This window comes from Cannabis sativa, chromosome 8, assembly GCF_029168945.1.
Source record: "Cannabis sativa cultivar Pink pepper isolate KNU-18-1 chromosome 8, ASM2916894v1, whole genome shotgun sequence".
Classification (NCBI taxonomy): Eukaryota; Viridiplantae; Streptophyta; class Magnoliopsida; order Rosales; family Cannabaceae; genus Cannabis; species Cannabis sativa.
Window position 1 is genome coordinate 18,198,114 of NC_083608.1, and position 144,179 is coordinate 18,342,292.

Genomic DNA, 144,179 nt, shown 5'->3' on the forward strand with positions numbered 1-144,179 from the left:
ACACAGAGTTAGGGTATCCTGCAAAATAACGTAAACACATCAAACACGCCCTCAGAGGCCAATAGACTGACTCGTAGACTAAGGTTAATTAACACCATGAACCACGTAAAAATCTTCATCTTATTTATTAAGAATTTTACTATTTCTTTAGCTCCTAAATATTCATTTTTCAAAAACTCGGTAAATATTTTGGTGCTTTCAATAGGAGTTGAAAAAAAACTTAAACCTATGGTTTTGCTGCTGAAGACTACTTTATGGGAAGTAGCCACTACCACTACAAGAAATCATAGATTTCACCCACACATAGTTACCCACACATAATAAGTGTAGGTTCGATGTTGGATTTACCCGCACATATTGATGAAATATGTGTGAAAAATTTAAGTGTGGCTGAAATACAAGTGTATAAGGAAATTAAATGTTGGTAATTTTGTTTATCCACACATAAATTTGGCGCATTATTTTCCCTCCATTTTTTAGTTGCTAAAAATTTTGGCTCTTTTTTTTTTCTAATGAATTGGCAAATGATGTGGCAATAACTCATTTATTTATTTATTGTTTTTGAAAATGTAATAATTTATTTTGCAGCCACACATATATAGGTATATATTTATGTGTATTTTCATTTTCTATTTTATATGTCTCAGACAAAGAAGTAAGAATCGAAAAACCCTAATTCTCTATTTCCAGTAATTAATGGAGAGATAGTGCTCTCCACCTTTAGAGATTGTGACCCATCGGTGCTCCTCCATTTATCTAAGCATTCTCTTCTCCAAGCTGGGACTCTGCTTGAGGTATTTTTGTATCATTCTATTTTGATTTTGATAATTTATTTGTAATTTCCTTTACAAGTATATAATGGTGTTTTCTTTGGCTTACCGAAGCCCTAAACCAAATTTTTGGGGTTCAGTATTATGTGAAATTCTTATTGATTTTGATTGTAAATTATTAATTAAAGTTTACTTGATTAGGTTTTGAGTTTAGTATATTTTATTTTTTACTGTTTTTATAAATGTATAATATGGAGTATAACAAATTAGAACTGGGTGTAATATCAAAGCCAGAAAAGAATTAAATGATTTTAGCCATGACCTGAAATTACTAGAAAGGGGCAATTAAGATTTTAGAAAAGATTCTCAAGAGTGCATATATTAACTATATATTAGCAAAAAGTTTTTCTTCCTTTTGTTCTGAATGGAGTACAATTTTATTTACTAATATGGATTCATATTTTATATGATAGGCAACCAAATAACATTAGAAAATAAGAAATTGTAATCACATAATGATGGAAATGTCCAAATACTGATTGATTTATTATTCAAATGAATATTGCAAAGTCAATTATAGGATTCTAATTGAAGTGTTCCAATATTAATACCTTAGAATGCTAAGTTCAATGCCTAGTTCAATTTAATAGGTGTTTCTCTTGTTTGAAAAAAATGTCCTTTTATTTCAGTTTAGATTAAGAAATACTTTTAATCAATTACTCATCATCAGTAAGTAGTTTAGTTATTTCATAATATTGATATATGAAGGCCTTTTTAGTGCTAATTCTCTCTGCTGTAGAGCTAGCTAGGTAGCTAGATAGAAGGCCAACACTTTTTTTTTTTTTTTTTTTGAAATGAAAACGTTGATTGATAGCAGAACTTAGACCTCCCGGTCATTACAAAGGATATCGTTAGGGATGGCCGAGGCCTCCACGATACCGGAAATCGTTTGAGCATAAGCTCATCTAGCGACATTGTGAGCCGCAAAGTTACAGTTTCTGGAAATAAAAGAAAAATTACAAGATAAAAACTTCTTAGAAAGTTGATTACAAGCATACAAATAATTGGCAATGTTCCAGTTTTCCTGGATACCTTTAAGAGCATTTATAACCACTTCAGAATCACTCTCGACCATAATAAAATCATGCAACCTGGTAGTAGCAGTTTCCAAAGCAAGATGGCACGCCGCCGCCTCGCCGATCAAAGGATCTGTGAAATTGAGTAAGTTGGCCACACCCCATAAAACGGTTCCCGAATGATCTCTAGCCAAGGCCGCAATACACATGGAGTCATCGCCAACCTTAACATCACAGTTAATCTTGATCCAGTCTTCAGGAGGGGTCGACCAACCAAGAGGAGGCACATCTACTACCGGTGGAAGCAAACAGGCAGCATAATCTGTAAAACAATGAGAGAGAGTCAATAACAGTGTTAATGTTACAAGGATAATAGCTATGCACTTTATCATTTCTTATTCTCCATATAGTATCCACCACGATCGAGGCGTAAAGAAATAGCTTGTCCGTGTCCACCCTTTTCGATTTCAGATTCTAAATAAAAGTTACCCAATCCCAGATCCTGCCTCCAGAGTCCTGGACCGGGAAGATTCCCCAAGGGGAAGCTCTCCACAAATGGTACGCGACTTTGCAATGAAGGAACAAGTGTTCCATGGTCTCCTCATCAGCCCCACACAAGGGGCAAGAAGTGTTGTCAACGTTGATTCTCTTCCCGGTCACTAACAAGAAGGCCACCACTTTAGATAGTTGTATATTTTCCTTATTTGGTTACCACTTTGTCACTAACAAGAATTTTTATAATAAAGATATGGGCATCATCTCATTGACTCGTGTACTAGAGAGTGACCATAAAGCTTTAGGTGAAAGGAGTTTCACATACTTAATTGCTCAATGCCTTTTTTTTTTTTAAACCATTTATTTATTGATTTTAAGACATGTCATGTGACTTATGAATTTACAAATACCTATTTTTATGTGAAAAATTATTTGTGTATTTATGGTCTCTCGTACTCACGAATTTCTACATGGGCTATTTACAAAAATATAGGAAAATAAAGATAAGTTTTGATATATATGACATAAAAACTTAATTATACTAAATATGACATTTTTTGAAAAAACTTACAAATATGAAAAAAAGTCATGAGGAATGCCATAAAAAACTTTAAATTTGTGTTTCTTTTTATTTATTTCTTCTTTTTTTTTTTTAAAAAAAAAATAAAATACTAAAATAAATAAAAAATGATCTCAACTATAGATATTATTTTTTTACAAAAATTAAACTTGTTTTTTTTTTTTATTTAAACTACTATTTTTTTTCTTTGTTTTTTTGTTAAAAACTAATTATTTCATTAAAAACAACAGAAAAAAAAAACCAGTTTCATCAACATCATCCTGAAAAAAAAAACAATATAAAAAATTATAATCTAAAAATAATATAAACTTTAAAAATCAGTTTCATCAACATTGAAAGAAACTAATAATTTCATTAAAAGAATAAAAAAATAGTTTCATTATGTTATTAGAATTTTTTTTCAAGTTACTTTTTTATTATTTTGTTTCTAGGTTCGAAACTTACACTTATATTTTGTTATTAAATTATTGGTATGCATTATGTGTTGTTTTGATTATATTTGTGATTAGTATTTTTTTTTTTGTATTTGTGTGTGTGTGTGTGTTTTTATTTGATTGTCTGATGAAACTGGTTTCAATTAACTTTATTATTAACATTTGTATTTTGTTATGATTTTTTATAACGTCAAAACTGGTTTCACATGTCGAAACTAGTTTAACAGGTTTTAACTGTTCTGTAATGGGGTTGCTCCATTTTTATGATATTATTGTATATTTTTTAGTTTGTATAAAACCAGTTTTATTATTGTATGATATTTGAACAACAATTTTTATTTTATTTTAATTAATCAGTTTCTGACACACATATTATTTTATTATTTTCATAACTGGTTTTTTTAAGTAACTAGTTCTTACAATTGATTTTTTTTTTTATTGTTGTTCATAATTGAGTTTTATTCAATTTTTTATTAATTTATTTCAAGAAACTGGTTTTTATTTGTTTCTTATTTTGGTTGTTTTACTAACTGGTTTCTCACATTCCACTGTTTTTTTTTTGTTATTCTTATATAGTTTTTATTGCATTTTTGTCTCTTTAATTTTCTTTGTTTCTTTTTTTTTTCTCTTTGATTTTAATTTATGATTCTCTTTGTTATATTTGCTGCATATTGTATGTTTAAATTATCTTTAGTTTTTGAGCAAGCAAATAAAAAATTAAATGCCAAAATAAAGAATGAAGTTAGAAGTTTAATTATTAGGTATTGATATAAAATTTATATGTTCGAAACTAGTTTTTAAATTTAGTAGCGTTTGTAAAAGTTTAGTTATTAGGCATTGTGTATTTTTTATTATGTTATTGATGAAACTATTTTTTTTTTTTTTGCCTCTTTTAATGAAATAATTCGTTTCTTTTAATATTGATGAAACTGGTGTTTTAAGTTAGTATCATTTTTAAATTGTAATTTTTTTCATTACCTTTTTGGTGAAACTATTTTTTTTTTATTTTTTAAATGAAATTATTAGTTTCTTTCAATGTTGATGAAACTAGTTTTTAAAGTTTGGATTCTTTTTAGATTATGATTTTTTATATTGTTTTTTTTTAGGATGATGTTGATGAAACTGGTTTTTTTTTTTTTGCAGTTTTTAATGGAATAATTAGTTTTTAATAAAAAAAAACAAATAGTAGTTTAAATAAAAAATAAGTTTAATTTTTGTAAAAAAAAATAAAATATAAAAATGTACACTTATTATATATATTAAGAGAAAAAAAATTAGTTTGAGAAAAAATATTTAAAAAAAAAGAGAGACACAAAGAGAAATTAGAAAAAACAATAGAGAGAGATAAGAGAAAGAAAAAAAAAAGTAACAACTAACTTAAAAATTGAAAAGAAAAAAGAGAGCCAAAATTGACTAAAAAATATATAAAAAAGACCAAAAAAACTTTTGAAGCTTCAATAAGTAAAAAACAGTAAAAAAGAAAAAAAAATTAAGAAAAGTATAAAAGTAAAATGTTATTGTCAAATTAAAAATGTAATGTTTGAAAAAAAAAATGTAGTATTTGGTGTAAATTTTCCAAATAGAAAGAAACCCTTAAATGTAAATGTAAAATAAATTTTTTAAAAAATAAAACTAATTAAGCTAAAAACAAAAACATAAAATATGTTATTGGATAATAATTTTATAAAAATATGGCATATCAAATACTATAAAAAATCTTAAATGTTAAAAAATGCCATAGAAGGGTGGCAACCCTATAAATGCCATATTTTTCTAACTTTTTTATGAAATCCCATATTTCATATAATTTTCACTTTCTACATAGTATAGCCAGGAGCACTACATTTTATATATACACTGTAAGAATATTTTATTTTGGGAAATAAATTTCTATTTAAGGAAATAAAATAAAGAATTGATTTTCTGATAAATGAATATTTTATATTCATTGAATCTGGACAAAATCAATTACATAATATTCTATATATGGTCAGATTTAAATATTCATTACCCGATTTGATTTCCTGAATTAATTGTCAATATATTCTGACAATTAATGTGGCGCAGATACTGATGGAGTATCTCACCTATAAATATAGGGTCTCGGTCCCCGAGCTCCTCACTCATTCTGTTCATAACAGCAAATTCCATCTAAAGAGAGTTGAGAGAGCGAGGAAGCCCGATTGCCCACATCAACTAGTTTCCTTTGCAGATCAAAGCTTATGTGGGTTTGAAGCTCAAGAATCAATGGCTGGAGGTATTTCGATCCTTAAGTTATATAGTGTATATATTTGTTTATTCCGCATTTTATATACACATACATATATTTCAGTTTATACATATAAATGTCTAACAGTTGGTATCAGAGCGGATTATATATCTCTGCCTTGATTTATTTTGAGTTTCATATATATATATATATACATTTACGGGGTTCTTCATTTATAATATAAATTATATATACTTTCATATTATATAATCACGATTATATATATATTCATACTCAATTTTTTATATATATATATATTCATATTCATATATAATTCCGATCATATATATACATTTTAATTCAATCTGTGTATATACATATAATTTTTATGTATATATCTTTATACATAATACTCAATGCTTTCCTATTTTTATTGCATAAAATTATATGTAATACTCTCTTCCATACATTAATGATGATTTTATGCAGTACATATACATTGTATACGAGTATATATATACATGAAAATTTTATTTTTCGGTCTATAATTTTTCCGTTTTCATTTTCAGTATTTATTTCAAATCCTCTATTCATTACTATATTCATATAATATTTTAGATCGATTTTATGAATGAAAAAGATTTAAAAACCATCTGAAAACTGAAAAATTATCTTAAGAACACGATCGGACCCGAAAGAATTTTTATGAAATTAAAGTCTATATTTTACGTATTTTCGATGCTTGAAATCAATATGAATCTCTTAATTTATTCATTTAGATCATTTTGGAATTGGTTTCATGAATTTTGGTCGTCGGTGTCGTTTTTCAGGGCAGTGTTTTTTTTTTTTTTTAAAAAAAAGGAAAATTAAGAAAATTTTAAGATAATTCCGAAATTTTATTATTTTGATTTATTTTTAGAATTTTATTTTATTTCCTTATTTTTGTTGATTTAGTCAATTAAATTATATTTGTTTAAACTTTCCATTCTTATTTAACATATATCTTCATATATTATATGTTATTTAGTAATAAATTATTATGGAAAGTTTTTAATTTGGTAAATTAATTACATGCTTTTATTTTTACATGTAATTACAATAATTGTGATATTTTAAGAATGTGAATATTTGATTATTTTACAATTAAGTGCACAATTATTATATTTATTTACCAATTAAGCAATTTACTGATTGAATTAATTGATCATCTGCCATTAAGTATATTTTTTGATTTTGCATTTAATTCATTTCATATATATAATTAATTGTACTAATTTGTACATTTACCTTATTTATACAAATTAATTATTAGTGCAAATATTTAAGATATTATATAGTCATAAATGCATAATTAATTATATATTATGGAATTAAGCATTTAATTTATTATCATACAATAATTGTATTAATTTGTATTTATTTGGCAAATTTATTTTTAATACAATTAATTTCGATTTGTATGATTTAAATGCTATACATAAATTCCTTTTATAGTGCTAGATATATTTAGAAATATTCAAACATTAAGATAGGTTGAATATTTTTTATAGCTCATTAAGTTTCATAAAACTTTATAAAATTATTCATAAAACATTCATAAAACATTCCCAAAATTAATAAAATATGAATAAAATGTAAGTAATTTTGTGGTTTGACATAAGAAAACATGAACCTGGGACAAATGCTCATATCTAGAGCGATTTTTAATGATCTTCGGACGACCACACTAGGAGCACTAATCTCAGTGATTATCTATTATGTTAATAACGAAATTACTTTTAGGTAGAGCCTAATACCTAATGTCAGAATGAAAATATAATTTTATATAATTAGGGAGTAGTCACAACATCCTTACTTGTATAAAATTATATATTAATTAAAATTCACCTTAATGGACACAGCTTGTAATTAATTATAAAGACATAATAATTTTACCCCACAAGAATTTTATTATATTTGTATAATTAATTAGGATAATATGTTAAATTAAATTCTCTTAATTTACCCCTTAGGGAGTTATGGAGATTTAATTTAATAGTGTTATCACAAATTTAATAAAGATAGATAATAAACGTTCATTTTCCTAAACTAATTGTTTAATTAAATCTATCATAAAGTTCATCTAATTTTATTAAATTTAAAATTTAGCCCACAGGCAATTTTGGATTTAGTAAAATTTTAATCTTCAGTTTATACTTTGGTGTCTAGTGAACCACATAATTTTAAATAATTAGGGAGTAGCCACAGCATCTTTAATTATAAAAAATTATATATTTTAAGTGGATCAAGATTACATAATGGACATAAATTATGTGAACATAATAATCTTACCCTACAGGAATTTTATTATATTTACATAATTAATATGTTAAATTAAATTCTCTTAATTTATCCCACAAGGAATTATGTAGATTTAATTTAATAAGTTTATCATAAAGTATAAAATTTTGAAACATTTATAAATAATTAAGTGTTTCATACCTTTCATTGAGATAGAAATTTTAAACTTTAAGTTTTTCATAAATTGTGTAAATCTATCATAATCTACATCTAAATCTAATCTTATTAAATTAAAAATTTAGCCCACAGGCAATTTTTTTTTTTAATAAGATTTCATATTTAAGCATGTTTATTCATTGGTAAAAACATAATTCATTTAAACCTCAAAACTTTATATGTAATTTTATTACATCACTATTCATAAATTTCTTCCATACCAGTAGAAATTTCCAAAATTTATTTTGATAACTTCATCTAAAATGTACAGTTTTTACTATACAATTAAGAAAAATAAATCACACTTTATTATCACCAATAAATTTTAATTTATTGTGTATGAATTCATTCTAATATAGTTAATGTGATTATTAACACATAGTGGATTATTTTAGATTGTTATTCCACATTCATAATTTGTTGCAAGGTTTACAAATAAACCTAAGAAAGTCAGTAACTGTGAGCAAATCTTATCCACAGACAAGATAAGTTTTCACATTTAGAAGTTTAAGGAACAAGCAATATTGTAGTGGCTTTGTTTTAAAATTAGCAAAGACCTTTATATTTCAAGCTTCTTTTGAAACTTGATTTAGACACATTGAAGGTCTTTACTACAAAATGATGTCACTCATAAAGATATGCAAGTTCAATCTGACAATAAGAAGTGTGTTATTAATAAGAATTCTTCTACATTATAGCACCAAAAATTATGAAACATATATCCATAAATAGAATAAATATTAGTAAATGGTGGGGATATTCATTACACTTGATTTTACTAACTTTATTTAGAACTTGTGTGAAATTCATTAAGAATTTGTATTCCAACAAGTCAAAATCGGTGCACATTAGAATTCTATCATATTAGAAATCATACAAGTCAATTAATTTTGAAGACATGGACTCAAATTTTGTATCTCATTTTTTAACGATTACTCACATAAATAATTTTTCTACAAAAGTATAGATTTATATGTTTCAAAGACATTTAAATCTTAAGTAGAGAAATAGTGCATTTTGCATATTAAGATAGTGAGATCAAATATAAAATGGAGAATACTACATTAAAAATTCGTGAGTATGGATAAACTTCCAGTCCATTTGCAAAGTTTCTTTAAAAGCATGGGTTCATTGCCCAATACATATGCTTGGTACACCCAAATTATAGTGTGTGACAGATTTAAGAAACTAAGCATTTTTTGGACATGGGGTGGAGCCTACATAGCAAACTCCAAACCTTCCTAAATCTTTGTCTATTGATACTCTTCAATGGGGTGTACATATCGAATCATGTTCTAACCAAAGTTGTTTCTCAAACATATTTTGAGTTGTGATAAGGTTGAAAATCGACTTGATGACATGTACACATTTTATAAATACCCATATATAGTTAAAATACAATTGTCAAAGAAAGGATTTGGGCCCAAAACCATAAATGAGCATATTTCATCTGAAAAACTATAAGGTTTAAGGGTCACATATTTTATTATCCATCTCACAATACTAGAATTGTGGAATTAAGAATTGACTTCATCAGTGGGAGTGATCAATCTAGGAACCTAGTTTTTGAGAAAGATCATTCATATTTTCTCAAACTTCCACCTCAAGTATTAGATTAATTATGATTCACAACAACTCTTAAGGTTAATAGTTGTTGAGAATTCATAACTAATCATTAATAATCCACAAGTCATTGATAAAATTCTACTAAGTTATGTTATTTAGTAATTGCTTACAATTTCTAAAATAACATGCATATTGAACCATTTGCTCTTTTAAGAGTTTGTTGGTCCATCCTTAAGATGACTTATTAGAACAATAAGATCAATGTTTTCTAGTGATTACATTTTGTACAATAAGAGTTCAACTACAATATTAATTTGAGACACAAATTAAATTATAGAATGATAAAGAATTGAAGTTGTAGTATAATATGCCATGAATGAAGAAATGAATATCTTAAAGAGCAATAAAGTTTATCTTTAGTAAAGTTGCCTAATGGGGTGGAGAACATTAATTAAGCATAAGTTTTTTTTTTCACCAATAATATTCATTAGGCAACATTGAGAAACATAAAGATATAAAAGAATATTCATTGCTAAGAAGTTCATTTTGAAATAAGAATCAATAACAAAGGAGATTTGCATTCTCATTTATTTTTTTATAAAAGATTCTATTATAGACCTTGACATTTGTTGCTCGTTTCAATTCATTAATCAATTCCAAACAGTGAACTAGAGGAGAAGGTATATAGACTACCATAAATTTTTTCCTCTAATAGTGGTGAACATTTGCAAGCTTAAAGTGTCTACCTATAGATTAAAACAAACATCTCACAAATTGGTATTTTCATTATATCATCTTTTCCTTTAGGTTTGAAAAGAGATTTATTGAAATAATTATATACCAGAAGGTTAGTGGGAGTAATATTTGTTTTATACATAGACAATATGTTACTTGCAAATGATGATAACAGTTTTCTATATAAGGTGAAATGATTCATATCTCAAATTATTATTTTGAGATACAGAATATAAATAACATATATAATTTTAATTAATTAGAGAGTAGCCACAGCATCTCTGATTAAATAAAATTATGTATTATTCATTTGATATAACTTTTATCTTTAAGTGTGATAAATTCAACTCAAACCAACATTTGAAAAATGATTTGGAATGAGAGAATAAATTAAGAACATTCATTTGCTTCTATTTGAGAAGCCTAATGTATGCCTAAGAGTCTGAATAAGACTTTGCATTACATTTGTTTCAGGATCGTTAAGTAGTATCAGAATAACTAAAGTTAAGACCACTTTATTTTTCATACAAAGTGATGAGGTGTCTTTAAGATACTAAAAATTATATTCATACATATTTTGTTAAGATGAATTGACCATCTGGAAATATAGTTAACCAATTAGATTCTAACGTACTTCACTGGTTGTATTGATTCACGTAAATTAATATTTTATTACGTCCTTAAGATTACCCATAAGTTATATTGTAGAGAATCTTGATTGTTATTTCCACTATAGAAGTTAGATTCATTTATTATTTTGAGGATACATCTCGTATGATGTATAATAGAGTTTCATAGTAGGGTTAGAGTTCAGAATTACAGTTTCATTAGGCCATTAAGAAAATTTTGCGATAAATTCAGCTACAATATTTATGGCTAATAACAATAAGAGTACTGGTCGAAGCTAGCATATCGACATTAAGTATTTAGCCATAAAAAGGCGTGATAGGTGGTCATTAATCACGCAAACTGAATTGGGTTATCGCATATATCCTTAACTAAAGGCATGCCGCAACACAAATTCAAGGATCATAAAGTAAATATGGGATTCAGTTAACCCATATGCAGCTTTTTATTTGTACAACCAAAAATTATTCAATGAAACTCTAATTTCGATATTTTCTCATATTTATGTGCACATTAATTTCATCTGAGAAAATTATCGTAAGAGGACCTGAATAAACATAAGGTTTAGGGTTTATTCACTTAAGTACATTGCCACATTAAGTATATTGTTATATAATAAATATATCGTAATACATGGAAGATAATACTCGACTTATAATGAGGACATGTCGCTATGATTCGTATGTTTATTATATAATGAGGAACGTTGGGTTTGAATGTTTTAGTTTAAATGCTGACCAAGTGGGAGAATGTAAGAATATTTTATTTTGGGAAATAAATTTCTATTTAAGGAAATAAAATAAAGAATTGATTTTCTGATAAATGAATATTTTATATTCATTGAATCTGGACAAAATTAATTACGTAATATTCTATATATGGTCAGATTTAAATATTCATTACCCGATTTGATTTCCTGAATTAATTGTCAAAATATTCTGACAATTAATGTGGTGCAGATACTGATGGAGTATCTAACCTATAAATAAATGGTCTCAGTGCCCGAGCTCTTCACTCATTCTGTTCATAACAACAAATTCTATTTAAAGAGAGTTGAGAGAGCGAGGAAGTCCGATTGCCCACATCAACTAGTTTCCTTTGCAGATCAAAGCTTATGTGAGTTTGAAGCTCCAAAATCAATGGCTGGAGGTATTTCGATCCTTAAGTTATATAGTGTATATATTTGTTTATTCCGCATTTTATATACACATACATATATTTCAGTTTATACATATAAATGTTTAACATACACTACAACTAGGAGCATTGAGTATTGTTTAAATTCTACCACATATTCATTTGTCTCCTCCCTTGAACCTTCTTGTCTAACTTATCTTGTTATATATTATAATGCAAAAACTGTTAACAGGGCAGAGCATATGCATGAAAAGGTGCCCTTAATAAAATTTCATTAGATTAATTTGTTTTTTTTGCACTATATGACACTAAGAAATAATCTTCTTCATATTGTCTACTCTATTAATTTTTCACAAAATTCTTCAAGATGGTATATTTATATATTGTATAGCCAAATTTATAAAGTATATTTTATCATCCTTCTATTTTGGTAAAAAAAAAGTTTTTATTGCTCTGCTAATCTATATATTACAACTTACTCAAATTCTTTTGTAATGTTTGTTTTTATTGACGAGTTTTTAAAAATTATGAAGCAAATAGTTAGACCCCATAACTCTCACACTTTTAAGATAAATCAACAACACTTATAATAACCACATGATCAATAGTCCTAGAGGTAGAAAAATCTATTTAGAACCCTAAATCTATTGCCACATCTAGTATTGCAATGTGGTTTGAGAAGTAGTAGAAGTGCCAGACTAACAAAGTATATTTTTGGTTGAATTTAGGAATTTGTTGTGAACAAAGATTTATATGATTTTCTTACCATGCTCTATTATCAGATCGGGGAAGTTGGTGATTACCAAGTTTTTATCTGAGTTCTTAAGTACTTGGCACTTGGACTTGATCTTTTGTTCTGAAATCTAGTGGAGCTTTGATTTTTCATTATTATTATTATTATTATTATTATTATTATTATTATTATTATTATTATTATTATTATTATTATTATTATTAATTGTATTTCTAAACCTCATTTTCTTTCCTTTTTTTTTTCCAGGTGTTCTATGTCTACAATTGTCTTAGCTTAAAATTGTTTGGTCACCAATATTTAGTCTCTTGTTATCATTTTAGGTATTTTATTTTTCATTTTTGTTTATTTTTCTTATATGTTTCATGATTTTGTATATTATTTTATTTAATTATAACTATTAATTTTAGATTTTATCTTCTACCATAAAACATACTTTTTTGTTAATTATTAAGTAGCTAATTTTAATACACTGAAAAATAATTTGATTAGTCCTAATTCTAGTATGTGGTGATTTTTAATTATTTGTGATAAACTTTAGATTAGAATGGATCGTGAATGGGTAGTAAACCTAAATAGACTATCTAGAGAGTACATTAAATGAGTGGAAGAATTTCTAGAAGTAGCGAAGCAAACTATAAACTCTAATGGTTTAACCTGGTGCCTGTGCAAGAAGTGTGAAAATTAGAAGTTGCAAACTACAGATGTCATAAGGGCACATTTAATAAGAAATGGGATTGTGAATTCCTACATAAAATGGATCTACCATGGTGAGGAAGAATTGGAGGAAGAAATAGAAAATAATGAGGACGTCCCATACGAGCATGACGACTTGGGAGCAGGATTGCATGATGCAACTGGTGTTGAATTTGTTAATATTGGCTCTACATATGAGTTTATTGTAGATAGTCGACCTGCTGCTGAACAAGCTCGTTATGAGAAACTATATGAAGCTTTGAATAGTCCTTTGTTCAAGGGATGTGAAAACTCCTCTGCCTTAACTTGTGTTGTGAAGTTAATGAACATAAAAGTCCTAAACAAGTGGAGTGATAGTTCATTTGAAATGTTGTTAAAATTCTTACATGAATTACTGCCAAAGGATAATAATTGTCCTACAAACTACTACGACGCAAGAAAGCTACTATGTGATGTTGGTTTAGGTTATGAGAACATTGATATTTGTCAATACGATTGTGCTCTATTTCATGGCGAACATGCCACTGTTGGGTTTTATGCGCTAAATAAAACTCATTTCAATATAATCAGATTTGCTTATTAATATAGATCAAAAATAACATTTAATGTTGCATGGTTCACATGATTTATTTCATGATTATATGTACATAATGTATAAATTCATCTGAAACCCTTTTCACATACTTGATCATGTTTATTGTGCCGTCAACACATTGGAAAGTAAACATGACTATGTGAATAAAGTTTCCTAGATTTATCAGACACAGGGTTTTAGTGATATGATAATCTGCAACAAGAGTTTACTTGTATTTGGAGAAATACTATGTTCTTTCCAGAACATTGGTTAAAGTAAAGCTCAGGTTGGATGCATGGAGTATGCATCGGAAGGGACCGATATTGAACTTTGACTTAGATTTATTAAACTTACCGTAATATCTATTCAAGTCAATATCGCCTAGTTGATCCTAGATCAAATGATCTTGATCCTGATATGATTAGGCTCAATCTCGAGAGGCTATTCGTGTTCTTTGATTTGTTAGTTAAGCCTACTTTTAGGTCAGGGTGATACGTACATTTTGGGAACACGGTAGTGCAATTGAGTGGGAGCGCTAGCATAAACATGGAATCTATAGCTTCTATCTGGCGAATAGTAAGCAAAGGATGATCTCCTTCGAGCTTGACCAAACGAACATAAATGGTGGAGTACTCATTTCACATAAGCTGAAATATCATTTATACGGGGTCAAGTGTTTTAAGGATAAAATACATTGTAGGGTGTAACGGTAATTTAATCCCTTTACAATGTAGATCATTCATATAGATGATCATTGATCACATTAGGATTATAACAATGGATAACTAATGATGTGTCTATATGGTGGAACATATAGAGCATTCTACATACTGAGAGTGCAATTCTAAGTTCTATGCGTGGATTCAACGAAGAATTAATAAGTTAGTGAATTTTAGTGCTAAATTCTTGATCTACTTATTGGAAGCTCGGTTATATAGACCCATGGTCCCCCCACTAGTTGAGATAATATTGCTTGTAAGACTCATGTAATTGATTTTGATTAATCAATTATAATTCTCAAATTAGACTATGTCTATTTGTGAATTTTTCACTAAGTAAGGGCGAAATTGTAAAGAAAGAGTTTATAGGGGCATATTTGTTAATTATGATACTTTGTATGGTTCAATTAATAAATATGATAAATGACAATATTATTTAATAATTATTTATAGTTATTAAATAGTTAGAATTGGCATTTAAATGGTTGAATTAAAAAATTGACGTTTTTGAGAAAATCAGATGCAGAAAAGGTAAAACTGCAAAATTGCAAAAAGTGAGGCCCAAATCCACTAGTATAGGGCCAGCCACTTTTGTAGGAAATTTAAACTGACATTTTCATTATTTTAATGCCAAATAATTCAAACCTAACCCTAGTGGAATGCTATAAATAGATAGTGAAGGCTTCAGGAAAATTACACTTAAATTTTCTATTTTTCCTTCAGAGAAAAACCTGAGCCTTTCTCTCTCCCTATCTTTAGCTGCCACTTCTTCTTTCTCTTCCCTCTTGAATTTCGAAATCCTTAGTGTATGAGTAGTGCCCACACACAGCAAGTGATACCTCAATCATAGTGAGGAAGATCGTGAAGAAAGATCATCAGCAAAGGAGTTTCAGCATCAAAGATTCGAGAGAAGAGATCCGTGTTCGGATATTGATAATGCTCTGCTACAGAAAGGAATCAAGGGCTAGATATCTGAACGGAAGGAGTCATATTATTCCGCTGCACCCAATGTAAGGTTTCCTAAACTTTATATGTGTTTATTTCATCGTTTTAGAAAGTTCATATTTAGGGTGTTAAACAATATACTTGTGAGTAGATCTAAGATCCTGGTAAAATAATTTCCAACAACTGGCCTCAGAGCCATGGTAATTGATTTACTTGCAAGAAATTTGGACTTTAAAACGATTGTTTGTATGTTCTTTGGATGGTATCATGTTGTATTGAGTGTTATTTGATGATTGATTGATGTTTGTGAAATTTTTCGTGAAAAATAATTGCGATTTTATCTCTGGAATTATTTTTATTGGATAGTATGGAAAAAATTAAGCAAGTTAGCCTTTTTACAGAACTTAATTTGGATTTTATTTGAATTAGTTATGATTTTTTGAAGATTTGAAAAAATCGGGGCTGTGTTGATATTTTCCTGCGATCGCAAATCTGTCCGTACAGTTTCGATTTTTTTTGTTTTTCTTCGATTTTTCATGCTTTTTCATGGAATTAACTTCCAATTTCTTGTATAGTTTTGTATTTATACTATTACTATTCCTAATTCAATTCTAATTATCATTTTGAATAAATTTAATATTTTTTAAATTTAATTAAAGATATTAGTGTAATTTGAATTTGAATAGAATTAGTATCTATCTTCTTGCTTAAAAATCTATCTTATTTTTAAATTTGATTATATCTTTTTTTTTTTAAAAATTTAAGGTCATATTTTATAAGATATTTATAAAATCTTTTAAGATATTTTTTAAAATATCTTATCTTTTAAGATATTTTTAATTATATCTTATCTTTTAAGATTTTTTTTTTAAAATTAAATCTTTTTAGATATTTTGACCTTATTTAAATTTAAAACAAAATATTTATAATCATGTAATTTTAAATAGATGTAAGATATTTTGCTAACTTTTAAATTTTGTTATTTTATTTATTTAAAATAAATTTAAAATCTGAAAAGATATTTCATTTATCTTTTCTAATTTTTATTTTTAAAATAACATTTAATTTTTAAAAGTAATTAGCAAATTTTGAAATGATATTTAGGTTGAAACCTAATTTTTCAAAAAGTAAGTTTAATTTTAAATATTTTTTTTAAATTTCGAAATTTAAATTTTATTTTATTTTTCGAATATTAAATTTTTTTTTTAATTATTTTTCGAAATTATTTATTTAAAATTAAATAAATCCTACTTCCAACTATCCAGCTAACCTTGTTGCAGGAGTATGTGGTTTTAGCTTGTATGTAAGTTTTTAAAACCTATTATTACTTGATTGCAAATAGCCATGGTTACCTTTTGCCAGATCTAATGATCTGATGGCTCCCTTGGTCAAGATAATAATTTGTAACAGGTATATTTACAATCTTCTTTCATCTGTGTATGACCTAGCAACATGATAGGACCCATCCAAAGTGTGCCTGTTTGAGCCTATGTGCTTAATTTTATTATAGATGCATATAGGTTAATGTTGCTAAAATAAATTATCATAGTTATTGATAGAATTTATTTAGGCCCATTTAGTTTTTGGGCCTATTCAATTAATAACAGTTGTTCTTATTAAGGTTAAATTCCTCTCTTTTGGGCCTTGTGTGAGAGTTGGGAGCCATAGAAGTGTGTACGACATACTGAACCCAGCACCCCCTCACACAAACCACCCCAATTGTGAAGGCCCATTTGCCTGATTTGAACAACTGTACTAGGTTAATTACACTAGTTTAACCTAATAAAATTGATTAGCAACATAATTAATTTCATTTATTTTGAAATTAATTTAAGAAAATTATAGTTTAAAGAATTCTTTATTCTAAGCTAAACTATATGTATTTTCTTGTATTTAATTAAATATAGAATTATAACCATCTAGATTCTTTCTGGAACTTAATTTAAATTTTTCATTAAATATTCCTATTTAAGTTGATATTTAGTTATCTTCAACTAACCAACTTAAATCTGAATATCTTTTGAATTGAAAATTTCAAAATTAAGTTGAGGAATTTTAGGCATTGGTTATTAAGATTCTTTAGATATTTTTTAAGTTAATATCTTTTCGAATATTAACTTAAAATGGAATATTTTAAAATTAAGTGGTTACAACTTAATTTTTGATATTTAATTAAATTTAAATTTGAAAAATATTTAAGTTCTAGATTTTTTCTAATACAACTTAAATTAGATATTTTTTCAAATTTTGTGGAAAAGATACTTAGTCAAATAAGATATTTTCTAGATAGTTATTTCTAGACTACTTATTATTTCTAATATTAAATAGGACAATATTATAAATTGTGAAATTAATTATTTAATTAATTTTGGTACAATTTATTTTAAGTATATTTTTCCTAGTATTAAACTAGAAATTAATAATTAAGCCTTCTCTACACTTAATTATTTATTTCTTGAATTTAATACATTTAATTAATTTGAAAATTAAATATCTAAGTTGATTTTTATCATCATACTTAAATATTTCTTTTTCATGACATTTAATTAAATAGAAAATTATTTTTAGTTGAAATTTAATTTTTCAACTAAATTTAAATAATTTTCAAAATATATTTTTTTCTTTATTTTATTAATCAATTTTCGAAATTGCATTTCTTAAATGCTAGAATTTCGAATTTTATCTTGAAAAATAGATTAAGTTGTAAATTAATTATTTATTTTAATTAATTCTTGGATCAACTTAAATCAATGATTTTTTTTCATTTATTGATTAATTTAAAATAAATTGAATTAAAGTATATTATTAGAAATTGAATTAATTAGTCAAAGAAAAATCTAGATAGATGATATTTTTGCTTGAAGTATTTTTCTAGTGTATTTAATTAAATAGAAAATTAATATTTAAGTTGATTTTCATCATCATACTTAAATATTTAAATTCTTCTTATATATTTAATTAAATAGGAAAATTATATTTTTTGTTGTAAATTAATTTTGGGCCAACATTAAATTATAATAATTTTTCCAGGAGTAATTTTTTATTTTAACATGCATTTTCGAAAATTGTATTCTTAAATACTTTAATTTTTTGAAATGCAATATATATTTATAGAAAATTAAATTTGAGTTGTAAATTAATTTATATTAATTTTGTAACAACTTAAATTGAATATTTTTCTTAAAATTTATTGGAAATTATTACTAAGATGGAAATAATTCATCTAAGTAAAATTTATAAATATTAAATTAAAATTTATATTTAGAATTTTTCATTCTAAATTGGAAATTTTAAATAAATATATATTTAAAATAAATAAATTAAATAAAGAGAATCAAAGAAAATACAACTCACTTTAAATAATGAGCTTGATTATTATTAAGATATTCGATCTCCATTGTTGGTCTTACAAAAGTTAAATGTTTTCAATATAACCTCGAGACGCTAGACTTCGTCCCCCTATGGATGGTTATTCGTTGAACGCATTTAACACCGTAAGATTTCATTTGATAAGTATTTTGTAAGTTTTCGTCTCTATTAGACTCTCCCCTACGGTGACTACTTAGAGATAAACTTATGAAACATGAAACAATGGTAGAGGCTCATGAAATGAGAATAACCTTGACTCTCGCCTACCGGGACAACGTTGGATTCTTATTTTGATCGAATAAAAGGTTGCTAGAATGGTTTCTATTTTAGATGAGCTGACAACTCTATTCAATAAATGATGCTTTGACTCTCGCCTACGGGACCTTTGTATCGGTTTGTTGAAAACCTTGGAAATTATTTAGGATTGTATGTTTTAGTAGTTTCACTAGTCATTCCTACTTGCTATATGTTTATAATTTCTGAATTGTGTATGAATTTATATTGAACCATGTTATTTTCTGTTATTAAGTTGTAGTTTAATTTCGAATCTTCATTGTTGGTCTAACATGTTTGTTTTTCTAATGAGATAAATCCCTAATGGATTTTCACCATTAGACATACATAATAGTGTAAGATCTCGAAAGATAAGTATTGTATATGCGACATCTAACTGTTCATCAATTGATGACACCTTAGACTAGTATTTTTACAATATGAAACAAGAAGATTACATAAATAAGATTAATTTGTCTTTCGCTAATCGAAGCATCGTTGGATTCTTATTTATAAACGAAATTATCCTAATTCCTCTTAGCTTATTCATTTCGAATTAGCTTCAAAACATATCATTGGATGAATGGTCTATAAATCATTTCATGTCATTATATTTTCTCTTAAGAAATTAAATGACGCATATGATTATAATCCCGAAATTCTATTGCCAATTGATATAAATCCTCAATCTTAGAAATCTCCTACTTGTATGGGCAAATCTGACTTAGAGTTTGTATTAGTAGTGGTGGTCCAAGAAAGAATTACTCATTATATTTGGTTGAATTTAAGTCTTTGACTTTAATTTTAGAATCCAAACAGAAATTTTCTTATATTTCTAATTCTAGATACAATACAGTTACACTTTCTCAAGTGTTTATTATCCATCTTTTATTAACGGATTCAAACTGTATGGAATATGAGTTAGGTATTCTGTGGCCAGGATCCACTTGCACTATTCTAAGAACTCTTTGATGTAACTAAACCTATGTCATCAAAAGACACTACCACATTTTTTTTAATCTATGGCATTTGTATCTTGTTCATAGTGAATTTGACATGATCAATCTCTGCAAAGAGTTAATATGCCTATATCCACTGAAAGTAGTTCATCTCATTCGCAGATGGATGTACATTCAGGGGTGGATATGAGTTTTTCGTTGTATTCTTAAAACGATAACTCTAGATTATACCTTTTAGCAAAGAAATTTGAAATGTTTGAAAAATTTCATTAATTTCTAGCAATGGTTAAAACCATTAAGGTAAGTGGTTAAAGATCTTGCGAACTGATAGGGGTGGAGAAATAGTTAGTAGATATGCAGTTCAAAGATCATTAAATTGATTTTTGAATTATATCCAAACTTACCTCCCCAGAAATTTCGAGTTGCATGTTGATGATTTGTTACTAGTCGTTGCCTAATTCCTTCTATGGTAATACAATTTCAGAATGATGTAATGGTTGTATACTTAATGTAAATCATTACTAGATTCATGGATGACCTAATCAAAATCTTAAGAAAAGCTAGAACCATTAACCATGGTTTGTTAGCTATTCTAAGTGATTAGGGGTGGACCATCCCATTGTCAATAGATAAGAAAGTGTTTGTTCAAACAAATACTACTTTTCTAAGAAAATGACTAAGTCTGAAAACAAGTAGCAAATAAAGGAGATATTTTTCTTGATTCCAAGAGTGTTCTATCATCTTATATAACATATGATGATCCCACTGCCTCTGTTGTCTTGTCACAACCGAAGAGATCAATACCATTTAGTTTTCTTCGACATAATTTACGGTACCTTGTCGTAGTGGGAGAGTTTCTAGGAAATCACCTTCTTATGACTTGGGAGACACTAGTGATTAAAATCCATTGTGAGTTTAAACAAGTAATGGATTGTCAAGATAAGAAACTAAGAAGAAAAGCCAATAGAACTATGGTTTAATCCATTCACATGGAGTAACCTAAAGTTTTCTATTACAAGGACATAAAAGGAAATTTTAGTTAATAATTCTATTCTATGGACTTAACAAACTTCCTGTTCCTAGTATTATAGGTTTGATTTTATCTAAACCTATGGCTTATGGTATACCTGGTAATTACTTACTCTAATGCAAGCAACTTACTTTAGTAAGATGCTGAAGCATTTTCTTTCTAATGGCAATCTATAGAAGCTTCACAACTTCTTAGGTATAGATTTTATTTATCTAAGGAAAAGTCTTAACTATTCCAGAAAAGATAAAGCCATGAAAGAATTTCTTATATCAACAGTGAGAGGTCTTAGATATGCTTTTGTATGCCTTAGACCAGACACCTGTTGTTGAGTGGGAGTAATGAGTAGGTATCAGATTAATCCAGGAGAAGAACATTGGAACACAATCAAGTAAATCCTAAGATTAAGAAGAGGAACTATATGTTAGTCTATAAGGGTGTATTTAAAACTCTTAGACTACACCATATCAGATTTCGAAATTTGCCTTTGTGCTAGTAAATCTTTCTGATAAGATGGTGATTACTCTGGGGGTGGAATAGTGATTTTGGAGAAGTGTAAAAACCTATCTGAAGTCTCTAGGTCTACCAGAGAGGGACTGAATGTTAAGGTTGCAGGAAAGGTACTTATTCAGTCTAAGGAAAGTTCTATACATTTTTGGCATCATTCCAAATTGCCTTAAACTACTAGTGTTAATTTCCTGATTAACCAAAAGTAGTTGCCAAAGATATAGAATCCAGTATCCCAAGAGAGTAAACATATAGAGAGGAATTTCACATTATCAATTATTTTGTGATTAAGGAAGAGTAATAGTGGAGAAAAGGTTGTGGTTAATTCAACCTTTCAGATCCTATTACGAGGAGTTTACTACTACTACACTTGATTTGCATATCAAGGTGTTGAGATGATTTTAAACGCACTTTTTGTTTTATATTAGTGCAAGTGGGAGTTTGTTGGGTTTTATGCCCTAAATAAAACTCATTTCAATATAATCAGATTTGCTTATTAATATAGATCAGAAATAACATTTAATGTTGCATGGTTCACATGATTTATTTCATGATTATATGTACATAATGTATAAATTCATCTGAAACCCTTTTCACATACTTGATCCTGTTTATTGTGCCGTCAACACATTGGAAAGTAAACATGACTATGTGAATAAAGTTTCCTAGATTTATCAGACACGGTGGTTTTACCGATATGATAATCTACAACAAGAGTTTACTTGTATTTGGAGAAATACTATGTTCTTTCCAGAACATTGGTTAAAGTAAAGCTCAGGTTGGATGCATGGAGTATGCATCGGAAGGGACCGATATTGAACTTTGACTTAGATTTATTAAACTTACCGTAATATCTATTCAAGTCAATATCGCCTAGTTGATCCTAGATCAAATGATCTTGATCCTGATATGATTAGGCTCAATCTCGAGAGGCTATTCGTGTTCTTTGATTTGTTAGTTAAGCCTACTTTTAGGTCAGGGTGATACGTACATTTTGGGAACACGGTAGTGCAATTGAGTGGGAGCACTAGCATAAACATGGAATCTATAGCTTCTATCTGGCGAATAGTAAGCAAAGGATGATCTCCTTCGAGCTTGACCAAACGAACATAAATGGTGGAGTACTCATTTCACATAAGCTGAAATATCATTTATACGGGGTCAAGTGTTTTAAGGATAAAATACATTGTAGGGTGTAACGGTAATTTAATCCCTTTACAGTGTAGATCATTCATATAGAGGATCATTGATCACATTAGGATTATAACAATGGATAACTAATGATGTGTCTATATGGTGGAACATATAGAGCATTCTATATACTGAGAGTGCAATTCTAAGTTCTATGCGTGGATTCAACGAAGAATTAATAAGTTAGTGAATTTTAGTGCTAAATTCTTGATCTACTTATTGGAAGCTCGGTTATATAGACCCATGGTCCCCCCACTAGTTGAGATAATATTGCTTGTAAGACTCATGTAATTGATTTTGATTAATCAATTATAATTCTCAAATTAGACTATGTCTATTTGTGAATTTTTCACTAAGTAAGGGCGAAATTGTAAGGAAAGAGTTTATAGGGGCATATTTGTTAATTATGATACTTTGTATGGTTCAATTAATAAATATGATAAATGACAATATTATTTAATAATTATTTATAGTTATTAAATAGTTAGAATTGACATTTAAATGGTTGAATTAGAAAATTGACGTTTTTGAGAAAATCAGATACAGAAAAGGTAAAACTGCAAAATTGCAAAAAGTGAGGCCCAAATCCACTAGTATAGGGCCAGCCACTTTTGTAGGAAATTTAAACTGATATTTTCATTATTTTTATGCCAAATAATTCAAACCTAACCCTAGTGGAATGCTATAAATAGATAGTGAAGGCTTCAGGAAAATTACACTTAAATTTTCTATTTTTCCTTCAGAGAAAAACCTGAGCCTTTCTCTCTCCCTATCTTTAGCTGCCACTTCTTCTTTCTCTTCCCTCTTGAATTTCGAAATCCTTAGTGTATGAGTAGTGCACACACAGCAAGTGATACCTCAATCATAGTGAGGAAGATCGTGAAGAAAGATCATCAACAAAGGAGTTTCAGCATCAAAGATTCAGAGAAAGAGATCCAGGTTCAGATATTGATAATGCTCTGCTACAGAAAGGAATCAAGGGCTAGATATCTGAACGGAAGGAGTCATATTATTCCGCTGCACCCAATGTAAGGTTTCCTAAACTTTATATGTGTTTATTTCATCGTTTTAGAAAGTTCATATTTAGGGTGTTAAACAACATACTTGTGAGTAGATCTAAGATCCTGGTAAAATAATTTCCAACAGCTACCTCTACTGTTTGTCTGATTTGCAAGTCCAATAGATATGTTCGTAACGAAATTCCGCACAAGCGGCTGCGGTACTTTCCTATCACTCCTCGCTTGAAGAGATTCTTTAGTTCCCGACATACAGCTAAAGAAATGCCCTGGCATAAAGAAAAACGTCTTGAAGAGTTTGGGGTGTTACGTCACCCAGCTGATGGAAAGGCTTGGAAACATTTTGATGAACTATATCCTGAGTTTGCTGCAGATTCAAGGAATGTACGAATGGGGTTAGCCTCAGATGGTTTTAACCCATTTAGTCATATGTCCACAACACATAGTATGTGGCCAGTCATTTTGTTGCCTTATAACATGCCACCTTGGCTTTCAATGCATAAGAGTAATTATTTGCTGACCTTGTTAATTCCAGGTCCAAAGTCTCCTGGTAAAGAATTTGATGTCTTCTTAGAGCCACTTGTTGATGAGCTAAAAATGTTATGGAATAATGGAGTCGAAGCATTTGATGAGTACTCCAAATCAAATTTCACTCTTCGTGCTATGGTAATGTGGACAATTAGTGACTTTCCTGCATATGCTTACTTGTTAGGATGGAGCACTATGGGTAAATTGGCATGTCCAATATGTCTTGAAGATACACGATTTAAAAGAATTCGAGGTAAACAATGTTATATGGGTCATCGTTGCTACTTAAATAGAACACACACATGGCGAAGGAGTACAGACTATGATGGACAAACAGAATATAGGCAGGCACCTCGACAATTTTCTGGTGATGATATTTTGTTACAATTAGAAAAGGTCCCTATGATAACCACTGGTAAAGCACCTAATAATCTTGATAGAAAGCGTAAGCGTGGTGTTGATGAATTCAATTGGTCCAAGAAAAGTATATTGTTTGAGCTACCATACTGGTCAAAGTTATTGTTGCGCCATAATCTTGATGTCATGCACATTGAAAAGAAATGTGTGTGATAATATTATTGGGACCTTATTGGATGATCCTGTAAAGTCTAAGGATACAGCAAAAGCACGAATGGACTTGGAAGATCTCAAAATTCGAGAAGAACTTTGGTTAAGAAAGCGCAACGGTAAGTACGAGAAGCCATGCCAATTATACATTAACTAAAGAAGAATGCGCAAGCTTTTGTGATTTTATCAAATCTGTTAGACTACCAGATGGGTATGCTTCAAATATTAGTCGATGTGCTACCGACTCTAATACTCTTGCAGGAATGAAAACTCATGATTGTCACGTGCTACTTCAAAAGATATTTCCAGTGGCTATTCTTCCTTACTTGGACAAAAAAATACGTGGCACATTGATTGAGTTCTGTCAGTTCTTCCAAAAGCTATGTGCCAAGACATTATATGCCATCGAGATTGAGAAAATGAGATCAGGAATCATTATGATATTGTGTAAACTAGAGAAAATATTTCCTCCGTCATTTTTTACAATAATGGTTCACCTTTGTGTGCATTTGCCTGAGCAAGCTCTATTAGGTGGGCCAGTATGTGGAAGATGGATGTTTGGTCCCAAACGACGAATGGGTACATACAAGAACTATGTTCGTTACTTTGCATGTCTAGATGGTTCTATTACAGAAGCATATGTTGTTGATGAGGCTGTGACTTTTCTATCAAGATATATACATAATATTGAAACAAGTTTTACACGCCCATAGCGTAATTGGGTGTACCTACCTCAAATTATTCTTTAGAAATATTTAACAATAAAATTCGAATGATGGGGGCTTCTACATTTGCAAGGCTTGGGGCATATAGCCAGATAGTGCATTGGTACATCCTAAATAATTGTGGAGAACAACTGGATAAATACCTAAGGTGAGCCCTTTTCACTTTCCTAATTACTTTTAATAGGACATTTATTTTTAGTATTTAAATAATTACTTTTCACTCAATATAGTGAGCACAAAGAATTATTGCGTTCAAGATATGTAAGAGAAGAAGATCTTGAAGCTGCTCATAAAGAGGAATTCTTTTCTTGGTTTAAGACCAAGGTAAATTATGTTTGATATTAAGTTTATCAAGTCATCAAATACAAGAAATAAATATTACAGATGGCAATGCTTAAGGTTAATGGCAATCAAGAAGCAACAGATGATTTGTATTCTTTGTCACAAGGTGTTGATGATCGTTACACATCATGGAATAGTTGCATTATAAATGGTGTTCGATTTCGTTGTAAAAAACGTGATGATAAGTTCAACACACAATGTAGCGGAGTTTCACCAGGGGGCACTGAAGAGAGTGGAAATATTACTTATTATGGTGTTTTACTTGAAATCTTAGAGTTGGACTTTATTTATCATTTCAAAGTTTTTGTCTTTCGATGTAAATGGTACAATACTGATCCAAGAAGTAAAACAATGGCAATTGATCATAATTTGACATCAATTGATATTACTTCTAATTGGTATGTTGAAGATCCATTTATCTTGGTTGATCAGGCTCAACAAGTTTTTTTATCTAAGTGATCGAAGTAGGGGTAAAAATTGGATGATTGTCCAAAAAGTTAATCATCGAAACATATTTGATGTGCCCGAGCATACAAATGATTCAACTGACAATGAATTCGTTAGTGATCCAAAAATTGTGAATGATGGGATTTTTCAAGAAGAAGAATCAAGTGAGTTACCAACTTTTGAACCAATTGAGGAAGTCATTGAGACGTCTTCACTAGTTCGATGAGACGTGGCACCAACAACTCTTTCTAATGAATTGATTGCTGAATTACATATTGACAATGGACATATTGATAATCGAGAAGAGGATGGTGATTTTGATGATAATGGAAGAATGTTTATTAATGATGAAACATTGTATGAGTATTTGAGTGAAGTTGATTCTGATAGAGAAGATATTGATATTGATGATGATTAGGTTAATTACTTTTCTGTAGTAAATTCTTTTAATTTATATCATTTAATATATTCTTATTTTATTCATAATAAATAATATATACTATAAATTTGATTATCACAATCTGTTTAGATTTTTAAAATGGCTCCAAGTGTTAGAAGAGGATCACGAAGGGGAGGACGGAGTGGTATGACTACAAGATCTAATAAAATTACAAGTGGTAAGATTATTATAATATAATTTATTTGCTATTGTTGAGACATATAGTACTTTGCTGAAATTGTTTTTTTTTTTTTTGGATAATTTTACAACAGAGTCTCATTCTATTGCACCATCATCTTCATTAGCACCATCAACCAGTGTAGCACCTCCTAATTTGAGTGGTATGATATTTCCCTACAACTATATATTTAATTAATGATTATATTGGATTGATATTTTATTTTATAATGTAATTGTTTATTAGCTCAACAAGCATAACAAGCACCAACAACTGATCCACTAACAGTAGAACCACCGTTAGTAGACCCACATATTGATTCAAGTGGTATAATTATCCTTTAAGTTCTTTACTTAACCAAATTTTTTTTTTAAAAAAAGTTCTTTACTTAACCAATTAAGGGTTATATCTGAATAATATTATATGTTATTTTTAAAATGTTGTATTGTAGAGAAAGCTAGAAACCCTATAGCAAAACGGGGGCCTACTTGTGGTCATGGTACTAAGGTACTTAAGAAGTCAGCTAAGTCGTTAACTGTAACCTTCGACTATAAACTTAATCAAGCTATTTGTGATAATGCTGAGCGATTCAACAATGAGATTGGATTTATAATTCGCCATTACTGTAGTTTTCAGTACAAAGAATGGAGGCTTGTACCTCCAGAAGTTAGAGCTCCACTTCGTGCTCGACTCTTAATAAGATTGACTAATATTTCTAAATTTTTATATTTTTCAGTTTATGATCTCTAATTATTATTGCAACTTTCTTCCCGTAGAATACATTTAATATTGACATTGAAGATGAGAAAGTCCAAAAAGTTATTGATGGGCAGATGCAACGAGCATGGAGAGGCCACAAATATAAATTGCATGACCATTTCAAGAAAGTTGGTGGTGAAATAGATCCAACGAAGGCCAAGAATGAGTGCCCTAGAGGAGAAGTATCTCAGCAAGACTGGGAATATCTTTGTGATCGGTCTGAACCTAGCTTTTTGGTATGTAATGATTGATATTTAAAACATTATTGTGGTTTATACATTAGAAGTTTCACTAATAATACTTGATTGTTCTTATAGGAACTATCAAAGAAGAATGCAGACAGTCGTTCCAAAAGGAAGTGGGACTCTAGAAATGGCTCAAAGTCTACCGCACGTCATCACATATCACGTGGAGTAGATTTAGATGCTAGGACATATTGAGACTTGGCTCCTTCGTCATTGGCATAAAGAGAATGGATGGGAAACTCCAGAGTTGAAGGACACATATGTAAGTGTATTTTCATTTAATGTAGTCAATTATAATAAATTAGTTGTCTTATATATTTACTTTTATATATGCAGGAAAAAATGATACAGTTAAGGCAAGATAATCCTCCAGAGAAGATGTCTGACAAGGAAATTTTAGAACAGGTACTTGGTCGACACTCTGTTCGTTTGTTTGGGCGGGGTCGATCTCCTAACATATCTGAGACAACAAGTACTAGTAGCGATCCAGATCGTCCTAGTTATTCTCAACTCATGGAGCTTTATCTTGATTTATGAGGAGAGCTTGACACTATGCGACAAACTTTAATTGCAAAGGAAATCATGTTACCTTCAATAAATACACATGCATCTGACCATAGTTCAGGACCTTCAATGAACACTACTCCTTTCAGAAATAATCAAGACACACCTTGCCAACCTAGTTCAGAGTTTATGAGCGAGAATGTGTAGGCTATCTATATTTAGACATCTAGTTTTCTACTACACTTCATACTCTAGTTTTATTTTATGAATTTGTATGTGTTTTGTTCTTACATTTAAGATTTAGTGATGTTTTATATTTTTTTTCCATAACTATGTTTTACATAGTTTTATTTTAGTAACAATTTAGTGTCTATTACTTCTTTTGTCAAAACAAATAATTAAGATATATAATAATTAATAAAATATTTTAAAAAATCTAAATAGAATTAATAAATTAATATTTATACACATAATTTAATATTTACCCACACATGTTTATGGTTTACCCACACTTCTCAATTTACACGTGGCACATATAAATAATGACACATCATACCACGTAAGCTGCCACATAAATGCCAAGTTGGAACTTTGTATCCATGTGTCATGCCATGTGACAGTCAGTAGTCCCGTGATCCGTAGAGGAAAATACTGGGTAAGCTGTGCAATCTCACATCGCCTGGGGAAGGTCAAGTGGGATGATTCAGAGACTGTGTACGTATGGGACTACACAATTGAAGAGAGCTTAAATAGATTGATTGGTACTACCTATATCAACAAGGTGCATCTTGTTTTTTGGTAGCCCATCTCGAAAGAACTCCACAGTTAAGCGTGCTTGGCCTGGAGCAATTTCAGGATGGGTGACCTCCTGGGAAGTTTTCTCAGGAAGCGTGCGAGTGAGGACAAAGCACGCTGGAAACACTCGTGTTGGTTTGTAGGGTCAGTCATCAATCCAGAAAGTAGCCAGAGTGGCGTACTTGTGTATAAGAGCTATTTATTCCGTGGGTGTAAGGACCCAATAAAAGCTTGAAGCGAGGACGTTACATGCCATGTGCCATGCCACGTAAGATGACACGTTGGCAAAAATAGCCACATGTCATGCCATGTCACATGCGAAGTCATCATCCACATCATCAATTATATCTAACCTAGATACTCACCCACACAAATTTATTATATTTTCCTTCACATATGTGTGTGGGTAATGACATATCTATTCCCCTCATATAATGTATGTGTGGGAAATGATATTTATTTACACCTACTTTTCTACACATGTCTACACTTTAAGTATGTGTGGGTATAAAGTTTACCCCACACATAGAGATGTATTTTCAAAACCCCTAATTTCTTGTAGTGTACAATGCTCCGGATGACCGCTCTCGTAGCGCATCATCCCAAGACGATTTGAAGTTCCACTACTACAATTATTCGAATTCGCGACAGTTTTGAAAACGATTTTTTTCGGGGACCGTCGCTAAAAAAATTAAGTAACTGTTTAAAACCGTCGGGAAAAATGAGTATTCCCGACGGTTTTAAACAGTAGCTATAACAATAGGCGACGATCATTATTAATTAATACATAAATACGAAAAAAAATTATAGGGGTATACCCGGCGGTTTAAAACCGTCGGGTATAGTATAGCCGACTGTTTTAAACCGTCGGCTATACTATACCCGACGGTTTTATACATTCGGGTACACCCCTATAATTTTTTTTATGTACTTAATTATATTTCCCCCCAATTCTATTTTTCATTCTAACCTAGCTCAACCCACTCTCTCTTCGCAGCCCCTTCTCTCTCTAGCACAACCCAGCCCCTTCTCTTCTTCTCTGTCGAAGACGACGTGACCCAGCCGCTTCTCTTCTTCTCTGTCGACGACGACGACACCAGTCTTGCATTGGTAAGTTTTCTTTATTTTTTTTCTTGCAATATATTGTTTTCGGCTGAGATTGGATACCTGAAGCTTGTTCTCTTTTTTCTCTTATTTCCTTGCAATATATTGTCTATTATCTCTAGTTGATTAATAATACTCTCGGTCATCCCTCTCCGGCCCGGTCTGTGCATCGTCCATATACTCTCGGTAATTCATTATTCCTCATTCAAATTATTACTTATTTATAAATTTTGAAAGAAAGTTGTTTCGGATCAAAATTTATGAGGCTACTATATACATTTTGTGTTTCAAATCTGGTCAAACTATATTCCGTGTATTAGTATATATGTTATTGCCTTCTTTTTCAATTGGATAATGGAGCTTTCATACAGTACTGCAATGAATGAAGCTTCAGCATAAAAACGAGAAAAAAAAAGATGTTTTGTGCTTTTTCCTATTGTTTTTCCCCGAAAATGAATCAAGAGTTTCTATGCATTTTTTTTTTAATTAAATTATTTCAATTTGTTTTTTAAATTGTAGATTGCATAAGACGATATCTTTTTAGTGAGAGTGATTCGTCTCCGGTAAGTTGTTTATCTTGCTACAGCGATGAAAATATTTATTTTCTTTATATAAATGAATTATAATAATATTTTGTTGAAATAAATTAAGTGTATTGCACTCAATAGATTCTTACGTGTTCACTATAGTATGGCTAGTCGAGTAGTGTGCACTCAATTTTGCTATATTCTTCTTAAACCTTATAGAATTTCTATATTTTTAGTCACACTTTTTAGGTTATATCATAAAAGTAATACAAATAATATTACACATGCCTTTGAAAATATGCAGATTGGTCTTGGGGATTAGTTTAGCTTATACATCAATGCTATTTTATTTTTTAATGAAATTAATTGAATTGGTAATTGATGATCATGTAGTGAGTGATAGATCTATATGTGAGTACAATTAATAATACAATACAATTTCCTCTTAGTACAATACAATACATATTTATATTAATATATTGCATTTGAGAGTTGATACTTGTTAACAGATTTTGTATTTATTTGTAGGTTTTGGGTTCTTTGTGTTGACTAAAAGTTGCGCAATTGTAACTCTATCTATTGGAGAAAGGTATAATCTCTAAAAACTTTATAATTCTTTGTTTAGTGGAGTTTAATATGTTAGATATTCATCCGTAGTGAAGTAGGTTCTGCGATTAATTGTACTGCGGTCGGATGGGTGGAATATATATGCATGTTAGAAGAGTTTGAATATCTTAAATATTCATCCGTAGTGAAGTAGGTTCTGCGAATACATGTACTGCGGTCGGATGGGTGGATATTTTTATATTGTTAATGTTATTTTGTTATTATTGTATTGTTTTATGTGTTTATTAGTTATTTTTTTTTTTCATGTTTTTAATTTTTGGGAATGTCCGATTACAGCTGTTATGCTGCCGAAATTTTACTAGAATTAGGATAAATTTCACTAAAATGCATAAAATTCAATAAAATATATACACATATTTAAACAAATAACTGAATAATTTTTTTTTTTTTTAGAAGTTTCAAAATGGATAGAAATTGGATGAGTGCGAATAGATTATCAGCGGAGTATAGTGAAGGAGTTGACCATTTCTTGGACTTTTGTCAGAAGAATGCTAAAAATACTAAATTGGTTCTTTGTCCTTGTCTTAAATGTGGTAACATGGAGTGTGTGGACATTGCTAGTATAAAGGAGCATTTATTTAGGAACGGAATAGACAAGAGTTATAAGGTTTGGGTTTACCACGGGGAAAAGAATAGAGTTCCGGGCGAGGGAACGTCTAAGTCTAACAAGGTTAAGGGTGTTAATTTGGAGTATGAGGATGATCACATTCCAGAAATGATTGGAGATGCACAATATGAATTAAATGTCAATCCTTTGAAATTTCAAAGTTTTGTAGAGGATGCCGAGAAGCCTATTTACCCTAATTGTAATAGGTTTACTAAGTTGTCGACACTTATTAGATTATACAACATAAAAGCCAAACACGGGTGGAGTGATAAGAGCTTTTCGGATTTACTAGCTTTCCTAGTAGAGTTATTACCGGAAGGTAATGTGGTGCGTACTTGGATTCAGGCAACGACGACATCCCGGATGATTTGAACTTTATTATATCCACGTAAGTTCTATATCAAACATCCCAATATGTTAGCGTGTTCTTTATTTATAAATTTATATATGCTAATTAAATTTACTTTTTGTGTAGATCGTTCACAATGTATAACCGAATGGTACGACGACCTGATCGACCTACCCAGTGGATGACTCCTATTTGTCCTCAACAACCCGATGACAAACAGTGTGGATACTACGTCATGAAATTCATTGAAAGTTTCATGGTCGTAGAAGATCCAATACAATTGTTGACCCGACAAGATAGGTTCTCCACTCCGTACACTAATGATGAGATAAATATTATGCGTGATCGGTGGATTCATTATGTGAAAGCGGAAGCGGAGCGACAACAGCTACCGTGTTAGACAGTGTGTATACATATACATATTTAGATGATATTAATTAGCGTTAGTTCAATTATTGTGACTATACAAAATTTTAAATATATTCAGACGTTAGTTTAATTGTTGTCACTATGCAGATTTTTACAAAATTTAAAAATTAATGCAGGGAAAAAAATTGCAGAAAATTTGTTTTTTTTTCCTATTTTTCAAATGTACCGACCGAAAAAAACCGTCGCTAAAAAAATTCAAAAACGAAACCAGCATATAAGACACGTTTTAAAACCGTCGCCTATAACTGGGTATAGACGACGGTTAAGAACCGTGCCTAATACTATAGGCGACGGTTAAGAACCGTCGCCTATAGTATTAGGCACGGTTTAAAACCGTCGCCTATACCCAGTAATAGGCGACGGTTTTAAACCGTCGGGAATCCCAGATTAGCGACGGTTTTGAACCGTCGCCTATTTTGCCCAATTTACGACGGCCGAATAGGCGACGGTTATAGAAACCGACGACAATACTTTAAACGACTGTTTAAAAGCGTCGGGAAAACCCATTTTTGTAGTAGTGTTCATTTTGGAAACATCACTAGTGTTGCCTTCACGATCCCGTAGTCAGGAGACTATAACAAGATCCAAGTCGACTAAAGTTCATGATCAGCTTGGAAAACCAAAAGACTTGCGGGATACTCTAACCAGAAAACGGTTGGTGGAAGCGGGAGCTTCTAGAGGTGACCCTAATCGGGTAATAGAAGCTCCAACTGGGACGTAGACCACTATATGGTGTTAACAAAATAGAGTTCGACAATCTAACAGTCCTAGTGAAGGAATCAGGACCCCAAAGTTGTCTAAGTTCAAACTCGATAGATTGCGATGATCACCACTCTCTGACTGAATCAAAGCTCTATACCAATTCCTCCTAAATTCAAGAATCCTCGTATCAATACTTTAAATTATATATGTCAATACTTTTTTTATTTAATTATATTTTTTTTAAATATCACTTAATATTTAAATTTAATTATAGTACATATTATCAAAATATTATCAATTATCAATTTTTAAAATAAATAAATAAATAAATAAAGCTTTTACAGGTGAAAAATTGTGTCGGCAAAACTTACCTACCAACAATAAAATATGGCGGGTAAGAGTTTTGTTGGCACAAAAGTGCACCAATATATCTATATTCCCGCCATATTTTATTGCTTGGGTAACAATTTTATGTGTTGGTAAAATTGTTACCCATCAATTGGAAAAAAACATGCCAACAATTAACACCGACGATCCAATTTTTTCTGACACATAAACTCACCGGTATAGCCTAATTTTATTAGCACATTTGCCAATTGCGCTGGTAAAAATTATTTTACCGACTAAGTATTCTCGACCAAAGTTTGCCGGCACATTGTGTTTAGTTTTGCCGATGCAAATTTGGACGGCAAAAATTCTCTTAGTGAATATTCGTAAAATCAGGATCTTCACCTACCTTTATTAATCTTAATAGGTAAAAGTACATACCCACTAGCATTATAAATAATCAGAAAACTATTAAAACATGATCGTAGTTTTAGATCAATGGTTGGTTGCACTCTATCAAAGATATTGCGAGATATATATATATATATATACAACACCAAACACATTAACATATACGAACAAATTGATGAGAGAAACATCATATATATGAACAAATTGATTACAGGGAAGGGCATGGATCGTAATTAAACATGAATAAAGCTATCAATTAAATATCTAATCTAGAGGTTCCATGATTGAGGTTGCCTTGAATTGAACTTGGCACTCAACACTATTTTGAGTAGCTTTTTTCCCCATATTATGATCACTTAATAAAGCAACATTATTCAATGGATCACACCGAACCTTGGGCTGGAAAACACCTATCCGAATCTTCCCCAATCTGACTCTCACTCGAAAATCCTCTATCTTAACATTAATAACAAACATCCCACGTTTCTTCTCCTCTTCAAACCTCTTAATGAATCTGGACCGTTCATTGGAATCTCCAAAGTAAAGCTCTCTCTTTCCAGCAAAGTTGTACAGCATAGTAGTAGTGGTCTTACGGCCTTGGTAGAACACTTCCCATTTAGAATGAACGTAATTGTTTTCTTGATCAGAAGCAACAACGACCATGTCGTAGAAAAATCCCATCATCTTGTTAGGGTTTTGGATTGCAACATCAAAGTTGAGATCGTAGTAAAGAGTATCGTTTGTAGTGGTGAAGTTGAACTGGGCAAGAGAGGCCTCGCCAATTTGGATCTTCATTTTGTGTGGGTTGACTATGATCCAAAAGAAGAGGAGGGCTAGGCCGATGACGATGGATATGGTGATTATGATCTTGATGATCCAGCTTATTATTAGGCAACAACACAAGCATCCGGCGGAGGCCGGACCGGATGTGGTCATAATGAAATTTAGAATAATTTTGATTATTCTGAATAATAATGGTATAGAATTAACATGTTTTGTCCATGAATAAGTTTATATATCAAGGAGGTTGATTCTCGCAATCTATATGTTTTTTTTAATGAATTTGCCTGCCGTGATTAGCAAGAGATGCTTGTAAAGATAAGTGTTTAATTTTATGCAACTAATTATAAAATAATTAAGGGATTATATGTGAGTTAAGAGCCATATGTGTTATTCATTATAATATGAAATTTTCAGTTGAGACTTTCTAAATAATACTATTTAATTTATAGGAATTAAAGAGGAATACCATATATGTATATGAGAAATATACTAAAATTTACTAGTGGTAGTGTCCAGCTTTTATTCTTACAAATTACACTATAACGTTATTATTCATAATGAGTTCTATATTATTTAATGTAATAATTTTTAATCACAAGCGACACATCTAAAAAATATTAGACTATTAATAGTAATATACTATAGAATTAGGCATTGAAGAAGGTTGTAGTATTTACAAATTATGAGTTTAATAATGATTCATTTGACCAAATATGTTTGATATGTTGTGGTGGTTGACCATTGACAACTGATTAAATTTAATTTGTATATGTTAGCTAGTGTATTGAAGCAAGCATATACACGTAATAATGAGCTGCTTGCGGAAAACTTGGTATTTCCTTTCAGTATGAATTGTCTTATTAATATGAATGTCAATGTATAAAATATATGTATTATATATTTGTTATAATAAGTAAGAATAGTTCAAAATTACATATTTGATTTAAATATATAAAGATAAAGATATATATAGATATATGAAAAATTATCCAAACCCACCCGTCTTGATTAAATGAATTTGCTGTCAATGTTTTGGTTAATCTAAACCATTTACAATTACTTAATTTGGTCACGAATTTATTAAAATTCTAACTAGTAATTCAAACCAGACTAATTTATATATTCTCTTATTATATATTCTTAGGGCTCGTTTGGAACGCCGTATTAGGCCGTATTGTATTGTATTGTATTATATTGAATTGGATTATATATCATATTTTTATATAATACTATGTTAAACTTTAATTTATACTAAAATATTATATATTTAGGTGTCCATTAAAGTTAATACCACATATAGTTTTACATAAAAATATTGCATAAAATACAATTCAATATAATACAATACAATACAATACGACCTAATACGGCGTTCCAAACGAGCCCTTATTGTATAATTTTTTGAATGAAATATAAATATTTGAGAACAATTTTTAGAATATTTTTTTATTGTTATTTATATATTATAAACTTATAAATGTAAAAATTATGAATAATTACTTAAAAAAAATAAAACAACTACAAAATACAATTTATGATTATAAACAAAAGCATTTATTTATAAATGGATTAGTAATTAATTTGGTTTGAGCATTTAATTAATTTTATTTTATTTTAAATATACTTTTAAAAAAGGTTTGGCTCAAAAAAAAAAATTTAAGTCTCATGTACTATTATATAAATATAATAAATCAGTTACACCTTATTTATGTAAAAAAAAGGAAAGTACATATACGAGATAGAAAAACTATGGTGACTGAGTATATATGGCCAAGTAGACTTGGCCGCTGGACAAGCTAAATTGTTTCTCATTTTCAGGTTGAAAATTTAATTCTTATATGTATGAATTAACCTCAATAAAAAATTTAAATAAAGAAAAGTTAAATCAAAATAGATAAATCAAGAACAAAACCCGCAAACACGTATCAAATCAAAAGCATAAACACATGAATTTAGATAATTTCCAGACACAATAACACACGAGATTACACTGGTTCATATCTTAAGTTCAATATGAACTTAGTGTTAGAGATTTTATTACAATGGAAGAAAATCAAAATATTACAACTCTATTGCAATGCAATACAAAGACTAACAAAGAGATTAAATAAATGCTACAACAACATAATATACGATATATATACAGTATATATATTATATATAAGAAATGTAAAAGAAGATAAGAACACGTGTAATATAAAATATGTATATATATAACAAGAGAATAATATATATATATATATATACACTCACTCACAACCTTGAGTGTAGATTAGTGGGGATCACCATGACTTAAACAAGGTATTACACATTTGTCCAAAAGCTTATTTCCCCCTATGCACTAAGGGAACTCTCTATGAAATAACTTTGGGAATTATCAAGCCTCACTACTACAAAAACCCCCTTTAGAGGCGGTTTTTAAGCCCTTTCAGCGTCGGTTTTCGCGAAATTCGCTACCGACGCTGATCAGGGCGACGCTAAAGGGTTTATATGAATCGACACCATAGGTACCCCTATGGCGTCGGTTATTAGCTTATAACCGACGCCACAGGGGTACCTATGGCGTCGGTTATTAGATAATAACCGACGCCATAGGGGAATTACCAACCGACGCCAAAAGCAAGCGATTTTCAGTTTTTTCAAATTTTTTTTTATTTAATTATATAATTTTAATTTCATTTTAATTATATATTTAATAATTTTATATATTATTTTATTTAATATAAATTACATATTTATTTTTTAAAATGTGAATCAAATATTATTTAAATTTGGGTAAAATACATAATTTAATTTCATAAAAGTAATTAAATATTACACAAACACTAATGTAAAATTAGTTAAAAATATTAAAGTTAATAAATCTAACTACAAGTTAATCTATAAAAATTACATAATGAAGAAAAATTCTTCGACCTTTCAACCTCAATCGTCACCGTGAATCACCGCCATCAATTGTTCGATCCACTTTCGCTGTAGTGGTAACAATTCTGTTTTTGGATCGTATTGCTTCTTACCCCCAAACTGTTAAAAAAATTAAAAATTTATATTAGTTTATGTATATGTATATTATATATTTATTATTATAGAATTTATATACTATAATCAATAATTAAAACTTACTGACTTTTTGATCTTGTATGTAATCTACTGGGGTTGGCACGTGCGACGATATCAGTGATATATTTCAAAACATAAAATCCGCATTCTTGGCTTTTAGGTTGTCTTGGACAGTTTGCTTGGTTAATTCCTTGCCACTGGCCAAGATACTCATGTGCGTTCCCTATATACATGAATGCCCTGTGTGGCAAAATTATATTAGCATTTCAATTCGTTAGTTAATTTAAAGTCGTTACATAAGAAGTCATTAAATTATTACCTTCCGATCATTTGTTCTATTACTTCGGGAATTGGGCAGCCTTTTACAGTGTTTAAATGGATAATTTTCCTTGGCGCAACCACCACTAGCGTCCAATGCATCCTAGAAAATTATATTGGAATATAAGTAAGATAGTATAAAAATAATTTGAAGACATAATATAGAAATGAACAATTAGCACTAAAGAATTTAATAAAGTTTACCCGATATTCCAAGGAATAAAGAACATTTGGTGGTTGTTGTTCATTAATGATAACCAATTAGCCAATCGTCTTGCCGCATCGTCAAAAGACTGACTCTGTTCTTCATCGTTGATCCCATGCACTGTGAGAAGCTCTGGGTCGTAAAACTTGAAAATTTTTCTCAGACCGTTGATGCTCTCCCATATGTGCCTGCCAAAAAAAGTGTTAGTGCCTTATAATAATTTAACTATAATTTGATATAAGGTTAATTAGATTAAAGAAGAGTATACATCATTCCAAACAGCATTCCCTGGTTGCCGATGTAGTCACACGTAGCAACCTGCTGCAAATCCTCTCCAGATAACGTGATCTGGGTACGCGGTGCAATGAATCCTCGGGGGACAGGAATTGTGATTATATCACGTTTATCTTTGAGCCTTAGGAATTCATGAATCATCCATTTTAGCGAATTAGGGATCAACGCCATCTTCTCTTCCGTGAACAAGTCATCTTCCCGTGCACCACGGCCTTGTGGAGAAAGCATCGGAGCTTTCCCCTTTGACGCATCACGTCTTGAGGGCGGTTGAGCGAGTGGACCCTAAACAAAACAGAACATAATATATATATATCAAATTAAATCCAAATTCTACCGAAATTTCGGCAGCATAACGGTTGTAATTGAATGACCCCAAAAATTTTGAACATAGCTGTATAATGACAAATAACACATATATAACAGTAGTTTTTTCATCCATCCCACCGCAGCACATATATTCGCAGAACCTACTTCACTACGGATGAATATTTAAGATATTCAAACTCCACTAATCATTAATAATTAATTTGAGTTGAGAAGTTACCTCGGTTGTTAAAATTAAGTGTTTAGGCCAAGGAAGGAACATCTGGTATACGTCCCTAACATATCTGCACTCTTCAATTGGGACTGGGATTTCAGCGTCCTCTTGCAGGATTTCCGAAACCATGATCCGGGCATGTGAATCATCGTAATCCTGGCAGTGAACTTTGATCGTACCCACATGCTCGTACAAATACCCTCGGGCCACAATATTGTCGATGTTGTCAGAGCAGAGATGTACTTGCTGATTAAGGGCCGCATGGTCATCATAATTGTATAGGATACCTTGGTCGTTGAGGGAAATAAACTCCTCAGCATAAATTTGTGGTTGTACCTCATCCTGAGGAGCGTATGGTTGTGGAACATACGCCTCACCAGCCACCTCTCCTTCTTCCTCTTGTTCGGCAGCGTTCCTCTGCTGCTTAAGGGATTGGACTTCGGCTTTCAATTTTTCAATCTCCTTCGCTTGCCGAGCCACAACATCAGACACTTCCCTTTTCTTCCTGCCGAACAGTTGAGATGCCCTGGTCAGGAACCTACAAATCATAAAAAGCAAATTAGCAACGATTTTATTTGTGTAACTAAATAAATAACATTTGAAGTAATAGCATACCCAGCAGCCCTGACACGTCCAGGATGCTCTGGTGTCCCGAGCGCCTGCGTCAGGATATCGTTTTGGCCCTGGACCTGAATTTGTCCCTGACTAAGCTTCTCTTCTAATTGAGCCTAATGCACGCATATATTCAAGCAATTAGTATATGAATTATATACACTAACTCATGAGTAGAACTCAATTAAGGATTAATATATACTTACTATCTTCTCTGCAATTTCCTTGTCGTAATCAGTGACAAGTTTTCTACTCTTGGTGCGAGATTTAATCCAAACACGGTGGCGGGGGGGATCTGCAACTTCGAGGTCCTTTTTCTACATAACGTTATAACAATGAAATGAGTACCAATTAAATTGTATAGCACATTATAGCACATTAAATTTTAAGTATTACTTACCACAACTTCCCGTACGTTCACCATTCCACTCCGACCACTTCGATGTCTGGATTGAATTTTTGAGGAACGTTCACGTTGCACCTTACTCAATTCCTACAATGCCAAAAAAATACATTAGATACATGTACTTGTATTTAAGAGTTTATCTTAGTGTTAATATAATTAGCGTACCAGAAATTCAGGAGTTAGTCGACTTTCAACAAATTTGCACCAATCAGCAGCGTCGATCTCGGGGTGCTTTTCAGGGACTTGTGCCAGTCGTCCCAGATCATTCTCTTTCAACGCGGGCATTATGATGTCTTTTGTCATCCTATTCTTGAAGTCTTTCATTAACTTCCCAGCTAGGATGAGACAATCATGTTTGAAGGTGTCCGGCACAATGAACCCCGTCTATTTTGAAGGAAAACAAACACGCTTAGAGTCAACATTTGGAGTAATAGAAAAACAAATCAAAATTCTAACAAATAATAGCTTACCTGAATGTCTTTCCAAACTTTATTTTTCAGAGTCGGGTTGACTTCTTTCCAATTTTTATAAGCCAACCCTATTGTCTGCCGACATCTGACTCCTAGAGTGGATACGAGCTTCGCATAGCTTTTTCCACAGTATTGACCTTTATCATTAACTTCGAGGGCCACTCTTTTCCCCTGATCCATTAGTTTGGATATTTCATTCATTTGCGTCGGCCCTCGTGTAGGTATTGTGGTTGGACACTCTGCCTCTGGGTCTGAATCAGATCCCGAACTCGAGTTGGCCATATCTACACCATTAACAAACAAAATTGAATATCATGCTACTAATAACACTAAATTCTACCGAAATTTGATCCAAATTCTACCGAAATTTTGGCAGCATAACGGCTGTAATTGGACGTTCCCAAAATTTTTAAAAGTGCCTAAAGTAACAAACAGAACAAATATAACAATACAGAACAAAGAAACTAACATAAACAATACAAAATTTATCCACCAATCCGACCGCAGTACATGTATTCGCAGAACCTACTTCACTACGGATGAATATTTAAGATATTCAAACTCAACTAAGCATACATTGATAATTAATTATACTAACAAAAGGTTAGCGGATGGATATACCTATTGCAAATCCGATCAACACCGAAATATGTCGATCGACTCTCAAATATTAGCACACAACCTATAACATAATGCAATATACAACCAAATTAAAATTTTAATTATTAAATTACTTACTAGTTATTAAACAAAGTAGCAAGTTACTAGTTACTAATTTCCATAATTTTTTTTAAAAATAACATATACATATATATATACATATATAATCAACTAAATATCACACTACCATAATTTTAAAAACTTTAACTCTAAACTAATTAAATTCCTACTACCTCTCATTCTCATTCACAACAAATATATATACAATACAAATACACAAAATACACAAATAGTATATACACAATATATATACACACAACATATATATAAACACATATTCAATAATAAAATACAAAATATATACATATATATTATATATCAAGTAAATAAATATTTACCTTATAAACGCAATCCGGCGACAAATTGCGACCAAAAATCCGGCCACCTATAGCACACACAATATAATATTAATAAAATGAAAAAATCCTAAAAAAAATTTACAAAAACGAAATAATACCAATGTACATTAATAAAATGAACAGAATTCATATTTATACCTTAATGAACGTTGAGATTGAACGATTTCTCCGCTAAAAGCGGTGGTCGGAGTTAAACCACCACCTTTTTTTAAAATAGGTTCGGGTACAGTGTAAATGGGTGAAAAAACAAAACTTTTTTAGTGTATGGGATTAGATATTGAAAATAGAAACTTTTAAGACAAAAATGAGGTGAAATGGTGAAGAAATGAGAGAGATATGTGGGTTTTTAGAGGTGGTTGGCGAGGGTTTTCGTGGGTTTTTCGTGGGTTTCTCTCTGCTGTAAGTGGCTGGGTAGGCTGGAGAAGAAGAAGTGAGGAAGAAGAAGACGATGCAGAGGGTTATAGAGGGGAGACCCTATGCCGTCGGTTCCTAGCACAGAACCGACGGCATAGGTGCACACGTGTCAATAAAGTGTGCACCTATGCCGTCGGTTCCTAGCAAAGAACCGACGGCATAGGGTCTCCCAAAAACCCTTAAAAAATCCCAATTTTCAACCGACGGGATAGGGTTTAGTAATATATATACCTACGGTTTTTACCAAAAAACCGCCTCTAAATGTCAATTTCGAATCTGGTGGGTGTTCTCACACCCTTTAGCTTCCCTTTTTATAAAATGGGTTAAAAAAAGGGAAGCTAAAGGCCCATATTGTAGTAGTGCCTTTTAGGGTTTTCTAGCAAAGTGCTTTCTTGATAGAAAACTTGACATCTCTTACTCCCAAATGAGTACCATAGACCTCCTTTATATAGTGTTTAGGATATCACCATTTGAAATTCAAAATTCATAAGTCATAACCTCCATGGATATTATGGACTCAATAAAGAGATGTAACGCATGCACACCATAACTCCTATAGAGATGTAACTCATGCACACCATAACTCCTATACCATTAAGAATTTCAAATAAAGATGTGTAACACCTTTTACACTCTTAAAGTTTGTGATAATGGTGGAAGTTACTCATAGTAACAACTCCTCCAAATATTACAAAATGATGACACATAATATATAATGTCATATGTTACATATTAGTTTGTTACATGTATTTAATCTACACATTATATTATTGATAAATAATATAACAACCCCCCACTAGATTAAATATTATCTCTTTAGTAACAAATTTGTAACTTTTGTAACATTTATTTAATCAATCAAAAATATTATATCAAAATATAACATTCCCCCACTTTGATTGACTAAATACACACTTTTAAGAAGTCTTGCTTAGGTGCATTAGATAAAATGTCTTTCGACTTGAATTTTATCTTAGTGTAATTACCACAAAGTTTGATGAAATTTTGGTTGCCATAGCATTGAACCACTATTCATTTAATACAAACCGGTGATAACACACACACCCTTGCTAATGCTCACTTGAGACTGCATGTCTCGCTCTTGCACCGTTAATGGCCATGTGCAAAATTCCAATTAATGGACTCTCTAGAGAATAACTCCCAATTCTCATAAGAGGTGGCACCACCTCTAGTCCATATAGGTGGAGTTTTAGTGTCTCACCACTCTTTAGACACTTCTTAAGCTTAAGGTGAGTTTTCTTAAGCTTAAGCTCCATTGAAAAACCTTTCGATTTTAACTCTCAATTTTCACAACATGTACTCATTCATAGATGGGACAATTGAGTACCATATTCACTCTATTGACTTGTTATTACCTATTGAACTTAAGACTAGATGTTTACTAGTGTTAAGATAGGTTACCATCAATGAGAGAAACACTAAGGGAGTTTAGGTCCCATCCCTCGAAAATTCATGCGTTAATCTTGTACGGAGATTAAGCGATTTATTATAACCTATCACTATTGATTCCATGTGAATCATGCATGCCGAAATATAGTGTTCACTTTGTGACAACTTTTCTCTTTAAGTACTTAAGCTTTGAAAATTCAATCATAAAAGATTAATTTTCACACAACTCAAATTCTCAATAATTTTGATACCAAGCATATCAAAATTAAACACTAATTTAGACACCAAACATGTCTAAATTCTCATATTTTATTTTTAGACACCAAGTATATCTAAACTTTCTCATATTAGAGTATACACCCTCACACTTTCACATTTCATTATCAAGACAATATCTTGATTTAAAATATAGAACACCACTTTGTCTCTATAACTCTTTTAATTAATTTCCTTCTTGAAATTATTTTCACTTAACTTTGACACCAAAATATGTCAAAATTTTACATATACAAATAGCCAAATTTGATTTAGAATTTGAATTCAAAATCAAATAAATTAATCAATAATGTCTCAACACATTTTGATTAAATTTGTGGCTCACCCCCACATTTTTACCATAAAGTGTATATAAAATATCACTTTTGTGTATTTTCCTCTTCAAATGACTATTTAAGGCCACTTTAAAAATACCATTTGACATTTTTAGTTTTCTCAACAAAACTAAAATATCAAACTCACATTACTGCTCATAAAATAATGTGATTATTTTTACTCATAATTTTAAGGTTATCTCCTTATTGAGATTAGCCCAAAATTATACCAAAGTTAACAAAATTCTCATCAAATTTGTTCACAACTTTGATCATTTAAGATTCAAAATTTCTTCTCCAATTTTGTTATCTTTTCACTATTTTTGAATCCACATTGATTCACTACTACAAAAACCCCCTTTAGAGGAAGTTTTTAAGCCCTTTCAGCGTCGGTTTTTGCAAAATTCGCTACCGACGCTGATCAGGGTGACGCTAAAGGGTTTATATGAACCGACGCCATAGGGGCGTACCAACTGACGCCAAAAGCAAGCGATTTTCAGTTTTTCCAATTTTTTTTAATTTAATTATATAATTTTAATTACATTTTAATTATATATTTATTAATTTATATATTATTTCATTTAATTTAAATTACATATTTATTTTTTAAAATTTAAATTAAATATTATTTAAATTTGGGTAAAATACATAATTTAATTTCATAAAAATAATTAAATATTACACAAACACTAATGTAAAATTAGTTAAAAATATTAATAAGTTAATAAATCTAACTACAAGTTAATCTATAAAAATTACATAATGAAGAAAAATTCTTGGACCTTTCAACCTCAATCGTCACCGTGAATCACCGCCATCAATTGTTCTATCCACTTTTGTTGTAGTGGTAACAATTCAGTTTTTGGATCGTATTGCTTCTTACCCCCAAACTGTAAAAAAAATTAAAAATTTATGTTAGTTTATATATATGTATATTATATATTTGTTATTATAATAAATATATACTATAATCAAAAATTAAAACTTACAACTTTTTGATCTTGTATGTAACGGCTGGGGTTTGCACGTGCGACGATGTCAGTGATATATTTCAAAACATAAAAACCACATTCTTGGTTTTTAGGTTGTCTTGGACAGTTTGCTTGGTTAATTCCTAGCCACGGGCCAAGATACTCATGTGCGTTCCCTATATACATGAATGCCCTGTTTTGGAAAATTATATTAGCATTTCAATTCGTTAGTTAATTTAAATTTGTTACATAAGAAGTCATTAAATTATTACCTTCCGATTATTTGTTCTATTACTTCGGGAATTGGGTAGCCTTTTACAGGGTTTAAATGAATAATTTTCCTTGGCGTAACCACCACTAGCGTCCAATGCATCCTAGAAAATTATATTGCAATATAAGTAAGATAGTATAAAAATAATTTGAAGTCATAATATAGAAATAAACAATTAGCACTAAAGAATTTAGTAAAGTTTACCCGATATTTCAAGGAATAAAGAACATTTGGTGGTTGTTATTCATTAATGATAACCAATTAGCCAATCGTCTTGCCGCATCGTCAAACGACTGACTCTTTTCTTCATCAGTGTTCCCATGCACTACGAGAAGCTCTGGGTCGTAAAACTTGAAAGTTTTCCTCAGACCGTTGATGCTCTCCCATATGTGCCTGCCAAAAAAAGTGTTAGTGTCTTATAATAATTTGACTATAATTTGATATAAGGTTAATTAGATTAAAGAAGAGTATACATCATTCCAAACAGCATTCCCTGGTTGCCGATGTAGTCACACGTAGCAACCTGCTGCAAATCCTCTCCAGATAACGTGATCTGGGTACGCGGTGCAATGAATCCTCGGGGGACAGGAATTGTGATTATATCACGTTTATCTTTGAGCCTCAGGAATTCATGAATCATCCATTTTAGCGAATTAGGGATCAACGCCATCTTCTCTTCCGTGAACAAGTCATCTTCCCGTGCACCACCGCCTTGTGGAGAAAGCATCGGAGCTTTCCCCTTCGACGCATCACGTCTTGAGGGCGGTTGAGCGAGTGGACCCTAAACAAAACAGAACATAATATATATATATATATCAAATTTTATCAAAATTCTACCGAAATTTCGGCAGCATAACGGTTGTAATTGAATGCCCCTAAAAATTTTAAACATGCCTGTATAACGACAAATAACACATATATAACAGTAGTTTGTTCATCCATCCCACCGCAGCACATATATCCGCAGAACCTACTTCACTATGGATGAATATTGAAGATATTCAAACTCCACTAATCATTAATAATTAATTTATAAGAGAAGTTACCTTGGTTGTTAGAATTAAGTGTTTAGGCCAAGGAAGGAACATCTGGTATACGTCCCTAACATATCTGCACTCTTCAATTGGGACTGGGATTTCAGCGTCCTCTTGCAGGATTTCCGAAACCATAATCCGGGCATGTGAATCATCGTAAATCTGGCAGTGAACTTGGATTATACCAACATGCTCGTACAAATACGCTCGGGCCACAATGTTGTCGATGTTGTCAGAGTAGAGATGTACTTGCTGATTAAGGGCTGCATGGTCATCGAAATTATACAGGATACCTTGGTCGTTGAGGGCAATAAACTCCTCAGCATAAGTTTGTGGTTGTACCTCATCCTGAGGAGCGTATGGTTGTGGAACATACGCCTCACCAGCCACCTCTCCTTCTTCCTCTTGTTCGGTAGCGTTTCTCTTCTGCTTAAGGGATTCGACTTCGACTTTTAATTTTTCAATCTCCTTCGCTTGCCGAGCCACAACATCAGACACTTTCCTTTTCTCCCTGCCGAACAGTTGAGATGCCCTGGTCAGGAACCTACAAATCATAAAATGCAAATCAGCTACGATTTTATTTGTGTAACTAAATAAATAACATTTCAAGTAACAGCATACCCAGCAGCCCTGACACGTCCAAGATGCTCTGGTGTCCCGAGCGCCTGCGTCAGGATATCGTTTTGGCCCTGGACCTTAATTTGTCCCTGACTAAGCTTCTCCTCTAATTGAGCCTAATGCATGCATATATTCAAGCAATTAGTATATGAATTATATACACTATCTCATGAGTAGAACTCAATTAAGGATTAATATATACTTACTATCTTCTCTGTAATTTCCTTGTCGTAATCAGTGACAAGTTTTCGACTCTTGGTGCGAGATTTAATCCAAACACGGTGGCGGGGGGGATCTGCAACTTCGAGATTATTTTTCTACATAACATTATAACAATTAAATGAGTACCAATTAAATTTTATAGCACATTATAGCACATTAAATTTTAAGCATTACTTACCACAACTTCCCGTACGTTCACCATCCCACTTCGACCACTTCGATGTCTGGATTGAATTTTCGAGGAACGTTCACGTTGCACCTTACTCAATTCCTACAATGCCAAAAAAATACATTAGATACATGTACTTGTATTTAAGAGTTTATGTTAGTGTTAATATAATTAGCGTACCAGAAATTGAGGAGTTATTCGACTTTCAACCAATTTGCACCAATCAGCAGCGTCGATCTCGGGATGCTTTTCAGGGACTTGTGCCAGTCGTCCCAGATCCTTCTCTTTCAAAGCGGGCATTATGATGTCTTTTGTCATCCTATTCTTGAAGTCTTTCATTAACTTCCCAGCTAGGATGAGACAATCATGTTTGAAGGAGTCCGACACAATGAACCCCGTCTATTTTGAAGGAAAACAAACACGGTTAGAGTCAACATTTGAAGTAATAGAAAAACAAATCAAAATTCTAACAAATAACAGCTTACCTGTATGTCTTTCCAAACTTTATTTTTCAGAGTCGAGTTGACTTCTTTCCAGTTTTTATAGGACAACCCTATCGTCTGCCGACATCTGACTCCTAGAGTGGATACGAGCTTCGCATAGCTTTTCCCGCAGTATTGTCCTTTGTCATTAACCTCGAGGGCCACTCTTTTGTTTTGATCCATTAGTTTGGATATTTCATTCATCTGCGTCGACCCTCGTGTAGGTATCAAGGTTGGACACTCATTTTGTGCGCCTGAATCAGATCCTGATTCCGAGTTGGCCATGTCTACACCATTAACAAACAAAATTTAAAGTTAGCTATATATATAACAAGTACTGTATACGAAATATTAAATGCATAAACAAATTGTTAAGTATTGAATGTCATTCCCGAGTATGTTAATGGAAGTAAGTCTCGTTTGGTTTCTTTGGGTTTCTATTTTAGGTTAACAGAACAATGAATCAATGATTTAAGCATAAGAAATGTGTTTTTTGCTTTAATTTACTTTTATTATTTTTATCTGTTATTGCATTTGTATTCTTCTTCCAAAATTAAAGTAACTTTTTTTTATTACTATTATTATGTGTGATGATGAATGATTTTTAGCTTAAGGATTGTGATTTTAGTAAAGTGTTAAACATGTTGTGGACCATGTAGCTAATCATTACAATGGTCATCAACTATACCCAAAAAGAAAGATGATTGAAATGATATTGGGATTTGTTTTTGTTTTTATTAGTTATGGCAAAGATGAATTTTTTGGCATGTTTGATTCCAATTTTGAAAGAAATTTTAAAATTAAGGTCACCATTTTCACTAGATTAGTAAGCTCACATAGCAAATGGTTAGATTATTTTTTAGTGACCTAACATCTTATTACTATGTTATAATTAATTAGTTCTTTGGGTTATGTAAATATTAATATTTTTTTAGTAAGATTTATCCTAATTCTACCGAAATTTCGGCAGCATAACGGCCATAATTGGACGTTCCCAAAAATTTTAAAAGTGCCTAAAATAACAAACAAAACAGATAAACAATACAAAATTTATCCACCCATCCGACCGCAGTACATGTATTCGCAGAACCTACTTCACTACGGATGAATATTTAAGATATTCAAACTCAACTAACATGCATTGATAATTAATTATATAATAAGAAAAAGTTAGTTAAAGTATATACCTATCAATGCAAGCTCAAATACGCTACACACAAAATTATGCCAAACCTACAATATAAACAAATACAACGAAATTGCAAAATTAATTATTTCATTACTTATAACTAGTTATTAAAAATAGTAACAAGTTACTTAGTTACTAAATTATACATACATATATATATATAATCAATTATATCTCACACTATTATCTTAAAAAAAACATTATTTCCCACACTAATTCAATTTTAAAATTTTTATTTCTAAACTATACACACACTAATATACACACAATGTATACACACATTATATACACACATTATATATACACATATTCAATAAAATATAAAAATACATATATATACTATATATTGAGCTTTAAATTTTTACCTAATAACTGCAATCCGACGAGCAATTCCGTACAAAATCCGGGCACTATACACATACAACACAACAATATTACTATTAAAATTAAAAAACCCAAAAAATAATTTACAAAAACCAAAAATAAAACAATGTACATTATAAAAATGAATAGAAACTATATTTATACCTTAAAGGAGGTTGAGATTCAATGTTTTCTCAACAAAAAATGGTGGCCGGAGTTATACCCACTATATTTGAATAGGTTCGAATGACAGTTAAATAGGGAAAAAAATTAAAATTTTTTGGGTGTATAGGATTAAGTATCGAAAATAGAAGATTTTGCAACAAAAATGGGCTCAAATGGTTGAGAAATGGGGGAGAAATGGGTGGTGGAGGCGGTGGTCGGCGAGGGTTTTTCGTCTCTGCTAGGTACTGGTTCTTTGGCTTTGGCTGGGTTTGGTCGAGTGAGGAAGAAAGCTGAGGGAGGGTTTGTTTTATAACCCTATGGCGTCGGCTCCTTTATAGGAACCGACGCCATAGGGCTAAGCCTAAAAAAAAAACATTATTTCCCAACCGCCTCTAAATGGTATAATGCAATTTTATACCTACGATTTTTATCAAAAAACCGCCTCTAAATGTCAATTTCGAAAAAAAACGGGTATTTTCACACCCTTTAGCTTCCCTTTTTATAACTGGGAGTGAAAAAACAGCCTCTAAAGGCCAACATTGTAGTAGTGATTCATTTACTTTTGAGTCCAAAATTGCTCTTCCAATTTATGGCTCATTTCACAAGTTTGGATTCACTTTTAATCCATTTGTTCTTGCTTATGACAATGCAAGTCCAATAAAAGTGTAACTCTCATAGTCCACTTTTCCTTATCTCAAATATGAGATGATTATCTCTTATAATCTAATAAAAGATGTAACTTCTCAAAAGCCATCTTTTATTATCTCACAAAGTGAGATGTTTGTGAGATGTTCACCACCATATTGAATAAGAATTCAAAATATTCTTTATTCACAAAATAAATGATAATAATTTTCACAATAATAATAAACATTATTTTATTACTATCAACATTATTATCATACTATATATAACTCATATATTAATATAAAATGTATTTTACTAATTAACATCTGATATGTAACATACACATAATATATACATTAATTACACAACTATATATGTTACATACCTCACACATATATAACATATATATACACTTTAATATGTATGATATATATTATATACACATATATATATTATATACATGTCGCATATAAATACATAGAAATAATTATGTAATATCCAGATTAAAATAGTATTTAATTTTTTTTTTTTTTTTTTTTTGGATATTAATTGAGCGAGGATAATTATCTTGTTTCTTTGTGTTGTTAGTGAGTTGATATTATTGCTTAGAGTAGTTGTACCAATTTTCTAGAGAGAGTTAAAGTTGTATTAACTACGAAAGTAAAATATTATGGTATTTTTACAGAGTAAGTAATCGTTTAATTAAAGCCCAATATGAAGGTCCATTAGGGTTTTATAATATATTTAGTGAGTTTAATTAATTAATGTTAAAAAATTCGTAGGTTTGGATAAATTCGCAGGATTTAAAACTGTTTTACTAAAATGATCATATCTGGAGTTCTAGAGCTCGGATTGAGGTGATTTCAGTGGCGTTGGAAAGATAATTTAAAGATCTATAAATTTTGTAGAAATAACTATATCAGAATTCGTAATTTTTCTAGGTCAAAACTAAGCCCTAAAGTTACGAGATTGAGAGCTTACAATTTAAATTTAAAAGTTAGATATTTGTTTATTTAATAATTTATCATATTATTATTGTTATTATGTTTATATTATTATTATTCATAAAACTAAAGCTAATAAGAGTCAGAATAGTATAGGTTTCATTAACCCTAAAATTATATCGTTCTATTCTTCCCACCTATCTGAGCAAGACTAACCCTAAAAATTTTCAAGTCATCTTTCCATTACATCCTTAGCCAAATCTATACCACTCTTCACTCTCATCTTTGATCACCATCATCTTATGTCTATCGATCCAAGTAGCTTGATGTATTTGAGGTAAGAAACTCTACATTTACTTATTTATTGATCACAATAGGAGAATTTTCGTAGGTCTCCTTTTCTTATTTTTCAGAATGAAACATGTCTCAGTAAAACTGTCATATCTCTTTAAATACTCATCTGATTCTCGCAATCTTGGTATCTATAGAAAGCTTATTAAATTTCCTATAATTCTTATGAAGAAAGGTTTTACTGAATCGAAATTTATCTATGTCAAAAATTAGTATTTTTACGCTATTTGTTGTAAATCGTTTTTCATATTTTCTATATAAGTTGTTTCAGTAAAATCCGAATATCTCTCTGAATAATGATCCGATTCTAGCGATCTTGGTACTGTTGAAGAGATAATTCAATTTTCCAAATGTTTTATGAAGAAACCATTCACTAATTATTGATTATTCTAAGTCAAAATTATTGTTTTATTGCTGTAGTTCGAAATCCATTTGTTTCAGGATTTCTAGAAAACTGTTTCGGTATAATATCTATATCTCTTACGTTATAACTCCGATTTTAAAGATTTTAGTGTCATTAGAAAGGGAATTTGATTTTCTAAAACTTTTATGAAGAGAGTATTCTCTGATTTGGAATATTTCAGTATCAAAACTTTGTATTTCCGATGTCTCCTGTAATTCGTTACTCCATATTCCTTCTCAGAAATAGTTTCAGTAAAACTATCATAACTCCCTCAGTTTTAATCCATTTTTAATGATCTATATATCGTTGGAAAGATAATAGAATTTCCTATAATTTTTATGAAGGAAACTTTTACTGAATTCGTGTAGTTATTGGTCAAAAATAGTATTCTTTCTGCTGTACTGTAAGAGTGTGAATTTGAATGTTAGGGCATTGACCCATGTGTTATTATAGGTAGTAGTGACGAGATAACAAGTTTAAGCAGCGGGATTTGAGGTAAGGAAATTAGATAGTTTTGTATGTGTTTATCTACATAAATTTAAATTATTTATGTATTGAAATATGACTTATGATTTATTTTTATGAATATGTATATGGTACTGAGAATGTGTGGTATGGACACAATATGAGTTTGTGAATTGATACATAGATTATGGTTGTATGACTTGTATATGTTGTATGTTGTATGTTGTGTATTGTATGTTGTATGGTGTATGGTTTATGTTGTATGTTATATGTTGTATGCTAACGTCTCAGGTAAAGTGAGGGACCATGGTGGGGTATGATACGGGATAAGGCCGTTGAATGTAGAGATACCCTACCCTACATTTTACTGAGTCGTGTATGAGATTGTTATGGTGGGTATGATACAGTGATGTTACTGTTGAATATAGAGATACCCTATCCTATAACAATGGTAGGGCTGCATAGGCCCATGTTATTATATGGGCAGATTAGGCCCAGGATATTGTAGGGTCAGGCTAGGCCCGGGTTATGTAAGTAATGGCTATGATATGCCAATGTTGTGATAATGTTATTATTATCTATAGTATTGATATGATTATGTTATGAGTATGATATTGGAGTTATGATCTCTGTATATGTATACGGTGTGAACAAATAGTATAGACTTGTATGATAAAGGTTTCCATATGTACAGTTATTTGGTTATAGTTATAAAAGAGCATGTATGATATTGCTAAAACTTAATAAATACATTAATGGTATGTGTGATATTATATGGTATTGTTTGATAAGCATTTCCTTATTGAGCTTTTAGCTCACCCCCTTACTTTCCCCTACAGTATTAGACAGGGGAAGTATGTATAGTGAGTGTGGTCGGTTCCCGTACGTATACTGTGAGCGGCTACAGGCGGACAAACGATCTAGAACGCCAGTGGTGCCTTAGTTTTATTTTAAGCAGTTGATAAATCTAACACAGTGGAAATGCATTATTTAAAATCATTTACTTACTGTATCTTGTTTTACAAATGAAGGATCCTTCTCTGTTGCATTTTGATTTTTTTTAAAAATCCACTGTTGTATTTAAATTATTTTTTTTATCTTTTCAAATTATACATGAAAATAGTATTTTTGTAAAATAAGGCAAAATATCGGGGCGTTACAGTTGGTATCAGAGCCGATTGTCCGTTAGCCCGAAGGATACTCACGGTATACATACAGAAGACTGAAAAAGATCCCTCTCACTATTATGTAAGTGTTAGTTTTAATTTTCTTGGTATTGCCATTAATAGTTTTATATGTGATACATAGATTTTTGTTAAAATATGTTTCCTAGAATTAGTGGCTCATCTGTAGTGGGTGCTTAGAGAAATTAAGAGTATATTACCTGTTATGATTGATTACACTTTTTATGAAGAATATGAATAGGTTTTATTTTTCTTTATTGTCTTGAATTGAAACTAGGAAGGACAGTGTTCCTTTCTTGAAAATTTAGAATAAATTATATTAGGAATTCATAAGACTTTGTTTGATAAATAGAATATTACTAGTTAAGCTTGACAACATTAAGTTTAGATATATTCATGGAATCTTCTCTCCCTATAATTGAACTCTTTTGTTTCTATTAAATTAACCTTTCTTGTAAGAGCTCACACATGAAACTAGAAGATCAGTTAGAATCAATGTGAAAAGAACGACCAATAGAGGTGGGGGCTAAGGATGTGTGTTCCGCTGACCCACAGATGGTTGATGTTCTAGAAAACCCAATAATAGTTAAGGCTAACGATCTAATAGAGGTATTTGAAGGACTACGAGCATGACTAAGACAATTTGTTGAAGAGTTTTCACAGGCTCAGCAAAATATCACCAACACTAGTAGTGGAACTTGAAGCACATAATGAAATGTACCAATAGCCAACTAAGTACCGACGCATATATTTTCACCTATCTATGAATGGTTGAAGAAGCGGTCTCTACACCTAGCCATGAATGGAAGCCCAACATATAGGAAGTAGGGATGACTTAGAATAGTAGACGTTATACCAGACTGGGACAGTATAATTTACGAAACCTACTTATTAAGAAGGATGAAATAATAGATCTTTAAGGAGAAGGTACTATCTTGTTGGATATTCTATAAGTTACACATTCTTAAGTTAGATGGTAAGAAGTATGAGTACTGTATGCAAAGACATTGGAGATAAGTATGTTATAGAAATGAGTCAGGAGAGGACGATGCCATCATATAGAAAGGAGTGTAGTGTGCTGAATAGAATCCAAAATGAGAAGTTAGAAAGAGACATGATAAAATTACTAGAGGTAATAACTTATGAAGGTATCTTAAACACTAAGAGATAAGCAGAGCATCAACAAATATTAGATTACCGAAGGAAAGTTGTAAACTTTAAACTCAAGGTCATCTACTTGGTGGAGGAGATAATAGAGAAAAATGTGTATGGCTTCGACAGAGACATTTTCAAAGGAGAAAGACAAAAAAAGGTCCAGGCACGGCTAACAATTTGGGTACAACATGAATGAGAGACAACTAAGAGGGTGACTACTCGGAATTGATCACAACTACACAACTAAGAGATTGTGGATGCAGCTTTGTGGCGGGTGTACAACAAACAACTATAGAGAGTAGATCGCAAATTCAAAACTTGAGAAAGAGGAGGAATTAGCATTCAAGGGTGACATCCCTAGATTCCAAATACTCACTGATGCAACAACAATGGTGTGGAGTATAGCTCAATGAGAAAATGTTAGGAAAGCCTCACTTAGAGACGGGAGAAAAGTGAGACACAATTAGGACCAAAGTAACATATATTGAAGAATGTCATGGCATGTCAAGGACTATACAAGTTTTTGATAAGTGTTGGGATTAGAAAATACACTCATGCAACATAAAGGAATTCAAGGCACAACGTAAGCAAAAGATACTACAATCCAATTACGACTTATATTATGGGCAATAGTATAAGTATGTTGGAGTGTCATCTAATGAGAAACTAAGAGGAAAACTCACAAAGTCCAGCCCTGCTGAAAAGAGATGGTGTTTCTAGGCCCTATAGTGCCCGAGAAGAAAATGACTATGGATTTGTCAAAAGCTAAAATTGTTAAGAGCAAAAAAAAAAAGGAAAAATATTAGATATTTTTCTCAATCTAAAAAGCCAGTAATAGAGATCTTTGGAAGGACTCTCTCAAGCTGACAATAACTAACTTATTGCACACTACTAAGTCTTGTCCAATTGAAAGTGCAAAGTTAGAAGAAGAAAAAAAAACAAGATAGGTATTGATAATTTGGTTGTGTTTGGATGTAAAATGAGACGCTTGAACAAATTATTGACTTGTGCTTAAAGGTAGTATGGGAAGTAAGAATAAAAAATTCCTGACTAAAGAATTATAAATAGTGAGTCTCCCGTAATAAATCAAATACAAGTAGGGATATAGGAGGTATAATAGTGATGGACAGAGTAAGGTCTGTTCGGCATAGTTTGCAAATTATATATATAGTATCCTTACCCTGATAACTTGGATGATCAATACATTATGAGATTGGTATGGTTGACTTATTGTTAAAAGTCAACAAATAATAAATAGTTGAGCTACGATAAGCTATGGTAGGATTGAACTTATTTTAAAGGGGTTATTAGTGTGCTTTCTATGTTTTAATACATATATGTTATAGTCTTAAGTAAATAATCAGTATTGGAATGTATGTTTAAGAGATTTGGAAGATTTAGAGGTACAATTAAGAAGTTGAGATATTTTTTTTTTTTGGTGAATTAAAGAAGGCTACAATATATATAGGATATGAATATGGCTGGAATAATCAATGCTATGATAAGTATGAAGTTATGTGATACCTCAGATGGCTGGTATATTAGAAGAAGCAATCATTGAACATAACTATCAGAATCTATCGGCATTACAGATTTAAACTTCATCACTATATCGATGTAATACCAAAGTAGATAAAAGTTAGTATAGAAAACTAGCTAATCTCATAATCAAGTCAACTTGATTGAAGGGGGTAATGGAGGACCAAGCACCATAAGAGAGATTAGCAAAGAAAATACAATAGAGTGATACAAAAATCAGACAACAAAAGGATCCAAAGACGATTATCTTGGAAAATGGGAAGTCATGGCAAGTGCAACGAATGCATGGATAAATGAAATTAAGAAGTGAACGTTAGACAAAAAGGTGGTCGGATAGATAGTTCAATATTTATACATAGAAGACCTTTTAAAGAGATTCCATGTTTATTTCCAAGTGCCATGGAAAAAGTATCTATCGATGAGTAACAACTATGAAACTGCAAGAATGACACCGTAGCTTTACAGTGGGAAAAAAAAAAAAAGACAGAGAGAGAGTAAGATTTTAGTCTGTAATAACATTCAACGAGAGAATGGGAATAATTAAAGAGAAGTTTGCATAAGATCTTTTACCCTACTCTTTGTGTTTGTTATTTTGTATTGTTTAATGTGTTCTCAAGTGACATGTAAGGATGTTCATTTAGAGAATAAATACTGTGACTCTAAATGGCATGTAAGGATGCCCATAGAAGAATAAATAATTTCACTCTTAATGGCATGTAAGGATGCTCATAGAAGAATAAATAATTTCACTCTTAATGGCATGTAAGGATGGTCATAAGAGAAAGAAAAACTTTTCATATATTACGAGCATGTGATTGCAAAACTTATGTATTCAAAGCATGTATATGTAAGTTATTATGATGGAGTATATTTAGTATTTAAAGTAATGTATAGAGAAATAATAATACTTAATTAAGTTGTGTATATTTTATGTGTTATGGATTGACCGATAAGACATAGGTTAAATGCATGTTTATTGGGTCCATATATATATGGTAGATAATGAGGTAATTTAGTAAGTGGTGAAAGACATGACGACTCAACACCCCGAGTGTTGGTAAGTTAAATTTCGAGGACGAAATTTCTTTTAAGGAGGGTAGAATGTAATATCCAGATTAAAATAGTATTTAATTTTTTTTTTTTTTGGATATTAATTGAGCGAGGATAATTATCTTGTTTCTTTGTGTTGTTAGTGAGTTGATATTATTGCTTAGAGTAGTTGTACCAATTTTCTAGAGAGAGTTAAAGTTGTATTAACTACGAAAGTAAAATATTATGGTATTTTTACAGAGTAAGTAATCGTTTAATTAAAGCCCAATATGAAGGTCCATTAGGGTTTTATAATATATTTAGTGAGTTTAATTAATTAATGTTAAAAAATTCGTAGGTTTGGATAAATTCGCAGGATTAAAAACTGTTTTACTAAAATGATCATATCTGGAGTTCTAGAGCTCGGATTGAGGTGATTTCAGTGGCGTTGGAAAGATAATTTAAAGATCTATAAATTTTGTAGAAATAACTATATCAGAATTCGTAATTTTTCTAGGTCAAAACTAAGCCCTAAAGTTACGAGATTGAGAGCTTACAATTTAAATTTAAAAGTTAGATATTTGTTTATTTAATAATTTATCATATTATTATTGTTATTATGTTTATATTATTATTATTCATAAAACTAAAGCTAATACGAGTCAGAATAGTATAGGTTTCATTAACCCTAAAATTATATCGTTCTATTCTTCCCACCTATCTGAGCAAGACTAACCCTAAAAATTTTCAAGTCATCTTTCCATTACATCCTTAGCCAAATCTATACCACTCTTCACTCTCATCTTTGATCACCATCATCTTATGTCTATCGATCCAAGTAGCTTGATGTATTTGAGGTAAGAAACTCTACATTTACTTATTTATTGATCACAATAGGAGAATTTTCGTAGGTCTCCTTTTCTTATTTTTCAGAATGAAACATGTCTCAGTAAAACTGTCATATCTCTTTAAATACTCATCTGATTCTCGCAATCTTGGTATCTATAGAAAGCTTATTAAATTTCCTATAATTCTTATGAAGAAAGGTTTTACTGAATCGAAATTTATCTATGTCAAAAATTAGTATTTTTACGCTATTTGTTGTAAATCGTTTTTCATATTTTCTATATAAGTTGTTTCAGTAAAATCCGAATATCTCTCTGAATAATGATCCGATTCTAGCGATCTTGGTACTGTTGAAGAGATAATTCAATTTTCCAAATGTTTTATGAAGAAACCATTCACTAATTATTGATTATTCTAAGTCAAAATTATTGTTTTATTGCTGTAGTTCGAAATCCATTTGTTTCAGGATTTCTAGAAAACTGTTTCGGTATAATATCTATATCTCTTACGTTATAACTCCGATTTTAAAGATTTTAGTGTCATTAGAAAGGGAATTTGATTTTCTAAAACTTTTATGAAGAGAGTATTCTCTGATTTGGAATATTTCAGTATCAAAACTTTGTATTTCCGATGTCTCCTGTAATTCGTTACTCCATATTCCTTCTCAGAAATAGTTTCAGTAAAACTATCATAACTCCCTCAGTTTTAATCCATTTTTAATGATCTATATATCGTTGGAAAGATAATAGAATTTCCTATAATTTTTATGAAGGAAACTTTTACTGAATTCGTGTAGTTATTGGTCAAAAATAGTATTCTTTCTGCTGTACTGTAAGAGTGTGAATTTTAATGTTAGGGCATTGACCCATGTGTTATTATAGGTAGTAGTGACGAGATAACAAGTTTAAGCAGCGGGATTTGAGGTAAGGAAATTAGATAGTTTTGTATGTGTTTATCTACATAAATTTAAATTATTTATGTATTGAAATATGACTTATGATTTATTTTTATGAATATGTATATGGTACTGAGAATGTGTGGTATGGACACAATATGAGTTTGTGAATTGATACATAGATTATGGCTGTATGACTTGTATATGTTGTATGTTGTATGTTGTGTATTGTATGTTGTATGGTGTATGGTTTATGTTGTATGTTATATGTTGTATGCTAACGTCTCAGGTAAAGTGAGGGACCATGGTGGGGTATGATACGGGATAAGGCCGTTGAATGTAGAGATACCCTACCCTACATTTTACTGAGTCGTGTATGAGATTGTTATGGTAGGTATGATACAGTGATGTTACTGTTGAATATAGAGATACCCTATCCTATAACAATGGTAGGGCTGCATAGGCCCATGTTATTATATGGGCAGATTAGGCCCAGGATATTGTAGGGTCAGGCTAGGCCCGGGTTATGTAAGTAATGGCTATGATATGCCAATGTTGTGATAATGTTATTATTATCTATAGTATTGATATGATTATGTTATGAGTATGATATTGGAGTTATGATCTCTGTATATGTATACGGTGTGAACAAATAGTATAGACTTGTATGATAAAGGTTTCCATATGTACAGTTATTTGGTTATAGTTATAAAAGAGCATGTATGATATTGCTAAAACTTAATAAATACATTAATGGTATGTGTGATATTATATGGTATTGTTTGATAAGCATTTCCTTACTGAGCTTTTAGCTCACCCCCCTTACTTTCCCCCTACAGGTATTAGACAGGGAAGTATGTATAGTGAGCGTGGTCGGTTTCGTACGTATCGTGAGCGGCTACAGGCGGACAAACGATCTAGAACGCCAGTGGTGCCTTAGTTTTATTTTAAGCAGTTGATAAATCTAACACAGTGGAAATGCATTATTTAAAATCATTTACTTACTGTATCTTGTTTTACAAATGAAGGATCCTTCTCTGTTGCATTTTGATTTTTTTTAAAAATCCACTGTTGTATTTAAATTATTTTTTTTATCTTTTCAAATTATACATGAAAATAGTATTTTTGTAAAATAAGGCAAAATATCGGGGCGTTACAAATTATTTCTACATATTTAATCTCGCAATATATATATTATATTATATCTTATCATATATATATATATATAATACACATAACTCATATTCATGCTATATATTATATATCTCATATATATACATATAATAACATAATATAAATTCAAATATCATATTATATACTACTATATATATTAATATGATACAAACACATAATCACATATATGTCACATATATATAACTCATATATATCATATATATTATCACATTATATACCACCATGCTCACCCATGAATGGTTTTCACATAAAATCTATTATCCTTGTATTCTCACAATCTTGATTTATCACCTCTTCCATTGAAAAAAAATAAGCTTTTGATTGTTAGAGATTTTATTACAATGGAAGAAAATCAAGATATTACAACTCTATTGTAATACAATACAAGGACCAACAAAGAGATTAAATAAATATTACAACAACATAATATACAATATATATATACAGTATATATATTATATATAAGAAATGTAGAAGAAGATAAGAACACATGTAATATAAAATATGTATATATATATAACAAGAGAATAATATATATATACACTCACTCACAACCTTGAGTGTAGATTAGTGGGGATCACCATGACTTAAACAAGGTATTACACCTTTGTCCAAAAGCTTATTTCTCCCTATCTCTAAGCACCAAGAGAACTCTCTAAGAAATAGCTTTGGGAATTATCAAGCCTTTTAGGGTTTTCTAGCAAAGTGCTTTCTTGATAGAAAACTTGACATCTCTTACTCCCAAATGAGCACCATAGACCTCCTTTATATAGTGTTTAGGATATCACCATTTGAAATTCAAAATTCATAAGTCATAACCTCCATGGATGTTATGGACTCAATAAAGAGATGTAACTCATGCACACCATAACTCCTATAGAGATGTAACTCATGCACAACATAACTCCTATACCATTAAGAATTTCAAATAAAGATGTGTAACACCTTTTACACTCTTAAAGTTGGTGATAATGGTGGAAGTTACTCATAGTAACAACTCCTCCAAATATTACAAAATGATGACAGATAATATATAATGTCATATGTTACATATTAGTTTGTTACATGTATTTAATCTACACATTATATTATTGATAAATAATATAACACTTAGTACTACTCCAATTTAAAAGCAATGCCCACTACAAGAATGATTAGTTTTACAGGCGTTTTACAATTGATACGCCTGCAAAAGATTACCAATAAAGGCGCTGAACAGTGGAAAAGCGTTCATAAAAGTAGCCATACTTTTGTGGGGGCTTTCAGCTGGTCTATAAAAGTTTCAAAAATAACACAGACACTTTTAAAGCATCTGTAAATGTGTAAACACTTTTACGGACGGGCTTTTTGATAAAAATGAAAACAGTCTAGCCCAGTTACTCTTTTATTCAATTTTCAGCTCAGCCCAGCCCAGTTACTATTTTCATCTCAATTCAATTTTTATTACACGCAGTCAAAAGATAACCCTAGCCTTCCACGTTGTCGTCGTCGCCGCCGCCATGCCGCCACCTCTCCGTCGACGTCGCCATTGCTGTTGGTTCTAGTTCTTCGCCGTTGTGGAGGTTCTTCATTGCCATTTTCGCTGCCTCCATTGGTTCTCTCCTCTTGTATCTGAGGTAGTATTACACTTTTACATTTTCCTTTTCTCTAGATTTTGATTACATTTTCATTTTCGCTACCTCATGATTCATCTCTTCTCTGTAAGTTTCTCTCTCTCTCTCTCTCTCTCTCTCTATATTTATATATATAAGAGAACCATATACCCTGTTTTTGTATTAATTCCAATCTTTGTTGCTGTTTCATTGATTTCCCTTCTATTCTTTCAAATTCAAGTTCACTTGTTAGTGTTATGAGCCATTGATTAGTAATGTGTTTAAGTTTAGATTTGTGTATTTTAGTGTTTGTTAAGCTTGTTGAATAAGTAGAGGAATGTTTTCTTAGGTTTTGTTAAACAATCCACGAAAAGAGTGATGATTCATTGCCTTACTTTTAGTCGTGTGTTTAAGGCTGTATTGCTAAAAAAAGAGCAGTATCACAAAATGAAAAAGAGAAGTGATGATTATATGTTGGGGCAGCCCCCAGTCAAAGTTGGCTAGAACTCAAAATAAGTTGCATAAATTATGTGTTTAAACATTGAACTCCTAAATTCTTTAGCTTTGACCTTTACCAACAAATGATCATATTAGGCAGCAGAGTACCAACCCATCAAATTTTCTTGAAAAGTAAGAGATTTCAAGTACTAATGTGGTAGTCACAGTGTGCTAGTCATGGTCTTGATGTGGTAGCAGGGAATGAATGTGTTGTTTGTTTAGGGGTCCCATATGGGAATGCCCATGTGACCTCCCATTTTGTTTTTCTATCTTCTGTGTTTTCTTTTAGACTTTTGTAAATTAAGGCATAGCTGTAATAAGAAGTGATCCAGAGTGTGCATTTATATATAATAGTATATATGCCCACTTGATGGCCAGCAGGGAAATTTATTTTTTTATATATTTTTGTTTAAAAGTATATATACATATATTTTTTTTTTTTTAAAAAAAAAGTCTTAAAGAGTAGTTATGATTATAATTTATAATTCATGATAAATCAATATATCTGTTTTATTCTTTGCAGTCATCTCCTGACTTGAATGTTCGGAAAGAAAAAAAAATTCAAAAATATTGCCTAATTATGTTATTATTATTGTTATTAGTTTATAATGTTTTACTAGTTTCATTTCTTGATGAGTTAATTTTGTAAAGTTATAGTTAAAGCTTTTAAAAAGGTCCCCAGTGAGAGCAGACAGATCATTCACCTGCTCTGTTGACAAAACAACAGTATAATCAAGTTTTTTCTGCCAAGCATAAAATATGTTTGAATTTTGTTTTTATTTCTTATGCAGAATACTGAATCTAATTTCTACAACAGCAAGAATACATATTCAGAATTATACTTTATTCTACCACCTATCTTTACTTAGAGAAGTTTCCCTTGCAGGTATAATTTTTATCTAACACCTAAATGACTCAAATTTTATTGTATTTTTATATATGCATATGGTTTTGGGTTCATGCTATTATATTTTTATCTACTTGTCTATTTATATTAGGATTGTTTCAAAGGAATATATGCCAACTCTTGATTTATGTTCTTTCTATTACTTAAATGACTCAAATATCATGATACATATATAGTTTTGTTCGTGACATTATATTTTACTTTGCTCAACTTTCTACTCTAATAATTTATTAGGATGGTTTCAAAGACATATATTTCAACTTATGGCTTATGTTTTTCTTTCATTTTAATGTATCATGATATATACATGTGTTTTTCCTACTAGAAATGTCAATTGATAAAAGTTGGATGACTATAGAGAATCGGTTATCAATAGAGTATATAAAAGGTGTAAAGGCATTTGTTGAAAGAGCGAAGGCTTATATTAATACACAAGGTCAAGTTAGGTGTCCATGTGGCTTTTGTTTGAATCGAAGTTTCCAAGACTTATATATAGTTGAGCATCATTTGGTACAAAATGGTATTCAACAAACATATACCATTTGGTCATACCATGGAGAGTCTTTCCAGTCTCAACAATATGAAAATAACGACTTAGTGGATGATGGTGATGATGATAGCGATGAAATGGCTAATGTGTTAGCTGATATTTGCGGACATGATGAGTTTGGAGAAACAAGTAATGTTAACGAGGAATCATTAAATGGAGATCCTACAAGCTGTAATGAAGAGACTATCAAACTTGATGAATTGTTGAATGAAATGGAGAAAGAGTAATATCCAGGCTGTCAAACTTTCTTAGCACTTAATTTCTTAGTGAAATTAATGCATGTAAAGGTGATTAATAAATGGAGTTATAATTCATTTGATCAGCTTCTCGCTTTATTAAAGAAAGCTTTTCCTCAAGGGACGTATTTAGCAGAATCTCATTATGAAACAAAGAGAAAGTTGCGAAATCTTGGGCTAGGGTACAAGTCCATTCATGTTTGTAAGTATGATTGTGCTCTATTTTGGAAAGAAAATTCTAAGTTAGAAAATTGCCCAATTTTTGGTGAAAGTCGTTGGGTTGATAGTAAGGGAAGTGGAAAAAAAGTTCCTCATAAAGTTCTGCGCTATTTTCCATTGACTCCACGATTGAAACGTTTGTATAGTTCTAGACATACATCCAAGGATATGAGGTGGCATGATGCCGAGAGACCAAAAGAAAATGGTGTGATGTGACACCCAGCTGATGCTCAAGCTTGGAAAGACTTTGATCAGAAATACCCTGACTTTGCGGCAGAAGTAAGAAATGTAAGATTGGGCTTGGCAACAGACGGATTTAATCCATTTGGAAACATGAGTCTTTCATATAGTATGTGGCCAGTTATTGTAGTTCCATACAACTTACCACCTTGGAAGTGCATGAAACCAGAGTCAATGATGTTATCTCTTTTAATACCTGGTCCTAATGCACCTGGAAAAGACATGGATATCTTTTTGAGGCCTCTTGTAGATGAGTGGAAGGAGTTATGGAAAAATGGCGTACTTACTCGAGATGTAATAGATGACTCTATATTCCGAATGCGTGCTGCAGTAATTTGGACTATTAATGATTACCCTGCATATGCTTTAATGTCTGGATGGAGTACTAAAGGGTATAAAGCTTGTCCAACATGCAATGAAGAAACCCCGTCTGTTGGAATAAGGAGTAAGGTAGCTTACATTGGGCATAGGCGTTTCCTTCCAATGAATGATCCGATGAGAACAAGTAAACACTTTGATGGAAAACCAGAATTTAGGCCACCACCTACACTATATTCTAGCGATGTGATCTTGAGACAATTAGAAAAACTACAGACAAAGTTGCCCGGAAAGCACAAGATGTATGGAGGTGTTAAACACAATCGTTCACTTGCTGAACTTAATTGGGCTAAAAAAAGTATCTTTTTTGAGCTTGATTATTGGCCACATCTATCATTGAGACATAACCTAGATGTAATGCATATTGAAAAAAATGTGTGTGATAGTGTTTTGGGGACTCTTTTAAGCATTGATGGAAAATCTAAAGATAGAGATAAAGCGAGACTTGATCTTTTAGATATGAATATTCGAAAAGAGTTGCATCTTTATAAAGTGGGTAATAAGTGGAAGAAACCTCGAGCTCCTTACACACTCAGTGTTGATGATAGACATAAATTTTGCCAGTTTATAAAATCAGTCAGATTTCCAGATGGATTTGCAGCTAATTTATCAAAGAATGTGAATGAAAAAGAGGATAGGATATCTGGTCTTAAATCACACGATTGTCATATCTTATTTCAAAGATTGTTATCTGCTGGCATTCGACCATATTTGAAGAAGGAGATTCGTGAGGCGATAACTGAATTTTGTAATTTTTTTCAACAACTCTGTGCAAGGACTTTGAATGTTGGCGACCTTGAAAAACTTCAAGAGAACATAGTAATCATTCTTTGCAAGTTGGAAAAAATATTTCCTCCAGCTTTCTTTGATATAATGGTCCATTTGGCTTTGCATTTGCCACGAGAGGCAATTCTTGGTGGACCTGTGCATATGCGATGGATGTACCCTTTTGAAAGAGCTGTGTCTGTTTACAAGAAATATGTAAGAAATCGGGCACGTCCCGAGGGTTCTATAGCTGAAGCTTATATTGTGAATGAAGCCCTAACATTTTGCTCCATGTATTTTCGTGACATTGAAACTCGATTCAACCGACCAGATAGGAATCAAGACGGAGTTGTAAAACAATCATATAACCAACTCTCTGTTTTTAAGCACGTGGGTCGTGCATTTGGAAAGCAAGAGGTTATAGTTTTAAAACCTACTAAACGTAAAAAAGCTGAATGGTACATCTTGAATAATTGCCCAGAAATTCGCAAGTATATTGATGAACACATGGAACAACTAAAGGCTCGAGGGAATCATAATTTGGATCAAAAACAGGAAATTGAGTTTCCTCAGTGGTTTAGAAATCGGGTAAGTATCTAAACTTATTCTTTAAGTTCATATTAACAAATTAGTAGAACACAAGATGACATTGTTTCTTTTATTGTTGCTTGTGTTAGATCAATCAATTACGAAAGAGTGGATCAAAGGAGGTGTCAGATGAAATATATGCCATAGCAAATAGATCATATTCCTCTGCATATTCATATCCCGAGTGTATCATTCATGGTGTGAGGTTTGTTGCTGAGAAACAAGATATTAACCACAAAACACAAAATAGTGGCATTTGTGTTCCTGGGATAGGCGGGACTAACTTTTATGGAGTCCTTGAAGATATTATTGAGATGTCATATCTAAGAGGATATAATGTACTATTATTTAAGTGTAAATGGTATGACACTAGAAATAGAAATATCCAAGAAGATGGAAATTTTACTAGTGTGTTTGTTCGTGATCTATGGTGTCAAGACGATCCATTTATACTTGCATCACAAGCACAAATGGTATTTTATACTAATGATGATAAGAATGAATCTAATTGGAGACTTGCACACAAAGTCAGTAATCGAAATATATGGGATGTTCCAAATATTAATGTCGATGCCAAGCAGAGGAAAATTACTATGACATCCCAATATTTCAAGAAGATAATTCTTCTAATTTTCGCATATGGATTAACTTCCAGCGCTTGATAATATGCAATTTCATCCTTACGATGATGCCGAAGCAGAAGATGTCAACGCTAATGTAGATGAACTACTTCAAGTAAGGGTGAATAATGAGGTTTTAGTTGATGATGGTGATTTTGAAGATGATACACTTGGAGAATATGAAGACGAGGAAAGTCATCTAGAAGATGATGATGATACATCTGATTATGAATAATAAGTATATTTGTCTCTTTTTATTCTTTTCAATTTTATATTTTTCTATTCTAATATTTGATTATGTTTATATCTTTTATTCTTGTGCATTCTATGAAATATTAATTTTTTTTTCCTCTCTTGTATTGCAGAAGTATGTCTTCTTCAGCAACTATTCCTACTGAAAGTTCTAATGAGAATGGATTTCAGACACAGAAAAGAAAAGTACGAGGCCAGTCCAAAGGTGCTAATGTGGAGAAAAAAATTAAGAAAACCAAAAATCCATTGGTGGTGGAATTTGATGCGGCTACAGGAAAATCTTATGGAGATAATGGGAAAGCTTTCAACAACATGATTGGGCAACAAGTTCGAGATGTGATTTCTCCTAGTATATTTCGTTGGGATGATGTGCCAGAAGAAGACAAAACTTTAATTCTAGAACGATTACAAGTAAGTAATTAACTAACTAGTATAAATAATAAACTTTAATATTATTTATTAGTAGCAATATTTGGATTGCGAGCACATTACTCGTTCTACCTTTTTTTTTTTAGTTTAACTGTAAAATGATCTTATTTTAATAATTATTTGATTATAGCATATTCATTAACCTATTTGTATTGAATTATGCAGTTGAAATTTGTTTATGATTGATCCAACATACTCATTTTAGATGAGATTGAAAGACTAGTCATGAAGTCATTTAGAGGATGGCTGCATATTTTAAAAAAGCATTGGAAATTGATGGTTGGAGAGAAAGACCCAAATGCACCTAGAACAAATCCACCAGAGAATATACAACTTTCAGATTGGCTGAATCTTTGTGACTACTTTTGTTCGGAAAAACAGAAGGTAAAGTGTAATTTTAACATAGTTCATTTGTCTTTTTCACCTCTTTATAGTTTTTGTTTGTTATACATGTAATTGTGCATGACTAGGATGGCCGCAAATCTCTTTAATTAACTGAAAACTTAATTTGTTTTGCTTTCTACAGGTATTTTCACTATATATATATATATTGTTTGTTTTTTGAGAAAATTTATTCTGCTAGTTGTGTGAATTGAGTCATTTTTTTGTATATGCATATATATGAATTGGATATATATGAAGCTCTGTTATCAATGATGACTTATCTGTAACTGTGTATGGATTTAGAACTATTTTTGTTATCAATGATGTTGGGGCTGCACCATATGTGTCTTCTTCGTTGGTAGTATCCTTGTTAGTTGGAATTTTTAGATGACTTTTGTCATAATTTATTGTGTTCTTCTAATGATGACTTATCTGTAACTAATATCATTTGTTTTGCATTTGATTGCATTCCATTTGTTTTATGCTCTTCGTTAGAGCTTTTTACTTGTTTTCTTCATACTTGTGTATAATTTAGATTGTTAAATATCAACCTTGAAATATATATTTGTATATATATGACTTCGAAATGTTTGTTATACTTGTTTAACTAGTCATGATCATATTAGGCAGCAGAGTAATGGTCTTCATGTGGTAGCAGGGAATTAATGTTGGTAGTAGGGAACATTTAAATGTTTTCTCTGTTAACATTTAAAGTGCTGAAACTGGGGTATACTTAATACCATGCATGTTTAGTCTAATATTTTCTTTAGTGTCATACCGTGTAATTAATCTTTTGTTTAGTCTAAAACTTTGTTTTATTAACATTTTTTTATACAGGAACTATCGGAGAAAAATTCTGCTAATCGTTCAATGATGCCATTTGAAAGTCGTCATGGTTCAAAGTCTTATTTCTCTCATATGAAGAGCAAGGTAATATGATAAATATTTATTTTATTTTATTTTTTATCATTTTAATTTATTTTATATTTGTCATACTAATTATTTATATATTTAATTATAGGAGGATCCAACCACAAAAGAATTGTCTAGTTTGGTGGATAATTTCAAAGATATGCACTGGCATCCAACAAAAGGGTGGATAAATAAAACTGCAAGTGATAAGTTTGTAAGTTTAAAATCATATCATACCACATTATCTAACAGCCCTTGCATGTTATTTGTCATTGTTTCAACTTGTGTAGTTATATTAGAACCTTGACTAAAATCTGTTTGATTCAACTTGATTGTTATACTTACCTAACACAGTACTGGTCATCATAATATAATTAATATGAATATAGAGTTTATTAGATTGTATATGATGTTAAATATTATATATGAATTACTTAATTTGTAGTTGAAAGAAAATTAGTCATGGAAAATGTAAATACAAGTACTAGCAAAAAAATTATAACCTGAGTTTACAATATTTCAGTTTTCTGATCATGAGTTTATTCAAACCTATATATTTATAGGAAATACTCTTTATGTATGTTCACCTCTCATAAACTATATTTGATGACTCAGTTGGTACCATTTTCTGTCCTTCTTGTTTTTGGCATTCTCTTTCTGTACATGTATGATTATGATGTGATTAATTAATTATTTGCTTTGTTACTGTTTTTATTGTTAATTTGTTTGTTCTAATATTGCAGACAGAGATGGACAATTTGCGTTCTACTCAGAGAACAAATATTAGTCAGCCTGCAGGTTCTGACGTTACTGTTGACCAGCCAGATATTTTGTCTGACGACCAAATTGTTGATATGGTATTGGGAACACGTTCACGTTATAAGAAAGGAAGAGGTCCAATGCCTAGGTTGAAGGTGATTGGTGGAACAAGAGCTGCTAATAACTTTGTCTATAATCTATATAAAGATCAAGTTGCTACCATTGTTTCTCTTACACAAAAGCTAACAGAGACTCAAGATAATTTTGAAGGACTTATAGAGCAATTGAAGAAACATTTGCCAGGTTTCAACTACCAGCCTCCAAATGTTAGTAATGCCTCTTCATCCAATGCCTAAGATGCAATTTGTGAAACTTTATGAAAATATTGTATGAATATGAATATTTGTGTTGAACTTTTGGGTTGATTCTAGTTTTATTTGAGAATTTAGTTAGTATAATGAAATTTTAGAAAACAATATTATGTATTAAACATTTTAAAAGAAATGAATGCAACATTAGTTTTACAAATATTTGTGTATAAATATCAAATATTTGAATTAATTTTGGAAAGCAATTGTATTAAATAATTAATTTTTTTCTTTTATTAAAATACTTTTGCAGGCGCTTTAAATGCGTCCACAAAAGTATTATTAGCTTTTTGTGGGCGCACTAAAAGCGCCTACAAAAGTAATTTAAAAAAAAATAAATTTATTTCTAATAATATTTTTAGGCGCTATTGATGCGCCTGCAAAGAGTTTTTAACTTTCCGTACGCGCTCCAACTCCCGTCCGCACGGATTTTTCCAGACGCGCAAATGTGGACGCTGGAGGACGCGCGAAAATTCGTCTGCAATACTTTTGCAGGCGCTGTATTGGACTTTTGCAGACGCTAAATTGCGCCTGCGAAAGTGCTAATCTTTGTAGTGGCCACCAATTTTTATTAGATGAGAATAAGAGACATGCATCAATCTCACGAGCTACCGAGAAATAATCACAATGAATCTTTCATGGTGTAATCCCTCAATACTTATTAACTTAATGTTACTCAATACAATTTTTCAATCCTAGCTCTCTCTCTCTCTATAATTAAGATCAGCAGTCCCCTAGGCCAACGAACCCAATTTGTATGCTGTTATTGTTGACTGTTAAGTTAGTTAATAAATAACTAACTAATTAGCCGAATATTTTGTTGGGGGTTTAAGAAATAATGTCACATTCCATATTATTTGTAAGAAAATTTGTGAACTTAATGACGAAGGCTCCAAAGCAGCATATATGAGGTCTAGATATTTACTGAAGTTGCTAAGCGTATGAGCAGGTTTTGGAATGCCAATGCTGCTATGATGTTTCACATCTAGAGAATTTCTACTGGAGTCAATGCATTATAGGACTACTGATTCAATTCTAAAGCAAACTAAAATATAAAGAATAGAATTACTTTTATTATGCCTACAAATGTATTATCAAATCTTGAATACTAGGCCAAATGGGTGTTGATTAGGTTGTACTTATTAGAAGTTGACACACAATTCTGATTCATTTAAAAGAGATTAATTTAATATTAATTATTTTTTTTATTTTTTTTGCATACACATAATTTTATATAAACATAAGTTATACAAATGTGTATTAGAGTACAATACAATTATATCTCAATTTCAAAATCATGTAGACATGACAAATAATAGTTCTATTCGGTATAAATTATAGGAAATGGATTTAGATGATACACACATTTAGTGTCCTTAAACCTATTATTATTACTATTATTAGTACCGTTTACAAGGGGAATCTTCAGACGACACTTGACCGTGCTTTTAAAATCTCCAATATGCATCTGATCAACTTTAAAACTATTTACCATCTTCACCTTAATAAATAAAGGGAAAATCCCATCACTCTTCCTACGATTAAACCTCTTCATCATCTCACCAGAGTCAAACGACACCGTTTTCTCGCCTTCAAACGACACCCAACTGTAGTCAAAGGGACTACTCGCCCCCGGCGGAAGGTACAACGACAACAGATTCGACAGGCCAACTCCGAGAAACTTGTCGTCGTAATAAGCGCAGATATTGGTATCGGTGCTGGAATCAGAGTGGATGCCAATTCTCTTGTTGGGATTTCTGATGGTCACGTTGAGGATAAGTTTGAAGTGAAGGGTTTTCTTGGCTGATACGTAATCGAATTTGGTGAAGGCTGCGTGGGCCACGTGGAACTTCATCTGGTGTGGGTTTATGATGATGCAGGAGATAGTTATGGCGAGGCCTGTTAGGACTATAGCGACAACTAATATGAGGAAGAGTAGTCTTAAGCAGCTGCAGCAGCAACGGCTGCAGCATTCGGAGTTTGCGCCGCGGCCTGGGCGGTAAACGGAGTTTTGCCGACAGATTGGTTGTGGGTCTGGAGAATTAGAAGTTGTAGTTTGTTTTTCTTGATCATCTTTCATTTGAATGTGAGAGAAAGAGAAGGTCAAATTGAGTTTGTTGGAAAAATATTTATTAGCTAGCTATATAGATATTAGTAGAAGTATATATTATGATCAAATGATATTGAATTATATATTTATATAGACGTGTAGCAATGTGAAATGCACGTTGCTTATAATCAGGGACGGACGCAGTAAAGAAAGTAGCCCCCACTGAAAAAATAGTATTAAAAAAAAATTAAATATTTTTTATTTAATTAAATAATTATATAACAAAATAGTAACTTATAATTATATATATATTTCAACTAAATTAATACCAACCAAATAAACAATAAAACTATGAATATATATGTATATTGAAATCTTAAGATTCTCAACTCAATAGAGCCAAGAGCTCCTCTTGTTTATGGAATTTAGACAACACATAACGCTGCTATAGTATATTGAAAGAAAATTAAGAATACTCGAATTACGTATATAAATATATGCAAGTATATCCGCTTAATTAAAATCATGTTAATTAACATAATTAATACACGAATTATCAGTCTCGCTGGCCAAACTTCTAGCGTGCTTGTCAAAGGGATCTTGTACAAACTTTGATTTGAACAACGAAAAACAGAGATGATGGGAAAAGTACTAATTAATCCATGTGAATAATTAATATAACTTTGTTATATAGAAATGAAATAACGCGTTATAATAACCATGCAGCTAGTTATTGAATAAATATTATGTTTAATGTAATGAAAAACCAGTATGATTGAACTTGAACATACTTCCTAATTACCCAGCAGTAACATTAATAATCAATATATGATAAATTATAAATCAAAACAACAAGTACATGTATATATATATATGATATTTGTACCATATATATAAACCGTTACAATGAATCTTCGATCAATAATTAATAAACAAAGTAAAAACGACACATTATTAAATTACCTAGTACAAACATTTAAATATATAAAGAAAAACTCAGATAATAATAATATTCCATATCGAGGGAGAGAAACATTTGATGATCTCATCAGTCAGTATAAATGACGAGAAGTGGGTTGAAATCAACGTCGCACTTGGTAGGATTAAAAGCAGTAGAGCTAGTACCACTCAAAGGAACCTTCAAACCACATTTAACCTTAACCTTAAAATCACCAATATTCATGCTTCCCAATCTCACACTAGTATAGAAATGAATCTTCAAATCAACAGGGTAAACCCCAGAATTACCATTCCTCTCCTTAAACTCCACAACCTCCTCCGACTCTAACCTCACCTTTCCCTGTCCCGAAAGCCACGTGTCGACAACCCGCGTGGTCTTCGGGGGTTGGTAAAACGACACAAGATTCCCCGAGTCGAATTTCTCGCCGTAGTAATAAGCTTCTGTCTCGACTAGGTCGTACTGGAACCCTATCCTCTTGTTAGGGTTACGTACGGTGACTGAAAGGCGAAGGTTGTACAGAAGATTTGTGTTGTCATTAGAGAGACTGAACTGAGTGAAGGAGGCTTCGGTGACGTGGAATTTCATCTTTCTGGGATTGACTGCGATCCAGAAGAATAGTATGGTGAGTCCAATGACGACAACCACGGCTGCTACGATCTTCAAAATCAAGGCTTTTCGGCTTTTGGGCTCATCAGACTCCGGCCCATTTTCATCGGTGGTTGGTTTCTCGATATCTGACATTATATTCGAATAAAAGAAAAGTCGATATGAGAAAGGCAAATAAGAATTAAGAATTAAGAATCGTTGAGTTGAGTTGAGTGAGTACATGTCATAACTGGGGAATGGGGTTTTATAGAATGGATATAATGGTTTGTGAACTGAGTAAGTTAGTTATAATTAATTGTTTGTATTGTTTGTGGTTTAATACCTTACAATCTCGTTAATTAGGTCGTTGAATTGACTGGACTTGATAACTAGTTAGTTTTTATTTTGTATCGTTCTTAATAATTTAACAGTGATCCTCCATTGTTGTAATTTATATGTAACTATTTAATTAGAATAAATATATATTATATGTTCATGAAAGAGACACTTAATTTGCTTAATTAATCAGGTGTAGAAGCAATACCATACCGTAGATTATATTATAGGATGTGTATAGATTAGATATTGTCGAAAAAAAATATTTAAATATTTATATATAGTGAATTTGTATAAAGCCCACATTTCAACCCAATTTGTCAATTCTCCTAGATGACCACCGTTTCACTTACCAGAATTAGTTCTCTTTCATCAAAACAAAAACAAATGTATAATATATAGTGATTTATTGATGCAAAACCACCCAACATGATACCAAACTAGGTACACATAGTCATAATAGACTATTTTCATTATGACTATATGTTGTAGGTTAAAGAAAAAAGAGCAACTAGTTTTGTCAAATAGAAAATTGGAAAATTTTACTTTTATATTTCTTTGAGAGTGACTTGTCTGTGTGGGTAAGATCAATTAATTTCACGTGGAGTACAACTTAGTCAAGTCATCGTACACAACATATTAACTGACGAGAAGTCTGAATACTTCAACGGGATGAAGGGACAATGAATTGGCCATCTGGAGAGGTCTGGTCGGACCTCTAACTGACCCTATGGCCAGCATAAGCCAGCCACCCAGCCTCTAGCAAAGGAAGGGTCGGCTAGCATATCTCCTGGCAAGCACTTGGCTGGCCAACTTGCACCCTACAACAGGCACTTGATGTGTAGCCTTGACCCTTACAAGCACTTGATGTGCAACTTGCTTCCGGGACAACCATTCAAGCTGCGAAATATTAGGCTTCAACAACCCATAAAAATAGAGGATAAATATCAAATATTTATCTATTGTTAGGGGATAAGTAACCTATTTATTATTTATTACTAATCTATATGACAAATAGTTATATATTTCCTATTCTTTAGGATTATTAGATTATATTCTCCAAGACAAGCCATCCAATAAGCTACGAAATATTAGGCTTAAACAACCCATAATAAATATAAGGGATAAATATCAACTATTTATTAATTCTTAGGAGACAATTAACCTATTTGTTGTTTATTATTTATTTATATGACAAATAGTTATATTTCTAATTTTTTAGGGATATTAGGTTATATTCTCTTGTAAGGTCTCCTATAAAGAGCATTAACCTAACCTTAAAGAGGCTAAGTCTCAAGCACCCTAAAGCTCTCAAACTCTAAGTATGAAACCCTAATTCCCTCTCTCCCTCTCTTCTACACGCCCCAAGCTTTGTAGAAGAGAATAATTAAGTCTCTTCATCATTTTCACTTGAGATTTGCCAACTGATATCATATTGTAATCTTAAGAGAGCCATTTCAGAATCTACAATATTTGTGATCTAAGTGGTATTATCTTTGGTATTGATACAACCAAAAGAGGAATAGGTCATTACTCATTAACTAAGAGGATTGAACCTCTGTAAAAATATTATGTCTCTTTACTTTCCTGTTCTTATTGTGTACACATGGTAATATTTGTAATAAATACAATTTTATAGTCGGTAGCCAAATTTGAGGTCAACAATATTTTTTAAAATAGTACAAACTAATAACTTAGAGCTCAATTTTTGTTATTTTTTTATGATATTACTTAGAGCTCAGTAAATTAAAATTTTTAACACAAAACTAAGCAATTAGACACTTAATCAAATAAATGCAAGTAATATGGCAAGCAATAATGATAGTATATAATCAAACTTGTAAAGTAAAGAGTTTAAGGGTAAGAAATTGTAAACTCTCAACAAATCATTAGTAACAAATAATAATCAAATATTGTTAATCATCGAAACAAGGAGACCTAAAAGTTTGAGTTAACAATTATTATATGGTATATTCGTCTTTTTTTTTTACAGTTAAATTTTAACAAGTTAGCGCGGTATGGTCATAATTAGATATTTTGGCTTGAACCGGGTTTGGAGTCCAAAATATCGAATATATGAGATTATGATAACAATAGGAGATATATGAGTTTAATTGGAATTTTTTGTGTGGTTGGAAGGACTTTTAATTATGCCCTAATGATTTTTATTTTTAGGCTTTGAGAGCAAAATAGTCATTTGACCAAAACTATAGTAAAATGAGATATATGTCTTATTTCTGAAAATTAAAAAGAAAAATCTCATTTCTTGCCTTTTGAAGCTCCCATTGCCCCTCTACTCTCTCTCTCTCTCTCTCTCTCTCTCTCCTTTTGAAAATTTGTTTTAGTTTTTTAGAAGAATTGTTGCAATTGAAGTGAATTTTGGTGTGTGATGGGCTAAGTTTAGTAAGCTATTTGAGGTATTGATTTCTTCTCTTTATGGTTTTAATTTTTAAAAATCACATTCTAGGGTTAGAGTTTGTTTGATATTCATATGTAGGTATTCTTGATGTGGTTTTTATGTTTATTCCATGAATGAAAGCAAAGAGTTATTTGAGTTTGTATATTCTGAGTTAATGGGTCAAATAGCTTGGTGTTTTTGGTGTCAATTTGGTAAGTTTGAGCATGAAATTCTACTTGGTTTTTCTATGAGCTTGATAGCATGAATTTTGTGATTTTTGAGCTTAGTAATATGCATGTTTAGGTATATATATTTTGATGGGACTTATACCTATTTATGCCTTATATTGGGCTTTTGAGCCAATTTGATATCAGATGTGAAAGTTGAGTTGAAATGGTGTATTTTTGAAATGGTAAAAAAAGTGAGCCAATTTGATATCAGATGTGAAAGTCGTTGTTGATAATCGTTTTTCCCAACGAAGTATTCCCAACGACTTTTTACCAACGAAATGTCCTCATTGATGCGCAATACTGACGAAAACAGGGGTTTTTACTAACGAAATTTGTCCTCATTAATGCTCATCTTTCTTGTAGTGGCCCATGAGCCCAAAGAATTAGGGGATCTCCTCTTTAAGGGTGTGCCGCAACGCCTTCACAGGGCTAATTCCCTTTTTGGTCATGGATTTTTTTAAACTAGTTTTGACCATAACTTTTGACTTTGAACTCTATTTTAGACGTTCTTTATATCGTTGGAAAGCTCGTGATGAGTTCTATTACTTGGTCCAGAGTTAGATTCCTAACTATGAATATTTTTTAAATTTTATTTTGGGATTAACCCTATTATGTTTTAAACCCATGATTGTGACTAGGATCGACGACACTTACTCGAGATTACTTGTGGATTGGAATTCTCCTCATACTTTGGATTTCAGATAAGAAAGTGAACCTTGCACATAGAGTATAGCTTGGTGGCACACTTGTATATTTTGTATTTATAGTTAAAAATGTGAATTAAGACTATTACGCTAAAGTTTCTATATCTATGCATACATGAATTAATTGAGTATATGTAGATGCGCGAGTAAGGCGGCATAATTAGTTTAATCTATGTTGAGAGTTGTGCAATCAAGGCATAACTAGTTTAAACTTGATAATCAAAACAGAGATCGACCCTAATAAGCCCTTATTTAATAAATAGACGTCTGAGTGTAACACGTAGTATCTATATTATATAGACCTAAGATAAGATGGCATCATCATAAGACTAGTGGCATGTTATATTAGTGTAGTGGCACGCTGATCTATATGCAATGACGTACTAAGTGTATGATATGTATGTTATATGTTATAGTTTGATTATGTTTTTTTGCTGGGCTTTCACTCATGGGTGCTTTATTTTGCAGGAAAGGATAAAGCAGTGCCAGGCAAGCCATGGGTTCAAAAGTATTGATGGTGAATTGTACAAGTTCTGGCCAAACTAGCTAGACCACGAGAGTTGGGTCCAACATGGAGATTGTATAGAAATCTTAGCTTTTCCGGTTAGGTTGGCTTGTATGTAAACAACTTGTAATATTTTGAAATGAATTTTACAGCATCCAGAATATGTAACTATATTATTTTTATTTTGAATTAAAGGTATATTACTATTATTAGAAGTTGTTTTGTTGTTTAAGTTAAATTTTATTCACTTAGTTTATTAGATCCCGATTAATATGATTAGCACACTGTAATCAAGATATGTGACTTTTTTTTTAATTAGGACGTTACAATAACCTAATTATAATACTTCTAATGTTCTACTTTGAAAAAAAAAAAAGCTCAGATTAATATTTTATAAATCATTTTGAAAAATATTATCTGAAATGTTATTTAACATAGTAAAGAGTGTAACTTATACATAACTTAGAATCCAAGAGTATTTAGAAATATTTAATAAAGCTTGATTTAAAGACAAAACGGAAGGGTTGTTAAGAAAGGCCCAAATAAATCAGCCTCAGGCCGATGTCTAGTCCAATAAATAACTTCTTCTACCAAAGCCCAAAGTAACTTAGAGTCCCCCAATACTTATTAATGAATCAAAGCAAACCAACTTTGACTTATCAAAATATAGAAAATACACCTTCACTATCTTCTTAAATGTTGCCTAACTACAGGTGACAGACCATGTGACACTATCAGAATCTCACCCTCCAAAAATGGATCTAATTTCTCTCTTTTCTTTTTGGGAGAGGAAAGCATAGACAAACAAATCGAACTTATCAAAAAAATGAGCAATCAAATGAAAATCAATTGGAAAAAAGCCATTCATTCTTATGGAAATTAGTGTGAGTGTCCATTCCATCTCTTAAACTTTAATTAAAATAATGTATTTTTTGCATTAGTAAATATTATTAGGCCTTTTTCATAACTTCTCAAGAAATTGGCATTTTTTCAAAACATTTTTATATATATAATATAATTAGTCCTACCACTGGTTCATTGTTCATTTATCTATTAGTTTGTCACCACTTTATAATGGCATGTGATGAGTGGAGCTAAAATATTTTAATTTGATTCAAGTTTAAAATGAAAAATAATGACCCATTGGGTTGTTTACATAATAATGAAAAGTCTTTTTCTAATATGACTATTATTAGTAGGTAGAGCAGGTTAGGAGAAGAGGGATGAAAAGGACCACCACCACTAAGCATGTGAAAGTGGAAGATATTAAAAATAAAACACACACAATCACAAATTATCAAATTATTCCCTATCTATCCTTAGTTCCCATTACAATATTTACATGCATTTGAAAATATCATAAATTTTCTATCTAACATATACAATGTGGAAGCTCTCTCTCAACAAACAGTAATATTAAATAATGTGGAAGCATTTATGTATGCCTATGACTGAGTAAAGGGTCCTAAAAATATGAATTTTTTCTACCTTCAATTAAGCTTGAAAGGCAAAACCCACTACTTTCCAAGAAAGAACCGCCCTTAGAAGCCCATTTTGTCCCATTTGATTATTGTAATAAGTTGTCTTTATTCATTTTATTATTATATTATTATTAGGGGTGTTCATCCGATCCAATCCGCACTTTTTTGGTCAAACAACATCCAATCCGCACTAAGTGCGGATTTCATATTTTGGATCCAATCCGAGTTTAAATCCAATCCAATCCATGCAGATTGGATCGGTTATTTTTTTAATAATAAATTATTTAATATTTCATAGAAAAAAAAATTAAAAAAAGACTATTGTTTCTTAATCTCCAATACTAATCTATTTCCATCTCTATTTATATACAAATTAAACCAATATACATATATATCAATATATATATATACTTATCTTTAGATTTACACTAAAATATATATGTATCTAATTACTAAAATAAATAAACTAGTATATATATATTTAAACTTTACGTGTATGTGTCTATGTGAATAAGAATTATTTTTCTTGTATTTTTTATTACAAAATAAATAAAATACACCAACTCAATATATTACTAAAAAAGATTAAGAAATTAGAAGTTTGTGTTTTTTTTTTAATTAATATATATTACATATTATAATTTTTTAAAAATATATATTTAAGTGCGGATTGGATTGGATCGGTTACTTTTTGAGGTCAAACAACATCCAATCCGCACAAGTGCGGATTTTAGATTTTTCAATCCAATCCAATCCGCACAAGTGCGGATATCCGCATTTTGCGGATTGGATTGGATTGGATCGTGCAGATTGGATTGGATCGGATACTTTGTTAACACCCCTAATTATTATTATTATTATGGTTAACCTCTATATTTTAGGACTATTACTATTTTATGGACCAAAGAGTTGAATTTATTAGTTATGTTTCATTCATTGTATGTGATCTTTTCTTATTTTTCTTTTTTTGGTGGCAAAAAGTTTGGTGTGTTAACGAACCCTTTTCTAGTACTACAATTTCGCATTTTGTAATAATTAATATACAAAACTTGTTTAGACTTTATACAAAAGAGCAAAAATACAACGAAGATAAATATAAAATGGAAGGAAAAAAAAAATGTGTGAACAGAAACAAAGCATAAAGAATTGAAAAAGAAACTTTACAATCAAAATAGAAAATTGTGTCATTTTAGATGATGAAAGAAAACGACATTACACCCTCCACTAAAATTATTGTAATATATCCAAAATAATGATAATTGCAAATTTCTTTTATAATATATATAATTTATTCTACAATTTCCGGTTCACATATAATATTGCAATTTTGCTATACCTGTTTTTATCATCTCTCATACTCAGATATTTTTTATTCTATAGCAAAATGTACAATTCAAGGACTTATACGTGTATCATATACGGTCCAATATTCAAACAGATGAAACTAATTAATTAACACAGAAATTTAAAAAAAAAAAACACTAACGGTGCTTAATAGACATGAGTAACGGCGTGATCTCTCATACGTTGACGCTGCATCTCTGGACAATCTGATACTTAACGGCGTTTTCACCCACAATAATTCCTGAATTCTTATTTCCCAAATTGATAAACGCCAAACACTTGACGTAGAAATGATAACGGCCAGAGATAAACGTGCCCACTTTCCAACGCACCCTTCCGTCAGCCTTGAACATGATCATAACGGCGCCGTTAGCTTGGTCTTGAGTCAACGCCATGGAATTAAACGGCGCAACAGGAACAAGGTTACCGTAAACAAACGGTGACCAAACGTTAACGTCTTTGTGACCTTGGTAGGTGGGCGGTATTCGAGTACGGTAAGTAATTTGTTGGTTATGATAGACTCCGTAAACGTCGAGTCTGTCGTAGTAGACACCGATCTTATCGTTTGGGTTTCGAGAGGAAATAGTTACCTGAAAATTGGAAGTTAAGAAATTGGGGACGGTGGTGTTGAAGGCGTAAACGGTTACGTCTTGGAGAATAAATCTGGGTTTTGAAGGTTGAAGAATAGCCCAAATTAACAGAACCAACACCAATACGATGAAGAGGAAGATCAGGAAACCGGCGCAGATTCGCCGGATAAGCTTTTCCCGTTTCTTCCCGTGGTGGCCGCAGTCCTTCGACGACATAATTTTTTCAGAAAGAGAATTTGGAGATTCTGAGAGATCTCTATACAGATGATGAATTAAAGTAGTATATACTCGTATTTTTTGTGAATCTAAATACTAATGAAAAAGGAGAGAATTAAGAAAGATAAGAATAAAGAGAACTAATAACCAGAACTCTCTCTCACTCTCACTTTCTCTCTCTCTCTCTCTGTGCTTTTGATAATTGACCGTGGCGTGAGACGAAAGCGTAGGGTGCCTCTCTTTGGGGTTTATTTATATATAACAAAAGAAAAGAGAGAGAGAGAGATAATGCATTACATTTGAATGGTTGAAAGGACATTTATGTAAGTATATATGTATTTACGAAGCTCTTTAAATATATATATATATATATGATCATTATAATTAACTTGTGTGATATTTATTGAGCTGGGTTTAGTAAAATGAGTCTAGTTACTTTGGTAGTGGTTTGATGGGAAGTGACAATTTGGTGAGTATGATTAATGTATTATTCCATTTAGTTACATGATTAGGATTTAGGCAAGTGCGCTTTGATTTTATAAAACTATATATCTATAATTTTATGTGTGACCAATATGCATATTATTGCAATGACTAGTATTGACGTATGATTTTTCTTTTTATGATATTAAAAAATTTGATACTATTAGAAATCTATATATACGTATTGATGTATCTCTTACAATTTCCTATTAGTATTTTCAAGACTATACACCAACTACTACGTACTAAATTATATAATAATTATAAAAAATGGTTAAATTCTATTTATTTAATAGACTGTCATGGATTTCCGAAGACGTCTCTATGACAAGACTCATCTCTAACTTTGTCATATAATTATATATTATGTAGAAATCAATATAATTATTACGTGTTATATTTCATTCGTTTACTGTGTGTGCCCTTAAAATTGCCCATCCCTAAACGTGAAAATTGAGTAAAATTTGACTAAATTGGCCTTTCGTTAATTAATTCGTCTACTATTCTAAGTTCCAAAACCTATAACGACTGGTTGATATTTTTTCTTCATTTAAGTGGCACCCAAAAATCTTAAAATATATTTATTTATATATATTACAGTTGTATCGATATTTATAAATTCTAATCCGATAAATATTACGCTATATATATTGCTCTTATAGATTATTTTGGCCATGATAACATGAGGTTGTCAATGACACGTAAGCATGTTAGCTAGGCTGTCAATTATCACTATTTGCATTATTAATCTTCTCATTAAAAAGAAAAACTCTACTTAAAGTTATTAATTAGTGGCTTGATTAGTTTAATCTAAAGAATTCCATGTGAATTATTGTCTATTGAACCCTCATCAAATGTGTGTTTCTCTTTAGTAGTCAATAAAAGGGTTGCCTTTCCCTTTCTGCTAAAATCAAACTTATAGTGACAAAATGGGATTGGGTTTTAATATATTTATTGGGTTGAATTATGGGCAATGGCATCACTTCAATTTCGATTTGGGGAAAGATTGAGGACTTTAATTTCTAAAAAAAATAAAAAATTATGTCATCCCAATGTAACAGTTTGGTAATAGAAACTCGTATAGTATATAGAAAAAGGTAAAAGTAGAGTAATAGATGGGGAGGAATTAAAAGTAAAAAGAGAATAAAGAAAAAAGTGAATAACGCAAGTTCCATAATCACCGTTGGATTAGATGAGTCATGGTGACACGTTTTCCAGAGAATAATTGGGCCCACTTTTTATGACAGAGAAGCTTCGAGCATCTACCACCGACTTTTTCTTGGCAGGGTTCAAGAATATACTTCCCACCTATAGCCCTAAAATATTACACAATCCATATTCTATATCAATTATTCATATAACTTATTTCTTTAGGTTACTATTTATGTACATAAATATAAAGAATTATTTCACCAATACATAAATATAACAAACAAAAATTATAAAAATATAATTTATAAAATTTTAAATATTTTTACGATTTTTTAATTTTATTTATAAGAAATACAATCTTTTTATATTGTACTCTTATTAATTTGTTATTAATTTTTTGTTATCTATAAATTATTTTTTGTTATTTTCATGTTACCTTTATATAGTTTTTTTATTATTTTCGTGTTGTTTATATGAAGAATTATAAAAATATATAAAAAAAAAATTCTTTAAACTTAAAAATATAATTTTTTTTTAAAAAAAAATAATAACATATGTAATTATTCCTAAATAAAATACAGATAATAATTTCAAAAAATAAAATAATATATACGATATGTTTATTATTATTATTTTCTTCTTTTTCTTTTTCTTTTTAAGCTGGAGATAAAATAAATCTAAATTGATGAAAAGTAATTAAAATTGATAAATTCAAGAATTGAGTCAAAAAAAAAAAAAATAAAGCATATAAACTTTTTAAGGAAAATAAAAATTCAAACTTTATATACTCAATCTTTTTTTTAGTACTTTTATCTTTTTTATATTAAGTCTTAATTAAAGTGGATTCTAAACAACGAAATACACTAGATTGCGGACCAATTCAATTAATGAGTCAATCATTTTACACTTTTTTCTTCAGCTGGAATTATAATTATTATCATTTTATACACTTGGAGTAAAAGGAAAGAAATAAAGAAATGATAATTTTCATGTATATAATAAAGTGAACAAAAAAATTCGATATACGAAAAACAAGAAATTAATTATAAAAATAATAATATTTTTTTCCACTTTTGAAAGACAATTAGTTATTATTTTGATCTTAATTAATCAACTATGTTTAAAGTTTAAGCAGAGGGAGAGAAGGTGTGTTTTTTTAGCCATTGATCACATTTGAAGTAAGAAAAAAATGTTTTACTTATTCACTACAATATATGTATTTTATAATAGCCATATACTTTAAAATATATACTTACATATACAGACAGCTCTAGTATTTAATATTGTGTATTTTATATTTCAAATTGATCGCTAATTAAAATTTAAAACTAATTAATATAAATAATCTCCTTCATTAAAATATAATGTGTTGACCGATCCTAAGAGGGGGAGGGGCACATGTTTGATTGGAGTGTGAAAATATGAAATAAAATTTTAATGTTTTCAGCCAAAAAAAAAAGTTGAAGAAGATTGATGTTCATGATTTCTGGATCATCACATGCAATTAACGTACACCGTCTTAATCTTTCATTTTATTTTTTCTAAATCAACAACTCGGCCACGTCATCCCACATCCAACAACTTTCCTACTCATCTTTTATTTTTCATATATTTTGCTAAAAATCAATGTTTCATTCTCACTCAAATCATGTTACCAATATACCCTCCAAAGTTTGCAATAATATTGAATAGGGGTGTTCATTCGATCTATTTCGCACTAAATTATAGATTTTATATTTTAGATCCAAACTCATCTACATAATAACTCAAATCTAATCAATTAGTATAAATTGATTACTTTTAATATTAACTTATTTAATATTTATTAATAGTATTTTTTTTAAAGAAAATAAACTTTATTAGATAGAAACATCCGCTAAAACAATGGACTGAAGAGCAGAGGGAACATCGCTCTCAGTAAAAAGACGACCTGACCAATAACAAGCACCACGTGCTATACAGTGCGCGGTTTTGTTAGCAGACCGTTTAACATGACCAATAGAAATATTACTTAAAGAAGATAAAATAAATTGACAATCTTGAACAAATAAACACTACTAGAAAAATGGGTTTCAGTGACCCATGTTGAGTGACGCTAAAACTCTTTAGGGACACTTCACTGCGCGTCACTAATGAGGGTGACTGGAAAATGTACTAGTTTTTAGTGACACTTCACAGCGTGTTACTAAACCCTTTTACAGTCATTCATTGCAGGTCACTATAAACATTTAGAGTCCCACATTGTAAGACTGTAAAAATAATAGCTACGTTTATAGAGTGTCACTATATTTATTTTTTATATTTTTTTTTATTTTCAAGAAATAAGAATATTATCAGATTTTTTATTTTATTTTATTTTTTAAAAAAAATAAAAATAATTTTATTTGGAAAAAAAATCACAATAATATATAAATTATTATTTTTCAATTAAAATTAATAATACAAAGTATGATAATCTGAATTACATGTTCAAATGAATCAACAAACACAATAAAAAAAATTAAACTGAAAAGTATATTATACAAACATAATACTCAGAACAATTTGGAACACATAGAATGTATTACAAAACCTAAAAAGTAAATAGAAAACATTTTGAAAAAAAAAACCTAAACAAAAAAAAAATTAGATTCTTGTATTAGGAATAAATCAGATCATCGGCTACACCATACACCACGAACATTACGCCCGTCGAACCACGAACTTCACGCCCCACCCTTTGTCAACCACGAGGCCAGAAAAATTTGAACACCAATCCCGTCGAACCCAAAGCCAGTCAAACCCAAAACTAGTCGAACACCTAGCTCATCAAACCCAGAACATCAATATCAAACACGAACGCCACCCATCTGCACAGAAGAGAGAGAGAGAGAGAGAGAGAGAGAGAGAGAGAGAGAGAGAGAGAGAGAGAGAGAGAGAGAGAGAGAGAGAGAGAGAGAGAGAGAGAGAGAGAGAGAGAGAGAGAGAGAGAGAGAGAGAGAGAGAGAGAGAGAGAGAGAGAGAGAATAAACTGAGAAGAAGATCGGTTTATATACCTTGGAGTTCCATTTATGAGGATTTCAGATCTTCAATCACTTGGGCAAGGCATAGAGAAGACGAAGCTGAGACGGTGAGGTTTCGAGTCCCTTCAGCGTCGTCTTGGTTCAGATTCGACGAGAGGAAGAAAACGATGGGAAAGAGAGGTGAGCCTTCGTCGTATGGGTTGGGAAGTCGGTGGCGCCGGCTGGGTTGGAAGCCGACGTGCTGTCGAGAAAGGAGAAGGGAGAAAGAAAGAGGGGTTGTGTTTTTTGTTTTTTTGCTGAACGAAGGAGGCTATTTGTTTGGTCAAAAGAAAGTGTGAAGGTTTTAATTTTGAAACCCTATTCTTTTTTTTAACTTTATTATTTTTTAAATTGATTTTATTGCCTTTTTCTTTAATCAGACTTTTAAACTTCTGAAATCAATCCCTGTAAAAAAATGAAAAGAAAAATAAAAGAAGTAAAGAATTAATATCATTACATAAAATAATGGAGCCAGCTGTATTTAAAAAAATAAAAAATAAAAAATAATTAAGTTTACCCATTCACGCCAAGAGTGTCACTATAGGTTAATATTTTCTATAAAAAATAAAAATAAAAATTATGGAAATAACTCTTTAGTGACACTTTGTATTTTTAGTGACTCTGATTCTAAGACACTAACACTCCATTTTTAGAGTCTTTTTGTGAGTGTCACTAAAGCTCATCTCTAATTCTTTAGTGACCCACAAAAAAATGCGTCACTAAAGTGTGTCACTAAAAGGTAAGTTTGTAGTAGTGAAACCGAAAATAGAAGGCATAGAGACCGAACTAAGAATAGCTTGAACAACTAAAATGCAGTCCGTCTCTAAAATGACATGTGACTTGTTATTCCTCTTTATCCAACTATGTGCCTCTTTGACATTTAGAATTTTTGCAATTTCGGGACGGCAACTGACAGAAGAAATAGTTGAAAATGCCTCAATTACTTTACCATCACAGTCGCGTGCTACAAAACCCGTACCGATCTCATTTGTATCTTCAAAAACCGCCCCATCCACATTAATTTTGAACTGACCAGCAGCCGGTTTGGACGAGTATTCTCTTGTGTCAGTGCGACTGGAAGCCAGGGAAATCGAGCCCGGCCGCTTAGACTGAGCACACGTCCATTGTCGAAGATTGGTACGAGCCAACCAAACAACATCAGCAGCACTACAACTTCTACCATTCCAAAGCACATCATTCCGAGCCTTCCAAATTGCCCAACCAACCATGACAGCTTCTTCCGCCAACCCCATATTGCCTACTGCCAACACTTCCATAAACCAATCAAAAAAATTATTTGCTACTGAATGGCCAACACCTAACGCAGATCGGAGCCAACATGAATGAGTAAAGGAGCATTGAACCAGAACATGAAAAATTGACTCGTCCCCATAGTTGCACAACACACAATGTAAATCCACTGGAACATGTTTACTATAAAGTTGAGTACGTGTAGGCAAACAACCTGAAAGAGCTTTCCAAACAAAATGTAAAACCTTAGGAGGGGCTTTAATCTTCCACAATAGCTTTCAAACATCATCCTCCATAGAGGAATGCCAACTACCATTGACCGACTGTAAGTAATTATAGGAACTTTTGACAGTGAAAAAACCAGTTGGATCCTTGTTCCAAAACCAACTATCACGCGCAAGATTAACACTCAAAGGCACCTATTTGATGAGCTCAACATCACGAGTATCAAACAAGTCCTCAATAAGCTCCAATTCCCATTATCTACTATCTGGCTTCATGAGTTGAGACACTTTACAATTGGTCAGAGCCGGATGATTAGAAACCACACACGGGTTAGCCTCAGAAAAAAGCCAAGGTGTGTTAAGCACCTCAGTAGATGAACCAGATCCTATTCTCCTATAGGTACCATCCCTGAGAAGCGTTTGTGACTCAAAGACACTGTGCCATATAAACATTGAATTGCCACCCAACTCGGCCTCCAAGAATGATCAGTTAGGAAAGTACCGAGCCTTATATATCCAGCCCACAACGGAGTCTTGATACAGCAGCAACCGCCAACCTTGCTTACCCAACAAAGATAGATTATACTCACGCAAACTCCGAAAACCCATCCCACCAGAGTTCTTATTTTTGCATAATTTCCTCCAACTAAACCAGCTCACCCCTTTCATACAACCTGAACTCCATCAATACTTAGACATAAGGCTTTCCAAATGTGAACAAGTTTTCAAAGGCAATAAGAACACTGACATAGCAAAGTTTGGCAAAGCTTGTGCTACAGTTTTTATTAGGACTTCACGCCCAGTGGTTGACAAGAAACGACCCTCCCAGCCTTGAATGCACTTCTGCATTTTGTCCTTCAAAAACCCCAAAATGGCATCCTTATTTCTTCCCATGACACAAGGGAGGCCAAGATAAGAACTATGTTCATCCGCAAGTCTCATTCTAAGGATCCCACACAATCGGTCTCAAGTAGCATTAGGCACAGTAGTACTGAAGAAGACAGAGGACTTACTGAAATTAACCCAGAAGCAATCTCAAATAGCTGAAGCAGATGTAATATATTTGAAGCCTCTCTATCATTTGCATGACAATAGACATAACTATCATCGGCAAAAAACATATGAGATATAACTGGAGCACCATTAGCAACCTTACAACCTTTAAGCCTACCATCCCGCTCAAACTTCCGCATCAAAGATGAGAAGCCCTCAGCACAAATAAGAAATAAGTAAGGGGATAAAGGGTCACCTTGTCTAATACCCCTCTCAGGAACAATCGGACCCAGCTCATGTCTGCCATGAATTATTTTATACCTCCGTAGTAATAACAAGATCAATGAAGCGCAAATCAAATCCCATTTTACTCATCCTAGCTCGAAGAAAGCCCCACTCCACACGATCATAAGCTTTACTAAGATCCAGTTTGAGCGCCATATAGCCTTCTTTGCCTTGACGCTTTCTTTTGAGATAGTGCATAACCTCAAATGATATCATAATATTATCAGTAATAAGGCGTCCCAGAATGAAAGCAGATTGGTTCGAGGATATGATCTGAGGCAACACTTCTTTTAGACGATTCGCAAGCACCTTAGACATTATCTTATACAAGACATTGCACAGGGATATAGGCCGAAGGTCACCCATCGAAGTAGGTTGTTTCTTCTTCGGAATCAGTACAATATTCGTGTCATTCAGTCCATCAGGAATACGGCCATTCGCAAAGAATTGACAAACTTGGTTCACAACATCGATCTTCACTATTTCTCAGTATTTTTCGAAAAAAACTTGGGGTCATACCATCGGGACTAAGAGATTTATCAAGATGCATGTTAAACAGAGCTCTTCTAACTTCTTCTTCCAAAACTGGCCTAAGTAAAGACAAATTCTGATCCACAGTGATCAAAGGAGTAATCTCATCTACCACAGTTGAGTAATCGGCCACATTTGGAGTAAATAAGTTAGTGAAATAATCAACCATAACATTCGGCAACTCATCCTCCCAAGTAATCATGTTTCCCACATCATTCATAAGTCGAGTTATAGTATTGTGTTTCTTTCTAGAAGTAGCTTTAGTATGAAAATACTTATTGTTACTATCACCTTCTTAAAGCCACAACTATTTAGAGCGTTGGCGCCAGAACACTTCTCGTTGGTTCATAACTTCACATAACTAACAACAAAATAAATCACTCTAACAATAATTTAAAATAAATAAACAAAAAATAACAAATTTAAAATAAGAGAAAAAAATTGTATATAAGAAAATGTTAATTTTATTTTAGTTTATATTTTTCTTATTAATAATAATAGAATATATACATTTAATTTACTATATTTTAAAATATATTTATATTAAATTTTTAAATTAATATTTTTTACATTAAAATAATCATTGTATATATACATAATTTTTTAAAGAGCAATTTACAGCGAAACCCCCTTATGTCTTAAATTTAATACACTTAACTCCCTTATCTTTTTTTTGTGGTAAAACCTCCTTATGTTTTAATTTTTATACACTTAACCCCCATATTTTTTTTTTGTGGCAAAACCCCCTTATGTTTTAATTTTTATACACTTAACCCCCTTATTTTTTTTTAGTGGAAAAACTCCCTTATGTTTATTTTTATTGTAAATTTGACACGCCAGTTAAATATTACCGTTAAATATCAATTGGATGACCATTGTATACACCTGTGTATATATAACAATAAAACCTCGAAGTCGATACAGTAGTAATCCAGTTAGTATTTAACGGTAATATCTAACTAGCTAAAACTTTAAATTTGCAAAGAAAAATAAACTTCAGGGAATTTTACCACTAAAATATAAGATAAGGGGGTTAAGTGTAAAAAAATTAAAACATAAGAGGGTTTTACCACAAAAAGAAATATAAGAGGGTTAAGTGTATAAAAACTAAAACATATAATTAGGGGGTTTTACCACCAAAAAAAAAAATAAGGGGGTTACGTGTATAAAAATTAAAATATAAGGGGGTTTCGCCGCAAATTACTCTTTTTTAAAATACATATATAAAGATGTGTGGATTAAATTGGATCGGTTAATTTTACATGTCAATCAACATTAAATCCGTAATCTAATCCAATATGCACAAGTGTGGTAAACGCACTTTGTAAATTAGATTGGATTGGATCGCGCGTATTTTATATTAAGGAAATTACACTCCATACCATTTTTATATTGTCCTCTTTTATTTTTACCCTCTTTTTTAAAGTCTATCATTTTTACCTCTTTTTTTAAATATTGTACCAATTTTGCCCCTGTCACTTCAAGATACTCACCATGTGACTCTCTTATGTCAGGGTATTTTGTGTACAATACATATAAAAAGAGGTATGTTTCAAATAAATATAAAATTAGAGGTAAATTTGATTAATTGATTAATAAAAGAAGTATTTTTCAACTTACCCCTTTCATATTTTTTAATAAATTATTAGGTTATCATTACATGATATATTAAATTTTGCATTAAGATTTACAATTATACAATATAACAAAAGACTAAAAATTTATATAAAAATATCATAAAACTACTTTTTGTATCAAATATAGATTAATTTTTACGGTAAAAGATTTTCTTTTTATATCGATATATATGGGAAAAGATTTACGATGAATTTGTCACGTTTCTTCCTCTCAGCCAACTATAAGTCTAATTTTGACAATTACTTCAGTACTATTGTAATTATCTTATAAAGCAAGCAATATTAAAAAAAAAACAAAAAAAAACAATAGTCCTAGTCCACTTTAATATACTGTACCTATTGGTAAAAGGGAAATTTGAATTTATATGCTTAAATAATTAAAAAATTTTATTATTATACCAAAAATTTACACTATAAAAAAACTATACTTTTTTTTTTCAAAACCCCAAAAATACCCCCCTCACAAACATCATCTCTCTCTCTCTATCTCTCTCAGCCAACTCTCTCTCTCTCTCTCAACTCACAGTCGACGCCACCCGAACCCAAACCCCATCCCCATCGGACCCAAACGCCACCCACTCTCGGACCCAAACGCCACCCACGAAACCCACTCTTTCTTCCTCTCTCTCTCTCAGATCGCAGAAAAAAAAAAATTCTGAAACTTTTTTTTTTTTTTCCCGCGATTTGAGAGAGGGAAGAAGACAAGGTCCGATGGTCGGACCTTGGGGGTCCGATGGTCGGACCCATCGGACCCCCAAGGTCCGACCATCGAACCTTTGATTTTTTTTTTTTTTTTTTTTTTGCGATTTTGGAGAGAGAGGAAGAAAGGGTCCGATGGTCGGGTCCGATGGGTCCGATGGTCGGCTTTAATTTTTTTTTTTTTTTTTTTTTTTTTCCTGCGATTTGAGAGAGAGGGAAGAGAGAGGTCCGATGGTCGGACCTTGGGGTCCGATGGGTCCGATTGGTCGGACCCCATCGGACCCCATGGTCCGACCATCGGACCTGGGGTGTGGGATTATTGGGACCGGCTAGATAGAGAGAGAAAGAGAGATAGTTTTAGTTTGGGGGTATTTTTGGGGTTTTGAAAAAAAAGGTATAGTTTTTTTAGGGTTTTAATTATTGGTTTATAAATCAAATTTTTTGATTTTCTAAGCATAGAAAATCAAATTTCCCTGGTAAAATTGTCCAATTTATAATAACAACTTCTTTATTTTTTTATTAATATTATTGACCGGTTTTGCATGTAATAAATAACCTTGAAATAATTATATATAATATATTTCTTTTTCAAATTTTCCTGTCATCGTCTCGTAAAATATATATGTATAATTATATATACACGATTGATGAAAAGCTTTTCCAACCAGTAAGCATATTATATATATATATTATTTCTTCTTTCTTTGATATTTATTTTTAAAGAGATAAAAAATATGGTGATAGATGATCAAATTGCTTAATGATTTGACTAGTTATCTATTTTAGATTGCATACATACTAACTTCACAACAAATTAATTAAGAAAACTTGAGCCACTTATGGCTAAGGAGTGAAAACGATGGATTATTTTGACTCTGGCAATGATAATTAATCCAAACACTAACAACCACATACAAATAATATATTCATCGGTTTAGGCATAACAGTAAACGGTTTTTTTTTTTTGTTATATGGAGATGGTGTATACATATATATTGATTGTTGTTATATAATAAATTTCTCATCAATTTGTTATTTTTTTAATAGTTTATTGTAAGGAAATTATTAAAGTTAATTATTTTTTAATATATATTTTATTTATAATTTTACCACTTAAAATTTTTATTTACAAAAATACACATAAAATTTGTTTGCTCAGAAAAATAACTAAAAAGAATAACTTAAAAACAACGAAAATTTAACCTCACAAAAATTATAAATCAACTATAAATAAACTATAAAATAATTAAAAAAAATAATCTCATAAAAACGGTAATACATGTGAAAAAAATGGGTCTTATTTCCCTCTATTTTTCTTGTGCTGGTATTAATGTGGTCCAGCATTGGACATGTGGCTCACTCTTAGTAGACGGCTAGTATTGTTGATCCCAAGGTAGATATTACCGTTACAATTGTAATGATGAAGAAATCATGAGGTGTACGGGAGATTCTCTTTTCTGTTAGTATTTTTTTTATAATTGTAATTGAGCATTTGGCTCCTCTATTGTTTTTGGTCTTTTGGTCTTGCCTATAAATAGAATTTACTCAGGCTATCATTAATTGAGCTGAGATTTTTCACAATCAATTTACCTTTATTTTATCTTGGTATTAGAGCCAGAGCCTCCTCACCATGTCAATACACTCTCAAAATCTTGGAAATAACAATAATGCTCAACCATCAGCCTCTATAGCAGCATCCACTGTGTTGGGTGTTAGCTCAAGCATACCTCAGCTCCAAAAAAATTTCGTAAACCATTTCAGCACCCTAAACCAACCTTTTTCCCTCAAACTTGATAGGCATAACTACAGCCTATGGAAAACCATGGTCTCAACTATAGTTAAAGGTCATAGAATGGATTTCTCAATGGCACTAACACTTGTCCACCTGAATATGTTGCTGCAGGAACAGTTATGGAAATCATAGAAATTGTAGAATCTCAAATCGTCAAACCAACTTATGAAAACTGGATCATCAACAATCAATTGTTGATGGGATGGTTGTATATCTCAATAACTGAGACTATAGCAATAGAAGTTATGGGAGTAGCCACTACAATAGGGTTATGGCAAGTCATTGAACAACTTTGTGGTGCACATTCCAAGTCAAAAATGGACGAAACCAAAACCTTGATTCAGGTTACCAAAAAGGGAAATAATCCTATGACAGAGTATCTCAGACAAAAGATGAACTGGGCAGATCTTCTAGCTTTGGCTGGAGAGCCGTACCCCGAGTCGCAAATTATCACAAATGTTCTCTCTGGTCTTGACGTAAACTATCTCACCATAGTGCTTCAATTGAAGCTCGACCAAAAACTTCCTGGCAAGAACTCCTAGAGTTGTTGCTCAACTTTGACAGAAAGATAGAGAGACTACAAGTCTTGTCTTCAAATGGCAAAAATATCAATACCCTGATGGATTCCCAAGCTAAATTTGCTTAGAAGCCACAAAATGGAGGATAAGGAAGATGTTCTGGTAACTACCCCCAATCTTATGGGAGGCAGACACTCAAACATAGGAGGATGAAATCGTGCTAGAGGAAGAGGAAGATTCAATGGTAGAACTGGAGGGTCAAAACCCACTTGCCAAGTCTGTGGTAAGTATGGACATTCTACAGCCGTTTTCTACAATAGATTCGATGAACACTACATGGGTTCTAATCCCAACAATGGAGCACACAACAAGAACAAAAATCTTTCAACCTTTGTTGCTACTCCAGAGATCTTGGAGAGTGAAGCTTAATTTGCTAACAGCGGGGCTAGCAATCACATCACCTCAGACTCCTCTTCTATGACACAGAAACAAGAGTATGGGGGCAAGGAGAGAGTCACTTATGGTAATGGCACTCAACTCTTTATCTCTCATATTGGTAATGGAACTTTGTATATTGATTTCGGTCAACATTTATAGCTCAAAGAAATGTTGCTTGTCCATGAAATTGCTAAGAATTTATTAAGTGTATCAAAACTTACTCATGATAACAATGTTCATAGAATTTTTTTCTTATTGTTGTGTTGTGAAGGACAAGCTAACAAGGAAAGTACTTCTTCAAGGGATGCTTAAGGATGGTCTCTACCAACTTCAAGTTCTAAATTCCAAGCCAACTTCTTTGTGTCCAAGTGTGATCGAGTCCAATAAGACTAAGGAGCAACTACTTTTTGGTGTTGCTATTAAGTCTAACTCTAGTGTAAATCAGTCTAGAACTGATCAATTTTCTATTTCTAAGAGTGATGTTTGGCACAAGAGATTAGGTCATGTTGGAATTATTTTACCAGGATCTTAGATCTACTATCACAAGTATGTTGATTAACATCCTAAATATGAACTTCTAAAACGATTATAAATAAACACATATAAAGTATGAGAAACCTTACATTGGGTGTAGCGGAATAATATGTCTCCTTCCACTCAGATCTCTAACCCTTGTATCCTTTCTGTTGCAGAGTATTATCAAGATCTGAGCCCGAATGTCCTTCTTTGTTGAAATTTGATTCTTCACAATCTTTTACACTATGATTGAGGTACTACTTGATGTGTGTGGGCACTACTCTATCACTTAGGGATTTCGAAACAAAGAAGAAGATGAAAGAGAGAGAGAGAGAGGTGGCGGCTCAGGAATTTTCTGTGAAAGGAATGAGATGCAATTGTGTTTGTTTCGTGAAGCCATTACTTTCTATTTATAGAATACCACATAGGGTTAGGGTTGAATTACTTGGCATTAAAATAATGAAAATATAAATGATAAAACCCTATGCATGTGGCCGGCCATGGCTTGTGGATATGGGCCTCACTTTTGCAACTTTCCTGTTTTATCATTTCTACATCCCATTTTTCCAAAAATGCCAATTTTCACATTCAACCATTTAAATGTCAATTTTAACTATTTAGTAACTATAATTAATTATTAAATAATATTCTCATTTATAATATTTATTAATTAGACTAACCAAAGTCTCTTAATTAACAAATATACCCTATAAACTCTTTCTTTACAGTTTCGCCATTAATAAGTGATAAATTCATAAATAGACATAGTCTAACTTGAGAATTATAATTGATTAATTAAAATCAATTAAATGAGTCTTACAAGTAGCATTGTCTCAACTAGTGTGGGGACCATGGGCCTATATATTTGAGCTTCCAATAAGTAGATTAAGAATTTACCTCTTAAATTCACTGACTTATTAATTCTTCGTTGAATCCACGCATAGAACTTAGAATTGCACTCTCAGCTATATAGAACGCTCTATATGTTCCACCATATAGACACGCTATTAATTATCCATTGTTATAATCCTAATTTGATCAATGATCCTCTATATAGATGATCTACACTGCAAAGGAATTAAATTACCGTAACACCCTACAATGTATTTTATCCTTAAAACACTTATCCCCGTATAAATGATATTTCAGCTAAGTGAAATGAGTACTCCACCATTTATTTTCGTTTGGTTAAGCTCGAAGGAAATCATCCTTTACTTTCTATTTGCCAGATACGTCGATGGGTCGGCGAACGTAAATTGGTCCGGAGTAGGAGTCGTATTGGTGACTCCGACAAATGATCGATTGGAGAAGGCAGTGTAGGGTTTAGTGCCTCAAATAATGAGGCTGAGTATGAGGCAGTGCTCAACGGCCTTCGGGCGGCACGGGAATTGAAACTCTTGGGGATTTTTGGTTAAGGATCTGCGAACCGGGAAAATCTGGCTTCAAGGCCAATGTGAAGGAGATCTCTATCCTATCAAGCCGAATACAGCAACTATCCAGCCGAAGACAGGACCCTTCTCTGCCCTCTCCGCCTCTTCTGTTTCAGGCGATCTCTGGCATCACAGACTTGGACATCCTTCTTTTTTTTTTTTTTTTCGTTTATAGCAGCTCTTTCGCCGCCTAATCTCCCAACATGCTCAAGAACCGACCCCTGGGACTGGACGGCCGGAGGGAGCTTGCTTATAGAAAGAAGATAGGTCGGTCAAACAAAAACAACGCGCAACGGGCTCTCCGCTCCTAGTAACTAAGTAGTGCTATTCTGTCCTTCGTCACAATGTCCGTCTCTGACCTTTGAACTCCTCAACACTGGGAAGGGAAGTCGTTAACGCTAGCAAGCGAAGTCGACAATTCCATATTTATGTTAGCGCTCCCACTCAATTGCACTACCGTGTTACCAAAATGTACGTATCACCCTGACCCAAAAGTAGGCTTAACTAACAAATCAAAGAACACGAATAACACTCTTGAGATTGAACCTAATCATATCAGGATTAAGATCATTTGATCTAGGATCAACTAGGTGATATTGAATTGAATAGATAGTACGGTAAGTTTAATAAATCTATGTCAAAGTTCAATATCAGTCCATTCCGATGCATACTCCATGCATCCAACCCAAGCTTTACTTTAACCAATGCTCTGGAAAGAACATAGCATTTCTCCAAATGCAAGTAAACTCTGTTGTAGATTGCCATATCAGTAAAACCCCAGTGTTCTGATAAATCTAGGAATCTTTAATCACATAGTCATGTTTACTTTCCACTGTGTTGACAACACAATAAACAGGATCAAGTATGTGAAAAGGGTTTGGATGAATTTATAAATCAAATAGACAAATAATTGATAAGGTGAACCAAAACATACACAAATGAATAAAAAATACTTCTGTTTCTTTATTGATATTAAATAATCCGGATTACATTGAAATGGAGTTTTATTTAAGGCATAAAACCCAACAGGTCATCCATCACACAGAGTCTTGAGTTAAGTTTTAAGTTGTTGTCAAGTTAAAATTCTCAAGAATGAAATGAATCATTTATGTAATGCCAGCTAGTTTGGTAAATCACATGCTCTTCCTTTCAAACCTTCAAATAGCAAAGCTAGTAATATTCTTGACTTGATACACATTGACTTGTGTGGACCTTCTCTCATTGTGTCAAATAATGGCTACAGATTCTATATACACTTTGTTGATGATTGCACTAGATTCACTTGGATCTATCCATTAAAAACCAAAATAGAAGCCATTAATGCTTTTCTGCATTTTAAAACTTTTGCTATAACTCAATTTGAAAGAAAAATAAAAAGACTTAGAACATATAGAGGAGGTGAATACCAAGCCTTACAAGACACTGCCCTTGCCCATGGAATTGATTTCCATTATTCATGTCCTCATACCTCAACTAAAATTGGTATAGCTAAGAGAAAACATAGACATATTGTAGAAATGGGTCTCACGACCCTTTAAGCACAAGCACATATGCCTCTCAAATACTGGTGGGAAGCCTTCCAAACCTCTGTCTACCTAATCAACAGACTTCCAACCCCAATTCTTGATCACAAATCTCCCTTTGGTGTTGCTTGCTTCCCTTGTATAAGGCCTTATCAGGCACACAAGTTTTAGTTTTATTCTCTAAAATGTGTTAACCTTCGATATAGTGAAACTCACAAGGTTACAAATGTCTCACTCCCACTGGCAAGATTTACATCTCTAGAAATTTTGCTTTTAATGAGTTAGAGTTTCTTTTCAAGCTTGGTTTTCTAAACAACTATCAAGCTGAAAAACCTGTCATAACACAGAGTTCCTCTTGGTCTGTCTTACGATTTTTTCAGCCTCTTTCAGGTTCATCAGCTCCAAGGCCAACAACTTCAACACCTTCCTTGAGCATACTTGGAGAAGTAATTTCCACACCACCACACTCTCATGTATACTCTCATTCTTCTAGCTCTTTTCATCACACTCATATTGCTTCATATGAGTCTTCAGCTTCAGGAAGTGAGAGGGGAACTGCTGCACATTTGTTGCACCTGTTGCTGTACTTATTGTGTCGCTTTTTCAAGATGATTTTGTTGTTGAAGAACCTGAATCGAAACACACTATAGATGTTTCTCTAGCTCCAACACAAATCATTGATCATCCTCAAGCCTTTGGGCATCTCATGATCACTCGAGCCAAAGCTAGAATTTTCAAACCTCGAGTGTTCATGGGACAAGCTACCTGGAATTCTACAACAATCTCTTGCACACCCTTGATGGAACAAGGCCATGCAAAGTGAAAACAATGCTCTCAAAGAAAACCACACTTCGGTTCTTGTGCGTCCAAAACCATATCAAAATTTGATAAACAACAAACGGGTGTTTCGTGAAAAGCTCAACTCAAATGGTTCATTTTAGAGATTCAAAGCTCAATTAGTTGCAAAGGGCTTTCACTAAAGGCCATGCATTGATTTTGGAGAGAATTTTAGCCCAGTTATCAAGGCTTCCATAGTTAGAATTATACTGACCATTGTTGTTGCTCAAGGATGGGAAATTAAACAATTGGACATCAACAATGTCTTTTTAAAGGGCAGTCTTGAGGAGGGAGTTTACATGTTGCAACCTCAAGGTTTTGAAGAACCATGGAAAGAACATTATGTGTGCAAGCTTAATAAGTTATTGTACGGCTTAAAACAGATTCCAAGGGTCTGGTTTGACAAGTTGAAATCTACCATAATTAGTTGGAATTTCAAAAATTCGAAGTCAGATACATCTATTTTATTTTATAAACATGGTGCTGATATCATCATACATTAATATATGTAGATGATATTATAGTCACATGAAACAACAATGAAAACTTTCATCATTGAACTGAACAAAAATTTTACTCTATAAGATCTTAACTATTTACATTACTTCTTGGGAATAGAGGTTTACAGAGATGAGGCAAGCCTCTACTTGACTCAAACTAAGTACATAAATAGAGGACCTCCTTCGAAGAGCTAATAACTTCACCAACTTAAAGCCATGTCCAACACCTGCCACAATAGGAAAATCAATGTCTTTAATAGATGGTGATTGTTGTCTAGTCCTACAGCCTATAGAAGCATAATTGGTGGTCTACAATTATTATCTATCTCATGTTAGAGATTTATATGTATAATATGAAATGTATGTATGTGTATATAACATGCGGAATAAATGAACATATACACTATATGAATATAGGATCGAAATACCTCCAGTCATTGAATCTTTGAGCTTGATCTGCAAAAGAAATCGATTGATGTGGGTAGTCGGGCTTCCTCGCTCTCTCAACTCTCTTTAGATAGAATTTCGCTGTTATGAACAGAATGAGTGAGGAGCTCGGTCCCCTGAAATAAATTTCTATTTAAAAAGAAATATTCTTATATCCCACACAAGGTCAGACATCTCCTATGTTGTTAACAAGCTAATTAGCTAGTTCATAAAGGCCCCAACAATTGTTCACTAGAGTGGTGCAAAGAGAGTCTTGAGATACTTAAAAGGAACCATGCATAAAGGTCTCCACCCACATTAGTTGTGAGAGCCATTGAATATCATTGGGTATTCTAATGTTGATAGGGCATGCTGCCCAGATGATAGGAGATCCATAACAAGTTATTGTGTTTATTTTGGCAACACCTTAGTGTCATTGTCATCCAAGAAGCAACCTGTTGTTGCAAGGTCAAGCACAGAATCATAATATCGTGCTTTGGCTAATGTTACAGGAAAATTTTCTTGAACTAAATCTCTTCTCAAAGAGCATGATTTTCAAACACCTATAGTTGTTACTTGGTACAACAATATGGGAGCAAATGCTTTGGCTTCCAGCCCTGTTTTTCATGCCAGACCTAAACACATTGAAGTTGACATCGATTTCATTTGTGATAAAGTCTTGAACAAAGAGTTGGACATAAGATATATACCTTCATCTGACCAAGTTGCAGACTGTCTAACAAAAATATTGTCAAGTTCAAGGTTCTATTTCTTAATAGACAAACTTGGATTAATGAACTCACTCCTGCATTTGAGACAGGATGTGAAGAAATGAACCTTATTTCTCTCTAGTTTTTCTTGTGATGGTATTAATGTGGTCTTACATCAAATATGTGACTCACTCTTAGTAGGCAGCAGTAGGTAGATATACTGTAATAATTATAATGATGAGGCAATCATGGGGTTTATGGGAGATTCCCTTTTCTATTAGTGTTGTTTTACAGCTATAATTGAGCATTTGGCTCCTCTATTGTATTTAGTCTTTTGACCTTGCCTATAAATAGAATTTACTAAGGCTCTCATCAATTGAGCTGAATTTTTTTACCATCAATTTGCTTTTATTTTCTCTATACAATTAAAAATAAACTATAAAATAATTAAAAAGTTGTTTATTATTTAATTGGCGAGGTATAATTTTGTAAATAAAAAAAATTCAAAATGTAAAAATGAAATTTTTTCCATATTAACATATGTTTGTTATTTTTTTTTTCAAATTTTTAGTCTAATAACTTTTTCTTCATTGTATGTGCTGAAAATAAAATGTGAAAAATTTATTATACACGTATATAAATCTATTTTATATAAAATGTAGCTATATAACAGAATTATTGGTTTATGAGAAATTATTGGGTTACTTTTTTTAAATAAAAAAAATAACAAATTATTAGATGTTGCCACGTAGGGTCAGCATATGTTAGTTAAACCTAAATATAATTAATCCACTTTTATTTTTTTATTAAAAATTATTTTCAAATTTTGATATTTTTTTTATTAAAAATTATTTTCAAATTTTGATATTTAGGTTTAGTTAAATTTTAAATATTATTTTAAATTAAATTTGAATGTTTTGATAGTTTAACCATTTAAGCATTTTCATTAATTCTGAAGATAAATTTAGAACGAATAATAATTTTTTTTAATTACTATTACAAAATATACTAGTAGTTTTTGTTTTTATTTAAATCACTATTATGCTTTTAAATTTCAATGATTATCACTACATTGAATATTATTAATTTTAAAATTATAATATTAAAAAAACTAAAAACTAAAATAAAATTAACCTTGATAAGTAACATTTATCTGGTAGATATATATATCATGAACAACGTTAAAAATTGTATACTATATTTAATTAAAGTATCCAAAGTATTATATAAGAAATATTAAAAAAAAAATTTATATTTATTATTTATATATTGATCAGCAAATTAACAAGTTTTATATTTCACTCAAATTAACTTGGCACACATTTCACGTCAGCTAAGACTATTTTTCAGTGGAATCCAACAAATGTTTGTTGAGATTGTTTTAAATGTTGGTGCTAATAAATAGACCATCCAATATTTCTTGCCCCGGCCCCTTCCTTATCTATTATTTTTGTCTCTTTCAAGAGATTATTTATATGCATGTATATTAAAAATAAAAAATAAAATATACAGTCAATTTTACTATAAACCGCATTTCAACTACCTATATATATAATAGGGCAGTTCAAACTATATTAATTAATCATTAAAAACAGATACACTGTAATAAGTTATAACTAACAAATATTGATTAGAGATCGATGGATTTAACAGCCAAATAATAACCCAATCGTTTCAATGGTTGTACTTTAGAATTAAATATACTTTCCTTCAATTTCACAACTCGAACAACCTTATGTTTCCCTCAAATTGGTCATATATTGTACTACTTTTTTGTGAAAGGATTTATTATATGTTGTAATTATCAATAATAATATATAATAAAAACACACATATATATAACACTCGATCATATCCTTAATCATTAAGTGGAGATATTATTAGAAACGGAGATCTCAATTTCAATATAGTTGGTGGTTATAGTTATGGCTACCTCACCAAATTAATAAACTACGTTTTTCTTAATTATAAATCTCTTCATTTGAATTCCAAAGGAATTTTATGTAACATTCGACAACAGTTAGTTGGCAATAACGTACTATATATCAACTACCAAGAACCTAGTTATAAAGTCCATAAATACTAATTATTTTATTAGTGAGAGGTATTTTAAGAGAAAAAGATTCAAGTGATCTATATATACTATACTTGTATTGATCATCTTGTATTTTTAATGCTGTATTTAAGTTTATGATACTAATTAGCTCTTAATTTAGGTCAAACTCTTAGATCTTGTGATATTGGTCAATATTTTGAGGAAATATAATTTCATAATATTTATTCTTAAAACTAAATAGATAAACAACATAAAGTTGACGTATAAAAGGAAATGTCTATAATTTTTTTTTTTTTTTGCTAACAAATCTATTATAATATAAATATATATATTTTGTTTTGAACAATTCAATGTAGTATTATAATATTGGTATATACAATACTACGATTTTATTTAAAAAATAAAAAAGTGTGAAACACGTGGACATGGTTTTACATATTCAAAGACTTCACAGTTCACACATATGATTACATATGTAGTACTGGACATGATTTGAAAATAGGCAGCACGTAAATGTTAGTAAATAGTAAATGAATCCTATAATATTATAAAACACGGACTTAATTTTTTTTTTATTATTTCACAAATATATAAAAACAACAAAAAATAATATAATTTTATGAAATTTTAAATATTTTTACGATTTTTTTTTATTTTATTTACAGAAAATACGTTAGGTTGTACTCTTGTTAATTTTTTATAATCTGTATGTTATTTTTTTTATGTTATTTCATGTTACTTTTATATATATATATTTTTTTTGTTATTTTCGTGTTGTTTCTATGAAAAATCGTAAAAATGTAAAAAAAAAAAATTCTTTAAACGTAAAAATATAATTTTTTTTTACAAAAAATAGTATATTATGTAATTATTATTTTTTTTCTTTTATAAAGTAATTATATATAATATTATATAAACGGTTTATGTTTATAAAAAAAAAAGTAATTATATAAAATACATAAACTATGAATTATTATATATAATATTTAATAATGAAATTATTTGGAACGGTAATATTCTAAAATCTATTTAGATAGGATGATTAATAATTTTAACTTCAATCGAGGAACTTAGTTATACCACATTATGTATTTGTTTAAACATGTTTTTTTTAATAATTATTTAAATATAATTAATGAAAATAAGATATATAATTATAATTTACAAATTTTGATGAACGTTGTTACTCCCTGTGACACGTCCTTTAAGCTTAATATATATATATATATGATTAATTATGGGAAAACACACCCCCCCAAAAAAAATTATTTTCATAGATAATTAGGTCTCTAAAGAGAATAAAAGGCCAAGCAAGAGAATATCCCAAATATTGAAGTGGATGTGGTAGTTGGCCTAATGGATTTTGTAATAATAGAGCAGCCGGCCTATATATACACACACTTTATAAATTAGTTAGTTATATAAAAGATTTACCCTTGCAGTTGCACTGACACTTATGCTGATTTCTTTACCCCATCTGTGTGCACTTCCACAAGTCCCTACAAGATCTTCTTCGAACTTGCATCCTTCTAATTTAGACTTCTTCTCTCACTCACTCCTTTTTTAACTTCACCTCCTTCTTTATGTTCTCAAATTTCAACCCTTTTCATAATTCTAACACTTTGTTCTAATATTTACAATACCTATTTATAGCGCGTGAGTCACACCTCCAGCCCAGAAGGATAAGAGATTCTTCTGTTTGCAACTTGCAGCGAATGAACATCGTGCATGAGCTTCACGCGCTGTTGCTTTGGGAGTCTGATTGTAGGTTAGACTATTGGTTAGTTAAAGAGACAAAAACACACCGTTCAGACAGTGGAAAAAGGTGATGAAGAATAATAATGTGATGGGGTCGACAACATTTGATTGGTGGGACCATGGGACCCATATTCTCATGCCCAATAAACTCCAAAAGCAAAAAGTATTATTGAGACATTTATCAAAAAGAAAAGTAATATTGAGATAGCACAACCATTCACTTATTTAACATCTTTATTTTCTAATTTGTTTTTAAGAAAATGCCCAAAGAAAATGAGGTTTGATTGTTCTTTCAAGTCCTTTTTATTAATTGATCAAATTGATAGTTTTCATTTTTTTTATCCCAAAAAAAGTTAGTTGAACGATGTGTAATAGTGATATGTGTCTCTATATAGAATAATTGGTAATTTGGATGTGTGATTTTCTTTTTACTATGATGATGAGAAGGAAGAAGTTTAATAAAGCTTAGAAAATGATATTGCGGATTCTTCAAGCTAGACATCAAGGACAAAGACATTTCATTACCAAGGAATTAATCAATATATATTATTCAACTTTAATATAATTAAACTAATAATTAAGAATTGAACTTTACAAATATATGTCTATATTTGACGTTAGTGTTTTTTTCTTTTTTTCTTTTTCTTTTTCTACTTTCTAAAATGGTTGTGAAGAAAAAGTTCCTTACATATAAAGTACGCATAATTTTCACTCTATATTATGTCACTAAACCATTATTTGCATGCTAAGTACGTATATCAACAATCATTTATGTAAAAATATATATGCAATCCACTCTAATATTGAAAGATTCCAAACCCCCACTATAAAGAAAACAACCTTACCTTACAACATAAATTTTTTAATTAAATATCCCTTTAAATATTACAACAAAAAATTGCTTGTCATGAATTTACTGGAAACGTCGAGATCAACTTTTAACTTGGATTCGATCCTCCAAAAGTTTTTTTTGGGTTCTGTTGCTACATATTCTACTTTCTATGAGCTCTAGGGTGCACTAAAAAAGAAGTTTTCTAGGCAATCAAAAGCTCGATTACCTCAGATAAAGAGTTAACTCTCTAATATTTAGAAAGGTAACTTGCTCATTTTTAACTACGTTGACAAAATCAAATCCCTTTGTGATAGTCTTAGTGTATTTGGATGTGTGATCAGTGATCAAACACTACACCAAAAATGATGTATAATAACACTTCAAAATGTCACAATTATATAAATTTAGTAACATTTATAGCTTTTGTAACATTTATAAAAAATGTAAGATATAGCAATGTGAGGATAGATAAAGTGTTACTAAATAGTTTACTTTAATAACATTTCAAATGTGACTAAAATAATAATTAATTACATTTGCAAATGTCACTAATAATGAATTTATATATTTATTTTTATATTTAAAATAATTTTAATGACATTTTAAAATTGTTACTAAAATATTAGTGACATTTAATAAAAATGTTACTAAATTATAAATTTGTATATATATATTTGAAACGATAATTTAGCTGATTTGATAAAAAAAAATGTATTAATAATTGATATAAAAGTATCATTTGGTATTGTTCAAAAAAACAAATCATTTCGTTTTTTTTTTTTTTGGAAACTATTTCCATTTTCAATTTTATAGATATAAATTATTTAAAATATATTTACACAACTTTTACCTTATTATGTATAAACAAATTTATTCTATTATCAAAACAAAAATATATATTGTAAATTATAAATATTACATATGTCCCAAAATAAAATGTCAATGTATTTTTTAAACAACCATCAGTTTATCGTTGCATGTACCCTATTGAAAGGTAAAATCTTAATTAATTTTTATTTTATTAAATTTGAACAAGTTTAATTATTTTTTCTAATGCTCATATGAATAAATATAGGTACTTGTCAAAGTTGAAATCATACGTTCGAAACAGAAGCAAACCAGAAGGTTGTATTGCCGAAGGATATTTAGCTGATGAATGTTTGACATTTTGCTCAAGATACATGGAAAGTGTGGAGACAAAATTTAATCGTAAGCCTAGAAATTATAGTAATATGGAAGCCAATGAAGAATTGCTTCCTATTTTCCAAATGACAGGTCGACCTTTGGGAAAAGCATATACTAAGAGTTTAAACGAGGATACTAAAACTAAGGCACATCGATATGTGCTATTCAATTGTAATGTCGTAGATTCATTCATTGAGTAAGTATATTATTTGTCATATCTCAAATAATAAAATCGTATTGTTCATATCATATATAATTATATGTATAATAATAATTCATTTTGTAGGGAACATCGTAATATTATTGCACAACAAAATTTTCGTCAAAGAACGATGACTATAGATCGGATTCATAGCCAGTCATTTCCATCATGGTTTGCCAAAAAGGTAAGTTGTATTTTAATATTATTCTTTTAACTTAATAAATCATACACACATTAAATGTAGTTATTACTATTTGTTAAATCAGGTAGAAGAATTATATGATAATGAGGATAATCGAGTTTCTGATGATTTACGTTGTTTGGCTAGAGGACCAAACAATGTTTTCATTAAATTCAAAAAATATTTAATAAATGGTTTTAGATTTCACACAAAAGAAGTTGAGAAGAAGCTAAAAACTCAAAATAGTGGAATTATTATGACTGCCAAGACTCAAAGTTTTGCAAGTAGCAGCGATCCAAATCCTATTTTCGGAGATGTTACATTTTATGGGATATTAACTGATGTTATAGAATTAGATTATTCTTCGGGAAATCGTGTTGTGTTATTTAAGTGTGATTGGATTTCAAGAAGTGGTATTAAAAAGGAAAAAGATTGCACAAGAGTCAACCTTTCAAAATTGATGCGTGAAGATGAGCCATTTATACTAGCATCTCAAGCTGAACAAGTAATGTATGTGGAAGACCTCAAACACAAAGGATGGCATGTTGCTATAAAAATAAATCCTAGAGATTATTACAACATGAGTGTGCAATCACGTGATGAGAATGTGGAGTCTTATTTGCAAAGTGAGACTTGTAGTACAACTTTTGATGTTGAGGATAGAGATATTAATTTAGTAAGAAATGATATCGAAGATATAACTATTGATACATCGGTGTCAATTAGTACAAATGACATGGATGAAGATGAAGAATCTTAGTGATTAATATAATTTTTATTATTAATATTTTACTTAAACTATATTTTTATTTTATCTTAATAATTTTATATACAGAGTACGTTAACTTTTTTATGCAAATTTTTTATTATTATAATCATCTATGTTATTATTCATTTACTTAATCTTTCATAAATGAAAACTTAAAAAGAATTTCTAAAATAAATTCGGGTACTTATCATATATACACATTTAAAATTTTACTATAAATGTTTGAAATAAATATAAATTTTATGAAAAATTTTAAAAATAATAATAAATTAAAAAAGTCACTATTTTTGTTTATAGTAACACTTTTAAAATGCCACTAAATTTACTAAATTTAATATTTTGTGTATTTTTACAAATGTCACTATTAGTATATTCTAGTGACATTTTTACAATGATACTAAGATAAATATTTACAAATTAATGACATTTTTTATCAAATGTCACTAAATATACTTGTAGTCACATTTTTTTAAAAGTGTTACCAATTAAAATGTTATTTATTCTCACCAAAGTGACATTTTTGGCCAAATGTTATTAAATTAGTATTATTGCAACATTTATTATAAACGTTACTAATTGAATTGTTACTAAAATCTAGTTATACTTACATTTTTTTTAAATGTTACTAAAAAACTTTTTTGGTGACATTTTAAAAATGTTATTAAATTCTAAGTTTAGAAATTATTATATATTTAGTTACATTTTTTTGCTAAATGTCACTAAATTAATATTTTTATAACATTTTTCACCAAATGTCACAAAATCAAATGTCACCTATTTCTATTTTTGGTGTAGTGAGAGTTGGAATTACAACGGTTTTGGACCTGCATATGATCATGTTGTATATGGTATTACAATTTTGAATAAATGAATTTTTATATCAATGGTTCAAATTCATATAAATATTTTGGGTTATATAACTTGTTTATACATATTTTATTCAAAAGTTGAATCCTAATATATTATAAATAAATATTATATATTTATTTTTATGTATAATATATATTATTTTCTTAATAAATTTACTATTTGGCCCGACATTTAAATGGATGACAAGATGATGACGAAGATAAAAAGAAATACAAGTATTAATGGATGAGCGTTTTCTCTCTATTGTATTTAATGCCTGAGTTACAGAACTATTTATTTTCTAACCCACATCATATGAGAATGTGGTATTTGTAGGTTCTATTGGCTTGAGATACACTTACTATTAAATGCATCTCCACTACTCATACCTCCTTGCTTTCAGATCTTGCACGAGGCGTGGTTGTATGCCATTCTTTTGCACGCCTTTTCTTTTGTTTTCCCATCTAACGACATTCTCGTCAATATACATTCAACTCCCACCTCACACTTACAACTCGTGAAACACACACACGTATGCACACAATGTACACACACATGCATTCATGGATTGCATGTGAGCCCCCAACCAGCACACACAACACACACATACACTCAACGCACACACACACCTGCATACATGCATGCCTGGCTCGCATGCGAGCCCCCCTCATGGGCTCGCACGTGAGCCCCCAACACACTCACACATATATCCACGCACAATCTCACCTACTTATTACGTCCTCACTTTTTGTCGTTCTCTTATTTCTGAATCACTACAGGTTAGTCATTAAATTCCAGATTATCACATGTCAAATAATCAATTCAATTTACATTTCGGGCCCAAACCCGGTTCGGCCCGAAATTCTCGGGTGTGACTATACCGCGCCAACCTGTCAGAACACACATGAAAAGACAACATAGGCATACTATATAATAATATAGTTCTATTAAGTACGTAATTAAATTAATCTCAACAATTTACCCTTCTCGGGTCATAATTACCAAAATGCCACCAGCTCACCGACGGGCTCTTTAACATGTTAAATTTCATATAATTTCACATATATTGAATTATATAATAATATAATTCCTCAATTAACTCATAATTATCTAATTAGGGTTTTGCTAATCCTTTTCTTAATTCCGGGTATTACACCCACGGAATGAATGGCTCTTATACACGAGTACGCCACTCTGGCTGCTTCCTGGACTGATGACTGACCCTACAGATCAACACGAGTGTTTCTAGCTTGCTTTGTCCTCACTCGCACGCTTCCTGGGAAAACTTCCCAGGAGGTCATCCATCTTGAAATTACCCCTAGTCAAGCACGCTTAACTGTGGAGTTCTTTCGTGATGGGCTACCAAAAAACAAGATGCACCTTGTTGATATAGGTAGTACCAATCAATCCATTTAAGCCCTCTTCAACTGTGCAGTCCCATACACTACTACAATTTGGTCTTTTAGTGACACACATTTTTGTGCATGTCACTAAAGAGTAAGGAGTGATGTTTAGTGACACACACAATTAGACTCTAAATTTTTGGTGTTAGCCTCCCATAATGTGAGTCACTAAAAATATGAAGAGTCACTAAAAAATAATACCCATACTTTTTTTAATTTTTTTCTAATTAAAAATGTTGATCTATCGAGTCACGCCGTGACAGACTTCAAAAGTATGTCCCGACATGCATGGCGCGTCACTATATCATAACTCTAAATTTATTTAAAATAATTAAAATTAAAATTAAGATATAGTGACACGCAAAATATGTTGGTATATATTTACCCAATCGCTATTCGCGCGTCACTATAAGTTAATTAATGAAATGGTTCGGTTATCTAAAAAAATGCTAAGTTCAATAAAAAAAATAAAACAAAAAATAATGAACGTGAGCCACCATAATTACAGCTTTTATTTTTTGTTTAATTTTTTAATTCCAGCCCTTTTTTCCCTCTCTCTATATTTCTCTGACTTAAAATAAAAACCCTAAACTTCTTCTAACATAATCCCTTCTCAGCCCCTTCTCAGCCGCCAGGGAAGAGACCTCTTTCTCCCTCTTTGTTTCGCACGTCGGAGCCACCATCTCTGGCGACCATCACCCCTAACGGATTACGGATCCATTACTCTCCAGTCCGAGAACCCCAAATCCCCCACACCCTAACCCTCTTTCTCGCTCGTCTCTCTCTCTCGTTTTTGCTTGGTTCGACGTACGGGCTACCTCCACAGTCTTGAACCCGGACAGAGACAACCACAGGTCTCCTCGTCGATGGTCCTCTCTCTCGCCTCTCCATTTCTTTCTCTCGTCAGAGCCCAGGTATCCTCCTGCGAGAGGTGGTGGCGGCAAAAACACCCATTATATTTAAGTTCCTCAAGCTCAAATATGTTGTCAGTTTGTGTATGTGTGTAGGTGGACGGGAAAAGCTCGTCATTGTTGTAGGCCTTCGACTGTTCTGGGTTTGTGGTCTTCTGGTCAATCTCAGCCGTTCTTGGTTTGTGGTCTGGTAGTCAATATCGACTGCTCATGTTCAATGGCAAAAGAACTTTTTTTTTCAGAAATGTATTTTGTAACTGGGTTGTATTGCTATATAATTAGTATTAATTTTATTTGGGTGGTTTAAAATTGTATATTTCTTATTTTCTGGGTTTGATGTGATGATATAATTAGTACAATTTGATTGTGTATATGATAAAATATTAGTATTGGTAAAAAAAATTATTGGCAAAATGATTAATAAAAAATATTACTTAATTAATTTTATTATATTAATTTTTTAAAAAAAAAAATTAATATAGTAATATTTAGTAGTGCCCATAATTAAAAAGAATATAAAAAAAAGTATATATAAAGATATAGTGTCAGCTTTTTATAGACAGTATATACATGAAATACAAAAATGATATAGTGACACGCATTTTGAAACTCTAAAAAGTACTTTTAGTGACATCTACATTAGTGACACGCATTGAAGTGTCACTAAAACCTTTTAGAGTCTCTTTGAATGGGTCACTGAAGCCAATTTTTGTAATAGTGATACCTACAGTCTCCGAATCATCCCACTTGACCTTCCCCAGGCGGTGTGGGATTGTACAGCTTACTCGATATTTCCCCTTACGGATCATGGGACTACAAGAATTCCCCCCAATAGTGGCGGGCCTATTAGCGGCGGAGCTCCTCCGCCGCTAATAATGGGGCTATTAGTGGCGGAGCCCCTGCTTGGCCGCTATTGGGGGGCGGATATTTTTTTTAAAAAAAAAATTAATAGCGGCGGGCTGTCCGCCGCTAATGCTCGCCGCTATTACTATTAGCGGCGGGGTCCGCCGCTAATACCCCGCCGCTAATAGGTGGGCGGGAAAAATCCCGCCCATATTGATTCAAACTATTAGCGACGGGGTATTAGCGGCGGACCCCGCCGCTAATAGTATTTTATTTAAAAAAAAATAAATAAAAAATAATAATTAAATGTTATTAGCGGCGGGGTCCGCCGCTAATACCCCGCCGCTAATAACACTATATATACCCCATCAGACCCCTCATCCCCATTTTCCCATTTTCTCTCAATTTTAAAACCCTAACCGCCTCCTCCTTCCCCTTCTCCTTTGCTGCAAATTCCCACCGCCTCCATCTCCGACGCACCACCACTTCGACGCACCACCACCCCGACGCACCACCACCCCGACACACCACCGGTTATTTTAGGTAAGTATTGTTTTTTTTTTATTATTATTTTAGATTTGTTATTGTATAGTTTTAGATTTTAGATTGGTTTATATAATGTATATTTAAATTTTGAATGTTATATATTTTAGGTTTTAAATAATTTTTGAGTTTATAAATGTAGGTTTTCATATAGAAAAATCTGTGTGTATATATTTTTGTATATAAAATTAGGTATATTTATATATAAAAATATGTTTATCTATTTTTATTTGTGTATATATAATGTGGTATATATATAAGTTTTGATTTTTTTTATGTGTATATATACTTTATAAAAACTGTATATTATATATATATTTGTATATAACAGATTATATATATATGTATATAACAGTGTAGTATATATATTGTATTGTATTATTATGTAAAGTATAAAAACTGTATATTATATATATATATATTATACATATGTAGTGTATGTATTGTATATATTAATCTGTATATATATATATTATATTTATATAACGGTTTAAACTATTACATAATAGTGTATTGTATATTTTGTATATATTTATTTTATTTATATATTTGTGTATATAAAATATATAGTATATGGTTTTTTTTTGAAGAAAATATATAGTATATGTTAATGTATATATAATTTATATATTGTAACAATGTTGAATATTGTATTGTTGTTATTTGTAGGTTTTTTTTAATTAATTTTAGTAATTAGTAATATGTTATACTTTTTGTTTTCAGATTGGTATTATTAGTAATTTGTATTTGTTTGTATTTGTTTATTTTATGTTAGATTTTATTGAAATTAAATTAATTTGTTGTTAAGTTTGCTAAAATTTGAAAAGTAAATTTAACAAATTTAGAATATTGAAAAAAATTTAAAAAATTAGAAAAAAAAAATATTAGTTTATAGCTTAATATATATATAAAATGATTTTTTTTAATAATAATAATTAGTTTTTTAGTAACTTAATAAATAATATAAATATTAAAAGTTAAAAAGATTAATTAGAAGATTTGATTTATTTTTTTAATTTAAATTAAAATTTAAATTAAATGGATTAACTTTTATTTGAATTTTAAAAAATAATTTTTTTTTTGTATTTTTAAGGTGGTAAAAATTAATTATTTTATATTTATTTTAATTTAGAAAATAAATTTATTTTTATATAAATGATAAATAATTCAAAAATTTAAAAATTTAAAATTTAAAATTTAGTAATTTAATGAATTTTTATAGTGTAATATGTAAAATGAATTTTTTTTTATAATATAATTAGTTTAAATTTTGATAACTAATTTTAAGTTTCAAAAAATAATAATTCATTTAAAATTTATTTATTTTATATTTATTTAAATTTAGAAAATAAATTTTTTTTTTATAAATAATAAAAATAACACAAAAAATTAAAAATTATATTTAAAAATGTATCATAACTTTTGTACTTATAAAATTTCATAAGACTTTACAAAAATTTAAAAATTAATAATAAAGAACAATAATAATTCATATTTATAATTATATTTAAAAATATATCATAACTTTTGTACTTATAAAATTTCATAAGACTTTACAAAAATTTAAAAATTAATAATAAAGAACAATAATAATTCATATTTATAATTATATTTAAAAATATATCATAACTTTTGTACTTATAAAATTTCATAAGACTTTACAAAAATTTAAAAATTAATAATAAAGAACAATAATAATTCATATTTATAATTATATTTAAAAATATATCATAAAATTTGTACTCATAAAATTTCATAAGACTTTACAAAAATTTAAATATTTAATACTTCATTTGTCGTCTAAATTGTAGATGGCGACAATCGATAAGTCTTGGACCAAAATCAGAAATCGTGGTTGCCATGAATTTTGGAATGGTCTACAAGCCTTTTTAGCAATGGCATCAGAACATAAGGATTGTGATGGACGAATACGATGTCCTTGTGTGAGATGTATAAATAGTAGGTTTGAAAAAATAGATAGGGTTAGAGCACACGTATTTGATCGAGGTTTTATGCAAGGATATGAGAAGTGGATTTATCACGGGGAGCCTGAGGATGTCGTCGTTGATGTAGCAGTTGCCGATGTTGAATCAGAGGATGAAATGATTCCTATTTTAGAAGACTTCTTTCCCTCGACAACTGAGGAACCACAAGGAGAAGATGAACAACCAACCACAAACCCACAATTTGATGACTTATTTGAGGAAATTGAAGCTGAATTGTATCCCGGTTGTGATTGGATTTCATCTCTTAACTTTTTAGCAAAGCTATTGCATTTAAAAGTTAGGGGAAAAATTCCTAATAACATCTTTGAAGAATTATTGAAGCTTTTAAAGTTTGCGTTTCCGAAGGAAAATAATATTCCATCAACTTACTACGAGGCAAAAAAGAGATTGAAGAAATTAGGCTTGGGTTATGATAATATCGATGTCTGTTTGTATAATTGTTGCTTATTTTATAAGGAGAATGCATCCAAGGAGGCTTGTCCAGTTTGCGGAACTAGTCGTTGGGTTACTTCCGAGAACGGTAAAGGAAAAAAATTTCCTTGCAAAGTCATGCGATACTTTCCGTTGGCACCTCGGCTTAAAAGATTATATAGTTCGAGGATTACAGCGAAAAGCATGATATGGCATCATACTGGAAAATCAAAAGATGATGGGGTGTTACGACACCCGGTCGATGGTTTAGCTTGGAAAGACTTTGATGCAAAACATCCCGAGTTTGCAAGGGACCCAAGAAATGTTCGACTTGGGTTAGCTGCTGATGGATTTAATCCATTTGGCAACATGAGTCTTGCATACAGCATGTGGCCAGTGGTGTTGGCTAACTATAATCTACCACCTTGGTTATGTATGAAAGATAATTATTTTTTGTTATCTACCCTAATTCCTGGTGCAAAATCTCCAGGTAAAGACATGGATATATTTTTAAGACCTTTGGTGGATGAATTAAAGGAGTTGTGGAATAATGGGGTAGCAACGAGAGATAGTTCGACCAACTCGATGTTCACCATGCGTGCTGCGCTTTTGTGGACAGTGAATGATTTTCCTGCTCGTAGTAGCTTGTCTGGGTGGAGTGGTCAAGGTTATAAAGCTTGCCCTACTTGTAATGAAGACACAACGTCCATTCGAGTGATCGGGAAGACATCATATGTTGGTCATCGAAGGTTCTTGCCAAGTAACCATGCAATGAGAAGGGATACTCGATTTGATGGTAAAGTTGAAAGAAGACCTCCTCCAAGACGATTTACTTGTGAAGAAATATTATCACAAGTTAATGCTCTCGAACCCCAAATTCCCGGACATCATGAAAATTTTGGGGGCGTGAAACGTAGAAGAGTTGCAGAAAATTGTAATTGGAGGAAAAAAAGTATTTTCTACGAGTTGGAGTATTGGAGCACGAATATTTTAAAACACAACATTGATGTCATGCATGTTGAGAAGAATGTGTGTGATAGTCTCCTAGGAACCATCTTGGATAATGATAAATCAAAGGACACAACCAATGCGCGCCATGATTTAAAGAAGATGGGTATTAGGGAATCGTTGTGGATTTATGAAGATGGGAATGGGAGGCTAATGAAACCGCATGCTCCTTATGTTTTGACTCGTGAGAAAAGACAACTTTTTTGTCAGTTTGTTAAAGGAATAAAGTTTCCCGATGGCTTCTGTTCAAATTTAAAGATTAAAGTTTCTCCAGATGAGTCTAACATTATTGGGTTAAAATCCCACGATTGTCATGTCATTATGCAGCGAGTACTAGCGGTTGGTGTCCGTAAATTTCTACCTCGTGACACTGCAACAACTATTACTCAGCTGTGTAATTTTTTTCGACAGTTATGCTCTAGAACTCTAAATGTAAAAGATATGGAGGATGCTCAAAATAATTTAATTCTGTTATTGTGCAAGATGGAATTGATTTTTCCTCCAGCTTTTTTTGACATAATGATACACTTGGTATTGCATTTGCCTGAAGAAGCGATATTGGGTGGCCCGGTCTTTATGAGATGGATGTATCCTTTTGAAAGGTACATGAAAAAATTGAAGAATTATGTGGGAAATAAGGCACGTCCTGAAGGGTCAATTACAGAAGGTTATGTTGCTGATGAGGCAGTAACCTTTTGTTCAATGTACTTTAAAGGGTGTGAAACAAGATTTAATCGGTTTGATCAAAATGAAGACGCGCCTTCTGTTTGTCGCTATCTCTCAGTTTTTAATTCTCAATCTCGTCCTTTAACTAGCGGACTTATCAAGCCTCTTGATCATATCAGTCGTGAAAAAGCTGAGTGGTACATTCTTCAAAATTCTCCTGAAATCCAAGCTTACTTAGAGTAAGTTTGTTACATTTTTATAAATTATTTTATTAAATTTTTAGTTTTTATTTTCTATCTCCCTCTATTGTATCTTGACATTATCATACTTCACAGTGAACATTTGGACAAGATCAGGCATGAATATCCTAATGGTAATCACGATATCTTGCATAGGCAAACTTTCCGTTCGTGGTTTCATAAGAAGGTATAACGACAAAATTGTAAAGTTTTAATTCAATCATTTATATTCCTCTCATATTAATACATTTTATGTATTTAGATATATGAGTTGCACAAGCTTGGAACTTTACAAAATGGTGATTAGTTACTCGCTCTCGCTTCCGGGTCCGATTACTTAGCAACATTTTACGAAGGTTGTATAGTGAATGGTGTTCGGTTTATTGCATCAAAGCGAGACCAAAAGCGGAAGACACAAAATAGTGGTGTTACTGTTGCTGGAACTGAAGGGTTTAATTATTACGGCACACTTGAAGATGTAATCACTATATCTTATACTGGTGCATATACAGTGTCATTGTTTGAATGTAAATGGTATAACACTAATCCATTAAGAAAGAAGACAATCACTGAAAATAATATAACTAATATAAATACTCGTGGATATTGGTATCAAGATGAACCGTACATCCTTGCTAACCAGGCGAAGCAAGTTTTCTATCTTGAAGATCCACTCAGAGGTCGCGATTGAAAGGTTGTTGAAGATATTAGCCATCGACAAATTTGGGACATTACTGACAACGAAGATGAGACTGATGTAGATGTTGTTAGTGATTCTAACTCTGCCAATTTTGTGTTGACGGTTGATCTTGGAGAGTTGATTATGCAATCGAATGAACCTCCAGTAATTGTTGAATCGTTCGATCAGTTAGTGGATTCTGAGATAGAGAATAATGAACTTGATGAAAATTATGTTGCAGAAGAAGTAGACGATTTACTAGTTGAACATGTGGAGGATGAAAATGTAAACTTAGTGAATGATGGAAATGATAGTGATTCTTCAGTGTAACTTTTATTTTGTAAACATTTGTTACTAAAATTTTTTACAATTAAAGGACTATTTAATTTCTTTCGCATAAACATTTGTGTGATATTTCAATTATGTGTTTCACATTTGTGAATTCTTACATTTTTTTCCGTCTTCAAAGTAAAGTAAAATGTCAGCTACGTTAGCGACATACCACGGTGGGGATGGTGATGGCAGGGATCCCCCTGATCCTTCTAGGGTACCGTCGTCTTGCGAAGCAGGTTTTCATATTTTTTCAAATCTACAATAGTTCTGAATATAAATAGTGAATATATGATTTACTAATAAAATTATTTTTCCCTCAAATATATATAGTTCCACCTCCGGTCAGAAAGGGTCGTGGGGTTGCCGCAAACGCTAATCTCGAAAAAAAAAGGAGAGAAGCTGGTAAGCCCTTACCGGTGGAGGTAGATCTTGAAACAGGCAAAGTTGTTGGCACTGAAGCAAGCAATTATGTTCGATTTCTTGGCCAACAAGTAAGCATGTTGTGCCCGGGTGGTCATCTAAATTTTTCTGATGTACCCCAACAATACAAGGATCAAGTGCTCAATCGAATTAGAGTGAGTGATTTTTAATTATTAAAACTTGTAATAATTTTATGTCCTCATTTATAAATTAACATAATTTTAAATTACTTTTATTACATAGTACTACTTTGATATCGATGGGAATCCCCATCGAGACCTACTTATGGGGACTTTATATTCGGTGATGGCGGAGCGGTATAGTGAGCGAAAGACACTCAGACACAAGCATTTCAAACAACATTACAAAAAACCAGAAGATTGGGACACAGTTCTCAAATTCCCCCCTGACTACTTGAATACCGAGACTTGGAAACCGGTTTGCGAATTGTTCGTTAGCGAGGCATTTTTGAATCGTTCAACTAAAAATAAATCGAATCGGCAACTAATGAAATATCCAACAACGCAAGGCACAAAATCGTTGGCGTCCATACGCCACGGAATGGTATGTATTAATTCTTCAATTGTTAAATGTTTCATAAAAAAATTCTTTAATAGTTAATAATATTTTTTTCTTATAATAAACTAATTTAATTGTTTATATTTGTCTAGGGGGTCCTCCTGGAGAGCATGTAGTTGAAGCATGGAAGGAGATCCATGTGAAAAAACCGTCTGGAACTTTCGTTAATGAATTAGCTGCAAAAGATTATGTAAGTGATTAAAATGATTTATTATTAAAATTTATATTTTATATTAATTACATATTCTAATAATTTTGATTTAAATAGGAGGAACTGATCAAGGAGCTTGATAGGAAGCGACTGGAACGACAATCCCAGAGCGATACTGGGGACCGAATCGAATACGATGCGGTTATCGGTTGACGTTATGGAAACAGTTCTAGGCCAAAGATCTGACTATCAAAGAGGCGTGGGTAAAAGGCTCAAGGGCAAAGGAAAGAAACCAATCCCTCAAACTCAATCAACGGTGCCTCCCCAACCAACTACTGAAATGATGAGCACTGTGGCAGATATATTCTCAGCTATGCGTGCCACTTGGGGGGGTAATTTGACGCCTGAACAACGTGCCCAAATATTTAACCCACGCTTTGACAATTTCATTCAAACGTATAGTCAGTCGCAGTCGCCTGGTGGTTCGTCTTCTCAGAGTCATGCCGCTCCTCCGGAACAGCAACAACAACCTCCTTCGCAACCACAATTTCAGCCTTCCTCGCAACAACAATTCCAAAATTTGTCACAGCAGCAATTTGAAATTTTTTTGCAGCAGCAACCCCAATCTTTTCCTCAGCAGCAACAACAGTCTGCTCCGTCAATGGGAAATCAGTTCTTATACCGAACACCGTCAGAGTCTCCTCTGCTCGGCTCAAACTTTGCTGATTTTGGATTATTTGGGAGTTCATCGCAGGAGAACCAATTTTTTTCAACTCCCATTTTCAACCAAGCTGAGCTCGGTAATTTAACGCTGGGTTTATCATCAGACCAAGCGTATGTGCCTTCTCCGCCACGGGCTTCGGGGACTCGTACCGAAAATAATCCAGATCAAGACTTCATAATTAGAGACCTGAATGAAGATGTTAATGAATAATTTATTTATGTGTTGTAATAATTTAGTTTAATTTTGAGACAATATTTTATTAGGATTAATATGTTAAAGTTAATTACTCTAGAGACAATTTTAAATTATTAATAAATTTTATTAAATTGTTTTAATTATATTAATTAGATTTATTTATTAAATATTTAATTATTTATTTATATATATAGGATTAATATATAAATAAATTTTTAAAAATAATTATTATTTTTTTTTATTCTGGGGTGTTGTAGCGGCGGAGCAATAGCGGCGAGACCCCGCCGCTATTGCCCTGTGTCAGTCTCGAAACCAGATTCTGAGAAAGGGCAATAGTGGCCGCCGCTATTAATAGTATTAGCGGCGGACCCCGTTTTTGGCCGCTAATACTATTAATAGCGGCCAACCAATAGCGGCGGACCAATAGCGGTCGAGGTCCGCCGCTATTGCCCTTTAGCGGCCAGTTTGTGGACCAATAGCGGCCGAGGGGCCCGCCGCTATTGGTCCTTAATGTTGTAGTGCTACTGACTGTCACAAAACCGTTACATGGTATGGTCAAAATCAATTGTGATGTTGGGCTTAGCATTGGGTCTTTAAAGACTAGGGCAGTTATTCAGGTTCACTCATTTCTTCAAAAACCTGGACTTGGCTTGGTTGTTTAGCTCTTGTTGCTGTTGAAGCTTCGAGTAATTTGTTGGTATGCAACTTGCGATTTGTCTTGGATATTCATCTGTGGTTTTGGAATTTGATTATAATATTGTTATCGCTTTTATTCTCAACCAGAGACAGTTGATCATTCTTATTTAAGGTGTATTGTTAGAGATATCATTGCTTATTGAAATCACTTTTCTGTTATCTCTTTCATGTATTGTCTTAGGATTGCCAACAGTGTTGCACATTCATTGGCCTAGCTAGCTCTATTCATGTCTTATTATTATGTTTGGTGGTCTAACTACTTATATTGTATATCTTCTGCTCTGTAGATAGACTTAGTGATTAATGTATTTTCCTAACACTTTTTTCCTCTTGAAGTTTTTTTCACTGAATTCATTCTTGAGGTTTTAACTTTTCATGAGGACTTTTTTCTAAAAATATAAAAACTAAAAAATTAAAAATAAACAAACAAAATGAAAATGCTTTCAAATCAAATAATTATAATAAAATTTTCTTACTATTTAATGTTCCAAACTTTTCTCTCAGGAAAAAAAAAATCCAAATTCCAAAATTAATTAAAAAATGTCAATAGATCATGACATTATAATCTTGTATTTATCTTCATAGTTTTAGTATGGTTGTAATTAACATTAATGTGGAGATGCTATCATATGCTATTATACGGATTTATGATAGATCACTAAAACCCTCCCTGGCTCCCTCCCATTCAATTTCCTTTTAGTACAAGAAAACATACTAAAATTCATTTACATTCTCTGAACACCATTCAATATTTATATCTAACTCATGTTATGAATTGGATCACGTAGATAATTATATATTAAATCGATACACAAGAGTATTGTATGCTTAAATTAGTTGAACAAGAAGTTTATCTTCGTACATATAATTATTTTCAGAAGAAAAAAAGTAAAATAAAAAAGAGGAAAAAGACAATTATATGTTAATCAACTTCCTAAAAACAATCCTCAAGCTCTCCACACAACGTCCACCAAGGTCTTAATCATACCCAATTGGAGATATACACATTTGTTCCCTTCTATCATGTTTGGGAATCTTATCTATATTGATTTCAATTCTCAAGCATCCTTATTATTAAAATTTGTTTAATTTGTAATCCAATTAGGCTTTGTCGGTGCAATGCTTCGTATACCTTAATGCTTTTCACCAACAATTGACTAGTGGAAATTATATATAAACCAATCAACTAAACATTATGATTATGTTTTATAATATATATACGCTTTGTAATAATTGTACCGTATGGGATTGGTATATTTTATCTATAGGTTTGTCTTTGGACCACGTCTAGTTTTAGGTAATGTGTAATAGTTTTTAGTACCAAAACTTTGAGTTAAAGTTTAATTTTGAAAATTGTTTTCCGTGAGGTGGAAAAAGAAGGTATAATTGCATTTTTAAAGATGATTTTCAATGAATATAAACAGACACTACTGAATGAAATTGGTAATGACACTGAAAAGTTTGAACACGGTACACAATCTCATCTGAATTGTGTAATATTATTCCTGCATGACCTTACTATCAATGAAACTAATTTCAGAAATTACATTACATGGTTGGTAAACCTAAATACTATAAACGCAATTCATCAGTTGAACAAACTAATGTTTCTCCTTTGAGGTGCCACCTCCTAGTCCCTGCAACCCATAAATTGTGAAATTACAATCAAAACAGATCATGTAATGAACTATGCAGAGGATGATTTCTAGTATTTATTGACTGATATTGCCGTAGTACATTACCATTCTTTGTTGGTGCAAATCCTATATTTGCGTAATCGTTGAGAATTTTAAGTGTATGTTCTTTTCTAGCTTGTTTGCCACTGCAGCAATATTCTTGGTGACGTCCTTAGTGTTTTACCAAACACAAGATATTTAACCAAACATTTACACAAGCTGAAAATACTTTAGCAGTATATATAGTAACTATTTATAAGCTAATAAGCCTACCTATACTGGCACAGTTTTGCCATTCAGATGTGGCTCTCCTCTATCCTGGTCCAACCAAGTTTCCTAAGACACATAAGCATTGATCATTTCATATAGGAATCCATGAAGATTTTAACAACTAACAATGTCATGGTCTTGCAGCTGGCTTACCATGAAAGACCATGGCGTTGTTATCCACATTAGCTTCCCCCTTGACAGCATCGATTTTGGCTGTTTTTTTGGGAGATTAGTTGGCCTAAATCCACAACTTTGCGTATTACTCGCTCTGCGAGGTACCACTCATTCTCCTCCTGTTTGCCTATTTACTTTGTTTGATGTAACTCGGTTCGTACTCAATTTCACCCCAAGGATTCCAATTCACCAACCATTTGAAGTTAGAAAACAATAAATTGTTACTTTAAAATAAAACATGAAATTTATTAATGGTAGTAAAATTTCTGTTGTTCCAAATTTCTGCCTATCAAAACTGATGCATACCTGTTGGAAAGGTATGTCAGTTAGTTTTTTCCTCTAAAAATGAATCAGCCTTGAGTGATCCATCCTTGGAGGGTCTGTGTCATTCCACACAATCATCTTGGGGAATACATTAATTACGTGGAGACAGGGGAAGTATTCTATAGCCCAGATCTGCAAACAAAATAACTAGTCACCATATCAATAAACAAACTCTGTTGGATAACCTGAAGCCATTAGTATGACACCCTTCTATAAAGATGAACCTCGTAATTGTCTTGTGCATCTTACCTCCCACGCTTTCCATAGGCCTCCAGTTGTTGTTATGGTGTTGTGACATGAAAGTAGTGGCTCCCCTACCAATCTGGTTCATGGTCTCATCCTTCCTGTGAATTATTTTATCATATATGATATTTTTCCCACTCACGAGTAATCCAGATATCGTACTGAAATCAAGAGGTGTCATTGTCGTTTCTCCAAATTGCTCAAAACTAAATGTATCTGTAGTGTCTCACCATTTCTCAGCCAAAGCTTGCATTAAAGGAGCATCGATTGCTGATTGATTAATTCCTTCCACCAAAGGATGCAATCCTAAGGAATGCACTCTTTCCTTCACAGAGTTTGGTAGTTCATCATACCAATGCCCCACCAGTGATCCACTCCCTGTCCCTTGATCAAAATCAGTCCATCCTATGACAGTTTATGATGAACATATTAGACACTATATCAACAAAAATATTCAGTGTTGCAATAGCAGATGGGTAAACAAGGAATTATTAAAAGGATATTAGTAATCACTTAATGGTCTCACTAGGGTCCCCATCACTACCTCACAATGAATAGGGAAATTACTTCATATACTGTTTTTTCTAACTTTTTTTTTTCAAATTTACGGCTTGGGAGTTTCTAAAGTGGTTTCTCCGGTAGTTTTTATGTGAGTTGCTATATTTTTTTGTTGCGATTTAAGTTGCAGCCCTAATTGCAATAAGAGTTTCTATGTAAAATTCCGTAAAAATACAAAAAAAAAAAATTGTTTTAAGGCGTAAAAATAAAAAATCCTCATAAATGTATTACTCTCAGCTGAACATATTACAAACGAGCAGAACATATTAACACAAGCAGTTTAGTGTAATCCTTTCCTACATGCATCTCCGTATAATATCCAATGCAATTACTTTTGATGTAAATTTAATTTGAAATGACCAGTTTTTATAAATCTTCATTTCACACTAATTACATAATTTGAAATTTGACATTATGAGTCCATTTGGCTCAGCTTTTATGGCTTTTGACTGGAAGAAGAAAAGATTAAAATAACTTTTTAGTAACTGTTTGAATAATATTTTTCAAAAGAGATTTTTGTATATGGAAGAGCTTTATGTTTGGGTGAACTCTTTAAAAAAACTCAGTATTATGAAGATCTATTTACTTTTATAGAACTCTTTCTTTGGTCACTTCTAAAATGTTGTAAATTTGCTTGCATCAGAAATAATAGAAATGAAACATAAATTTGTTTGAAAATTTTATACATATGTTTTTATATGTGTATAATTAAACAAAATAATGAGAAATACTGTTTTTTAGAAAGAGGGAAAAGAAACAAAATATAAAATAAAAGTGATAAAATATGAAACTTTGAACGAAATAAAAGATGGAAAATTACATTCTGCACCATTTTTTAGAAAAAATAAATCACATTTTACCACAAAAGTATTAATTACAAATATACAATATCTAATTTTTCGTAAAAGATTTTACAAACTTATAATCCGTATTTTGCAAGTAAATTTTGTGTTTTTGTAATATACCGTATTTTTGATATTCTTTTTTTAAGTTTTTAGGTAATTTTGAAAATTATCCTTAAAAAGATTGTATTTTGACCATGGAAGAAGCCATTCAACTGGGCTTCTTGTCAAGGTGCTCAATGCTCATATAACCAATACATCCAAGTAAAAATTAGACTCACAAAATTACAAAAGTTTACATTTTTATGCATAAATAAATAAAGTTAAGAGATTATAGGGTTTTTTATTTTCTTACATCTATATAGTTCCTTTATGCCATATTTTTGTAAAAAAAAAATGAAAATTTTATATTTGTAAACAATAATAAGTTTTGCTAGAAAAGTCGAGGGTTACTGGCGCCGGAAAAGTCGTTGGCACCAAAAAAGTTAGTGTCGCCGGAAAACGCCATCACTGAAAAAGTCATCAGAAAAGTCACCGTTGCCAGAAAAAGTCACTGGAAAAGTCACTAAAAGTTGATGTCTCAAATATAAACAAAAATAGAACTGGTTCTATAATATAATAAATAAAAATAAATAACACAAAATAACTCAAATCGATTATAATTAAAAATATAACCGGTTTTGTAACATAATAAATAAAAACAAATAAAACAAATAACTGAAACTAATTATAATTAAATTAGAATCAGTTCTATAACAATGTTATATAATGAATAAAAATAAATAACACGAAATAACTCAAACCGTTTATAACTAAAATAGAACTAGTTATATAACATAATGAATAAGTATTTTTGAGGTAAATATGGTATGGGTATAATTATTTGGTGGGTTGGAGCATGTTGAATGGATATTTTTGTTTGAGCTATTTTATATAATTGGTTTTTGTGTGTGGGTTTTTATCTTAGTAGCTTTACAGAACCAATTTTTTTGTCTTAAGTTTTTAACTAGTTGATAAATATAGCCGATTTTTTTATATTATATTTGATTTATTATGTGTTATTGTTTGTGTTTATTTATTTTGTTATGGAACTAATTCTTTTCAAATTTATGCTTCAATATTTTTTGAAATTGATTTCCATTTTTTTTAAAAAAAAAAATTATAATCAATTTTATGAGGTATTATGTTACAAAACTGGTTATATTTAATTATAACCGTTTTTAGTTATTAGTTTTTATTCATACCGGTTATATTTTTAATTATATCTGAGACATCTACTTGTGGTGACTTTTCTAGTGACTTTTCTGGCGACTGTGACTTTTCTGGCAACGGTGATTTTTTCAGCATCACTAACTTTTCTGGTAACTTTTTCGACATCGGTGAATTTTTCAATTTTTCCGGCAAAACTTATTGTTGTTTTATAAATATGGGATTTCCACTTTTTTTTTTTTACAAAAATATGGCATAAATAAACCCATATAAAAAAAAAACAACCTATAATGTTGTTTTTTTATGTCATAAAAAAAAAACTATACCCTCATTTTCCATATTTATGAAAATTCTCCAACATCCAAATATATATAAAAGATATTGAAAAGCACAAAAAAGTGCTGCTTTAAGCGTTGGCAATCAGCGCCTAAATATATAGGTTTACTTGGCAAGAAAATTTTGAGAATAAATGTAGGTGTACCTTGGAAGATAAATGTTCCTCTGGACATAGTCTGACTGTCTCGATCAGGGAAGAAGCCTTGCACTCCGCGAATCCCATGCTGACCTTGTGCAATGTATGGTTCACACTTCAGAATGGAGGGTTGTGATGTTGCTGAGGACGACTTCTCAGGCAGCCATTGGTAGGAGATTAAGTGGTCATGCTGACTCCGCCTCAACTCTTCCTCCCGAACCACTGTCTCCATTGTAGTTCTCTTCCTTTTATTTGTCATGTCGTTGTTAAAATCACTCTTCATACCTATTACACATGAACATCTACAACAAATTCAACTAAGAAAATAGCAAGACCAGAAAACAGAACAACCAACCAGTCCAGAGATCAATAAGTTATTGACAATAACTGAATTGCAGTCACAGTCAAGGCCGGTTTTGAGTTGAAATAGGCGCAAAAAAAAATTTGAACCCTTTAAATGGTATTTTCAAAAATTATAAAAAATATGTATATTTTTTAAAATATATTTTTTTTATTAGGTTCCTAAAATGTGTTGATCCTAAGCGCGGGCCTAACCCGCTTATGCCTAAGGCTGGCTGCATAACAAAAAAGTATAGCTAGCTAATAACATTAGATCTTAAATAACCCCTTTCAATATGACATTAATTTTTGGAATATAACTTCCATTTCAAACCCCAACAATAACACTCGTTTGTAAGAATATTTTATATTTAAGGAAATATATTTTTATTTAAAGAAATAAATTTCTATTTAAGGAAATAAATAAATAATTGATTTTCTGATAAATGAATATTTTATATTCATTGAATCTGGACAAAATCAATTATGTAATATTCTATATATGGTCAGATTTCTATATTCATTACCTGATTTGATTTCCTGAATTAATTGTCAAAATATTCTGACAATTAATGTGGCACGAATGCGATGGAGTATCTCACCTATAAATATAGGGTCTCGGTCCCCGAGCTCCTCACTCATTCTGTTTATAACAGCAAAATCTATCTAAAGAGAGTTGAGAGAGCGAGGAAGCCCGATTACCCACATCAATCGGTTTCTGTTGCAGATCAAAGTTTTTGGGTTTGAAGCTTAAAGATTCAATGGCTGGAGGTATCTCGATCCTTAAGTTATATAGTGTATATATTTGTTTAATTCCGCATTTCATATACACATACATATATTTCAGTTTATACATATAAATTGTCTAACAGTTGGTATCAGAGTGGATTATATATCTCTGTCTTGATTTTATTTGAGTTTCGTTTATATATATATACCTTTTCGGTGTTTATATATATATATTTGAGTTTCATATATATATATATATATACTTTCATACGATTATATATATACCTTTTTATCTATGTATATATTTATTTATTTCATAATATCATATATATATATATATATTTATTTATATATACATATGTTATGTACATGTATGTATTGGTATATATATATTTCATTCATATATGTTCATATATGTTATACATTAAATATATGATTTTATGATTTTATCTCTGCCTTGATTTTAGTTTGAGTTTCATTCATATATATATATTTTTCTTCATTTCATTACGTATATATATTGTATATATATATTATTTATATACTTAAATGCTGTATACAAATATATACATATATATATTTCATGTTTATATATATACATACGGTATTTTTATTTTTCTGTATATATATATGTATATATATTTATATATATTGTATATGTATTAATACATTCATATATTAATATAGATTGTTCTAAGCATGAAAATCCACTTTGAAAAAACAAAGAAATCTCAAAATTATTTTTCAGAAAATTTTGGTGATTTTTAAAGTCTTTGTTTTATGTATTTTCGATGCATAAAATCTATATGAATGTCTTAATTTTTGCATTTAGATTCATTTGGAATTGATTTGGGCCTTTTTGGTCGTCGGAATTATCTTTTCTGATCGGGTTTGGGTCGGGTAAGTCGGACCCACGTGCAGAAAAACGGGTCAAACTCGACCCGGTTGGCTGAAGAAGACGACTCAAAATGACATGTCGTTTTCTAGGAAATGACGTGTCGTTTGGATAAAACGACGTGTTGTTTGGCTAAAACAACGTGTCGTTTGGGGGGTACGTTGCAATTGTCGTTCGTTGTAAACGACATGTCATTTTTCCGTCTTGTGAAGCAGCCCTACAGGAGAGAAACGACGTGTCGTTTTTTCTATGCATTTTCAGCCCCCTTCATATTGGCAAAAACGACGTGTCGTTTTGTTTTTTTTTAAAAAAAAAACAACATATCGTTTATACAATGTGATTTTTCAAAAAAAAAAAATTCCGAATTTTTATAAATTTTTTTTTATTTATTTGGAATATTAATTATTTTCCTATTTTTGGTTAATTTAGTCAATAAATTGCATTTAGTTAATTTTCCATTTTTGTTTAATACATATATCTAGTATAAATTGAAAATGAAAATTTGTTTAATTTGGAAATTTATTACATTATTTAGGCATGTAAAAATTGTGCGAATTTGTGCATTTAATTATATATTACCAAATTTATGCAATTTATTGTCTAAATTAATTTTGAAAAATCTGCCATTAATTTCATATTAAGGAATTAACATTTAATTAGTTATCATACATTAATTGTATTATTTTGTATTTACTTAACAAATTTATGTTTAATGCAATTAATTTAGATCTGTATGATTTAAATGCTATACATAAATTCCTTTTATAGTGCTAGATATATTTAGAAATATTCAAACATTAAGATAGGTTGAATATTTTATTTAGCAATTAAGTTTCATAAAACTTCATAAAATATTCATAAAACTTTATAAAATGAATAAAATATGAATAAAATGTAAGTAATTTTGTGGTTTGACATAAGAAAACATGAACTTGGGACAAATGCTCATATCTAGAACGGTTTTTAATGATCATCGGACGACCACACTAGGAGCACTAATCTCAGTGATTGTCTATTATGTTAATAACGAAATTACTTTTAGGTAGAGCCCAATACCTTATGTCTAAGTAAAAATATAATTTTAAATAATTAGAGAGTAGCCACAGCATCTTTAATTATATAAAATTATATATAAATTAAAATTCACCTTAATGGACAAAACTTGTAATTAATTATTTGGATATAATAATTTTACCCCACAAGGATTTTATTATATTTGTATAATTAATTAGGATAATATGTTAAATTAAATTTTCTTAATTTACCCCACAGGGAGTTATGGGGATTTAATTTAATAGTGTTATCACAAATTTAATAAAGATAGATAATAAACTTCATTTTCCTAAACTAATTGTTTAATTAAATCTATCATAAAGTTCATATAATTTTATTAAATTTAAAATTTAGCCACAGGCAATTTTGGATTTAATAAAATTTTAATCTTTAGTTTATACTTTGGTGTCCAGTGAACCACATAATTTTAAATAATTAGGGAGTAGCCACAGCATCCTTAATTATATAAAATTATATACATTAAGTGGATCAAGATCACATAATGGACATGAATTATGTGAACATAATAATCTTACCCTACAGGGATTTTATTATATTTACATAATTAATATGTTAAATTAAATGCTCTTAATTTATCCCACAGGAAATTATGTAGATTTAATTTAATAATTTTATCAAAAAGTATAAAATTTTGAAACATTTATAAATAATTAAGTGTTTCATACCTTTCATTGAGATAGAAATATTAAACTTTAAGTTTTTTCATAAATTGTGTAAATCTATCATAATCTACATCTAAATTTAATCTTATTAAATTAAAAATTTAGCCCACAGGCAATTTTTGTTTAATAAGATTTCATATTTAAGCATGTTTATTCATTAGTAAAAACATGATTCATTCAAACCTCAAAACTATATATGTAATTTTATTACATCACTATTCATAAATTTTTACCATATCAATAGAAATTTCCAAAATTTATTCTGATAACTTCATCCAAAATCTACAGTTTTTACTGTATAATTTAAAAAAAAAAATCACACTTTATTATCACCAATAAATTTTAATTTATTGTGTATGAATTCATTCTAATATAGTTAATGTGATTATTAACACATAGTGGATTATTTTAGATTGTTATTCCACATTCATAATTTCTTGCAAGGTTTACAAATAAACCTAAGAAAGTCAGTAACTGTGAGAAAATCTTATCCACAGACAAGATAAGTTCTCACATTTAGAAATTTAAGGAACAAGCAATATAGTGGTGACTTTGTTTTAAAATTGGCAAAGACCTTTATGTTCCAAGATTCTATTGAAACTTGATTTAGACACATTTAGAGGTCTTTACTACAAATGATGTCACTCATAAAGATATGCAAGTTCAATCTGACAATATGAAATGTGTTATTAATAAGAATTCTTCTACATTATAGCACCAAAAAAAAAATTATGGAACATATCTCTATAAATAGAATAAATGTTAGTAAATGGTGGGGATATTCATTACACTTGATTTTACTAACTTTATTTAGAGCTTGTGTGAATTTCATTAAGAATATGTATTCCAACAAGTCAAAATCGGTGCATACTAGAATTCTATCATATTAGAAATTATACAAGTCAATTAATTTTGAAGACATGGACTCAAATTTTGCATCTCTTTTTTAACGATTACTCACATAAATAATTTTTCTACAAAAGTATAGATTTATATGTTTCAAAGACATTTAAATCTTAAGTAGAGAAATGGTGTATTTTGCATATTAAGATAGTGAGATCAAATATAAAATGGAGAATACTACATTAAAATTCGTGAGTATGGATAAACTCCCAGTCTATTTGCAAATTTTTTTTTTAAAAGCATGGGTTTATTGCCCGATACATATGCTTGGTACACCCAAATTATACTGTGTGACAGATTTAAGAAACTAAGTATTTTTTGGACATGGGGTGGAGCCTACATAGCAAACTCCAATCTTTCCTAAATCTTTGTCTATTGATACTCTTCAATGGGTTGTACATATCAAATCGTGTTCTAACCAAAGTTGTTTCTCAAACATATTTTGAGTTATGATAAGGCTGAAAACCGACTTCATGACATGTACACATTTTATAAATACCCATATATAATTAGAGTGCAATTGTCAAAGAAAAGATCTGGGCCCAAAACCATAAATGAGCATATTTCATTTGAAAGCTATAAGGTTTAAGGGTTACATATTTTATTATCCATCTCACATCACTAGAACTGTGGAATTAAGAATTGACTTGATCAGTGGGAGTGATCAATTTAGGAACCTAGTTTCTGAGAAAGATCATTCATATTTTTTCAAACTTCCACCTCAAGTGTTAGATTAATTATGATTCACAACAACCCTTAAGATTAATGGTTATTGAGAATTCATAACTTAATAATCTACAAGTCATTAATAAAATTCTAATAAGTTATGTTATTAAGTAATTGCTTATAATTTCTAAAATAACATGCATATTGAACCATTTGCTCTTTTAAGAGTTTGTTGGTCCATCCTTAAGATGACTTATTAGAACGATAAGATCAATGTTTTCTAGTGATTACATTTTGTACAATAAGAGTTCAACTACAATATTAATTTGAGACAAATTAAATTATAGGATGATAAAGAATTGAAGTTGTAGTACAACATGCCATGAATGAAGAAATAAATATCTTAAAGAGCAATAAAGTTTATCTTTAATAAAGTTGCCTAATGGGGTGGAGAACATTAATTAAGCATAAGTTTTCTCACCAATAATATTCATTAGGCAACATTGAGAAACATAAAGATATAAAAGAATATTCATTGCTAAGAAGTTCATTTTGAAATAAGAATTAATAACAAAGGAGATTTACATTCTCACTTGTTTTTATAAATGATTCTATTATAAACCTTGGCATTTGTTGCTCGTTTCAATTTATTAATCAATTCCAAACAGTGAACTAGAGGAGAAGGTATACAGACTGCCATAAAATTTTTCCTCTAATAAGTGGTGAACATATGCAAGCTTAAAGTGTCTACCTATAGATTAAAACAAACATCTCACAAATTGGTATTATATTATCTTTTCCTTTAGGTTTGAAAAGAGAATTATGGAAATAATCATATACCAGAAGGTTAGTGGGAGTAATATTTGTTTTATACGTAGACAATATGTTACTTGCAAATGATGATAAAAGTTTTCTATATAAGTTGAAATAATTCATATCTCAAATTATTATTTTGAGATAATGCATATAAATAACATATATAATTTTAATTAATTAGAGAGTAGCCACAGCATCTCTGATTAAATAAAATTATGTATTATTCATCTGATATAACTTTTATCTTTAAGTGTGATAAATATAACTCGAACTAGCATCTGAAAAATGATCTCGAGTGAGAATAAATTAAGAACATTCATTTGCTTCTATTTTAGAAGCCTAATGTATGCCTTAGAGTCTGAATAAGACTTTGCATTACATTTGTTTCAGGATCGTTAAGTAGTATCAGAATAACTAAAGTTAAGACCACTTTATTCTTCATACAAAGTGATGAGGTGTCTTTAAGATACTAAAAATTATAATCATACATATTTGTTAAGATGAATTGACCATCTAGAAGTATAGTTAACCAATTAGATTCTTCCACACTTCACTGGTTATATTGATTCACGTAATTCAATATTTTATTACAACCTTAAGATTACCAGTAAGTTATATTGAGGAGAATCTTGATTGTTATTTCCACTATAGAAGTCACATTCATTTATTGTTTTGAGGATACATCTCGTATGATGTATTATAGAGTTTCATAGTAGGCCTAGAGTTCAGAATTACAGTTTCATTAGGCCATTAAGAATATTTTGCGATAAATTCAGCTACGATATTTATGGCTAATAACTATAAGAGTACTGGTCGAAGCTAGCATATCGACATTAAGTATTTAGCCATAAAAAGGCGTGATAAGTGGTCATTAATCACGCAAACTGAATTGGGTGATCGCATAAATCCTTGACTAAAGGCATGCCGCAACACAAATTCAAGGATCATAAAGTAAATATGGGATTCAGTTAACCCATATGCAGTTTTTTATTTGTACAACCAAAAATTATTTAATGAAACTCTAATTTCGATATTTTTTCATATTTATGTGCACCTTAATTATCTGAGAAAATTATCGTAAGAGGACCTGAAAAAACATAAGGGTTAGGGTTTATTCGCTTAAGTACATTGCCACATAAAGTACATTGTTATATAATAAATATATCGTAATACATGGAAGATAATACTCGACTTATAATGAGGACATGTCGCTATGATTCGTATGTTTATTATATAATGAGGAACGTTTGGGTTTGAATGTTTTAGTCTAAATGCTGACCAAGTGGGAGAATGTAAGAATATTTTTTATTTAAGGAAATATATTTCTATTTAAAGAAATAAATTTCTATTTAAGGAAATAAATAAATAATTGATTTTTTGATAAATGAATATTTTATATTCATTGAATCTGGACAAAATCAATTATGTAATATTCTATATATGGTCAGATTTCTATATTCATTACCTGATTTGATTTCCTGAATTAATTGTCAAAATATTCTGACAATTAATGTGGCGCAGATAATGATGGAGTATCTCACCTATAAATATAGGGTCTCGGTCCCCGAGCTCCTCACTCATTCTGTTTATAACAGCAAAATCCATCTAAAGAGAGTTGAGAGAGTGAGGAAGCCCGATTACCCACATCAATCGGTTTCTGTTGCAGATCAAAGTTTTTGGGTTTGAAGCTTAAAGATTCAATGGCTGGAGGTATCTCGATCCTTAAGTTATATAGTGTATATATTTGTTTAATTCCGCATTTTATATACACATACATATATTTCAGTTTATACATATAAATTGTCTAACATCGTTCACACACACACATATATACAAATAGCAAAACACATTCTATGGTTACCAATATATCAGCCTAATTATTTGTAAGAAAAACAAAGTATTACACCCAAATTCAGATTATTTACTAATAGGTGTTGGACTTAGTTCAACTGTTATACAGGCCACTGTGAAATTTATCAAAGGCTAATTAGAATTTTTGCCCCCTGAACTTTGACATGTACCAAATCATGCTCCTTGAACTTTTAAGTCATTAAAAATGCCCCCTGAACTATTGAGATTGTTGGATTTAAGGACTTTTTTCTAATTTTAGTAAAAAAGTCTAACATGGATGAAAGTTCACGGGGCATAATTTAGTACATGTCAAAGTTCGAAGGGCATGATTTGGTAGATATCAAAGTCTGGGGAACATGGTTTAGTAATTAAACAATCATTGAAATAGTAAAATTGAATAAAATTAGACAAAAGTCCTTAAATCCAACAATCTCAATAGTTCAAGAGGCATTTTCAATAGTCTTAAAAGTTTAGGAGCATGATTTGGTTCATGTCAAAATTCAGAGGGCAATAATCCTAATTACCCTTTATCAAATACATTAGTACCGTATGATAACATTTAAAAGCAACAATCTCTAGTGATTATTTCGTAGGTTATCAAATATGAACAACAAAAATTGTTATAACATGATCAAATATTAACACAAGCATCATCTAAATTAATTTTTTTTCCCCTTTTCAACTGAAAACACATCAAACACAAATATATACACCCACACTAGATTAGAAAACATATATTATAGGTAAAATCTAATGGAAGACCAACTTTCTTCCTTTGATAAGGATTACTCCGTATATACCGAAAGCCTTTTCCTTCTCTCTATGAAAATGAGCCTCCTCACCTTCAGAGCCAAACCCTTCCAAAACCAAAATTGGTCTAGGAAGCTTCTCACCAACAATGCAAGCTATATATAACCTGACCAAAAATGCCCAAACCACTCTAACAATAACAATTAATGTGATGGACATGGTTAGATTTTGTCCAGATTTTCTGATCATAAATTAATAAAGAAAAACACCATACATTCGGAAACAATAAGAGCAGCTCTAAGGAGACTGCATATATGTTAAATGTAGTGCATGTGCCGCTCAAGGAAGCCGCATTTCTTGTAGCATTTTGTAATTTTATCTACAGTGCACGGCATATATGCACTGCATAGTTTTTTTATGTAATTTAATTAATATTTATATTATTGTATTTGTTAACTTAAAAATTAAGAAATTTTACAATGCACATTTTTAAAAGTAATGTACAACACTTTTTAGTTTATTTTTTTTTATATATATAGTAATTATTTAAGAGATTCTCCAAAATTTTAAAAAAATTTAATATGCCCACTACTACAATCTTGGCCTTTAGAGGCTGTTTTTTCACCCCTACTTATAAAAAGGGAAGCTAAAGGGTGTGAAAATACCCGTTTTTTTCGAAATTGACATTTAGAGGCGGTTTTTTGATAAAAACCGTAGGTATAAAATTGCATTATACCATTTAGAGGCGGTTGGGAAATAAATTTTTTTTTTTAGGTTTAGCCCTATGCCGTCGGTTCCTTTATAGGAACCGACGGCATAAATACACGTGTTTGCTGACACGTGTACCCTATGCCGTCGGTTATTCTATAATAACCGACGGCATAGGGTTATACATACAAACCCTATGTCGTCTTCCTCATTCACCTCACGCGAACCAAACCAGAGAGCATAGCCACCACCAAAGAGAAGAGAAAACCCTCGCCAACCACCCCTCCGCCAGCCCTTTTCTCCCCCATTTCTCAACCATTTCAGCCCATTTTTGTTGCAAAATCTTCTATTTTCGATACTTAATCCTATACACCCAAAAAGTTTTAATTTTTTTCCCTATTTCACTGTCATCCGAACCTATACAAAAATAGTGGGTATAACTCCGGCCACCATTTTTTGTTGAGAAAACATTGAATCTCAACCTCTTTTAAGGTATAAATATAGTTTCTATTCATTTTTATAATGTACATTGTTTTATTTTTAGTTTTTGTAAATTATTTTTTGGGTTTTTTAATTTTAATGGTAATATTGTTGTGTTGTATGTGTATAGTGCCCGGATTTTTTACGGAATTGCTCGTCGGATTGCGGTTATTAGGTAAAAATTTAAAGCTCAACATATAGTATATATATGTAATTTTATATTTTATTGAATATGTGTGTATATAATGTGTGTATATTAGTGTGTGTATAGTTTAGAAATAAAAATTTTAAAATTAAATTAGTGTGGGAAATAATTTTTTTTTGAGATAATAGTGTGAGATATAATTGATTATATATATATGTATGTATAATTTAGTAACTAAGTAACTTGTTACTATTTTTAATAACTAGTTATAAGTAATGAAATAATTATTTTTGCAATTTCGTTGTATTTGTTTATATTGTAGGTTCGGTATAATTTTGTGTGTAGTGTATTTGAGCTTGCACTGATAGGTATATACTTTAACTAACTTTTTCTTATTATATAATTAATTATCAATGCATGTTAGTTGAGTTTGAATATCTTAAATATTCATCCGTAGTGAAGTAGGTTCTGCGAATACATGTCTTTGCGGTCGGATGGGTGGATAAATTTTGTATTGGTTATCTCGTTTTGTTTGTTATTTTAGGCAACTTTTAAAATTTTTGGGAACGTCCAATTACGGTAGTTGTCCGCCGAAATTTCGGTAGAATTAGGATAAATCTTACTAAAAAAATATTAATATTTACATCACCCAAAGAACTAATTAGCTATAACATAGTAATAAGATGTTAGGTCACTAAAAAATAATCTAACCATTTGTTATGTTAGCTTACTAATCTAGTGAAAATGGTGACCTTAATTTTAAAATTTCTTTCAAAATTGGAATCAAACATGCCCAAAAATTCATCTTTGCCATAACTAATAAAAAAAATAAAAATAAATCCCAATATCATTTCAATCATCTTCTTTTTGGGTATAATTGATGACCATTGTAATGATTAGCTACATGGTCCACAACATGTTTAACACTTTACTAAAATCACAATCCTTAAGCTAAAAGTCATTCATCATTACACATAATAATAGTAATAAAAAAAAAGTTACTTAATTATGGAAGAAGAATACAAATGCAATAACAGATAAAAATAATAAAAGTAAATTAAAGCAAAAAACACATTTCTTATGCTTAAATCATTGATTCATTGTTCTGTTAACCTAAAATAGAAACCCAAAGAAATCGAACGAGACTTACTTCCATTAACATACTCCAACTCGGGAATGACTTGATATATAGCTTACTTTATATTGTGGTTGTGAATGCTCCTAAATCATTAACATATTGTTTATGCTTTTAATATTTCATATACACTACTTGTTATATATATAGCTAACTTTGAAGTTTGTTTGTTAATGGTGTAGACATGGCGAACTCGGAATCAGGATCTGATTCGGGAGCAGAAAATGAGTGTCCAACCACAATACCTACACGAGGGCCGACGCAAATGAATGAAATATCCAAACTAATGGATCAGGGCAAAAGAGTGGCCCTCGAAGTTAATGATAAAGGTCAATACTGTGGAAAAAGCTACGCGAAGCTCGTATCCACTCTGGGAGTCAGATGTCGGCAGACAATAGGGTTGGCTTATAAAAATTGGAAAGAAGTCAACCAGACTCTGAAAAATAAAGTTTGGAAAGACATTCAGGTAAGCTATTATTTGTTAGAATTTTGATTTGTTTTTCTATTACTCCAAATGTTGACTCTAACCGTGTTTGTTTTCCTTCAAAATAGACGGGGTTCATTGTGCCGGACACCTTCAAACATGATTGTCTCATCCTAGCTGGGAAGTTAATGAAAGACTTCAAGAATAGGATGACAAAAGACATCATAATGCCGTGTTGAAAGAGAATGATACGGGACGACCGGCACAAGTCCCCGAAAAGCACCGGAGATCGACGCTGCTGATTGGTGCAAATTTGTTGAAAGTCGACTAACTCCTGAATTTCTGGTACGCTAATTATATTAACACTAAGATAAACTCTTAAATACAAGTACATGTATCTAATGTATTTTTTTGGCATTGTAGGAATTGAGTAAGGTGCAACGTGAACGTTCCTCAAAAATTCAATCCAGACATCGAAGTGGTCGGAGTGGAATGGTGAACGTACGGGAAGCTGTGGTAAGTAATACTAAAAATTTAATGTGCTATAATGTGCTATAATGTGCTATACAATTTAATTGGTACTCATTTCATTGTTATAACGTTATGTAGAAAAAGGACCTCGAAGTTGCAGATCCTCCCCGCCACCGTGTTTGGATTAAATCTCGCACCAAGAGTAGAAAACTTGTCACTGATTACGACAAGGAAATTGCCGAGAAGATAGTAAGTATATATTAATCCTTAATTGAGTTCTACTCATGAGTTAGTGTATATAATTCATATACTAATTGCTTGAATATATGCGTGCATTAGGCTCAATTAGAGGAGAAGCTTAGTCAGGGACAAATTCAGGTCCGGGGGCCAAAACGATATCCTCACGTAGGCGCTCGGGACACCCGCAGGCATCTGGACGTGTCAGGGCTGCTGGGTATGCTATTACTTCAAATGTTATTTATTTAGTTACACAAATGAAATCGTTGCTAATTTGCATTTTATGATTTGTAGGTTCCTAACCAGGGCATCTCAACTGTTCGGCAGGAAGAAAAGGGAAGTGTCTGATGTTGTGGCTCGGCAAGCGAAGGAGATTGAACAATTAAAAGCCGAAGTCCAATCCACTTAAGCGAGCAGAGGAACGCCGCCGAACAAGAGGAAGAAGGAGAGGTGGGCTGGTGAGGCGTATGTTCCACAACCATACGCTCCTCGGGATGAGGTACAACCACAAATTTATGCTTTGAGGAGTTCATTTCCCTCAACGACCAAGGTATCCTATACAATTTTGATGACCATGCGGCCCTTAATCGGCAAGTACATCTACGCTCCGACAACATCGACAATATTGTGGCCCGAGGGTATTTGTACGAGCATGTGGGTAAGATCAAAGTTCACTGCCAGGATTACGATGATTCACATGCTCGGATCATGGTTTCGGAAATCCTGCAAGAGGACGCTGAAATCCCAGTCCCAATTGAAGAGTTCAGATATGTTCGGGACGTGTACCAGATGTTCCTTCCTTGGCCTAAACACTTAATTTTAACAACCGAGGTAACTTCTCAACTGAAATTAATTATTAATGATTAGTGGAGTTTGAATATCTTCAATATTCATCCGTAGTGAAGTAGGTTCTGCGAATATATGTGCTGCGGTGGGATGGATGAACAAACTACTGTTATATATGTGTTATTTGTCGTTATACAACCATGTTCAAAATTTTTGGGGTCATTCAATTACAACCGTTATGCTGCCGAAATTTCGGTAGAATTTAGATAAAATTTGATATATATATATATTATGTTCTGTTTTGTTTAGGGTCCACTCGCTCAACCGCCCTCAAGACGTGATGCGTCAAAGGGGAAAGCTCCGATGCTTTCTCCACAAAGCCGTGGTGCACGGGAAGATGAGTTGTTCACGGAAGAGAAGATGGCGTTGATCCCTAATTCGCTAAAATGGATGATTCATGAATTCCTAAGGCTCAAAGATAAACGTGATATAATCACAATTTCTGTCCCCCAAGGATTCATTGCACCGCGTACCCAGATCATTTTATCTGGAGAGGATTTGCGACGGTTGCTACGTGTAACTACATCGGCAACCAGGGAATGCTGTTTGGAATGACGTATACTCTTCTTTAATCTAATTAACCTTATATCAAATTATAGTTAAATTATTATAAGGCACTAACACTTTTTTTTGGCAGGCACATATGGGAGAGCATCAACGGTCTGAGAAAAATTTTCAAGTTTTACGACCCAGAGCTTCTCACGGTGCATGGGATCGGCGATGAAGAACGTAGTCGGTCTTTTGACGATGCGGCAAGACGATTGGCTAATTGGTTATCATTAATGAACAGCAACCACCAAATGTTCTTTATTCCTTGGAATATCGGGTAAACTTTATTAAATTCTTTAGTGCTAATTGTTCATTTCTATATTATGTCTTCAAATTATTTTTATACTATCTTACTTATATTCCAATATAATTTTCTAGGATGCATTGGACGCTAGTGGTGGTTGCGCCAAGGAAAATTATCCATTTAAACCCTGTAAAAGGACGCCCAATTCCCGAAGAAATAGAACAAATGATCGGAAGGTAATTATTTAATGACTTCTTATGTAACGAATTTAAATTAACTAACGAATTGAAATGCTAATATAATTTTCCCAAACAGGGCATTCATGTATATAGGGGACGCACATCAGTATCTTGGCCCGTGGCAAGGAATTTCACAAGCAAACTGTCCAAGACAACCTAAAAGCCAAGAATGCGGTTTTTATGTTTTGAAATATATCACTGACATCGTCGCACGTGCCAACCCCAACCGTTACATAGAAGATCAAAAAGCTGTAAGTTTTAATTATTGATCACAGGATATAAATTTTATAATAACAAATATATAATATACATATACATAAACTAATATAAATTTTTAATTTTTTTAACAGTTTGGGGGTAAGAAGCAATACGATCCAAAAACAGAATTGTTACCACTACAGCGAAAGTGGATCGAACAATTGATGGCGGAGATTCACGGTGACGATTGAGGTTCAAAGGTCGAAGAATTTTTCTTCATTATGTAATTTTTATAGATTAACTTGTAATTAGATTTATTAACTTATTAATATTTTTAACTAATTTTACATGTTTGTGTAATATTTAATTATTTTTATGAAATCATATTATATTTTTACCCAAATTTAATTACTATTTAATTTAAAATGTAATTAATATATAATTAAATTAAATAAATATGTAATTTAAAATTTAAATAAATATGTAATTTAAATTAAATATAATAATATATAAATTAATAAATATAAAATTAAAATTATATAATTAAATTAAAAAAAATGAAAAAAACTGAAATCTGCTCACTTTTGGCGTCGGTTCCTACAACCCCTATGGCGTCGGTTATTGGCTAGGAACCGACGCCATATATATCCCTATGGCGTCGGTTCCTAGCTAATAACCGACGCCATAGGGGTATATATGGCGTCGGTTCATATAAACCATTTAGCGTCGCCCTGATAGGCGTCGGTAGCGAATTTCGCGAAAACCGACGCCTAAAGGGCTTAAAAACCGCCTCTAAAGGGTGTTTTTGTAGTAGTGGCCGAAAATAATGCACTTTAAATAATGGTTAAAAAACATAATCCTAATTAATTGAGAAAAAAAAAAAAAAAACTATTTTAGTAAGATTACTGAAGAACTAAATGAGTCGTACAAATAAAAGTTCAATAACAAATTAAGAAGGAAATACATGAGATATTCATCTATTTACTTAGTAAATTAATAAAATTGTGCAGCTATACAAACAAAATTTGACTCAAAAGAAGAACATTAATCAAATTAATAAACCTCACATTTAGGAGAATTATTATTAGCAATCCAAACTCCATTATCTGCAGAACCCACAAATCGAACATCCAAATGCTCACAAAACACCTTCATATAGGCATGCCTAGTCCACCAAGAACTCGACTTGAACGTCGCAAACACAGCCAATCTCACGTTCAAACTCAACAACCCATGCTCTCTTTCCCGCCGCATCTCATCCACCACCCACCCTCCAATCAAATCCTCCTTATTCTCCTTGCTCACCACTCTCAACCTCATTGTGCCACGTGTCTCCGTCTCCAAGAATATCGGGTCAACCTCCGAAGACGACAACGACCTCTCCCTGAAGAAAACGTAACCCTTGATTTCATGGAAGTTAATTTTCAGCTTTTTGTTTGGGTTCTCTACCGTCAAGTTGGCCTGTATTGTGGCCGAGAAATTAGTCTTCGATAAGTTGAGGTCGTTCACCTCAAGTCTGTCCACATGGAAGGTGGGGATTTGAGGACGTAGGATGATCCATGTTATGATGGTGGAGACGCAAATCAGGAGAATTATAAGTATTAATGTGACGAAAAAGCCCTTGATGAAAGAGGAGGAGCCGCCGCTGTTGGTGTTGGCGGCGTAAGGGTATGTTTGGTTGGTGTAATAATGGGGTGGCGGAGGTTGAGTGTAGGGATTATATGGATGGTGGTGGTAGCCATTATTGTTGGAATAGGATTGGGGGTACCCCATCACCGGAGGGTACCCGGGTACAACCGAAGCCGGTGGTTGATGTTGGTCGGACGGTGGTGGTGGTGGTGGGTTTGGCTCGGCTGCTGCGGTGGAACGGACCACGTGTCGTTCATCTTCTTTATCAGAATCATTATCAGATGAAGACGATGATGACGAGGAATGACGAGGCATATTGGTTTCAAAGTTTTCTCTCTCAATCGGTAGAGACCAAAAGAGAGAGAAAATTTGAGATTTGATTTGGATTATTATTATTAGAACATTTGGAAAAAAGAAAACAAAATATAGTGTTATTATTTTGGATTTAATAGGAGAGGCAATATAGCCTTATTATTAGGTGCTTAATTAGCTAGGACTAAAAAGGAATTAATCAAAACGCGTAATGCGGATTGCTTTGTTACAGTCCAATTATCCTAATGATGATGATTATTGCCCTTATTTGTTATATATGGTTATATAAATTTAGTCTATATTTTGTTGTTATCACATAATAACGGTGTTTACTAGGAAGTCTTTGTAGATTTTTAGTGTTGTTTGTTTCAATCTATTTTGGGATTAAGCTACAAAAGTAAAACAAATATATTGCCAACCTCCTACGAATAGTTAACATATCTATTGGAGACTTTGAAGTCAAGGAAATATTTTCCAAAATGAAAGAAAGGAGATTTTTAGATATTGTGGTTTGATATTGAATCAAATCGTCCCTATTATTTCATGTTAGCTAGGATTTTAAGATGACTATTAGCATTGATGAAAAACAATATTTATTAGTTGTTATCATGATTATTAAATTTTTTTATATTTTAAAAAATTAATTTAAATATAATATTAGCTCCCTAATAAGGAGCCAAATTTTATGTAAATATGTCTTGATTCATGCCCCAACCACTTATATGTGACAACTCAATTAAAATGTCATATATTGCATTTAATACACTTTTTTATTGAGATTAAAGGGTATTAGTGGTGTCTAACACCTTCTTATGCGTTCATATCGCTATTGGTCAATTAAGTATCGGGTCTTATATAGTTTTGTTACCTTAAATTTTTCCCAAAATATGTGGCAGCGGCCGAGGGTGACACGTGGACCTAAAAAAGGATCCACTCACGAAAATCAATTAAGTGCATCTCATGGAGTGAGCCTCCCGGAGGAAGAGCATAAGACACGCCTTTACTCTCCGAGAGGCTAGAACTATAACAAGGCATCTCAGGGAAGGAAAGAGATTGTTCGAACAGTCACTCCGCATTTAATGCCGCATGGAGGAAAACGTATCAAAACCTCCATAAAAGGATGTGACAGATGGCGTAAGCTCCTTTTTACGGCGATGACACAACAATCGACGAGTCTAGTGACAGCTACATTATGAGGAATCACATCAATCAAGGGAGGATAAAAGATTATATCCACCTAACCCTAAGATACCTACGATATAGGTCATGTATTTCCTATTTTGTATCTGCTAGGAATTTGTGCCCCTAAGAGGCTAACTCAAAAAGAC

General features: G+C 31.4%; 13 protein-coding genes and 2 long non-coding RNA genes across 19 annotated transcripts; 7 read left to right on the forward strand and 8 right to left on the reverse strand.

Moving 5' to 3' along the window:
- The first annotated feature begins 11,977 nt into the window (after nucleotides 1-11,977).
- On the forward strand, nucleotides 11,978-25,250 carry LOC133030448 (uncharacterized). The gene is made up of 3 exons (XM_061103191.1): nucleotides 11,978-12,137; nucleotides 13,581-14,103; nucleotides 24,320-25,250. Exons 1-3 carry the CDS (start codon nucleotides 11,978-11,980, stop codon nucleotides 25,248-25,250), a joined length of 1,614 nt encoding a protein of 537 aa, XP_060959174.1.
- Nucleotides 25,251-30,658: 5,408 nt separating this feature from the next.
- LOC133030039 (uncharacterized) lies at nucleotides 30,659-32,871 on the forward strand. Its single transcript, XR_009683940.1, has 4 exons — nucleotides 30,659-30,791; nucleotides 30,908-30,971; nucleotides 31,305-31,348; nucleotides 31,841-32,871. It is a non-coding gene; the product is annotated as an uncharacterized LOC133030039 (long non-coding RNA).
- A 1,991-nt stretch (nucleotides 32,872-34,862) lies between these two features.
- Nucleotides 34,863-35,768, reverse strand: LOC115701474 (NDR1/HIN1-like protein 10). Its single transcript, XM_030629286.2, has one exon. It carries the CDS (start codon nucleotides 35,698-35,700, stop codon nucleotides 35,029-35,031), a length of 672 nt encoding a protein of 223 aa, XP_030485146.2. The 5' UTR covers nucleotides 35,701-35,768; the 3' UTR covers nucleotides 34,863-35,028.
- A 3,093-nt stretch (nucleotides 35,769-38,861) lies between these two features.
- On the reverse strand, nucleotides 38,862-43,052 carry LOC133030188 (uncharacterized). Of its 3 annotated transcripts, XM_061102500.1 has the most exons (12): nucleotides 42,668-43,051; nucleotides 42,509-42,555; nucleotides 42,072-42,132; nucleotides 41,451-41,734; nucleotides 41,146-41,364; nucleotides 40,975-41,067; nucleotides 40,781-40,891; nucleotides 40,578-40,690; nucleotides 39,969-40,500; nucleotides 39,399-39,706; nucleotides 39,130-39,318; nucleotides 38,862-39,028 (listed from the first exon to the last, which is right to left on the reverse strand). In XM_061102500.1, the coding sequence occupies exons 4-12, from the start codon at nucleotides 41,730-41,732 to the stop codon at nucleotides 38,923-38,925; spliced, it is 1,953 nt and encodes a 650-aa protein (XP_060958483.1). In that variant the 5' UTR covers nucleotides 41,733-41,734; nucleotides 42,072-42,132; nucleotides 42,509-42,555; nucleotides 42,668-43,051; the 3' UTR covers nucleotides 38,862-38,922. The 3 variants fall into 3 exon arrangements, with proteins under 3 accessions (XP_060958483.1, XP_060958484.1, XP_060958482.1); XM_061102501.1 differs by lacking the exon at nucleotides 42,072-42,132; XM_061102499.1 differs by having other exon boundaries at nucleotides 42,072-43,052.
- A 2,693-nt stretch (nucleotides 43,053-45,745) lies between these two features.
- On the reverse strand, nucleotides 45,746-49,085 carry LOC133030189 (uncharacterized). Its single transcript, XM_061102502.1, has 11 exons — nucleotides 48,714-49,085; nucleotides 48,409-48,627; nucleotides 48,238-48,330; nucleotides 48,044-48,154; nucleotides 47,841-47,953; nucleotides 47,232-47,763; nucleotides 46,659-46,966; nucleotides 46,390-46,578; nucleotides 46,187-46,288; nucleotides 45,933-46,107; nucleotides 45,746-45,833 (listed from the first exon to the last, which is right to left on the reverse strand). The coding sequence occupies exons 1-8, from the start codon at nucleotides 48,993-48,995 to the stop codon at nucleotides 46,398-46,400; spliced, it is 1,839 nt and encodes a 612-aa protein (XP_060958485.1). The 5' UTR covers nucleotides 48,996-49,085; the 3' UTR covers nucleotides 45,746-45,833; nucleotides 45,933-46,107; nucleotides 46,187-46,288; nucleotides 46,390-46,397.
- A 13,406-nt stretch (nucleotides 49,086-62,491) lies between these two features.
- LOC133030040 (uncharacterized) lies at nucleotides 62,492-70,801 on the forward strand. 3 transcript variants are annotated; one of them, XR_009683941.1, is made up of 2 exons: nucleotides 62,492-62,675; nucleotides 63,941-64,030. XR_009683941.1 is itself a non-coding variant. In XM_061102270.1 (2 exons), the coding sequence occupies exon 2, from the start codon at nucleotides 70,379-70,381 to the stop codon at nucleotides 70,742-70,744; it is 366 nt and encodes a 121-aa protein (XP_060958253.1). In that variant the 5' UTR covers nucleotides 62,492-62,675; nucleotides 70,373-70,378; the 3' UTR covers nucleotides 70,745-70,801. The 3 variants fall into 3 exon arrangements, 2 of the variants coding, with proteins under 2 accessions (XP_060958253.1, XP_060958252.1); XM_061102270.1 differs by lacking the exon at nucleotides 63,941-64,030 and adding an exon at nucleotides 70,373-70,801; XM_061102269.1 differs by lacking the exons at nucleotides 62,492-62,675; nucleotides 63,941-64,030 and adding exons at nucleotides 69,745-69,843; nucleotides 70,373-70,801.
- Nucleotides 65,395-67,887, forward strand: LOC133030449 (uncharacterized). The gene is made up of 3 exons (XM_061103192.1): nucleotides 65,395-67,032; nucleotides 67,122-67,563; nucleotides 67,688-67,887. Exons 1-3 carry the CDS (start codon nucleotides 65,395-65,397, stop codon nucleotides 67,885-67,887), a joined length of 2,280 nt encoding a protein of 759 aa, XP_060959175.1.
- Nucleotides 70,802-71,984: 1,183 nt separating the features above from the next.
- On the reverse strand, nucleotides 71,985-72,986 carry LOC115699862 (NDR1/HIN1-like protein 3). Its single transcript, XM_061102503.1, has one exon. The coding sequence runs from the start codon at nucleotides 72,834-72,836 to the stop codon at nucleotides 72,078-72,080; it is 759 nt and encodes a 252-aa protein (XP_060958486.1). The 5' UTR covers nucleotides 72,837-72,986; the 3' UTR covers nucleotides 71,985-72,077.
- A 547-nt stretch (nucleotides 72,987-73,533) lies between these two features.
- LOC115701169 (NDR1/HIN1-like protein 3) lies at nucleotides 73,534-74,605 on the reverse strand. The gene has a single exon (XM_030628881.2). The coding sequence runs from the start codon at nucleotides 74,593-74,595 to the stop codon at nucleotides 73,855-73,857; it is 741 nt and encodes a 246-aa protein (XP_030484741.2). The 5' UTR covers nucleotides 74,596-74,605; the 3' UTR covers nucleotides 73,534-73,854.
- Nucleotides 74,606-81,256: 6,651 nt separating this feature from the next.
- On the reverse strand, nucleotides 81,257-82,672 carry LOC115699613 (NDR1/HIN1-like protein 1). Its single transcript, XM_030627104.2, has one exon. It carries the CDS (start codon nucleotides 82,154-82,156, stop codon nucleotides 81,527-81,529), a length of 630 nt encoding a protein of 209 aa, XP_030482964.2. The 5' UTR covers nucleotides 82,157-82,672; the 3' UTR covers nucleotides 81,257-81,526.
- A 31,813-nt stretch (nucleotides 82,673-114,485) lies between these two features.
- Nucleotides 114,486-118,013, forward strand: LOC133030450 (uncharacterized). The gene is made up of 5 exons (XM_061103193.1): nucleotides 114,486-116,493; nucleotides 116,605-117,004; nucleotides 117,101-117,191; nucleotides 117,312-117,482; nucleotides 117,699-118,013. Exons 1-5 carry the CDS (start codon nucleotides 114,486-114,488, stop codon nucleotides 118,011-118,013), a joined length of 2,985 nt encoding a protein of 994 aa, XP_060959176.1.
- A 148-nt stretch (nucleotides 118,014-118,161) lies between these two features.
- LOC133030451 (uncharacterized) lies at nucleotides 118,162-119,335 on the forward strand. Its single transcript, XM_061103194.1, has 4 exons — nucleotides 118,162-118,252; nucleotides 118,347-118,591; nucleotides 118,680-119,000; nucleotides 119,108-119,335. The coding sequence occupies exons 1-4, from the start codon at nucleotides 118,162-118,164 to the stop codon at nucleotides 119,129-119,131; spliced, it is 681 nt and encodes a 226-aa protein (XP_060959177.1). The 3' UTR covers nucleotides 119,132-119,335.
- Nucleotides 119,336-122,142: 2,807 nt separating this feature from the next.
- On the reverse strand, nucleotides 122,143-123,998 carry LOC133030190 (uncharacterized). The gene is made up of 3 exons (XR_009684044.1): nucleotides 123,475-123,998; nucleotides 122,524-123,357; nucleotides 122,143-122,418 (listed from the first exon to the last, which is right to left on the reverse strand). It is a non-coding gene; the product is annotated as an uncharacterized LOC133030190 (long non-coding RNA).
- A 13,164-nt stretch (nucleotides 123,999-137,162) lies between these two features.
- On the forward strand, nucleotides 137,163-138,365 carry LOC133030452 (uncharacterized). Its single transcript, XM_061103195.1, has 2 exons — nucleotides 137,163-138,168; nucleotides 138,255-138,365. Exons 1-2 carry the CDS (start codon nucleotides 137,887-137,889, stop codon nucleotides 138,363-138,365), a joined length of 393 nt encoding a protein of 130 aa, XP_060959178.1. The 5' UTR covers nucleotides 137,163-137,886.
- A 3,426-nt stretch (nucleotides 138,366-141,791) lies between these two features.
- On the reverse strand, nucleotides 141,792-143,008 carry LOC115699863 (uncharacterized). The gene has a single exon (XM_030627406.2). The coding sequence runs from the start codon at nucleotides 142,852-142,854 to the stop codon at nucleotides 141,964-141,966; it is 891 nt and encodes a 296-aa protein (XP_030483266.2). The 5' UTR covers nucleotides 142,855-143,008; the 3' UTR covers nucleotides 141,792-141,963.
- Between the last annotated feature and the right edge of the window lie 1,171 nt (nucleotides 143,009-144,179).

Coding starts and splice junctions, on each gene's coding strand:
- LOC133030448 (XM_061103191.1), top strand. CDS start 11,978: ATGGTCTCAGTGCCCGAGCTCTTCACTCATTCTGTTCATAACAACAAA. Junction 12,138..13,580: donor TCCAAAATCAATGGCTGGAG/GTATTTCGATCC, acceptor TGCAAACTACAG/ATGTCATAAGGGCACATTTA. Junction 14,104..24,319: donor GGCGAACATGCCACTGTTGG/GTTTTATGCGCT, acceptor CAAGTCCAATAG/ATATGTTCGTAACGAAATTC.
- LOC115701474 (XM_030629286.2), bottom strand. CDS start 35,700: ATGACCACATCCGGTCCGGCCTCCGCCGGATGCTTGTGTTGTTGCCTA.
- LOC133030188 (XM_061102499.1), bottom strand. CDS start 41,732: ATGGCCAACTCGAGTTCGGGATCTGATTCAGACCCAGAGGCAGAGTGT. Junction 41,068..41,145: donor GACTAACTCCTGAATTTCTG/GTACGCTAATTA, acceptor TTGGCATTGTAG/GAATTGAGTAAGGTGCAACG. Junction 40,892..40,974: donor TGAACGTACGGGAAGTTGTG/GTAAGTAATACT, acceptor AACGTTATGTAG/AAAAAGGACCTCGAAGTTGC.
- LOC133030189 (XM_061102502.1), bottom strand. CDS start 48,995: ATGGCCAACTCGGAATCAGGATCTGATTCAGGCGCACAAAATGAGTGT. Junction 48,628..48,713: donor AAGTTTGGAAAGACATACAG/GTAAGCTGTTAT, acceptor CCTTCAAAATAG/ACGGGGTTCATTGTGTCGGA. Junction 48,331..48,408: donor GAATAACTCCTCAATTTCTG/GTACGCTAATTA, acceptor TTGGCATTGTAG/GAATTGAGTAAGGTGCAACG.
- LOC133030449 (XM_061103192.1), top strand. CDS start 65,395: ATGAGTCTTTCATATAGTATGTGGCCAGTTATTGTAGTTCCATACAAC. Junction 67,033..67,121: donor CTCAGTGGTTTAGAAATCGG/GTAAGTATCTAA, acceptor TGCTTGTGTTAG/ATCAATCAATTACGAAAGAG. Junction 67,564..67,687: donor GAGACTTGCACACAAAGTCA/GTAATCGAAATA, acceptor ATTAACTTCCAG/CGCTTGATAATATGCAATTT.
- LOC133030040 (XM_061102269.1), top strand. CDS start 69,790: ATGCACTGGCATCCAACAAAAGGGTGGATAAATAAAACTGCAAGTGAT. Junction 69,844..70,372: donor AAACTGCAAGTGATAAGTTT/GTAAGTTTAAAA, acceptor CTAATATTGCAG/ACAGAGATGGACAATTTGCG.
- LOC115699862 (XM_061102503.1), bottom strand. CDS start 72,836: ATGAAAGATGATCAAGAAAAACAAACTACAACTTCTAATTCTCCAGAC.
- LOC115701169 (XM_030628881.2), bottom strand. CDS start 74,595: ATGTACTCACTCAACTCAACTCAACGATTCTTAATTCTTAATTCTTAT.
- LOC115699613 (XM_030627104.2), bottom strand. CDS start 82,156: ATGTCGTCGAAGGACTGCGGCCACCACGGGAAGAAACGGGAAAAGCTT.
- LOC133030450 (XM_061103193.1), top strand. CDS start 114,486: ATGGCGACAATCGATAAGTCTTGGACCAAAATCAGAAATCGTGGTTGC. Junction 117,005..117,100: donor GAAATCCAAGCTTACTTAGA/GTAAGTTTGTTA, acceptor CATACTTCACAG/TGAACATTTGGACAAGATCA. Junction 117,483..117,698: donor ATTACGGCACACTTGAAGAT/GTAATCACTATA, acceptor CGCGATTGAAAG/GTTGTTGAAGATATTAGCCA.
- LOC133030451 (XM_061103194.1), top strand. CDS start 118,162: ATGTCAGCTACGTTAGCGACATACCACGGTGGGGATGGTGATGGCAGG. Junction 118,592..118,679: donor AAGTGCTCAATCGAATTAGA/GTGAGTGATTTT, acceptor TTTATTACATAG/TACTACTTTGATATCGATGG. Junction 119,001..119,107: donor CGTCCATACGCCACGGAATG/GTATGTATTAAT, acceptor ATATTTGTCTAG/GGGGTCCTCCTGGAGAGCAT.
- LOC133030452 (XM_061103195.1), top strand. CDS start 137,887: ATGGCGAACTCGGAATCAGGATCTGATTCGGGAGCAGAAAATGAGTGT. Junction 138,169..138,254: donor AAGTTTGGAAAGACATTCAG/GTAAGCTATTAT, acceptor CCTTCAAAATAG/ACGGGGTTCATTGTGCCGGA.
- LOC115699863 (XM_030627406.2), bottom strand. CDS start 142,854: ATGCCTCGTCATTCCTCGTCATCATCGTCTTCATCTGATAATGATTCT.